The following is a 107,133-nucleotide window of genomic DNA, read 5'->3' as shown; positions in this document are numbered from 1 at the left end:
GTCAAATAAATCAGTCAAATATTACTGTAGGGATATTTACAATGACACTGATAGAACATCTAAGAAAATGCATGAAATGTGGCAATAAACAAGATTTATATAAGTCAAATTTAGAAATTCTGACACATGACGCTGTGGGATTCAGAAGCAGAGAGCTCTTGGGAGAAGGCCAGCATCAGTTGACTCACATTTCCAGTTATTTCACTGAACCTCACTGAAAAGACATTCAGAAGTATTTCATCCTCCCGTCTCACATCCCATTTTACAATACAGAATGCTTCCATATTTCCATAGCAATCTAGCATTTCATTCACTAATTTAAAGATGATATTCATATCAAGTTAATAGTACATAATTTGCTGATTCTTATTTTTTTTTTTAAGAAATAACATTACTTCAGTTTTGCTTCAATTATACAATGAAGGTTTATTTCTTTCAGGAAGAAAAAATGTACAAAGAATGTTACTCTACTCACTGTATCCTACGTTCTTTACGTCCCACATTCAGCAGAACAGTTTGCAATTAATTTATTAAAAATAAAAGCAAATTACTAATAAGGCACAAGTATGAAGAAAATACCTCCATGTCTATTAGATAAAGTAGAGAACAAACAAAAAATTAATTATTAAGCTGGTATTTGATCACCTAAGTTCTACGTTTGCCTAGATCATGCACCTTTGACACATGATAAATGATTAACATATTATCAAACAAATCATTTCATGCAAACTCTACTGTAATTACAAAGATATCACTTAAAATCACTACATGCAATTCCTTTGACTACAGAAAAGGAAATAAATTGGATTCTTTGTAGGTTTTGAAGCACTGAAAGATCATAAAAATATTCTAAAAGTGTTGCTTTAGTCAGGCTTTCAAAACCACAAAGGTCCCTTTTCTTTACCCTTCTAATCTCCACACAATTTCTAATCTTCTATTCATTTCCAAAATAATAAAATCTATAGATCTACAACAATTGGATGATTTTCTGGACAAAATTAATTTGTTGTTCCCAAATAAGACAGGTTTAAACAACATTAAAAAACCAGAGACAGATCTTTTAGGTATTACTACCTTCGTACACACCATCTTGATCAGGACAAGACAGTGATTCTTTTACCTTTGGACTTAGTAGCTGTATTTGCCTAAATCAGTCATATTACATACAACATGCCAGAGGTACTGTTGTTCTCGCATTCATTCCACTTCATGGGACACCTTCTGTCATCACCTAAGTCTGGTTAGGATATGGCGACCTCAAACTCATGCCAGAAAGTTCATAAAGTTTTATGATTTCATGGCTCACAGAGTTTCTTTATCATTCACTGGTCTCAAAGCCCTTCTTTTTATAACTTTCACTTTTTATAACTTTTACTTTATATCACTGCTCAAAGTGCACAAAATAATTTTACATAAATATTATAGGCACTTATCTTGAAGATCATTCTGCTGTGATGTTATTCCACATTCATCCTACTTCAATGGACACCTTTTATCACCATCTAGATCAAGTCATACTACTTTCCAAAAAAGGATCAAGAACAGGGTACACACCAGCATATCTCTAACAACTTCAGGAACACTATCATGTACTCATTTGCAGACAAATGCCAGCTTACGCAAAAACCGTGTTGGGGCAGCAGAATACTATCAGTGATTCCCTCATACACTGACATCCTCTGGCTCCATATTGGTTGTTGATTGATCACCTGCTCCATTTCTCTTTCTGATGAGCATGGCCTTCCCTCTACATTAGTAGAGGAACTGTAGAAAAGAACAAAAAACACTACGGTTCCAATAGTCAAGGCATAGAGTTGAGAAAGCCAAAGAAAATGCAACCATAAACCAATACATTTTATTAAACAATCTATAACCCATCCCGGCCATGTTTTGATGGACTGCTCGATTCGGGGGTCCAAAAATATATGATAGACACAAAACACTACTGGGTCATTTTACAAAGGTGCGCTCCTGGATTTAGTGCGTGCTAATGGTTACCATGCCCTAAATGTCATGCAGCTAATAGGAATATAATGGGCTGCATGACATTTATTGCACACTAATTGTTAAGTGTGCATCAAATCCATTAGCACACATTAGTAAAAGCACCACTACACGAATATAAAAATTAAACAAATACACGTTGCATATAAGAAAAGTTCACTTTAGAGTTCAATTTAAATGCATCTGTATTGCATTTAACATTTTTCTTGGCCTCTTTAATACTCTTGTCCCTTTGGACTGGAAATTTATGTAGATCTCACCTGGCCAGAAGTTCTCAGAAATTAAAATTCTCCTTTCCCTCTCATAGGGGTAAAAATTAAGCAATTTAGTCATTATTTCTCCTTCAAATTGGCAGAGCTCTGAAATAACTCGCCACTCTCGTTAAGAAGCTTTGGTCCCTTCTTATCATTCAGGAAGGCTTTGAAGACAATTCTCTTCACCAAGCACTTTGGAAATTAACTACTTCTACCTCTCCTGTTTTAGTTCTTTTCTCATTTAGTTATTTTGTATTTTTCCTTTTCTTAATGTTAACCAAGTCGAGCTCCAAATTGGCTGATGACCCGATTTATAAAACTAAGTTTTAGTTTAGTTTAAGACTCATCTTTAAAGAAGTATTTACATCTGTAAAGAAATATTTATTTAGATTACTCCTGAACCTATCACCCCTTAACTTCATCCTGTGCCCTTTCATTTCAGAGCTTCCTTTCAAATGAAAGAAACTCAACTCATACACATCTAACATATCTCTCCTTTCCTGCCTTTCCTCTAAAATTTACATATTGAGATCTTTAAGTCTGTCCCCATATGCCTTATGATGAAGACCACGCACCATTTTAGTAGCCTTCCTCTGGACCATCTCCATCCTTTTTATATCTTTTTGAAGGTGCGGTCTCCAGAATTGTACACAATATTCTAAATGAGGTCTCACCAGAGTCTTTTACAGGGATATCAATACCTCCTTTTTCCTACTGGCCATACCTCTCCTTATACACCCTGGCATCCTTCTAGCTTTCACCATCACCTTTTCAACCTGTTTGGCCACTTTAAGATAATCACATACAATCACACTCAAGTCCCACTCTTCTCTCATGCGCATAAGTTCTTCACCACCTAAACTGTACCATTCCCTTGGGTTTTTGAAACCAAAATGCCTACCAGTGCCTAATACAACTATGGGTGTGGTTAATGCCAGAAGTGGTGTTAAGTACTTTAACATGCCTACATAGGTGCAATTCATGGCAGAGATGGACACTGGAAATGTAGGCCTTGAAAACCCTGGCTTACATTTTCAGTGCCTATCTTTCCAGAGGCACAATTCTCTATATGCACTGTCGCATGATTTGACACGCGATCAAGGCCACTTTTTAGGTGGCCTCCGATATCGTCATCATATAGAGAATCCAGGCCAAAAATGTTTTTAAAGCATGTTTCATCGCAAGTCAATTTGCATTTTATTTCATCATCATTTTGTTATCTGTCATTTTGGCTCAATTAGATTACTGCAATTCAGTTTTTGTGGCATAAGCTCAGGAAATCTGAAATGGTTGCAGCTGATACAGAACACAGCTGCCCAGTTGATTTTTGGTAAAACAGAATTTGAACATGTCACACCTCTTTTGAGGACTCTTCACCGGCTTCCACTTCAGTCCAGAATTAAGTTTCAGTCCAGAATTAAGTTTCAGTCCAGAATGAAGATTTACTATGGCCTATCTACTGAGTCCCTTACATCTTTGGGACTGAACTTTTTAAGGCAAATTAAATGAAGAACTTGCACACATTCTTTGTCATTAAAGGGGGGTCAGTCAAAGTTTTATTCTGCCCATTCTTTCTCATTCATTTGTACTGCATTTTGAAATGACCTTCTGCTCAGTCTAAGAGGTTGCATATCTTATTATATCTTCTGAAAACTTTTAAAGCCTTTATTATTTCAAACTTTTTTTGAATTGAATATGTTTTTCTGATGTGAATTGTACATTAGTAAATCTTTTTTGAACAGCAGAGAACCCTAATTTTGGTACAGGAAGGTATACAAAATGAAAGATTAGATTAGACTAAACTAGACATATAAGTACCGACACAGACATGCATGTCTATCATTTTGGAAACCTATGTATCTAAATGCTCCTAAATGTAGTTGTCACAATCATTCAGCACTAACGATTGGGGTGAGGGAAGTAACACCGGGGAATTAAGAGGACAATTTTCTTTAATCCCTTCTGTAGAACACTGCCCAAAACAAGTACTTTTAAAAACTTACACCAGGGCCAGACTGGCAGAGGCTCCTGCGCAATAAGTTTCCTGGAGCACCCCCATACCTGTTTCTGTAGCAGCATTCACCAAGCTACTGGCCTGCTCTCCACTGTGACTCACCCTTGCCAAAGTAGGAAGTTATTTCAGAAGAGGATGAGTGCAGGCTGTGAGGTTGGCGGCAGACAATAAGCAGGAAGCGCTGGGCCTCCTACTGCTCTGTGAACTCAGGCACTGTCTGGTTGCCTGTATGGTCAGCCCACCCCTGACCTACACATACCTAAGAGCAGCTATAAATCCCGACACTGATCTCTGGAAACATACATGTGTGTTCTCCTTCTGAAATGTGTATTTTCTGGACTTGTCCTAGTCCCATCCAAACCAAACCATGTCCTTCTGCCATATGCACATAGTTCAGATACACATGTGTAAATCCCAGCTTTCTGAAACTGGGTTTTCCACATTTATGAATAGGACTTCTAAAATAATGACTAATATATGCTTGTCACAGTGACATAGCCAGAAATTAATTTTTGGGGTCCAACAGTAAATATGGAGGGGTGGGGTGGGGGGGGTGGGGAAGGCACTATGCACCAACAACTGTAAGCAGTTCTAGTGGCATACCTGGCTTGGCGGCCACCCAGGGTGAAGCAAAACATTTTGTCATATGTTTAGTATTTTAGTTTAGTTTTGTTCATTTTTAGCTATTTCATTCTTCCTCCTGATGAAACAAGTGCCATGAAACACGATTGGTAGTAGAGCAGGGGTGTCCAATTTGTGGCCCCCTGAAGTATTTTGTGCGGCCCCGGTCAAGGACGATGCAGTGTTTTCCTCTGCTGCCCCCGGGGGTTTACTGTCTTGCCGGCTCCCTCCTCTGTCTTGCTGCAGCGTTTACGCATTTGTGCAGCCCCAGAAAAAAAAATTTTCGACCAATGCGGCCCAGGGAAGCCAAAAGGTTGGACACCCCTGGTGTAGAGGAAGTAGTGGTCTTCACTTATGGATTAGTTTTGAAAAATATTTTTCCTTGGACTTATATTTATTATTCACTGTGTTTTTGGAACATAATTGATGGGGAACACTTGATATCTACCAGAAGCAATCATTATATATGACATCTATGACATCAATATATATATATATATATATATATATATATATATATATATATATACATACATATACATATATATATATATATATATATATACACTTTTTCTCTTTTTTTTCTCTTTATTTATTTTTGTGTGTATTTTCATTGAATTTTGATATGTAGTATTTGTGGATTTAATTTAAGATTTATAGTGTCTCCCAAGTGTTTTTTTTATTTTTTTTGGCTCTAACTCCTGTACCACAGTTTCCCACTGAATGAATATGAATCAAATTGAACTTTAACTGTAGCATACATTTTATACAAAATTTTCTCCAGTAATCCACACCTGTTGCTCAGCAGACAGTCAAAGTGATTTAAGCGGGCAGAAGAGGCCTATCAAGTGAAGTGTGTACAGATTTTTCATAATAAGGACTATAGAACTATGTTCTTCTATACTCATACTTGCTATGAAAAAAAATGAACTGAATACATAAACCTAACAAGCATGAAGGTCCTTTTATAAAGTTGCTTTGCCAAGCAGTGCATACAAAATGCTGAGCTGCCTGTTCTATTCCTACGGATGGCTCGGCGTTTAATGTGTGGTGCTCAGCAGCGCAGATTGTAAAAACCCACCATAATGAACTAGACCCACATTCAACAAAAGAGATTTAGGATGGCTAAGGAGGGCTTTTTACCCTGCTCAGATGAGATTTACTCTTGTACTGGATTTATTGCACACCTCAAAATTAACAACCCCCCCCCCCCACACACACACACACAAACAAAAAAATGGAGGCTAAAAATTTAACTACAAGTATATACAGCACAAGAGAGATGATTGAATTTCAGTGAGAGAAGAAAACAACATGCACAGGATAATGATTATCCTGGATAAGCTTGAACAAAGTGCTTTATAAGAAGAGTGCATCTTATGTTTTTACACCTTCTTTATCAAATTTTATGGGCACTTTTTGTCAGTGCTTTCCTCAGCAGCGTAACAATTGCTCTAGGGAAAAAAGTCACAGAACAAACTCATGTTACTTGGGAACAAACTTGTAAGGATCAATTTAAGCTTCAGGGAAACAATCCAGCATGGGACTATTGAACTGGAGGCTCAAAATCTAACACCAGTGCTTGAGGCAATTAACAACAGCATTAGTAAGTACAGAATGCTCAGAGGGCTGAAGCATGGGAGACAATATGGCCGCCACAGATTAGCACAAATAACATGCAAATGTAGTCAAATGGATGTTACTGAGGTCATTTCTTATTCCCTCCCATTACTCAGAGAATAGCACACAAAACAAAGCCACTCTTAATGCTAAAAACCTAATGCCAGCTCAAAGCAGACATTAGGGTGTTTGAAGAGAGATTCTGTCTTTAAATTCTGATGGTTTTTATTTCATTTAGAAGCAAAAGTGAGCCTGTGCAAGCCCCAAAATACTGTCAGTGGCTGGGAAATGAATGTGAGTGGGTCAGAGCAAACCAAAACTGAAAGCACATGGCACCTGCTTCCAGCTTAAATTTAAGCCTTCCAAGAAAAAAAACAAACACACATTGGAAAGTTTTTGAAAGGCACAGAAACAGGCACCAACATGTGCTTCACCTTCAGGTTTGCCTAGCGCATGCGCACAAGAGCTGTGCAGTTGGAAGGAGTCTGGGACTGGTTTTCCTAAGTGTTGAACTAAGTTTTTAATAAAATGCTGAATTATGTTTAGCTGCAGACCTAACTTATCTCATGTTCTAGCCTGCCTACACTGGGTGTTTTAGCTTGGGCATTCTAGCTTCTTATGGCTATCTCGGCATACATGATATTGTATTCCGCCCTTCTGGACATGTAACAGAAAGACTGCAGGGCTTAGATAAGTGACCTGCTAGTGACCTGTTAGTGTGAGCTTAGGACCAATGATTGTTAAGAAAAGTAACACGTGATAAGTTTTTTTCTAGAGTTCAGTTGTATAGCCAGAAGAATGTATAAATATCTCTGAAACTTCCTGGTTTCGGGACTTCTGAAGCCAGCTTGGGGCTCAGGGGTCCGCATATGCTGAATAAACATCTGTGCTTTCTTCAAGTCTCTAAAGTTTTGTGGCTGCCCAAAGTGACCTTTCACAGTAAGCTCAGCTTTCGTGCACATGCCTGGCAAGTTCCTGCCCCTTAACATCCCAATGCTCAACTCTAATAGCACACATATAATTTTCATACTATTAGTGTTGAGCATTGGGATGTTATTATACTGTTTTTCTGACGATACAGTATGTCCTGGTGCTGTTCTGAACACTACCTGAGGTTTGAGCATCTGCCCATGGGAACCATCCACATCATCCCTAGGCTGGGTAGGGATGGTGGGTCATGGTTTAGTGTGGTTGGATTTGGCTGTGCTTGGATTGCACCATTGTTGATTTCTTTCATCCACCAGTGGCATTGTTTAGATCAGTGTCTCTCAAACTTATTTAGCTCCAGCACATTACATGGAGCAAATGTTTTTCGTGGCACATTATAATTGAAATTATAAAATTGCAAAACCAACAAAAAATTAAATTTGAGAATTATTTATTTAAAGTTATTTAAGCTATATATGGGTAATTGTAACTATGGTGATTTTCTAATCAAAGCGATGGATGTGCTTGTTTTTGGGTACAAGTTAACTCAAAACATGGCAAGCAAACACGCATTTCATCATCCACCATCTGCAGTCATTCTATTTTTTTCAATTTAATTTCTGTCAAAGCTGAAAAGCCAAGTTCGCAAAGATAAGAAGATCCAAATGATAGCAAAGCCTTGATTGGTTTGTTGCTCAAATTAGGATTACTGCATAAAAAATAAAACTAAAATTACTTGCCGTTAGATTTCAAGGACCAATCATGTCAAATAATGATGCTTGCCTGGGTGGTTGTATTTTTAAACCCACTTTCCAAAATTTGTGTACCACACTGAAATCTTATAGTAATAGGCTATCACACAAATATATAGTCACAAAGACAGGTATTTCAGAGAGAAACCAGGGGCCTCAAGTGCTCCCAGCCAAAAGCCCGATGTATATTACAAAGCTAATGGCTTATACAGTGAGCTATCATCGATCCCGTTTATACTCTCTATACCAAAAAATTTTTTAATTGTTTTTTTAAAACTTTTTAACTTTTTATAATTTATTTTATATATATGCTTTTTTTTTTTGTGTGTGCTTTTTTCTACATTTAGCACAATATTGCTCTTCCTTTTTAATGAAACATTACTTAGCTTTCATATTCTTTAGCTGAAAGCATCTTGTATCAATTTTCTTCTCAACAGCGACGGAAGATCTCCGTTTCGCTCCTATGTATTAACCAGGAGCTTCATCAGGAAAAACGCCAAGATAGCACTGTTAACCCCCTGGCGCTGCAAAGATATCCGAGCTGGAATGTTGAAGCGCCTGCTCCGTGCAATGACCCAGGCTACTTAACGGGTCATTGCACGGAGCAGGCGCTTCAACATTCCAGCTCGGATATCTTTGCAGCGCCAGGGGGTTAACAGTGCTATCTTGGCGTTTTTCCTAATGAAGCTCCTGGTTAATACATAGGAGCGAAACGGAGATCTTCCGTCGCTGTTGAGAAGAAAATTGATACAAGATGCTTTCAGCTAAAGAATATGAAAGCTAAGTAATGTTTCATTAAAAAGGAAGAGCAATATTGTGCTAAATGTAGAAAAAAGCACACACACACACAAAAAAAAGCATATATATAAAATAAATTATAAAAAGTTAAAAAGTTTTAAAAAAACTATTAAAAAATTTTTTGGTATAGAGAGTATAAACGGGATCGATGATAGCTCACTGTATAAGCCATTAGCTTTTACATCGGGCTTTTGGCTGGGAGCACTTGAGGCCCCTGGTTTCTCTCTGAAATACCTGTCTTTGTGACTATATATTTGTGTGATAGCCTATTACTATAAGATTTCAGTGTGGTTGTATTTTTACACATACAGAGGCTCATACCATCGAAAGACTCTTGTGTACGCAGCGTACATGTCATCTATTCTACTGAATACTTATGAAGGGAATTTTTAAAAATAAAGTAAAATTCTGGAATCTCTTTAGGGCACACCACTGTGTGGCACACAGTTTAAAAGACACTGGTTTAGATTGTAAGCTCTTTCAAGCAGGGACTGTCTCCTTTGTGACTGTGTACAGCACTGGGTATGTCTGGTAGTAGTTTGGCAGAGCTGTTTTTGTCTCTTGTTTCACTAATTGGGTAATTGAAATTTCATGTCTTTCTTCTCAATGAACCCTACCTACTTAAAACTCCCTGGGCTAGATGCAATAAAGTCTCCGTCTAATGATTATTGCTATACCAGTTTGATCGATTTAGTGACCGATCATATTTGCTGACCCGATGCATATAATGGCCGACCGCATGTTTTTCCATGCGATTGCTCATTTACTGATCCAGCCACGCAAATGTGATAATTACTATTAAAATGCCATACAAAGTAGCTGACCGATTGATACTCTAACATCAGTCCACCATGCACAAAAAATAGCGATCACTTGTAAGCAATCCGAAAAAAGCGTCTTACCGACTTGTTCAGCCCTGAAAATAATAGTACAGCATTTATAACATTTATACCATAAATACAATTTTTACAATGCAGTAGGGGACATATGTTATATGCGTGTTGTGAGCACATGTGTTGAAAGCATATATTATGCGCACCCATTAACAGCAAAAAATATAAGAGGGTTGTGAAAATATGGGTGCCAACAAGAGAAAGTGAAAATTTTCATCCCTCATGATTAAAATATGTAGGAGCTGGGCCAGAACTTCATACAATACCACCCTCATTTATGCCCCACCATACTATTTAAAATCACATGAAATACCAGCGTTTGTTAACCACATGTGCTTTGTGCTCCACAGGACGCGTGTGCTTTGTGCCCCAACAGTCAACATCATAGATGGCGGTTGTAGGCTACCCTTTCCCTGGAAGAGGAAACGATGATGGTGCCTATGACTGATATAGTACATATGTTGCATGTGTACATTGTCAACTGGACTATTCTGCGCATATGTGAGAGTCGCTTTCACAGCCATCGATTGGACAGGATTGGACAGGGATTATGGTGAACCTCTGCACAAATCATTTGCGTGCAAACTTGTTTGAGCATTGATCGCTGTTTTGGAATTGGCAAAAAAACAAAAACAACGACCCACACGGTCTTACCGACTGTGTTTAGTCCATTTAGCCCCCCTGCATCCTAAAAACTATTTTCTCCTTTTCTCATTCTACACAAAACCCACAGTGCTGGGTTTTGAAAAGCCATCTGGACCTGTCCTCAAAAGGACGACATGTTTGGGGAAATTCGGATGTCTGGTAACCCTATGAGTAACTGACTGTTCAGTATTCTAAAAGCTTAAATGCATGGCACACCTTTACCCTGCCCACACCCCTCCCATGTTTACACCCAACTTAGAACCTGATGCTCTAAGCATACCAGGCTTAAAACATTTCATTTAGACTGGTTTTTGCTGCTAATGCATTCATGCTTTTGGCCAAGCAGTGACCAATGGGTTTATGCTAATGAGCTTAGTAACATTAAAATGAGCTATTAGGAACTCTGTACATGCTCAGAACAATGGCACATGGAAACTCCCTGCCTTAATGACTAAAATCTAGGTTTTTAATTAAGGCTGGGTGATTTTTACAGCCATGGTTGCCTCCTAACTTCTCCTCTGGAATCAGCAGCAGCCTTTTCTCTTCCCCATCACTTCCTACTTACAGACACCACTGAAAAGTTTATTTCTTGCTCCCCCTCCTTCACTGGCCATGTGCACAGCACAACTCTTGTGGCCATGTGCCAGGAAACTCTGAACCCTTTACAGACTAATGCTCAATACTAACCGCATGCATATAATTTGCATGCTGTTAATGTTGAACATTGGTTGCTAAAAATAAAAAAAAGAAAGAAACCCAAAAAAATCACCTGGTACTGCACCTGTTTTTCCCAGTGCTGTAAAGCAGTGTTTCTCAACTTCAAGCCAAGTACACTCTAAGTATAACAAATATCAACTGAGTACCCCTACCCAAGCTCTGCCCCAGACCCCACCCCATAATAATAGTATTAATTATAATGCAATTTGTTCCATCCATTTTTCATATGAAATATTTCAGTCCTCTGAAGCAACCCGCTCTACTCTGTAACACCTCTGGACATGTCCAGAAATCCTCTTCTGTAATCCGCCTTGAACCGCAAGGTAAAGGCGGAATAAAAATCACTAATGTAATGTAATACAAATACAATATAATCTTTTAATACATAATGGTAACCACAATTTAAAAAAAAAACAAAAAACCCTCCACAAAGCGCACAGTACGCAGAAAAAAATAATTTTTCCTATCTTTGTTGTCTGGTGATGTCATGAGTCTCTGGTTACATTTCCTTCTGACTGTGCATCCAATAAGTCTTTCTTTCTGCCTCTTGCACACTTCATCTCATCTTGACCTTATTCCGTTCCCCAACCATGAGTCCCTCCATGAGTCCAAATTTTCTTCCTCTCTCCTCCATCCCTATTAGCAATATGTCTTCCCCTCTCTCTCTCTCACTGTCCATCTGTCTCGAGAGATCCAGGCATCACTCTCACTCCTCTGCTGCCACATTGAACATTTCTCCCTGTCTCATCTGGAGCATGTGCAGCCATTTTTCACCACTTGCCTACCAGCCCCATGCCCACTTCTCCTTCTATCATCCCTCTCCAGCACAATGCTACATCTCTCCCTCCATCACTATGTCCAATATTACTTCACCTTGCATCTCCTTCAATCTGTCCCTCTGTTCCCTCTCCATCCCCATACCCAACATTTCTCCCTCTCATCCTTTTCTCCCCCATGCATCTCTACCTCTCTCCTCTCTTTGCCCAATTTCCCTCTTTCTTCCTTGCCCCATGTCTTTCCCTCTCACTCCACACCTATATCCAACAATTCTCTTTTACTGTTCGCTCACCCACCAGCAGAATCTCTTTCCCTCCCTTCTTAGCCCCCAGCCTGTGCAGCATCTGTCCTTCCCAACACCTCACCCCCATCTATCCTTCCTTTATTCCCAACTACAGTCCCCACTCCTCTAAGCTAGATCATATCTCTCCCCGGTTCCCAATTCAAGTTTCAAGTTTAATAGAGATTTGATTAATCACTTAATCATAATTCTAAGCGATGTACATAATAATAAAATTACAAAGTATGGGGAACAATACAATGGATAACAAAATAAGGTCCGACAGGACTATTGACAAACTTAACAGAACTGAGAACATAAGGGAGGGAAAGGATAAGAACTACAAATTATTTAAAAGTTAAAGGGACATACAAAGGAGATACATAAGGAAAGGGAAGTTAAAAAATTACTTCAATAAAATTGGGCAGAAAAAGTAAAATTAGTTGGAAAACTAAATGGCTAATTTTCAAAGGCGTCTTTAAAAAGAAAGCTCTTTAGTTTACTTTTGAATTTTTCCAAATTGTGTTCTTCCCTCAAGTAAATAGGAAGTGAGTTCCAAGTTTGGGGGGCTGTAACAGAAAAAAATCAATTGCCGTCTAGTATTAATAATTCTAAGAGAGGGAATCGTCAGCAAATGCTGTTCAATAGATCTCAACGTTCTATTGGAAGTACAGTGGAACCTTGGTTTACGAGCATAATTTGTTCCAGAAGCATGCTCGTAAACCAAATTGCTCGTATATCAAAGCAAGTTTACCCATAGGAAGTAAGGGAAACTCGCTTTGATTGGTTCCACCTCCCCCCCCCCCCGAGGCTACCGGCTTTGCTCCATTCCCCCCACCCCACACCCTTGAGGCCACCGACGCTGCTCCATACCCCTCCCCGCGATCCGGCATCCCCCCCTGTGAACCGGCATCCTCCCCCCCGCTCGCGTTGCCCCCCCCTCCACCGCGATCCTACATCCCCCCCCCCCCCGAGCAAGGCAATGACATCCCTTATCTCGACTGGGCACCAGTGCTGGTGCCTGAAGATCCTCCCTCTTCTGCCGCGGCCTGGGCTGGGTGGTGCGTCGGAGATCCTCTCTCTTCTGGGCTGGGCCGGGCTGGACTGGCTTTGAGCATTTGCACATGCTCAAAGCCTTCTGGTCTCGCTCTCTCCGAGATTCTGAATCTGAGAATCTTGGAGAGAGCGAGACCAGAAGGCTTTGAGCATGCGCAAATGCTCAAAGCCAGTCCAGCCTGGCCCAACCCAGAAGAGGGAGGATCTCCGAAACACCGCCCAGTCCAGGCCACGCCAGAAGAGGGAGGATCTTCGGGCACCGGCACTGGTGCCCAGTCGGGGTAAAGGATGTCATTGCCGTGCTCGGGGGGGGGGATGGAGGATCGCGGTGGGGGGCAGACACGAGCAGGGGGGGATGCTGGATCGCTGGGATGGATGCCAGATCGCGGGGGGGCCCTCGTACAGTGAGACAAGCTCGGTTTACGAGGCACCAAGTTTGCAAATGTTTTGCTTGTCTTGCAAAACACTCGCAAACCGGTGCACTCGTAAACCAAGGTACCACTGTATATGGAATTAATAACTTATAAATGAAAGCTGGAGTTTTGTAAAGAAGGGATTTGAATGTGAGCAAACATAGTTTATATGTTATCCGGTGAGTAACCGGAAGCCAGTGCGCTTTCTTGAGAAGGGGTGTTACGTGATCAAACTTCTTGGCTTTGGATATGAGCTTGATAGAAGCATTCTGAATAATTTGTGGTCGCTTGATTTCATTTTGAGCTATTCCCTTAAATAGGACATTGCAGTAGTCGATTTTGGAAATCACAAGAGAGTGGATAAGGATGTTAAGAGATTTAGTGCAGAGAAATTGTGAAACTGAGCGAATTTGATGAAGTCTGAAAAAGGTTGATTTGATAATGCTACTAATGTGATCATGAAAGGATAGTTTGTAATCAAAAAATAATCCCTAGAATCTTAATATTACTTACTGGTTGCAAGGAAGAGCCCTTAATAGAGATTGGAAAATTCAGTTTTAAATTATCTTTCCATGGAAAGAGCATCACATTTGATTTATTGACATTGAGCACTAGTCTATTAGTATTCAGCCATTGGTGTATTTTTTCAAGTTTCATATTACCGTATTTGCCGGCGTATAAGACGACTTTTTAGTACCTTAAAATCCTCCCCAAAGTCGGGGGTCGTCTTATACGCCGGGTACAGTTTACATGCCCTTACTTGCGGGGCTGGATGTACTCAGTCGCGCGGCTCTTCTTCTCCCTACCTTCTCTGCTTGCAGCACAGAGCCGAACGGAAGTCTTCCCGACGTCAGCGCTGACGTCGGAGGGGAGGGAGGGCTTAAACAAAGCCCTCCCTCCCTCCGACGTCAGCGCTGACGTCGGGAAGACTTCCGTTCGGCTCTGCTGCAGGCATGGCAGGTAAAGAGAGAGAGAGAGTACCAAGAGAGAGGGGCGGCCGCCCCGCCCCGGTTGCAGCACAGCCGGCCAGGTCCCCTTACTTTTGTGGCACTTCCCCGACTGACCGAAAACAGCCCGGGTCCGACAAACTTCCCTGCCCTTAACCGCGGTTAAGGGCAGGGAAGTTTGTCGGACCCGGGCTGTTGTCGGTCGGTCGGGGAAGTGCCACAAAAGTAAGGTGACCTGGCTGGCTGTGCTGCACCCGGGGCGGTAGAGAAGGGGGGGGGGGGAAGGACTCTGAAAGCACTTGAAGACAGAGGAGGGAGAAGAACGCTGAAAGCACATGGGGGAATACAAAGGGGTGGAGAAGGAAGAAGGGGTCGTCTTATACGGCGAGTATAACACAAAACTCTATTTTTTAACTAAAAGTTGGGGGGTCGTCTTATACGCCCAGTCGTCCTATACGCCGGCAAATACGGTAATTGTTATTGTATCCAGAGGATTATTGGTATCTAGCGGATGTAGGAGCTGAATGTCATCAGCATAGGCAAATAAATTGAAACCAATAGATTGGCACAGTGTCATCAATGGGGCAAGAAAAATGTTAAATAAAAGTGGGGAAAGAACAGACCCTTGGGGAACACCATATGTAGTAGAGAAACTGTCAGAAGTAGCGTTATTGAAAAATACAGATGAGGTACGATCAGTAAAATATGATACAAACCAAGAAAAAAACCTGGTCTGTAATGCCAATAGATTGGAGTCTGTTTAACAAAAGCTTATGGTCGATCATATCAAAAGCGGCTCTCCGCCACTGTAGGCAGCTGGAGTTGCAACAAAGCCAGCCTCCCGCCGTCTGCTTGCCTGGGAAGTGTTCTTTCTGCCATGTTCTGCGTAGGCTGCAGAAATAACACTTCCGGGGCAGGTAGGCAGACAGTGGGAGGCTGGCTTCGTTGTGCCGCTGACTGCCCAAAGTTTTTAAAATAAAGCGGCGAGGAGCTGGTAGGTAGGGGAATCGGGGAGAGGTTGGATCCAGCTGAGAGGAATGCAGGCTGGGGTTGGGTTGCCTTTGAGGGAGGGGGTGGGCAGGAAGGTGGCTTAGGCTGAGGCAGATGGGCAGGCAATAACCATGGTGGCGCATAGCCCCAACAAGCAGCTCACGTACGCCCAAGGGCACGTGTACCGCATGTTGAGAAACACTGCTGTAAAGAACAGCGCCAGAGGTCTGTGCATTTTTCTCTCAGTTACATAGAATATAGGTGCTAACATTATAAAATAGCACTTAAGTGCATTTATATACATAACTGCAAATTAGTGCCCATTAGAACCAATTAACTCCAGTTATCACTAATTATTGGTTGCTGGTGCCAATTCATCCCTAGTTAAGGCAATTAACTTATCTACACAATTGCTAAAGGAGGAGCTGGTGGTACTGCTCTGCTGCAACTTTGATTTTAGCTTGTAAAATGTGAAGTCAGAAAGTGCACATTGTTAGCTGGCAAATGGATCATAGCAATAAACAGAATTGTCTGTTATCTTCTTTGCTTAATTATTATATATGTTACCTTCTAACCCGTTCTGAGCTCTCTGGGGAGGACGGGATACAAATCAAAATAAATAATATTTTATAATCTATATGCTCAAATGGGTGCCCGAACACATGTACATTTGCACGCAAGATTATACAATGAGGATGATCCACATAGGAAGAAAGATCACTGCACATACTTTACTAGCTCCACCCACAGATCTGCCTCCCTGAAACAATTCATTCACACAATTTGCACTGCAGGAGCTCTCTGACACACATATATTTAATCTTGCAAGGACAGCTCAAAGGACTGTGGCACCCTGAGTCACTTTTTGCATTGGTAGCCCCCCTCCCTCCATCTGTGATTTATTTCACCTCTTTCTCAAGTCCCGCTCTCTTCTGCTGTATCAGGTGAAGCACTGGATCAGTACACTGATAAATGTTGCCAAAATCTCAGTCCAGCATCTATCTTTTTAGATCAGGCTGAGATTTTGGCGCCCTTTATCACTGGAACCCTGGCTCAGTGCCTCACTTGATCCATAGGTTGAGCCGGCCCCGTTATCATGCAGCTCCAGTTATTTTTAGGCATGCTTTTTAACTCTAAATAATCTACCTCCCTGATATTTCATAAATATTTTTTTCATGCCCAACTCATGTCCTTATTTTTTTGGGCTCCTTTTATCAAGACGCACTAGCGGGGTTAGTGCGCGTGACTTTTAATCATGTGCTAACCCCCGCGCTGGCCAAAAAACTACCGCCTGCTCAAGGCAGGCGTTAGCGGTTAGTGCAGCCAGCAGTTTAACACGCGCCATTATGTGCGTTAAACCGCTAGCGCGGCTTGATATAAGGATAACTAAGCAACAATAACAAAAACAGTGAATAAATACATACTATAGCCAAACCAATCAAAATTCAAAAAAATATAAAGATATTAGTGTTTAAGCCTGTTACATTAATGGGTGCTAGAATAAATGTGTAGAATTCTTTGTGTTTCTGAAAGATCAGTTGAACAAATTTACAAATACTTACTATGGGGTCCTTTTACTAAGGTGCACTAGCCGTTTTAGCGCGCGCTAAACGCTAACACGTCCATAGAATAGATGTGTAGAATTTCTTTCTTTTTCTCTCTCTGCCCTCGTCTATCTTTCTTTCTCTCTCTCTCCCTGCTCCCTTTCTTTCTTTCTCTCTCCCTGCTCCCTTTCTTTCTGTCTCTCTCCCTGCCTCTGTCCTTCTTTCTGTATTTCTCTTTTTCTTTCTGTCTCTCTCCCTGCCCCCTGTTTGATTTTTATGTCTTTCTTCTATTGGCTCCCGGCGCTATCCATCACCATTTCCTTAGTCCTCTATACCCTTATGGCCCTCATCGAACCTCCACTGCATTTATCACTCTTTCAGTCCCGGCTCCATTCCTATCTAGCCTTCCATTGCCTCCAAGGTCATTCTTCCTGTCCCTATATTCCGCCCCCACCCAGCTTCTCTTCCTTTTTTACCCTTTCTCTTGTACCCCACCCCAGGACCAATTTCTCTCTCGTCTCTCCCCTGCCCCTCCCCATGGTACTGCAACTCTACCCCTCCCCATTACTTTAACCCTCTTCACCCAACTGCACAAATTTAAACCCCATCCCCTTTCTCCACCTACCTCCTCCGTGGCCACTGCACTGAATCTTTGGGCAGGCTGCCCCTCCCCAGCCCTTCACCTTGATGGACCCTCAATACACCTGGTCCACCGCCCTCACAGGTCTGCCCTCCCTGTGGGTCTGGCCTCCTGGACCCCTATTACAATGGTCCTGACCTACCAACCCCTCCTCCCTCCCTATGCCCCAAAGCAGTAGCAGCAGCAGCAGCAGTCCTGACCTGCCAACCCCCCATTCCTTACCCAAAGCAGCAGTGGCAGCACTGTAAACAGGCTGTTCACGGCCAGCCCCGACAGGGCCTTTCCTCTACTGCATCCGAAGTGATGCGGCAGAGGAAAGGCCCTGCCAGGGCTTGCCATGAACAGCCTGTTTACAGCACTGCCACTGCTTTGGGTAAGGAATGGGAGGTTGGCAGGTCTGGACTGCTGCCACTACGCTGAGATGCTTCCCTGCTTGGCGGTTCCTCCTGCTCGGCGTTCCTCCCTGCTCAGCGGTTCTTCTACTGCACATGCGGAGGCACGGAGTTTCAAGTGCACATGCGCAGCTAGGGTTTTATTATTATAGATATGATTTTACATATTTAAATAGTATCCAAATACAAAGCAAAATCATTATTTGTGAAGACAGTTTAAAACAGTCCTGAAGGACCCCTAGAAAGTCAGGTTTTTAAGATTTCCCTAATGAATATGCATGAAGGATATTTGCATATAATAAAGGTGATGGGCATGCAAATCTGCCTCATGCATATTCATTAAGGATATCTTAAAAACCCAACTAGCTGAGGGTCCCCCAGGACAGGTTTAAGAGCCACTGGTGTAAAGGGTTGCCATATACAGCCAATTAAACTAATACAGTATTTTAAAACTTTAACTTATAAGACTTTAGTGCAACAATCCAACATGTTTGTGTATGTGAGGTACAGAGAAATGACAAATACTCAAAGAGCCAAAAGATTAAAGTTAAATATTAATTATGAAGTTAAAGTTTAAACTATTGGTTTACTCCCCCTCCCCCCATTTTTAAAAGCTACAAAGTCTTTTAAATCTCTATGGGCTTTGGGGCAGTTACTACAGAGGCAGCCATTAGTGCAGCTTTGTAAAAGGAGGAGTTAATTGGCTATAAGTATATGGAGATAAACTATCTTCACATCTAATTGTTTTGCTTCCATTTGGATATGATTTTACATACTTAAATAGTATGGTGTTTTTTTTTTTTTTATTGGTTTGACTATAGTATTTATTAGTTACTGTTTTGTTATTGTTAATTATTTTTATGTTTGAATTAACAGACCTATCCCTGATACATCCTGTTGAGGCAAAATGTGGTCACATCAGGTATTTTATTTCATTAAGTCATACTTTGTTATTTTTTTCTAGTTAGCTTCATTTTATTTTCTACCACAAATAGTTCATATGCTTTAAACAAGAGTGCCACTAGGCTCAAAACTGCTGCCATTGCATATATTCCAACCCTCCGGCTCTCGCATCAGTTCCATGGGAGGGAATTCCATGGGAAGGGCTGTTGGCCCTGGGCAGAGCATTTCCTTTTTAAATCAAATACAGTACTCCCCCAATATTCACGGGGGTTCCATTTCAGAAACTCCCGCAAATCTCAAAAAACTGCAAATACGGTTTTTCATGGGGGAGCCTGAAGAGGGCAGCGGGAGAGGGCAGCAGGAGAGCAGCCGGAGCGCAGGAAATCACTCACGGTACGCTCCGACCGCCTCTTCCTGCACTAAGTCGGGCCTTTTCCAATCAGGAGCTGAGTGTCAAAGCAGCTCCTGATTGGATATGGCCCGACTTAGTGCAGGTATTTCCTGCACTCGCAGTGCTCCGGCTGCTCTCCTGCTGCCCTCTCCTTGTCGGCAGTTCGTGGTCCGAAAATACCGCGAATGACTGGGACCGCGAAAGACCGGGGGAACACTGTACCTTCTCAAAGAACAAATGTGGATGTTGAAAAATCAGGAATTCAAAAGAACTATGGATGGCTTTACACTGATTTTTCAACATCCACATTTGTTGGGTCCCTTTCACCTTACACATATGTGGATTGTTTCTATATTTTTAATACAGACTGAATAAAAGCCTGCATCAAGAACATTTTTTCCACAGTTTCTTTTGCTTTGGTTTCACTATTTTAGCATACATTTTCCCTATATGGCTTAAAAAAAAGGAAACTGCTACAACCCAATGTACTTTTTATATTTTTGGAATGGAAAGATGGCAAACTTTCAGGTTTCTGGCATTTTTAGGTAGATTTATTCTACTTTCTATACATTATACAACCACTTTATCCTGGTCTCTCTCCTGGATTGATATGCCAATTATGTTGCTCAATATATATCACCATATCCCTGTTTCTTTATTGTAATCACTCTAATGAAAAAAAAGAAGAGTTTCTCTCTAATCACACGTATATATATTTTAAAGCTAGTCATTAAACTTTGAAGTACTTAAAAATTATGTTTAGGAGAAAGTAATAGCAATAAAACACAGTGGAGCGGTCCCAAAGAAACGGGATGCCAACTGAATATGGTTGATTTTATTGGAAATCTTCAACAAGACGCAACATGGCTATGTGATAGGAGGTGTTATATTTTGCAACATTTTTAAGAGCGCTTTTATTATGTATGAGAGTTTGACTGTTATCTTCTATTGAATTTTCTCAGAGGCCTAAACTGAAAGGAGCTGCTGTATATTGAGGGGGTGCTTATTTTTCTGAAGATCACCAATATGTATATTCATTTTAAAACAAGACTCTTGATGGCCAAAACATGGCCGCGTCGAATCTTGTTGAAGATTTTCATTAAAAATCAGTCATACCTGGTTGGCATGAAGTGGGTCCACTCAACTGTGTTTTATTGCTGTCCCAAGGAATTTGTTTCTTCTGTTTGCTTTTAGGAGGAAGTAATGTCATCAGACAAAATGGCTGCATAAGTCCATTTACTCTATGTAACCCTTCACCAAAAATAGCAATTTCACCTGTATTTTAATCTAAATGATTACAGGTACCATTTTCTTCTTTCACTGCTCAATTGGAGCACCTTTCTGTAGCTAGGTTTGCTGTGCACCAGGTCTAAATATTTTGCACATAGACATTTTTCTCCTTCTGCATTTAGAACTGGGTGCTCAAAATTTTGACTCCTCAATAGTCCTGCCCAAACACCAGCTAGATGCTGGTTTTCAGATGTCTAAAACATAACTACGGTAGTCTCACATTTAGAAGGGAAAAAAAGGAATCAAAATATTTTGTTACATTTAGTACCTAATAGAATTTTGTCAGTTTGCACAACAGAATATTCTGCTCTATGAATTTAATTGACTTCACTGTTCAGCTGATGTGCTTGTTCAATAAAAAACCAGCTAACCCATATACCCTCACATCTGCAGTCTCTGAATGAAGATGTCTCCTGCACTCCTCTTTTTAAGCACCTGACATGGAAGAGGCAGGGACAGATTTAAGATTTTGATGCCCATAAGCAAGACCAGAAAGTGAGCAGATCTCCAAGTTTTTTATTCTTTGATATACTGTTTTTAAACAGGTACCTAAATGGTTTACAATGGACTGAGTCTAAAAAAGTTGAAAATTAAAACAACAAAAATTATCTAAAAATTAAAATAAAGGAAAGAAAATAATAAAAAAGGGAGCATAACAGACAGGCATACTGGAAACAAGACGGGAGGAGGGGCTTGGTAAGTTAATGAATGCATCGAGATTGAAAATAAAAGTAAAGGGATGGAAAGTGGTGGGAGGGGAAAAAAAATTATGGTAGGGCTCACTTCAAAAGAAGCGTTTTTGCGAAGTCCATCAAGAAGCTACGTGGATTCTATTTATAAGAAATTAGATCAGAGATTGTAGGCATCTTTAAATTTGAATTTTTCAAGAGAGTTTTCTAGGTGGAGATCCAATGGGAGGACATTCCACAAAGGGGGAAGTAACCGAGAAAAACGATTTACATGCGTCATAAAATAGGTCACGTGTAGAAGGGATAGCAAGCAGGTTTTAATTGTTGAAGCGAAGAGTCCTGGAGGGAGCATATGGGATCAGAAGTTTGTCTATAAAAATTGGTGAGTTCTGAATGTTAGTAGAAGTACTTTGTAGGATAGACGATGGATAATGGGTAATCAGTGTGCTTCACGAAGAAGGGGGGACAATGGGATTGGGATGATCAATCCCACAGATTAAAGCAAAGAAAGGCCATAGTTACACAGTAGCACCCCTGTGAAGAGCACACACTCCTGACCTTAAAATAAGGTACAGTCTACCCTTTGGACTACATATTTGGCACTTTTAAAATGCACCACTGTAGGTAGTTGTCTGTGTTAGCTTGTGAAACTCAATTAGAAAAATTGAAGATGTGTTTGACTGGAAAAAAAAAAAAAAAAGGATGACCCTAAACAAGCTGCAGTTAAATGCATCTAAGCCTAAACTTCTGTGGGTGCATAGAGATAATTGCCAGTTCCCTCAACCTTCCCTTTTTTGGGAAGAGTCTAATATAGTGACAAAAGATCAGGTTCATAGTTTAAGCATAGTGTTGGATGAAGGTATGGAGGGGCATAATAAAAATAAAAGTCTAAGTCTCCTTTTAGCCTAAGTCAATAGATGCTGAAGTTGGCAGCAGGGAAATGTCCATTAAAAAAACCCAAAACAAAACCATCTAAATTAAAGGGTTATTTTTTTAGAATGGCCTACCTGCAAAAAAAACGCCCAAGTTCCAAATGCCCAAACCCAGACCTTTTAGGCCAGGGATTAGAGAATGACACGGGGGAAAAATCTGTCCCCGTCACTGCACCGTCCCCGGCCCACCATCCTCTGCACCGCCCCGTCACCGCCGTTCCCTTCACTGCCCCGTCACCGTCACCGCCATCCCTTTCACCGCCCCGTCACCGCCACTGCCATCCCATTCACCACCCCGTCACCGTCCCCGCAGCATCCATATAAGCCTTGGTACTGCAATATTTAGCTTATTCCTTTCTTATAAATCAAAGTTCCTGCTGCTGAACTAGAGAAAGAGATGTTCAGCTGGCAGGGCTTTGTTTATAAATTTTTATCAACACAACTAATATATAATATACTACTTTATCCTAAAGCAAAAAATAAATAAATAAATAGAATTTTTTTTTTTCCTACCTTTGCTGTCTGGTTTCTGCTTTCCACATCTTCTCATTCAATTCCTTCCATCCACTGTGTGTCTTCTCTCTGCGTCTTCCATTTGCTGTTACTGTGCCTCTCCCTTCACCCCCTCCCACAATTGGTCTAGCACCCATCTTCTTCCCTCCGCTCCCCCATAGTCTGGCATCTGTCTTCTTCCCTTCCAGCGTCTTCTCCCCACTCTGCCTTCCACATTTCCAAGGAAGAGAAACTTTTCCCTTTCACCCCCTCCTTCCTTGTGTGAGCCGGAACACGCGATCCCCGCAGCCCCCACCCGCATGCCGGCTCGATCGTTTAACCAGCTTCCTCTCTCCAGCTCTCCTTAGTTTTCCGGTTTCTTTTTCGGCGACCGGCATGCTTTCAAAGAGCCGCGCACGTGCGGCTGCTCAAAGTTCAATCTTCTGCTCTGCTGCAACTTCCTGTTTCCAGTTGGGTCAGAGCAGAAGATTGAATACTGAGCAGCCGCGCATGCGCGGCTCTTTTGAAAGTGTTCCGGTCGCCGAAAAAGAAAGCCAGCAAACTAAGGTGAGGTGGAGAGAGGAAGCTGGTTAAATGATCGAGCCGGCGTGCGGGTGGGGGCTGCGGGGACCGCACGATCCTTTATGCCTCACTGTGGTGACAAGACCATTCACCGCTCCACGGGGCGGTGATGGCCTTGTCCCCATCCCCGCAGAGGCTGCTAATTTTCATTCCCCGTTTTTGGCAGGTTACCCGCAGCTAAACGCGGTAGCCGCGGGTAAACCGCCACCGTGTCATTCTCTACCAGGGATCTCAAAGTCCCTCAGCGACCCCTATTTGGAACTTATACCCGTTTTGACTTGGTCTGAGTCAAAATGTATAAGTTCCAACTAGGCTACCTTGTTAAACTTTTGGTTATACTTGCTGTACGACCAAGTCTAGGTCGACTCACCTCCTGCCCCTTCCACTTCTCCAAAAACACCTCTGTTCTCTCTAGGCGTTCAGAGGCAGGGGAAAGGCCTAAGCTGGTTTTATATACATCTAAAATCAGCTTTGGTTATCGGTACTTGGATGATCTGTCTTTTTGATCGGCCAAGTACCGATTTAGGACACTTTTTGGACTTTTTATTATTATTATTATGAGCCCCTTAACGTTTACCGATCATTCTCTTTCTCAATTGGTCTCCACTTCCTGATATTATTTGCAATTAAGCAAGGTCCATGTGTATTTTACAGAATCTGATTTTGCACTGTTGCTTTATGCAAATGTATTATCACATAGGACTTTTGCAATGTGTTGTTTGTAGGGTTGCCTGCTAGGAGTTTGATGAGACTTCAACGTGTACAAAACATAGCTATGCAATTGCTATAACATTTAGGCATTCAAATCATGTCTCTCCTGACCATTGGCTTCTAAAACAGAAAACATACTTTAAATGCCATTATTAACACTTTTAAAAATATTTCATGAAATGATTCCAGGATATGTAAGAGAAATTGCCAATATTCCTACACATTCCTTGTGATCACAAAGTGAGAGTCATTTTTGTACGCCTTCAGCAAGATAATTTCACTTGAGTGCTTGTAATTGAGCTTACTCTCATTTTATGCCTAAATTGTGAAGTCAGATTCCTCCTTCCATGAGGTCATTAAATGAGTTACTGGTATTTTGCAAGGCTGTGAAAACCTACTTATTTAAATTTAGGATTTTAAGGATTATAAATTTTACTTTGTTTTAAATTCTCTATGTGAAAAATATTATGACTATACTTTTATAACTCATACTGGGATTTTGGATCTATTGATGTAAAACATGTACCAAGCTTGACATACACCTAGTTTGGTGTACATGTGTTTAAACAATAGACACAAGTATGTCATTAGCTCACTGGACTGGATGTTGAAATGCCGTTAAAATAGTGATAAATTTTACTGGGGCCCCAAGTCCTAGGAGCCCAATAAAAATGTTGCTATGTTCATCACCTATATCAGAATTAAATTTTCATCCACTGTAATTTTCACTTACAGCTGCCTTCTAAGACAATTCCAAAACAAAGGTAGAAAAATGAATAAAATTACATTTTCTTAAAAATGTTATTTCTGGTCAATGAGCATAGTATGCAGTTTACCCCAACATGATTCAGGGGTTAGAGCAATGACTTAGGGCTCCTTTTATAAAGTTGCGTTACCCCCGCGCTAGCCGAAAACTACCGCCTGCTCAAGAGGAGGCGGTAGCAGCTAGCGCGGCCGGCAGTTTAGCGCGCGCTATTACACGCGTTAAACCGCTAATGTGGCTTCATAAAAGGAGCCCTTAGTGAAACTGGCACATTAGTTGATGTAGCAAACAGAACTGGATCACAAATTGAAATGTTTCAAAAATATATTTTCTTTAACAATCATATAAAGCTAGTGAAGCATGAAGATTAAAAATAAAACATCTTTTTTGGGAAGTGGGGTTATATATGACAAAAAAATCTTTAAGATGAGTTAACCCTTTTAATATCTGCCTTTATTTAAAAGTTGCATGATTGTACATCAGTTTTATACTCTTTTCATGCAGATTTATTTTAATCACGATGCTCACAGATGGCCAAGTAACACGTTTTTTTAGGCGCTCATAAAGCAACAAAACAATCAAGGGGAAGGTCAGAAAGCACAGTTACTTATCGTAACAGGTTTATCCAGGGACAACAGGCAGATATTCTCACATGTGGGCGACGCCATCCACGGAGCCCCAGTGCGGAGAGCTTTAAAAGTGCATTGCCACTTTAAGAACTTGAGAAAGTTCAAACTGCCCGCACCGCGCATGCCACTTCCCACCTGACACCGCTCGTGACTCCTCAGTTCGTTAAGCAAGCTAAGAAGCCAACAAAGAGAGGTGGATGGGATGTGAGAATATCTGCCTGCTGTCCCTGGATAACATCTGTTACAGTAAGTAACTGTGCTTTATCCCAGGACAAACAGGCAGAATATTCTCACATGTGGAACTCCCTTGCTTACTAGAATGGGATGGAGAGAGAGTTGGCCATTAGGAATATAAATTTTGCAATACTGCTTGGTCGAAGTGACCATCCCGTATGTAATAAAATCCTAGACAATAGTGTGATGTGAATGTATGAACTGAGGACCAAGTAGCAGCTTTACAGATTTCATCAATAGGAGTGGAGCGAAGGAAAGCAACTGAAGCTGCCAAAGCTCTGACTTTGTGGGCTGTGACACGACTCCCCCAGTTGTAGCCCATCCTGAGCATAACAGAAAGAGATAAAAGACATCAACCATGTGGAAATCGTTCTCTTGGATACTGGACGTCCCAACTTGTTAGGATCAAAGGAGACAAAAAAGTTGAGGAGATGTTCTATGTGGTTGAGTTTTCTGCAATAATAGGCCAATGATTGTTTGTAGTCCAGAGTGTGAAGAGCCATTTTCCCAGGATGAGAATGAGGCTTAGGAAAGAATACTGGAAGAACAATAGATTGATTAAGGTGAAATTCTGTGACAACCTTTGGAAGAAACTGGGGATGGGTGTGAAGCACTATTTTATCATGGTGGAACACTATGAAAGGAGGATCTGCCACCAGTATATGAAGTTCACTAACTAGTCAAGCTGAAGTAAGGGAGATGAGAAAAACCATTTTCCATGTACTTGAGAAGAGCCATAGACATTGGTTCAAAAAGAGGCTTCATGAATGCAGCAAGAACCACATTAAGATCCCAAACCACTGGAGGTGGTTTGAGAGGAGGTTTGACATTGAAAAGTCCTTTCATGAATCTGGACACAAGAGGATGAACAGAGAAGTTTACCATTGACTGGTCTGTGAAAAGCATTGCTAGCAATGCTGTTTTTCTACGTGGAACATCAGCCGTGATGGAGAACGAGATCTGTGATGAGGCATGCTATTTTTATATGTGGATCATCGGCATGGTACCGGAGATCCAGTATTAGTACCACAGGACCTGATGACCTTATGCTCAGGCTGGACCAGAGAAAAGAGCGGTTGCCGCTTGGTCGGCATCAAAGGACTCAATACAATGTTGACCTGGGAGACCTGCTGGGAAGCTGGTGGCTTTTTAGTTGAATTACCCGATGGAGCGATATCCGCCGATGCTTTCGATGCTGAAGGCTGAGATGTCTTCTTGGTATCCATATCGGTGCTGAACAACTTTTCTTGTTGGAGCTTTTGATTCTTATAATGGTACATTTTTGCAGGGTAGAACACTGCGCGCAGGATTCAACATGGTGTTCCGAGTCAAGGCACTGTAAGCACCAACTATGTAGGTCAGTGATAGAAATTTACCGTTGGCACCTGCAACACTTTTTAAAACCAGTTAGTGGCTGGGACATCGACAGAAAAACCACCTCAGCCAAACTGAATTCAATAGCTGAGAAAAATGACGAGGCCTTGATGGGTGAAGCCCGGTAAGTGAGAACAGCGAGTAAAAAAATGTCCGACTATTTCTTTTTTTAAACTCAAATAAAACATGTAATCTATAAGATGAAGTAAAAAATACAACTAAAATATATGCGTGAGCGGGAAGGCAAAGGCAAAATTTGAACATATACGTTCAAAAAACACGACTTCTTAGCTTCGCGGAAAACTAAGAACTGAGGAGCCGCGAGTGGTGTCAGGCAGGAAGGCCCTCGCGTATGTGAAGTGCAGGCAGTTCGTGAACTTTCTCAAGTTCTTAATAGTGGCGATGCATTTTTAAAGCTGTCTGTACTGGGGCTCCGTGGATGACCACCCACATGTGAGAATATGCTGCCTGCTTGTCCTGGGATAATCATAAGTACTCTGCAAAATACCAAATAGTCAAAATTATTACATTAAAAATCTCAACATGGAACAAGATCATCTCTTACATACCTCACTTTATCATCTGCAGAGAAAAAAATAATAATTTGGAGGCAACAGTTTTGTACAGTACAAACAAAGCAAGGCAACAAAATACAATACCTGCAATAAACTTTCACTTTGCCTTTTTTGGATAATATTCTTACCATGACAGTTAGTACAGAAATGTTCTGTAATTAGAAAATGAGAATGTCCATCTCATGCTGTACAATCACAAATGTACTCCATTAGAAAATGAGAAGGGATAGGTCTGAAGAGTCATGGGAACTCTACCAGGCTGCTGCCTCTGGAATGTTGCACGCAGAAATTTACCGAGCTCGAGACATGTTAAGTGCTTTTCATGTGCAAAACTGTTACTGGCTAAAGCTTTCAAGAAGTATGTTACAGAAAAACACCCTGTAAAGACGGGCAGGATGTGATACAAGGCCCAGGAGTTGTTACAGAAATAATTAGAAATTTTATGTTCTACCACAGTAGCTCTAATCCCTGATCTGTTCCTCCAAATGAAAAGGCGAGCAGAGCTGGGCGTTCACTTAAAAGGAGATTGTCCATTCTTTGACACATCCATCATGGGATACTGTCACCAGCGTGTGTTCATCCAACCAAGCCAAACTGCTGACGTGATGTAACCTGTGGGCATCTGAAATGGTTGAGGCAGGGTTAGTAGAAGAAAATTCACTGCATTTGATAAAAATTGCAGTGTTACTTTTAGCACAAATGGCACTGGGAACCAAGTTCTTAATATAATACACTTGTTTGAGAACAGGTCTCTTTTTAAGAAATAAGAATTTTGCTTCAGACAAAAAGCAAGAAAATTTCAGAAGTATAAGAACATAAAAAGAGCTGCCATACTGGGACAGACCAAAGATCCATCAAGTCTAGCATCCTTTCTCCAACAGTAGCCAACTCAGGTCACACAAATATTTGAACTAGTAAGTCAGTTTTCTCAGCATGCTTGACAAATCAGAATCAGGTGCTTAAAAATGACTGGGTGGTAAAACCATTCTACAGAGAAAATCTTCATAAACTTGCTTTTGGACATTGTAATAACATGAATGAGAGATGAAAGTGGACCTTCAATAAACACAGCTAGACAAGGCTGTAAAAGGTTAAAAAAAACTAAGGCTTTTTACTTCATAAACCCATGACTGCCATGTTCCAAACACAGTCTGCATAGTCTCTCTCTCTCTCTGGGTTGCAAGGTCTGGTTGCTGCTAGACTTCATAACAGGATTAACATGTAATAATAAAGAAAATTTGGCTTACCTCAGCCAAGGAGAATATCTAGTGGTCCAGCAGTGAGTCAGGACAGGAGTGACTCCTGTTATGTCCTGTCCTGCACCTGAAAGGGTTTACCTTGCACGCCCTGGTAGTCCAGCGGTAGTGATCCTCCTAAACTCCTGCCCCGTGCAGGAAATGGATGGTTGCTGGGGGACCTCGTGGCATCCATTTCCTTTAGCGGCTCTGCACTGGGCAGGAGCATAAGAGGATCGTTCCTGCCCCAGTTCACCACGGCATGCATTGTAGGCCTTTAATGGTGTGTTGGCTGGGACAGAACAGGACATGGGAGGGGGTCATTCCTGTACTGGCTCATCACTGGACAACCAAGGCTCAAGGCAGGCCTGGGAGAGGTCTATAATGTGTCGGGGAGAGGGCGGGGATGCAGAGCTAGCTGGGACAGGACAAGAAGGGATTGCTCCTGTCTCAGCTCACCACCGAACCACCAATATCTATACTTGAATATAAATACTTGGTTTATATGAGTCAACCTTCCCCCCCACACCTTTTTTGAGAGAGAAAAAAAGAAAGGTTATCTCGGTTTATATTTGAGTATATACAGTAGAGAATGACACGATGGCTGCTGGTAACCCGCCGAAACAGTGTGGAGGGGAGGAGTGCTTACTGCGGGCACGGGGACAAAGCCATCCACCGCCCTGTGGAACAGTGAATGGCCTTGTCCCTGCAGTTAAGGGAGGGAACGTGCGCGGTCACCGATCGCGAGCGGCCCCCTCCCTACCTACTGAAACTATCTCCCTCCCCCTTACCTTTGCAGCGCGTTAGTAAAGTAACTAGCTGAAGCCGGCCGAGCCTGCCTGCAGTCGCGTGTGAGTGGGGAAAAGACGCTGGAAGGGAAGAAGACAGAGATGCCAGATTATGGGGGGAGTGGAGGGAAGATGATGTGTGCCAGACCAATTGGGGGTGGGGAGGGGGTGGGAGTGCATGGAGAGGCACAGTAACAGAGCAAATGGAAGATGCTGAGAGAAGACAGACAGTGGATGGAAGGAATTGAATGAGAAGATGAGAAAAGCAGAAACCAGACAACAAAGGTAGAAAATTTTTATTTATTTATTTCCTTTTTTGCTTTAGGATATAGTATATTAGTTGTGTTGATAAAAATTTATAAACAAAGCCCTGCCAGCTGAACATATCTTTCTCTAGTTCAGCAGCCAGAACTTTCATTTATAAGAAAGGAATAAGCTAAATATTGCAGTACTGAGGCTTGTATGGATGCTGCGGGGATAGTAGTCATGGGGACGGGGACAAATTTTTTCCCCGTGTCATTCTCTAATATACAGTAAACTTCAAGAGTGCTATAAGCCCTCCTTAAAAAAACCAGCAATTGTGGTAGTTTGACTTTTCTTCACACAGCTCAGCAGCCTTGTTACAAACACAACCAGTCAATTAAAAATTTTACAAAGCAGATAAACTTTATTCAGTCCCTTATACCTTAACTAAATAAACAACTTGCCTTGAGTTTCGCCTCTCATCTGTTTATCTCAACTCAATCTGTACCTCCCATCTTGACTCATCTAATATTTGCATTTGACCCCTTGGCTATAGGATAAGCTGTATTATAGAAAAACTGTATCATATTTATGGTATTTGAATGCTCTGATTTGTGCTTATTAGATGCTTCATAAATATTATGTCTCCCTTTTAGTATGTATTATCTCTGTTAATAATAGGAGTACCAAGAAAGTTTCAAAAATATACTTAAATTTCAATTTACTGATTTTGACATGACCTCATTCATTGTATTTATGTTTATATTTTGCTTTTTTTACTACTGTTATGCTGTTAACAAAATTGTAAGTTTATGTCCACACTGTGAGCTTTCCAGTTATCAGTCTGTTCATTTTTGTTGTAGCTCGTAGACTCTACTCAGATACCTCTTTTGTAAACTACCTCAAACTGAAAGGCTTTCATGGTATATACCGTATTTTTCGTTCCATAAGATGCACTTGACCATAAGACGCACCCTAGATTTAGAGGAGGAAAACAAGAAAAAAAAACCCCCAAAACATTCTGAACCAAATTCTCCCTGCCAGATTCTGCACCCAACCCCACACTCCTTTACCAGGCTCTGCACCCTGTCCGCTCTCCCTGCCGGCTCTGCACCCTGTCCCCCCTCTTGTGGTCTAGTGGTAGGCGGGGACAGGGCACAGGGCAGTGTCTAGTGGCTGGCAGGCAGGTAGGGACAGGGTATGCAGGGAAGTCTTTCTGTTTCCTGCTCAGCTTTGGAAATGTCTTTTCATATTTATTTCCTCTTTTTTATTTAATTTTTTTAAAGCAATTCACATGTCCAGCACAAAGCCTCTTGCCTCAGCTGTACATTTGTTGTAAATTTACTGTAATTCCAGCAGGAGGGCCCCCTTCCCCGGTACCTTTCTGCAGGACCCCCCCTCCCCCAGTAGCTCCAGCAAATTAAACAGTAAAAAAATCAGGGACAATGAAAGTCTGACAGCATTTTTACAACAGCCACACAGATGTCCCTCCAGAGCAGGGCAGCCTGGTGTTTAGTGCAGTAGACTAAACCAAGGGACCCAGGTTAAAATACTATTAACTACTTTTTTTTGTGAGCACTCTAGGAACAGAAATACCGCATTTTTCGCTCCAGTGAGAGGCAAGCACGAGCCCCGAGCGCACCTGCCTGGTCCCGCATCGCCGCCATCAGCTCGGTCCAGCGCTACATCGGCAGACGGAAATGAAAGGCAGTCGTGAGCCCCGAGCATGTCTGCCTGGTCCTGTGCCGCCACCTGAATGGCACCATCAGTTCAGTCCAGTGCTGCTTTGGAAGATGTAAGAGAAAGGTAGGCGCGAGCTACAAGCGCACCTGCCTGGTCCCGCGCTGTCGCTTGCATGGTGCCGTCAGCTCCTGTGAGTCTCACAAGAAGCAATGGTACCATTTGGCAGCGCAGGACTACGCATACGCGCTCAGGGCTCGCGTTTGCCTCTCACTGCCATGGCAGATGGGGACTCAGGCGGCCGTCCAGCAAGGGAGCCTGCCGATGCAGTGCTGGACCACCAGGATTACTTAAAGGTATGGGGGGGGGGGGAGGCGGTATTCACTCCATAAGACGCACTCTTATTTCCACCCCCTTTTTGGGGGTGGAAAAAGTGCGTCTTATGGAGCAAAAAAATAGGGTAAATAAAGATTTATGTTTTGTTATGTAATTATACCTGCTACACATCCCCTTTGGTGAATCGTGTCATAAAAAGTGGTTAATAAATCCCAATAAATAAAGTTTATTTCTGTTTCGATTTCTGTTTTCTAGTTGAAAAACAAAGCAGCTATTGTCTAGGCTAATGCACCCTAATCTTTTTGTGGCTGCGATCCCATGATTGCAGCCAAGCCAAATAAAACTGTGACCCCCCCCCAACCATTTGTGGGAGGGAAGCACAAATTTGGGACACAGAACAGAGGGCAGGAAGGATGACGAGGGGTGCATTGGGACAGGAAGGGAGAAGCAGGGTCACATTGGGACACAGAAGGAAGGGAGGGAACACAAACTTTGGACACAGGATGGAAAGAAGGAGGGAGAGAGCATGAACTTGGGTCATAGGATGGAAGAATGGACGGAGTGAGGGAAAGAGATGCTGAGGTAGAAGAAGGATTAGAATGGAAGAATTGTTGGGCAGGGAGTCTGAGTGAGAGGGAAAGAGATGGTACATATGGGAAAATGAAGAAAGAGGAGCATTGTTGGTCATACGGAGGGAGAGAGAGATATTGAACAAGGAGGTGGGAGAGGTGTAAGGTAAAGGGAAAAATGTTGGATGTGGTGGTGGAGAGGGAATAGTGGGATGAATGAAGAATGAAAGTAAATGTAAACCTCCTATCTTTTCTACTTAAACTACAGTACTTTATTTTGAGGACTTTTTATTTAATGTTTTTATAGACTGTGTACTGTACAGGATCCAAGTTACATACAAATTCAACTTAAGAATGGTTTTAAAAACAAAACGTGTTCTTAACTTGGGGACTTGCTGTACTGCTTGTACCAAAATATTAAGCAGTTTACAAAACTACAAACTTCAAATACATCACAGTATATCTATAAAAATATATATACAATAAAACTCAAAATCTAAAACAAAACAAAAAAAATTTTGCAATAAAATTCTCAAGAAATCGATATTACTACAATAAAAGACTCGTGTGTTTACAAAGAACTTAACGATGGTAGATTTCTGTTTTATCTGCATGAGGGCCTGCCTCAAGTATCTGTGTAGACAGCAAGGAGTTTGGTAATGCAACATTTAAGTCATATTAATTTTGACCATACAAAATTGTAGCATCCAGCTTGCAACAGTTATCTTACAAATTAGAGTCATTATAATATTACAGCACTTAAATGTATTTCCACTTATTTTAGCAGTCTTTACCTGGGATCTTAAGTCTAAGGTCAGGATCACTTAAAGTCCAAATATAAACCATCGTGTCCATGCCTCCACTAGCAAAGTGCTCATTGTCTGGTGACCAGCCAATACAAACAATTTTTGCATGGTGTCCATAGAAGACATTTTGTTCCTATTTAAAAGGCAGAATTAAAAAAAAAAAAGGATTAAGATTCCCAAAATCAAAATACTAGTAAGTGAAAAAAAAAATACAAGATGGAATGGACTAAAGAATCCTTCTTTTCAAGACTCTTCTCCCAAGGTCCTAAGCTGGAACGCAAATAAAGGCCAACTTGCTCAGCAGATCTATTCCAACAACTTTGAGTCAGGATACCTTTCAAATCATCAGGCCACATTACGTGAATGATATGTCCCAGTTCCACAAACTCAACATTTCATTCTTTCTGCATTAGGTTCCACAGTTTAGGGCTTTTTTGACATAAGGCCAGCTGGCCTTGTGCAGTTTTATTTTCTAGTAAAGTATCTACAACTGTAATTAGTAGTTTTAATTTGTCTGTGTACAATAAGTGATTTAACACATCTCTAAAGTACCCTCCCCATATTACAAAATCCAGACTCACCCTTATACCTTAGAACTTACAACTTAGATCCCTGTCAAATATGGCTACCATATATAGAATCTGGGGAAAGTGCATGATACAAGCAATTCTATACTCACAAAAAAGTTGTTCATTCAATTACTACCATGTCAAATAACCTAACAATTAAGCTACAGTTCAGGCACTGTTCTGTCCTTGTTCAAGGAGCTTACAATCTAAGAGTCTCACTTATGAATCTGCAATATGTTAATGCACATTAGAAGCAAATGATATACCTTGATGCCAAGTGATGAGAGCCTATTTTATAACAGAATCTGGGAGCCCAGGTTGCATTATAGAATACAAGCCTAACCTCATACTGGCATGCCTAACATTTAAGTACCCAGTTATACCAGCCATAGAACTGGCATGAGTGGGGTTGTAATTAAGTTATGTGCATATGTGGGAACCCCACTTATCTCCTGCCCCTTTGCAAGTACACTAGGACCCTGCTAAGATACAATATTACACAGGTATGTCCACACATATACATTTAATACGAGATAGTTACATGCATTAATATATGTACCTAGATTACAGAATTGTCCTTACTATGCTTAAGTGTGTAATAGTTTACATTATTATGAATTAAACAAAAAGGTTAATAAATGAGGCCCCAAGCACGTACCTGGGGCACTCTGCAATCTGTTCAGCCTGTGGGACTGAATGCCCGGATTGAGTGGACAGCCTTCTTTGGTGTTTGAATGCCTGTGATTGGTGGATCGTGTCTGGAGGTGAAGCTTGTGTGCTATTTGTAGCTGGAGGCTGTGGAGTGCCTTAGCACAGGTATTGATCTGTAAAGTGGTGTGAGAGACTGAAGAGCTTGGTGGGCCTGGATAGAGCGTATGAGAAGCAGTGAAGTTGAAACCCTTGACGCAGCAACCAGAGCAAAACGGAGGGTTCCCCGTCGGGTTCAGTGGCTGCAGGGCCCAGGTGAAGGACTGAGAGATCCTGGATGCCGAAGCAGCTAAGTTGTTCTCTTTTTTTGCTGTGTTCCACGCTGAATCCTGGACTACTTTGCTACAGTGCTGATTTACCCATTTTTTCACAACTGAGGGCTGTGTGTCCCAGTGTGTTTTGTAACATCTCCCTGCAGGCTACCATAGAGCTTTTTCTACTGGTTCTATATTTTGGAGTACAGGGTTAGCCTTGAAAGGTGGAGTTTTTTGCCAGATGAAGCTGAACTGAGGCTTTTTCTCCACCTTTCTTTTTCCCTGTTACTACCTGTTGTGTGATTGGCTTGTGTGTGTGTGAAATTAAAGCCTGTTAGTGTTGCAGAGGGGAGGTTTGTTGTCCATATGGGGTTCTGATTTAGAGGTAATATTATTGGAGTTTAACTGACCCTTTTCCTGAGAGTATATGTATTAGTGGCAATATATTTGCCCCAAGGTCATAAGGAGTATCACTGGTAGAAGAATTTCAAAGCATGTCTTTCCCATTTCTGTCCACTGCTTAATCATTAGACTATTCTTCCATTCCAACTGTCCAAAATACATGAGAACAGCAAAATTTTACATTTTGTCAGATAATTTGAGATGGCTTCAAGAAGACTACAGTTTCTTACCTCATATCCATTTGCCACATTAAAAACAGTAACAACCTTATGTGCATCACAGACTGCAAGAAAGGCACCATCATGGGAATATGCTAAGCCAGTCACAAGGCCTTTCACTTGCAAAACCTTGCCATCGTTCTTTAAGGTGTTACCCTGAATGGAATATAAATGAATTTTTCCATCCTGCAAGGGAAAGAGACTACAATTGGTTTGTAAAACGCTTTGCTCTGCCAGATGCTTAAAGCGATATAGTAAGTCAGAAATAAACAAACACAATGCATGCACATACTATTATACAGCTGCCTTTATAAATGTCATTGACAATAAGTTTGTACCCTCCTTTTGTAGATACAATTGTGTTTCAAATATTTTCATGCTGAGCTGTATACAATACTCTCAATTTCAATAGCATACTAAAACCAAGCAGATGTTTAGGGAGCACAATTAACATTTTAGAGACAGTTACTTACTAAGCTTTTTATTTACAGACAGTTTATTTTTTTTTTTAAACCCCCCACAAAACCAACACCCTATAGACGGGTGTGAATTTTAAAATCTAAAGCCCAAGGAGATAAACCTCAAACCTGAAGTGTACATAAGAAGGTACAAAGCATCTTTACCTCTGCTCCCACAGCAACTGTACAGCCTGTAGGATGGATTGCCACTGATGCAGGCTCATAGCCAGGGTCCTCAATAGAAAAGCATTTCTTCTTATCCTTCAGCAAGACAATCTAGAAAGCCAAATATATCACTCAGGTTTTTTTTAGCACGGAGCCAGATTTTAAATACTGCATTTTTCATGTGCAAAGTTATGACTTCCCATGTGGAAAACCTCTTACACAGCTGGAAGGGGAGGGGGTCCTTCTCCAAAGGTACAGCTACCCTGAGGTGTTCCTGTTCTGTTATGGTTGGCCTGGTTGCTCAAGGGCATTCTGAGTAAATTATGTAATGAAAATAAAGTCTATGCCCCACCACATTCTCTCCTTGTTTCCCCAGTTCTTCTCCCCAACACTCTTTAACTCTATCCCAGTTAGGCCCAATTCCATCCCTATTCCCCACCAGCTAGTATCTACCTTCCTATTTCCAACTCCTTCAAGTTGGCTTTCCCCCTCAGTTTTTCTTTAATCCTTTTATATTTGCTCCACAGACTTATTAAGATAAAACATAACTGTTCCAGAGATAACACTACTGTCACCATACGACATTCAGCAAGCTATACTTCAGAAGCTCGCCATGTCCAGCAACAGTCCCAGAGCAGCTGTTTGCATGCTTGCCCTTTAAGTCTGGTATGATTTTCCTTAAGACTTTTGCTTCTACAGTATACCTCCACCAGAAACTGACTTGGGCCTTAGTTGTTTTAAGTACAAATGTAAGTGGGATTTTTTTTGTAAGTATAAAATACAAGTACATTATACATGAGGTTATAACGGAGGAGACATGATCGAGACGTTTAAGTATATTACCGGCCGTATCGAGATGGAAGAAGAGATTCTCTTTCTCAAAGGACCCTCAGCCACAAGAGGGCATCCGCTCAAACTCAGGGGCAGGAAATTTCATGGCGACACCAGGAAATATTTATTCACCGAGAGAGAGTGGTTGATCCTTGGAATGAGCTCCTGGTGCAGGTGATCGAGGCAAACAGCGTGCAAGAATTTAAAAGCAAATGGGATGCCCATGTGGGATTCCTTAGAGGGTTAAGCCAAGGGAACCTGTCACCAGGAGTGGGATCCCTAGGATAGTAGACTTGGGGGTGAGTCAGTAGAGTGGGCAGACCTGATGGGCTATGGCCCTTATCTGCCGTCATCTTCTATGTTTCTATGTTAATCTAAATATTGTTTATTGTTTATTCAAAATATTTCATTAAATGCTTATCCAGCAGTATAAAGCAAAGTACAAAGTATTTAAAAGTTGTACAAAGTATTTAAAAATTACAGGAAGGCAAACATGTCTGCATTGTAGACATACATGTACTAAATTATTGGACAAACCTGGACTAAACAGACAAACTCAGGCCATTAAAACAACAGAAGGGGGCAGAAAGACATTTACATCATAGACAAAAAACAATATCCTAACTTATCTTTAAACCATGGTTAATGTTGTGTCATAATCCAAGAAAAGGGACCAAGTCTTAGAAATTGAATTATTCAGCTGGCTAAGTAATCGAGAAGATGCCGATTCAAATGAAACAAACCACATCTTTCTATCATTTCATTTGCCAGATATACCGTTCCAATTAATAATATAATTCAAACAAATAAATAGAACCCAAATGACATTGTTGCCTTGTTTCTCAGGTAAGCGTGCACTTCGACTTGGTACCCTTTCTTAGATTGCGACACACATATTCAATTAGTAAATGTGGTATCAGTTAACAAGGATGGCATTCAGACATTTGGATTGTTATATCAGGTCTGAACATTTTGGGCCAGATTCTGTATAGGAAGCCCAGTCTCAGAAGCTGCCTAAGTGGGGCTCTCATGGAGGGTGGCCTAAGAGATCTGGCCAATCGGAATCTTAGGCCACTCCCAGTGCATCTCAGAATGCATTGCAAATGGGACCTAAGATTCTGGTTGGCCTAGGTGCCTAAGGCCCCTCCTATGGGAGGGGCCTTAAGTGCCTGGGCCAATCAGGGCCTAAGGCCCCTCACATTCATGAAAAGGCGGGCCAGCTGGCTGGAGGCAGGAAAGATGCCTCCGGAAGGACAACATTTTAAGGTAGAGGGGGTTCTGGGGGGTGCTGTCTGTGATGTTTGGGGGGGTGTTCCAGCAGGAGGTACTGGGCATCCCTCCAGCGAAGTACGGGGTAGGAGTGGGTGGGGGGGTTTCTAGCAGGAGGGACTGAGCATCTCTCCTGCTGGCGATGTTCGGGGGTGGGGTTCTGGCAGGAGGGACTGGGCATCCCTCCTGGTGGTGATGTACAACATATAGTTTGTCACCAAAGGTGTATATTAGAGAATGACACGGGGACATATTTTTTCCCATCCCCACAGAACTCAATTTTTCCGTCCCGAGTTTTGTCACGGTCTCATTCCTGTATGCTCAGCCTTAACCGCACAAGCCTCAAGCACTTATGATTTTGAAGTGTTTGAGGCTTGTGCAGATGAGGACAGAGCTTGCAGGAATAGGGCAGGGACAGGAAAAAAACTCTCTGGGACAGGAAAATGAGTTCCCATGGGGACGGGGTAAAATTTATCCCTGCGTTATTCTCTAGTGTATATTCAATTCAGATTAATTTTTCCAAGAGCATGTAACGTACCCTATTGCCAGAGCTGTTAATATTGATTTAATCAACATATCTCCAGATCATTTTGTGTCATGTTGGAAAATAACCATCTCCATGAGATGTTAAAGGTTCCAAAATTTTCAATATTTCCTGTATTTGTATCCAGAATATTATATGATTTAAAAGTACCTTTGGCTGATGTGCAATGCCAACATAGTGTCCACCATTTCTTTGCTGATGTCTCTCTTTGCAGCAATGGTGGACAAAAACAGACTGAAAAAGTCTGCAGATGGTGGGGTCCTCACCCATATCCAGACTAGTCCTGGCACGGGCATCAGCAGCATGCAAAAGAGACAGTGTCAGGAGACAAGATAGGCATAAAATATCCATGTGACAACTAAACCAATCGAAATCTATCATAGCCGGATGAGAGGTCTCCCGCACAGGGACCTCCAGCACCAGTGACTAGCCTGGAAGAAGGAGACACGCCTGCTGGCTGCGTCAAATGAGCCAGGTCTGAAGAACACATTCTCTAAAGCAGCCAAAGGAAATTCGGAGAAAATTCACATGCCTTGGTCACTGCCGAGTCCAGCTGAGGTGTCTGCGCCAAAAAAAATCACAGACTCGGAACACAAGTGTTTGGCGCCACTGTCCCTAATGGTGTGCGGACGAGACCTTTTCCCCAAAACACAGACCCAGGTAGGCTCCCCAGCCCTAGAAGACTCAGAGGAGGCGAAGCCCGAAGCTTCTGCCCCTCCCTTCAGTGTACAGCAGTACACGAATGCTGTTCCAGCGTCAATCTAGCACAATCCACACAGGTAGTCGACAGATTAGGGCCCGAGTCAATCCCAATTGATTTGCCACAAAATTGAGGGGTTTTGAGGCAGAAATCAAGTTTTGTAATAAAAGATCTATTAAAATCAAAGATGGTCACTGCCAGCAAATTCATGCCAAAAATAAAGAAAATTCAGAAATAAGAGATAGCAATTTGGGGTTTGGGGAGGTGGGAGACCTGAACCCTACCCTCAGAAGTTCTGAAAAATGAATTTTATAGAGTTTCACAGAAAACCCCCAAAGCTCCCATAAGAAATAATGGAGGTGTACTTACAGTCAAGTTTCAAGTTTATTTGTTATTTGATTAATCGCCTATTACAATTACTAAGTGATGTACACATAATAAAATAAATTTCTACAATGTACATAAAATAAAGGGTAACGTTAACAAGGGTATAAAATCATCAAAAATAAACTAATTAAAACAAGGTAAATAATACAAGAACAAACAAACAATAGGACAAAAGGGGAGGAAATACAATGTTTGAAAGGAAAGAATCAACAGTTAAGGTAAAACACAAAATGAATGGGAGGACAAATAAATAATTGAAGATCCAAAAATGATAAAAGAGCAAATGATAAGAGCAATTAACGTTTCGATTAGGTATTGAACGCATCTTTAAAAAGAAAGCTCTTAAGTTGGCTTTTAAATTTTTCCAAATTCTTCTCCTCTCTTAAATAAAGTGGGAGTGAATTCCAAGTCTGTGGCGCTGTTACAGTAAAAATGAATTGCCTTCGAGTGTTAATAATTTTAAGAGAAGGAATGACCAACAAAAGATGGTCATTAGATCTTAAAAATTTAGGAGAATTATATGGAATTAAAACTTTGTAAATAAAAGCAGGGGTTTTATATAATAGTGATTTAAATGTGAGCAAAGATAATTTATATAAAATTCGGTATGATACTGGGAGCCAATGAGCCTTTTGAAGTAATGGAGTAACGTGGTCGAACTTCTTAGCCCCCATAATTAATTTAATAGAGGCATTCTGGATTATCTGCAATCTTCTGATTTCTTTTTGTGCCATTCCCTTGAATAAAGAATTGCAGTAATCAATTTTCGAGATAATCATTGAATGAATTAATATATTCAATGATTTGGAACATAAGAATTTCGAAATACCTGCGTGTCAGCTCTGTACACTGCAGCTGATTGAAGGAAAGGATTTTCTGCCTCAGAAACTGCTCCAAAATGACCAAATTTGAAGATCTTTGGAATGCCAGTCAGACAGACTCCGACTGTAACCTCAACTCCCATGGAACCTCTCCATGTGAATGGGGAGTGGGAAACGCAGCTTGTGCCCTGAAAACTCAGAGGGACTTTTACTCAGGATGCATACAGTCTGCATTTAAACCTCCGACAGGTTCATAGGGCAAGCAAACTCCCAGGGGAATGGCCATGAGTCTGGTAAGGGTGGCACACAGAAGGCTGGCTCCACCAAAGTTTCTCTGTGAAGCAGTAGTCTGGCTCCGTGGGACTGCATCCTTTCATCCAGCAGAGGACACCGCACAGGGTCTCATGGCACTGAAGCCACTGAAGAAAAACAAACTTTAAGCAAAAAATAAAAATAAGAAAAAGATGCAGAACAGATCAAAAGACTTCTGCATGGATTGCTTGCAGAAACTGAAAACTGTAGGGGGCTCTAACTCTCTCTCTCTCTAAGGTAGAAGGAGCACATACTCAGAAAAGTATTTGGATTTCTGCAACTCCCAAATTGCGGGAAGGGATTGAACACCTAGAATCTGGAAGGAATGTAACAGAAATGAGAGATCATAATGTAGCACTCTGAGAACAGCGCAACCCTCTCTCCCTCTTGGTATTGGGGAGTTTAGTGAAAAGGTGCTAGGAGTAGAGATGTTTGAACTAAAAATATCCAAGACAACTTAAAGGCTTTATGCTATTTTATGCTTGCTTCTCAGTGAGCAACAAAAAAACCCACACAAACAAAACTTTAAAAAAGACTCAATTCATTGCTAAGATTATGGTTATTCACTCCTTCATGAAAATCCCTTATTCTGCTTCCTAATTATTTCACTTGTCTATTAAAAATGTGCCTTTGCCATCCAAGCAAGATAGCCGCAGGCTTGATGTGCTGAGCAGCACCCCAGAGAGCTCCTCGGTGTTTTAAGCGGATTTGATTCCTCACAGCATTATTTACTTACTGAAAATGCCGAAAAGAAGAGGCCGGTGCCTCGCGGCGCTCCGGGGTTCCCACTTTCGGCAACATCGATGAGCTTTAGGCGGACACAGGGAGTCTCAGTGCTGTTGGACTTTGGCCCGCTGAGGATGCTAGGAACCGGCGAGACCGCAGCTACTCCTCTTGGGCCTGATACTACTCTAAGCCCCGACGCGAGAGCTCCACCTCCCCAGCCCCAGATTACTAGATCTCCATGGAGCGAGGAAACCCCGGAGAGTGAGGTATTCCTCTCTCCTGAGGCCAGCGCAGTTTCATCTGAGAGCTTGTTGGTGGGGACCCCTATGCAGGGAAGCCCTACCGAAGAAACTGGGACTGGTTCAGCTTTGGGGAATGGATTGGGACAGAGAGAGAAGTGCCAAGAGAACATTCATGATGATAAGAACTTTTTCACTAAAAAAAGAGTTAATCTTGGTAGAAAGGTCTCCAGAGGTGACTCTCGATTCCCTTTGGGATCTTGGGGCTAACTTAGGGAAGTCCATAAGTCCCAATTTTAAATATATTGAGGGGAAATTGATTGAACATACAAAAGAGCTAAATTGCTTAAAACAAGAAGTGACTGTCTCCAAGTCTTCTGTGCAAAAGGTTGAACAAGAATTAAGTTCTTCAAAATTAATTGAAGAGACATTGATAAAAGATAATATGAATCTCAGAAGAAAGGTAGAATTACTTGAGAACAGTGCCTGGAACAATAATTTAAGATTGATTAACTTCCCTAGGAGTACTATGGTAATTCCTAGAGAAATTCTAAAAAGATACATAATAGAAATATTGGAAGTTCCAGAGGAAAATCTACCTCCATTTTCACAAGTATACTACCTTCCTGAAAGAAAAAGAAAATCAACAACAAAAAGCACAGTTACTTACCGTAACAGGTGTTATCCAGGGACAGCAGGCAGATATTCTTAACACATGGGTGACGTCACCGACGGAGCCCTCGGTACGGACCTTTTAACTAGAAGTTTCTAGTTGGCCGCACCGCGCGTGCGCGAGTGCCTTCCCGCCCGACGAAGGAGTGCGTGGTCCCCAGTTAGGATAAGCCAGCTAAGAAGCCAACCCGGGGAGGTGGGTGGGACTTAAGAATATCTGCCTGCTGTCCCTGGATAACACCTGTTACGGTAAGTAACTGTGCTTTATCCCAGGACAAGCAGGCAGCATATTCTTAACACATGGGTGACCTCCAAGCTAACAAAGAGGGAGGAGGGATGGTTGGCCATTAGGAAAATAAATTTTGTAACACAGATTGGCCGAAGTGTCCATCCCGTCTGGAGAACGCATCCAGACAGTAGTGAGTAGTGAACGTGTGAACTGAGGACCAAGTGGCCGCCTTGCAGATTTCCTCGATGGGCGTGGAACGGAGGAAAGCCACAGAAGCAGCCATAGCTCGGACTCTGTGGGCCGTGACAGATCCTTCCAGTGAGAGACCGGCCCGAGCATAACAGAAGGCAATACAGGCAGCAAGCCAATTTGAAAGTGTCCGTTTGGAGACAGGACGGCCCAAACGGTTGGGATCGAAAGACAAAAAGAGCTGAGGGGATGTTCGGTGAGCTCTGGTACGATCAAGGTAGTAAGCAAGGGCACGCTTACAATCCAGCGTGTGCAACGCCTGTTCTCCAGGATGCGAGTGAGGCTTAGGGAAGAAGACGGGAAGCACAATGGACTGGTTGAGGTGAAAAGCCGAGACCACCTTGGGAAGGAATTTAGGGTGGGTACGCAGAACAACCTTGTCATGGTGAAAAACAGTGAACGGTGGGTCGGCAACCAGTGCATGCAGTTCGCTAACCCTCCTGGCAGAGGTGATGGCAATTAGGAAAAGCACCTTCCATGTAAGAAGCCTGAATGAAGCTGTGGCAAGAGGCTCAAACGGAGGTTTCATGAGAGCAGAGAGAACCACATTCAGGTCCCAGATGACGGGAGGAGGCTTGAGAGGCGGTTTGATGTTGAAGAGCCCTCTCATAAATCTTGAAACCAGAGGATGAGCCGTGAGGGGTTTTCCGAGAATAGGCTCGTGAAACGCAGTGATGGCACTGAGGTGGACTCTGATGGAGGTGGTTTTGAGGCCAGCGTTGGACAGCGAGAGCAAATATTCCAAGACAGTTTCCACCGCCAAAGAGGTGGGTTCTTGATGATGCCGGAGACACCACGAGGAGAATCTGGTCCACTTCTGATGGTAACATTGGAGAGTGGCCGGTTTCCTGGAGGCGTCCAAAATGAGGCGGACCGGTTGAGATAGATTCTCAGGAGAGGTCAGCCCGAGAGAAACCAAGCTGTCAGGTGGAGGGAAGACAGGTTGGGATGTAGTAGAGACTGATTCTGCTGTGTAAGTAGAGTAGGAAACACAGGAAGAGGAATGGGCTCCCTGGAGCTGAGTTGAAGCAGAAGGGAGAACCAGTGTTGACGAGGCCACCGAGGGGCGATGAGGATCATGGTGGCATTGTCCTTGCGGAGTTTGGACAAGGTCCGCAACATCAAAGGAAGTGGAGGGAAGGCATAGAGGAACCGATCCCTCCAGTCGAGCAGGAATGCATCCGGGGTCAGACGGTGAGGAGAGAAGAGTCTGGAACAGAATTGGGGCAGCTGATGGTTGTGAGGTGCTGCAAAGAGGTCCACCTGCGGAGTGCCCCATCGAGCAAAGATGGAGAGTAGAGTCGGAGGGTCCAACGTCCACTCGTGAGGTTGAAGGATGCGGCTGAGATTGTCGGCCAGAGAGTTCTGTTCGCCCTGGATATAGACCGCCCTGAGAAAGAGATTGCGGTCCGTGGCCCAGGTCCAGATGCGCAGAGCCTCCAGACAAAGGGGGCGAGATCCGGTGCCGCCTTGCTTGTTTATGTAGTACATGGCGACTTGATTGTCTGTGCATAGGAGGAGGACTTGAGGACAGAGAAGATGTTGGAAAGCCTTGAGGGCGTAGAACATGGCTCTGAGTTCCAGGAAATTGATGTGATGACGACGCTCCTGTGGGGTCCAAAGTCCCTGGGTGCGTAGATCTCCCAGGTGAGCTCCCCACGCGTAGGGGGACGCATCTGTGGTGATGATCATAGAGTGGGGGGGCAGATGGAAAAGTAGACCCCTGGAAAGATTTGAGGAGTTCAACCACCATTGGAGAGATTGCTGAAGAGATGATGTCACAGAGATGGGATGAGAAAGAAGATCCGTAGTCTGTGACCACTGGTTGGCGAGCGTCCACTGAGGTGTACGAAGGTGGAGACGAGCCAGAGGAAGGACATGCACTGTCGAGGCCATGTGACCCAGGAGGACCATCATCTGTCGAGCAGGAATGGAGGGATGCATGAGTACCTGACGGCAGAGATGGAGCAGGGTCTGCTTGCGATCGGAGGGGAGAAAAGCCCTCATTAGCGTGGTGTCCAGAACTGCTCCAATGAATTGAAGTCGCTGGGTGGGAAGCAGATGCGACTTGGGGTAGTTGATCTCGAACCCCAGGAGGTGGAGGAGAGAGATGGTGTGATGAGTAGCCTGTAGCACAAGTGGAGACGTAGGTGCTTTCACCAACCAATCGTCCAAATAGGGGAACACCTGGAGGTTGTGAGACCTGAGGAAGGCCGCTACCACTATAAGGCACTTGGTGAAGACCCTGGGTGAGGAGGCGAGGCCGAACGGTAGCACCTTGTACTGATAGTGGTGGTGCAGTACCTGGAACCGCAGGTAGCGGCGAGAATGTTGATTGATGGAGATGTGAGTGTAGGCCTCTTTGAGGTCCAGGGAACATAGCCAGTCGTGTTGAGAAAGAAGAGGGTAGAGCGTGGCAAGGGAGAGCATTCTGAACTTCTCCTTGACCAGACACTTGTTGAGGTCCCTGAGATCGAGAATGGGACGGAGGTCTCCCGTCTTTTTGGGTACCAGGAAGTAGCGGGAGTAGAATCCCTGCCCCCTTTGATCTGGAGGTACTTCTTCGATGGCATTGAGAAGGAGGAGGGATTGAACCTCCCTCAGGAGGAGGGGGGTTTGAGATGAGTTTGAAGCAGACTCTACGGGAAGGTTGTCCGGAGGCAGAGTCTGGAAGTTGAGAGAGTAGCCGTGGCGGATGATGTTGAGGACCCACTGGTCCGACGTGATGACTTCCCAACGGCTTGAGAAAATGGTGAGACGACCCCCGATAGGCTGTGGAAGAGGCAGCGAGGGTGGATGACTGGCTATGCCCTGGAGAGAAGAGTCAAAAGGGCTGAGATTGTTTAGCAGGCTGAGGAGGCTTGGAGGGTTGAGTGGCCTGAGACCGAGCCTGGGCATGGTGCTGCTGTTGACGGGGTCGCCGAGATTGTTGGGGAGGTGGATTGAGTGGCCTGGCTGAGAACCTCCGCTGGTAAGATGATTGAGGCCGATAGGGTCGAGCAGGCGGAGCCTTCTTTTTCGGCTTGATCAGGGTGTCCCACCTGGTCTCATGGGCGGAGAGTTTCTGGGTGGTGGAATCCAGTGACTCTCCAAAAAGCTCATCCCCGAGACAGGGGGCGTTGGCCAGGCGGTCCTGGTGGTTGATGTCCAGGTCGGAGACTCTGAGCCAGGCCAAGCGACGCATGGCTACAGCCATGGCAGAGGCCCGAGAGGTGAGCTCGAAGGAGTCGTATATCGAGCGGACCATATACTTGCGCATTTGGAGAAGGCCAGATATGTGCTGCTGGAATAGCGGGACCTTGCGCTCAGGTAGGTACTTCTGGAGGGCAGACAGCTGTTGGACCAAGTGTTTGAGATAAAAGGAAAAATGGAAGGAATAGTTGTTTGCCCTGTTGGCAAGCATGGCATTTTGGTAAAGCCTCTTGCCAAACTTGTCCATGGTCTTACCTTCTCTGCCAGGAGGGGTAGAGGCATAGACACTGGAGCCCTGAGTCTTTTTTAAGGTGGATTCCACCAGAAGGGACTCATGGGGCAATTGAGATTTGTCGAATCCTGGAATAGGGATGACACGGTAAAGGTTGTCCAGTTTACGGGGAGCTCCCGGTACCGTGAGGGGATTTTCCAAGTTTTTGTAGAATGTCTCCCGTAAGATGTCATGTACGGGAAGTTTGAGGAACTCTTTAGGAGGTTGCTCAAAGTCTAAGGCTTCTAAAAAGGCTTGGGACTTTTTGGAGTCAGATTCAAGGGGAAGTGACAGAGCAGCAGACATTTCCCTCAGAAATTTAGAAAAAGAGGACTGCTCAGGTTTAGAGGTGGCATCAGGTGCCGATGGTTCCTCATCAGATGAGGAGGGATCCTCCTCGGTACCGAGAGGAGTCTCCTCCCATAAATCAGGATCCCTGACCTCTGGTGCGTGTCGGGACACCGGGGTGGAGGGTGCGGTGTGGCGAGTCTTGGACAAAGATTTACCAGAGCGCACCGAAACGGCACCAGGGGAGGACGATCGGCGTCGTTCTCGGTCCCGAGAAGAGTGCCGTACCGCCTGGTGCCGAGCAGGATCCACTGTGGGTTGAGAATGAACCACAGGATCATCAGGAAGTTGTTGGGCCGAAAGGATCGGCATCGAGGTGTTTACCGGTACCGAAGGAGTGGACACCGGGGGCTCGGTGCGGGGCTCGGGCCGGTCTGGTACCGGAAGGAGCGGTGCCAGGATAGAGGGTAGCAGTTGTTCAAGCTGTTTCTTCAACTGCTCCTGAAGCTGAGTTTGCAGAATGGCCGAGATACGGTCATCCAGGGGTGGCATCGGAACCGCTTTCTTTTTCTTCGGTTCCTTGGATGCCGCTCCACGCCCCGGCGATGAGGAGGCCGATGACGAGGCACTCACCGTTATCGGGGCGGAGCGTTTACGGGACCGGTGCGATGCCGGTATGGACGGTGTCGTCACCGTAGCTGGAGGGCGCTCGAGGGAAGAGGAAGGCTTCTTAGCCGGCTTACCTGGCGCCAGTGGCGCCGATGCGGGATCGGTCGGTGTCGAGCTGGACGGTGCCGATTTCTGCGGTACCGCCGTTGAGGGTGATGAATCCATCGCCGACTCGGAGCCGAAGAGCAGGGTTTGCTGGATTCTTCGGTTTTTAAGTGTACGTTTTTGTAAAGTGGCACAGCGGGTGCAGGAATCTGCCCGATGCTCCGGACCCAGGCACTGCAAACACCAATTGTGTGGGTCAGAAACGGAGATCGGGCGTGCACACCGCTGGCACTTCTTAAAACCGACCTGCGGGGGCATGAAGGGGAAGATAGCCTCCGCAAAATCGAAGTCCGAGGCCTGTATAATGGCAACAGGCCCCGCCGGGGGAAAAAAGGAAAGAAACAATAAAAATCAAAGTTTTTTTTTTTTTTTTTTTTTGCAATTGAAAGAAAAAGGAAACCCGAAGGTAGAGGAAGAAAAATATATAACAAAAGCGCGAGCGGGAAGGCAAAAAGTGATTTCAACGGCCGTTGAAAAAATACACGCGTCTTCTTCGCTCCGCGGAAACGAAGAAACTGGGGACCACGCACTCCTTCGTCGGGCGGGAAGGCACTCGCGCACGCGCGGTGCGGCCAACTAGAAACTTCTAGTTAAAAGGTCCGTACCGAGGGCTCCGTCGGTGACGTCACCCATGTGTTAAGAATATGCTGCCTGCTTGTCCTGGGATAAGATGACTATCCAAGAACTATTGGAAAGTTATTGGAGATGTCAGAAAAGGTAAAATTATGTTCTTACCTGTTAATTTTCTTTCCTTTAGAAGCAGCAGATGAATCCAGAGACAAGTGGGAATAGCTCACATCGACCAGCAGGTGGAGATAGAGAAACTGATTAACAGTTGGCCTTATAGCCTGGTATTCCTTCTGTCTATTCAGTTATGCTCCTTGCCCAAGCATCCAGAACAAGAGAATGAGCATCCAGAAAAAAAAACTTCTTTCCCGTAGCTACTGAACAATCCATAAATCGTAGAATACAACTACCAACCATAACTCAACCGAAAAGGTGCAACCTAACCCGGCGACAGGAATATTATCGAAGGGGTGGGGCTCTGGATTCATCTGCTGCTTCTAAAGGAAAGAAAATTAACAGGTAAGAACATAATTTTACCTTCCTTAGCAAAGCAGCAGATGAATCCAGAGACAAGTGGGATGTAGCAAAGCAATTCTCAATCTGGGTGGGAAGCAAACGCCGCCTCCGCAACCACCGAAGCATCCAAAAAACTCATATCGTATGTGCTCGCACATCCATGCAGAGACGTGGAGAGAAGGTACTCTCGGAAGACCAGTTAGCCGTGCGACAAATCTCCTCCAATGAAAAAAACCTCTGGGCTGAGCCCAAGAAGTAGTTAGCGTTCCAGCGGAATGGTCCTGAAGTTCAATCGCCACCCGCTTTTCCGCCAGCCTGCAAGCATAAAGAATGTCCTCCTGGACCCACTGAGCGAAGTAGGCATCGGACGCCGCTATACGCCTGAGGCCTCCCTTGAAGAATATCAAAAGGAGATATATCCCACAAACAGTTGTTTGAATCGAGGTCGCGGAGAACGCACCCTACGTATCCAAAAAAATTAGTGAATAAAAGCACTGCTCCCAATATCCCCTCCCAGGAAGGAGGAAGGAAGGAAGGGAAAGCGAGCATGACGTCAAAGAAAGGATGACATCCTCTTAGAAAGATATAGTGGTACCATCTGAACTGATACCCTATATTTTGGAAATCAGAAATAGGAATCCCCGGTGAACACGGACTGCAACATAGAAGATTGCAGAGCTGAAGCCATGGCCACAAGAACATCCTGTTCAACCGCACAGCCCTTTGGAATCCTCAAAGATAAGGATGAAATACAGCATTAGGTAAACTGCGAAGAAATACGTGAAGAATGTACTTCCAACTGGGCTTTCCATGAGGTGCCCAAACATACCGCACTCTGTTTAGGAACTGAACCACATAAAGCTGAGAAGGAAACGAAGAGTAACCTACTCCGTCCTTGTAACAAGCCACGAAAGGCTCTAGAAGCTGAAGGGTATTGAACGCTCAGCCCTAGGTAATACACTTGTGTCAAAAAGGAACTCTGGAGTGGTTCAAACGATAAGAAGTACCCAAGAAAGGAAATTAAAATCTCCAAAAGGAAGTCGAAACCATAGTAGAAGATGTCCGTAGCACCCAGATAAGCGCAGAATTAACGCGCTATGCTTAACCAGTACAAGGCAGCCAAGACCTCCAAAAAGGTAGGTCTGAATACTACAGTAGTACTAATATCCATGTTGAGTGGTCCCCAGGTGAGCAACGGCAGAGATACCCGGACATATCTGTATCCCAGCTGTCTAAATACTCAACAAACACGTCTAACAAGGATGGTGCCACTAATCTAGAGAATCTACAAAACCGCGCCCAGCAGTCGAGCTCGAGATGGCCAAACAAGCCATGATCAGGCCGAGGGTAATATTGAAAAAGAGATGGCAGAGGCGATAAAGGAGCCACGCATCAACCCCCTATAACTGCCACTCCCTGGGTCCGCCAGATAAGCAAGGAAGCCTAGAAACGAGAGATAAGGCCATGCGAACTAGACCCAAGTGATCTCATGTTCGCAAACAGAGCAAGAACGCTAGAGCCCCAAAACTCAATATCCCGAATGGAGAAGATATTAGAAGTACTGACATGCCCACTCTCCAGAGTATACCTTACTCTGTACCAAACAAGAAATGGTCTATGCTCAGATATAATGGAGAGTCTATCTAAACTCTTATCCAGATGCATGAAAGGATTAGCCAACAGAATCTGAAGATGACAGTGCACCCAATGGAAGTTGAACAACGTCGCCTGCCAACTGAGTACAACACATACTGCCCAAGCTGTAGAGAAATACTCCCGTCCAAATACTGATCCAAAAGGACCCCCAGCGGCCTTCTTGAGGAAAGATCTGAGGCTCCAGCAAAGTAGCCTGACCGTGTTCAAGAGTAGAAGAAAGAACCATTACTGAGCTGCCTCCAAAGACCTGACCTCTGTAGCTGCGGACGGAAGCCACCGAGTCTCCACACCCCGACCGTCCGGGATGGGCGGTGGTCAAAAGCTAGTTCAGCCAAGACCCAGGCATGTCTTGAAAAGAGAATCACGCCGAGCCACTAACACAAACCTAGAGATGCATGGGGAGCCATCCCAATAATTGGAGCTCTGAGATACCGGAAACCACCAGCACAAAAAACGACTGCTGTAGCGAAAGAAGGGAAAGGCAAGCCGAAATCCCCAGTGTAGGCAGCACTAAGGATCATAGAAACTATACAGAATCCCATGTTCATCGCTCTGGAAAGTGAAGAAGAATGCCAATCTGAAACTGAGACCACACACCTAAGTTACCGGTAGAAACCCCGTGTCTCCAATATGCCCAGCTGCACGTATAAAGAACTGAGGAAAGGAACACCATATTTCTTGCCTCAGACAAATGTCCGGAAGACATCCGAGACAACAGGCAGACTAGCAGAAATTGGATGAATCGCCTGGAAGCGCCAAAATGGTACCATCGCCAACCTCCACTAAGCGTTTGTGAAGCTACAGCTAAACGAAAATGGCAAGTGCCAAAACCAAAAGCGCTGCTCTACAAGAGGCAGGCAAACTTAGTGTTGAATCGGAGTTTATAGAAAAAAAAGGAAATCGACTCCCAGGTAGGCAGCCGAAAAGTGGAACTCTGAGAACTACGTTAGCAGAATGGTATCTAGTCTGCCCCATGCCCCCGTCATGGCCACCATGTAGGTATCGGATTCACCAGAACTACTAGACCCGTCCCAAGGACGCGGAAAGCCAATAAAGAGGACCCCAACACATGGGACTCCATGGACAAACAGAAAACCTGAGGAGGAGGCAACGGGACAAGTAACCCTAAGAAATAACACACAGTCCCTGCCGTTGAAGGATAGAGACTACTCCCCCATGAGAAAGCCCGCCAAGGCCCTGGAAGGGTTTAGGATTCGCACAGAATGCAGTGCAAAAAAGTCAGTAAATGGCAGGATGAGCAATGGAGGAACTTTAAGAAGAACGACATTCTCATAGGGGAAACTCCAAATCAAGGTGCATACAGCAACCCATCAAACAGTTCGAAAACTGGGAGACTGAAGAAAATAAACTGTACACAGTCGGCTCCGACACCGGTGAGAAACGCATTCCACCTTACCGTGAGGAACCTACCCTAAAATGCCAACTCATAGAAGAGGAGAAAAGAGCTTCTAGGAAATGTGAAGGCACATTCAACTAACTGAAGAAGAGAAGCTCAGAGAAAGAAACCAGCAACAGACCGACAAAGAGACTGCCTGGAATACATCTGAAACAAGCAGATGGGTAGGAAGGAAAGTAGCCGAATCTCATGGAAGAATCTAAAGGACACCACTGCCCCCCTGTCCAACAGGTGACCAGACTAAAGACTATCAGGTCCCAAGAGAGTCAACCAACTCGTAATACCGACATACTTAAATGGTGATCTCATTGTGAGATCATCAAGGTGCACCTGCAAGGTAGAATGCCACAATTATAATATGTGCTGGGGGAGCTGGTTGGGATCTGAACCCATGATCTCTGGAAGAGGAGCACAGGGCTTTTATTTATTGAGCAATAGCCGCTCCCAATCCTCCAGCTCTGGTCCTACCTTGCCTCTCAGAATATGAGGTACCGCACCACCTGAAAGAAATATGGGCACTCTCTGGTCACCTACCGCCCCGTGCCACAGCCAACCCATGGCGTTGCCCCCACTAAGCGTAAACGGCCAAACTTATGGCAGAACCACTGGTGCGAGGGCATAGGGACAAAACTGGACCGCCCGAAGAACAACCAGCCGCCTCTCGACAAGAGACATCCCTGGAACCTTCACAGCCATCAATGAACCCCGCAAACCGGAACAAAGCCGGTCATAACAGGGCCAACGTGTCTGACGAAACTGTCAGCTGCAGAACCAAACACATAGAACATCGCGGCAAGCGCGTGGCCTGTTCGCGGTAAGACCAGCCGGCTCCCGAACAGGGCTGTAAAAAACAGACCTGAAGCATTAAGCTCAAACCGAAGTACACAGCCCACAAAGGAAAACTGAGGGACGCGAGGAAAAAACAGGTGCCTCCCATGAACCCCTCGAGCAACGTGAGGCAGGCCGCTCAAGCGCGCGACTCTTTCGCCCCAACCCAGGCCGGCCCCGAGAACCATGCTGATACAGCCTCGGAGCGCAAAGCTGGGGCAAATATAGAAACCTGCAGTTTCGGCGCACCCGTGTGAAACACTCCCCGGGCAGTGAAAGTATGAAATGCGCCCGTGTCTCCACCGCAGCGGAGAACAAGCACGCGCCACTCGCGCTCCGGCAAGACTCGGTTCTGGTCACGCCACTACATAATGCCCCCAGAGCCGTTCTCAACTCCCCGAGGCCACCCCGGGAGCTGCACAAAGCTGCCGTTCCTCATAGGTCACGGCAACGCTAAGACAAACACTCCCCCGGAACTCCCAAACTAAACAGAATGTACACATACTCACAACTCATTGAACAAGGCCATTAGATGCCTGGAAACGCCGGCAGCTCCGCCCTAGCGGGGCAAAAAATGCAGCGCTGGAGTTGTGGAGTCCCCCTTTTTTTTTTTTTTTTTTTAGATGGGAAAGAAGAAAAAATACATATAGGGACTTAAACTGACCCTCTATCAATGGAGGGAGGGTGAGGCAGGGACAAGGGAGGGCCCAAGTGTAACCTCTAAAGCCGGCACCCTTCAGCCGGACACCCCTGTCTCACTGAAGAGAACAATCTCAACAGGAGAAAAAGAATTAATTGTAAGCTCACTGAAGAGAAAATCCCAACAGGAGCAATTGAAATTTCCAGCCAAAATCCAGGAGCTATTGGAATAGCGACTTTCCCCTGCTGGGAGATAGAGCAAACTGAATAGACAGAAGGAATACCAGGCTATAAGGCCAACTGTTAATCAGTTTCTCTATCTCCACCTGCTGGTCGATGTGAGCTATTCCCACTTGTCTCTGGATTCATCTGCTGCTTTGCTAAGGAAGGAGGTAGTAACACCTACCACACTAATTCTCACACTAGCTCTTTCAATAGACAAATCTTGGATTTTGAGACTTTTCTTCAAGAATCGGTTAAAAGAATTTTTGGGACTCAAAATACAAATATTTCCTGACCTCTTACGCCAAGAATTTCTTCTCTTAAAACCTGGGGTCATCTTTATGGGGCCACATTTTACTTACAGCACCCTTGTAAGTGTATAGTATGTTATCGTGCTGTAAAATATGTTTTCTTTGCACCGCATTAATTGACTGCTTTCCTGGCACTATCTCGTTTAGATGGAGAAAAATCGTAAGCTCTCAGATTGATTTGATTATGACTCTTTTCTCTCAGCTCTGTCGCCGCTAGTGTTTTACTATTACATGATTTTGTATTTCTTTAGTCTTGTTTTTTACTTCTTGAATCTCGTTTTGGAGGACTTGAGCTAGTTAAGCTAAAAATTTTCTTTATTTTTTACTGTTACAGTGTATACTTTAATTTTATGAAAAATGTATGGCATGACTGCTTTCTGTACAAGTTTGTAATACTTGGTGCTTAAGTTTAAAATCAATAAATATATTAAAAAATAAATAAATAAAATGTGTTTTTACAACTAAAGAATATACTTAGCTTCAAATACCCAACACTGAAATAAATGTACTAGGAATCACTTTCATCATATACTATATGGGAATAGTTGACAAAGCACATTTTCAGATATCTAATTCATGAAAACCAACATGCATCTTTAATATCTTTACAAATGGACACAGACCAGATGAGATTCTAGAGTGTCTGCTAACATTTACCTGTCCAATGCAGATTGCCACAGTATATCCTCCAGAGCCCACTGCTATGCTTTTTGGCTGAACATCCATTTTTACAGCATCCTGAGGACTAAACAAAAAGTGTAGTTTATATTAAATAGAAATTGAATTATTAGCTTTAGGATAAAAAAGCATTCTGATCATGTTTCACATTTAGAACAAATGGAAACTAGAACCAGAGCTGGGCTTTGTCACTGTACTTTTTAGATATACATTAAGCATTGGTTCACTGATGTATAGTAAGCACAAATAACAGTATTTTATGAGTATGGCACAAGTTACAGGTTGGGGGAGGGAGAACATTCATGATCATTACAGATGTCTCTATAATTCCAACACCTGAATTGTCACTCATGTGTACCCACACCACAAATGGCCAAATAACAAGCAGGTAAGAGCTAAAATTTGTTCTTCTTTATTCCACCAGACCACTCCAGATGCTTGGACATACCAAAGTAGTAATTAGTAAGGGTGAGACTGTACAATTTCTGCCTTGAAAAAAATAAATGAATAAACAAACAATTTTGGCTCCAAGGTCCTATCACTTCAAACTTGAACATCCAATGATAGGTAAAAATTGCAAGGAGCCCAAATTGCTGCTGTACAAGTTTCATGAGGCAGAACAAATGCTCTGCCCAAGAAGTAGATTGACTTCTTGCAAAATGTGCTTTCAAAACTTCTAGTATTGAATGACCATGAAGAATTCATGCAAAATCAATAGCTTCCTTATCAAACCTATTTGCTGTGGCTTTCGATGACCCTTCCCCTTTATAGGTTCTCTCCAAATACGTCCAAGATATATTTCAAGATACAACCAACAACAAATCTGTAAAAAGGCAAATGGGATTGCCGTGATTACCAGTTTTACAGGATGATAAAGACTGGTTCAGATTAAAGGCACCATCATTTGCACAGAAAGAGCGGTACCATCTTTTCCCTACTAAAAACCATGAAAGTTTCTAAAGCACTGTATGCAAATAGATCTCAAGTATATTCTACTCCTGGAGGAATTCTGTGCAAAGATTTTGAAAATTCTGCACACAATGTTTCAAAATTAAGCAAAATTTATTTGTTTTGGAAAGAATTCTCCTATCCTGTGGCCTGAAATTCCTTCCTGCCTTTTCCTCTCTCAGGTTCCAGTATCCTCAATTCCCTCTCTTACTCCAACTGCAGTTCTGTCTCCCTTTAAATCCCACCAAACTCTCACTTGCACCCTGAATCCCCTACTTGCCCCCCCCATACTCTGGCATCTCTCTTTCCTCGCCACTAAGAATGTATTTCTCCCCTTCTTGGTTTTAGTTTGTCTGTATGTGTTTTGTACATCATATTGATTTAACAGTTTTGTATGTGTCCCTATTTTAATTTCTGTACATTGTTTAGAAGTTTGATAAGCAATTTAAACAAAATTTTAAATAAAACTTGAAGAATCTCTTTCTCCCTTCCCACCCTGTTTCTGGTCTTGGCCAGTCTCTCTTCCTCTCTAACACCCCCCCCCCCCTTTGCAGGTCCAGCATTCATGTCCCTTCACCCCATCTCTTGCTTGCTCCCTGAATCCCTTTCCCACTCCCATGGTCTAGCATCTCTTTATCTCCCCTTCTCTTTACAATCAAGCATCTCTTCCTTCTCACACATCCCCCCTCCCCTCCTACGTTTATGGCCAGGATTTCCTTCTCATCTCCTTTCCCCTCTACTTACTGGTCCTTCATCCATGTCTCCTCCCCTTCCCTCCCTGCAGATTTAGCATCCATGTCCCCTCCTCCCTCCCACTTGCAATTCAGGATCCATGTCCCCATCTCTTCCTTCCCCCCTCCCCCCAGGCCTAGCATTCATGCTCTTTCCTTTCATCCCAAATTGTAGTCTATCATCCATTCCCCCTCCCACGTATGGATCTGGCCTCGCTGACCAACCAACCTCCCACTCAGTGAGATCCAACATACCTGTGGGCTTCCCAGAGCAGCCATGGTGGCAGCAGCTGGCCAGTAAAGGCAGCACTGTGAATAGGCTGCTCGTGGCCTGCCTTGTCAGGGCCTTCTCTCTGATGCATCATCAATCTACAGGAAGTGATGTGGCAAATGGAAGGCCTCAGTGGAGCTGGTCACAAACTGCCTGTTCACAGCGCTGCCTCTGCCAGCCGGCTGCCACCACTGCTGCTTCTTTGGGAGGCTATAGGTATGTCTGATCTCACAGCAGGGTGGCGGTGTCGGTTGGAGGAAGAGAGACTAAATCCATGCAGGGAAGGAGGAGGGGATAGGAACAGGGGTAGAACAGAAGGTATATGCAGAATTCTGCATGGATGGAGAATATTGCGCAAATTCTGTGCTGGGCAGAAATCCGCCAGGAGTAATATTCATTGGGGAACTCCTGAAAACCCAACTGAATTGTATCCCTCAAGGACGGAGGTTGGACACAATGCCTGTAGCTTTGAAATCTACCTAGCTGAAGAAATAGCTATCAGAAAACACAGCTTTAAAGAGTAACTTCCTTTATAGAATTGGATTCAAGAGACTTGAAAGGAGCTTGAACGAAGGCTGAAAAGACCAAAATTTAAATCCTGAGAGGAACCACTGGTCAATGAGGCAGACCAAGTAGCTTACCACCACAGAAAGAACAAAGAAAAAAAATACTGCATCCTGGTGAGAGGTCAAAGCTTCTTCCCTTTACAAGGCCTCTAAACAGAAGGCTGGCCCAATTTTCCTCACATGAACAGCAGTTTCCCACTGAAGCTGATCACTATGCCCCCATGGGTTAAGTTTTAGCAGATAGCTTGGAAAAAATGGCAGATCTTACCCCCCCTGGATCAAGTTGGATTTATGGCAAGATAACAGACAGGATAGCGTCAGGCAGTTACTTAATACAATTTGGAAAGTAAGAACCACTCAGAAGTCTATTCTGGCCATGGCAGTCGATGCTGAAAAGGTATTTGACTGCGTTAACTGACCTTTTATACTTCAGATAAAAGGTTAGACACAAGGTCAGACAAAAAAGGTTAGATGGTGATTGACACAGGCTAATGGTTGATTATATAGAAATTTGATCCAAGGTGTAGACCAAAGTAAAAAGGAGATATTCCTCCCTACTGGAGTTATAGAGAGGCCTTAGGCAAGACTAGCTGCTTTCACCTTTGTAGTCTGCCTTAGTGGTAGAATCTTTGGTGCAAAAAATTAGGGAAAACTAGGATATTAAGGGCATAGGAAGGAGCCACAACTTACAATCTCTTTGAGGATGATAGTTTTGTTATTACGACTGGTACAGAAAGGTCCCTAGGTACTATACAAACTTTAATGGATCAATATGGGAAATTATCTGGGTTTAAAACAAATATAACAAAAGAAGGAAATTTTGAATATTTCAGTATAAAAGACCAGGGTTAAGGAGTTGAAAGCTAAGTTTCCTTTCTGATAGGTCCTATTATCCGTAAAGTATTTAGGGGTGGTATTGGAAAGGGATCATACATTTTGCCAACAGGGGTTCAAAATCCCATTGAAATAATTCAGGACCTTATTCAATGGGATAAACTTACCCTATCTTGGATGGGACATATGGAAATTATAAGAGATTCACTATTTATTCCAAGCATTATCTATGATATCTTCTGCCCTATTCCAAGCATGATTAAAAAAAAAAAAGCTATTCAGGTTTATTGGTGGTGTTGGTGGAGGAGGTACATTAACAACATCACATAAGTTCATGTTTCTATCTAAAAGGGAGGAAGGGGAATAGAGTCTCTACTCTAGAGTAGTATTGGGTGGCTCCAATTAAGGCAATAGTTGAGCAGCAAATGAGATCTGAGAAGCAATGGGCAAGATTGGATGAGGCTTATGACCAAGGGATACTCTTTACGATGTTACGCCGTTTACCCTTGGTAGGGTCTAAGAGAGTGGAGGTAAGTAGAATAACAAATTCCTTTACAAAGACAGCCATGTAATTATGGAGGAAAATAGCTTCCTGGCTTATAAGGAAGAACCCTGTTATTACTTGCTGCTTATGTTTACAAAAGAAATTCTAACTGGGAAAGAGCGGGGAAAATTTTAGATAATATTGCAAACCAAAAAGTCTTATTTTGGTCAATTTGTTAACAAAAGGAACTAATCATTAGCTTTGACAATATATAAAAGAGCAGGATCTCTTCAATTAAGGGATATCTTCCCTTACAATCTGGAAATTTGATGGCTTAATAGGCAGTGAATTTAGAGTATTTGAGAAAGTGAGAGCTAAGGGAGTACAAAAAGGGATGCTCTCTATATTATACCAAACATTTAATTAAAATAAAGAGCAGAAATTTGAAAATATATGGTGGCCTGGAAAAAAAAAACATTAACAGAGACCTTAATGCAGAAGATTGGGGAGATTGTTGTTTAAGAACCGAAGATTTTCTACGCACCACAGATTGCCATATTAGTAATGCCCGATTCACAATTCGAATCGATTCACCGGTTCACTTCGGGTGAATTGGTTCGAATCGATTCGTTGTTGTAAAAAAAAAAAAAATTGGCCTCCCAATTCGGTGACCGACCCTCCCATCTCGCCCCCTAAAGCAAAAGCGGTAGCGCTGCCTCTTGCTGACCGGCCACTGCTGCTCCTGCTTTAGAGGGCGAGGGGGTAGGGTTAGTCGGGAAGTGCTGCAGTGTCTGGCTTTACCCCTGGCCTCCCGCTCCTACATTTACCTAATTAGAGCAGCGGAGCAGCCTGCAGAGAGGATCGTTGGTGCTAGTGATCCTTGCAGGCTACCATCGGCCTCCAGAGCTGGTGTTCCCTTTGCTGAGATCCTGCCCCTGATGTCAGAGGAGGGGCAGGACCACAGCAGAGGGAACATAAACAAAGAAAACTCAAACCTCAGACAATTTTTTTCTAGCCACCAGAGAGTATTTACTGTAATAGCTGTTAACTGCTCTTGCCAGTGTTTTGAAAGATGAACTATTTTCTGCCTATAAATGAGCCCAGCCTATGGCTTACAACCACCATGCAGAGGCTACAAGCTTAAGAGTTGGGATCTTCAGCCTTTAACCTTACTGAAGGTCTATAGAGTTAAAACCCATCCTTCTGGAGCCGAATGTTCGGTTTGTGGCTAGAACTGCAAGTTCCACAAATCTCATTAACACTCAAACTGCACTCATTCTGTTTGTTCTTTTTACTTCTCGTGTAGTTAGATTCATTAGCTGGCAAACAATGCAACGTAAAAAAAACCCAAAACAAAATACAAAAGCTAAACATTACATTACATTAGTGACTTTTATTCTGTCATTACCTTGTGGTTCAAGGTGATTACATAAGAGGTTATCTGGATATTTCCAGAAGTGTTACAGAGTAGAGCAGGCTGCTAAACCCAATAAAAAAATAATTAGAAATTAAAGACAAAAGGAAAAATATTGAGATCTTAGGCTTTGGATATGGTGTAACCTGTAACATATGTTTGACCAAATCCCTTTTTTTTATATCGTATTTTGGTTTATTGTACTATTAAGTATGCAATGTACTTATGATTAATTGTAAACAGTTCTGTAGTTTTATCTGTAAAAGACCGGGAGGCTGGGGGGGAGAGGGGAGGGTGCAGGCCTTCAGGGGGAACGCAAGCTTTCAGGGGATGGGGGCCCTGGTGTAGAAGAAGACGGAGGGAGGGAAGCAGGGGTTCAAAGAAACATGCACATGCCGGACAGTGGGGAGGGGGAAGAAATAATGGGTCTAAAAACGGAGGAAAGGGAGAGAGATGGTGGACAATAGGATTTAGGGAGGGAAGGAACAGAAAGGGAGAGAAGTTGGCCAAAGGGATAGTGTGCGGGGGAGGGAGGGGGGAATAGAGATACTGGATAGGAGGGTAGTTGGGAAGAGAAAAGGAGAGATGTTGGATGAAAGGATAGTTGAGAAAAGGTGGATCTGGGGATAGAGACAAAAAAAAGGAAAGATGCCAGACCTCCGGGGGAGGGGAGGGAAATGGAAGGAGAGGACAGAGATGGAAGATGGATGGTTAGCATGGAGAAAGAAGGAAATGACAAATGGGCAGGAGACCCTGGCAAGCGAGTTATCAGAAGACAACCAGTCCGGGGCCAAAATGATTTGACTACTGACCAGACAACAAAAGGTAAAAAATATTTTTTTTCTATTTTGTGATTACAATATGTCAGATTTGAAATGTGTATCTTGCCAGAGGTGGTGTTAGACCATGAACATGAGCTAGGATTTAACAGAGAGACGAAAAGTCTTTTTTGTTAACACCACAGCACCAGTGTGGGTAGGAGAGGGCAAAGGGGGTGAAGAAGCTATAAAATAAACCCACCAGGATGTTTGAAAAAAAAAAAAAAAAATACACCTAGTTGGGCAGGAAAATGTAATTGAAAATCGATTCAATAGGCTGAATCGAATCAAATTTTTTTTTCTGAATCGGGCAGCACTATGCCATACTGAGAAAGACCGAAGGTCCATCAAGACCAGCACCCTGTTTCCAACAGTGGCCAACCCAGGTTCCAAGTACCTAGCTAGATCCCAAGCAGTGAAACTAATTTTATGCTGCTTATCTTAGGAATAAGCAGTAGATTTCCCCAAGCCATCTCAATAATGGCCTACGGCCTTCTTTTAGGAAATTATCCAAACTTTTTAAAAAACCCTACTAATTGATTTCACTCATATTCTCCAGCAATGAATTCCAGTTTAAATTACACATTGTGTGAAGAAATATTTTCTCCAGTTTGTTTTAAATCTACTACTTAGTAGCTTTATCACATGCCCCCAGTCCTAGTATTTTTGGAAAGACTAAACAAGCAATTTGCATCTATCCTTTCCACTCCACTTGGTATTTTATAGACCTCTATTGTAGAAAATGGTCGATACACATACCAGATACAGTTAAGGTACAAATACAAAACACATTGGGATGATATAAATGTTGGAATCCTAAACTCCAGAGGTTTTGGAGGAAAATCTTTGGGTTATTTACAAAACTATACTACATGAGATTATGGCTGATTACTTCCATGACAAGGTCCGCAAGATCGCCCTTGAATTCACTACAAAGTCACATCCTTCTCCCCTACCCACCATCCACCACTCTCCTGAACTTCAATCTTGTGCCTCTCCTTCATCCTTCATCCAAACAGCTCAGGAAGCTTCTCCTGTCTGGGCCTGCCCGCTTGTCCCTCCATCAACTAAAGCTGGCTTTTCTGCCTTCTCTGTATCAGCTATGCTGATGACGCCCAGATCTACATCTCTACACCTGAAATTTCACCTAAAGTCCAAGAAAAAGTCTCTGCTTGTTTGGCTAACATTGCTGCCTGGATGTCCTGCCATCATCTGAAACTAAATATGCCCAAGACTGAGCTGCTCCTCTTTCCTCCTAAACCCTCTACTCCTCCTTTCTCCATCTCGGTAAATAATACTCTCATTGTTTGTCTCCTCTTCTCGCAACCTTGGAGTGGTCCTCGATTCCGACCTCTCATTTTCTACGCATATCCAACAAGCTGCTAAGACCTGTCGCTTCTATCTCTTTAATATCACCAAAATTTGCCCCTTCCTCTCTATGCACACTACCCAGACCCTTGTCCAAGCTCTCGTAACCTCATGCTTAGATTACTGCAATCTACTCCTCACCAGTGCTCCCTCTAAGCGGGCGGGTGGTGTGAGCAAAATTTTTTCCCCGTGCGCTAAAAATATCGGGCGCCAGCACCAACTCGCCCGATTCCCCTCTCGCCGTGGCCTGCCATCTCCGTACGCCGTGCGCTGTGACGTGACATTGTGCGCTGCGAGGCAATATTTTGTGCGCCAGCGCATGCCAGTGCAGCTTAGAGGGAACACTGCTCCTCACTGGTATCCCAAAGTGTCGCCTCTCCCCTTTACAATCTGTGCAAAACTCTGCTGCACGACTCATTTTCTACCAACCTCACTACACTAATGTCACCCCTCTCCTTAAGTCACTTCACTGGCTCCCTAACTGCCATCGCATACAGCTCAAGATCTTATTGCTGACCTACAAGTGTATTAATTCTGCTGCCCCTCAATATTTCTCCTCACTTCTCTCTCTCCTTATACACCTCCCAGAGAACTCCATTCCTCAGATACGTCACTCTTAGCTTTACCCTTCTCTTCTACTGCCAATTCTAGACTTCATTCCTTTCTTCTAACTGCCCCCTATGCCTGGAATAAATTACCCAAGATTGTCCATCAAGCCCCTTCCCTTGTTTAAAAGCAGACTGAAAACCCACCTTTTTGATATAGCTTTCAATCCTTAACCCTACTCCTCTGCCCTCCAACCCAGCCAGCTGATTAACCGTTCCCCTTAACTGTATTCATGACATCTTGTTTGTCTGTCTTGCCCATTTAGATTGTTAACTTTCGAGAAGGGACTGTTTTCTTCTTCTTTGTGATTCTGTGCAGCGCTGCATGCATCTGGTAGCGCAATAGAAATAATAGTAGTAGTAGTTCATATGACATGAGAATTGCATTTTTGGGCAGGCAGATACCATAACTGAAGGACCTAAAGATGAACTGTACTGGGCAGACTTGTATGGTCTGTGTCTGTATATGGTCTTTTGGTTGAGGATAGGCTGGGAAGGTGTGGATGGGCTGGAGTGAGCTTTGAAGGAGACTTCAGCAGTTGGATCCCAAGCACAGTACCGGGTAGAGCTTTGGATTCTTGCCCAGAAATAGCTAAGAAGAAAAATTTAAAATTTAAATTGAATCAGGTTGGGCAGGCTGGATGGACCATTCGGGTCTTTATCTGCCGTCATCTACTATGTTATGTTACTGTGATGCTTCTGGTGTTTGTGGTGATGTGAATGGCAATCACTGCTCTGTGGAGGACACCCAACATCCTGAATATACAGTGAATGAAAAACCAATTGCATGAAAGAGGCAGTGTATCGCTGTAAGCCAGTAACCAAAGATTTGCTTACTGACAAATGCGGAATTGTTTTATGGAAAAGGAGGGGAGAGGGGCAGGAGAAGGGATTTGCACTGTTCTTTTGAATTCCCTTTGAAGGAGATGCAGTTTGTTCATATGTTTATTAAACCATTATTATAGAAACATCAAGCTATAAATTTAAAAAAAATAAAAAAATAAAAAGTTTGGTAGTAAAACAAGTGCTCCCATTGTGAAATATACTTAAAATAAAGCTATAAAGTTTTGCTGGATTTGCAGATGTGGAGCCTCACACAACCACCAAGACTGTTTATTTTCCCCTGCAGTAGGTGTAACTCAAAAAAGCAGCTACTATGTCCTGCCAGCCAAGTGCTCAGCTGGTTATTTTAAAAGGAAGATTATTCAAGAGAACTAGCCATAGGAATGTAGGGGCTAGAGCAGGGGAAGGAATCCTGTTTCTACAGGTACTGCCATTCCTCCTTCCCCCCCATTTAAGTTTTAATTTAAATTAAAATCTCAATTAGATACCATTCCTTTAGGTATAAGTAAGCCAACACCACATGAACAAGTAATTTAGTTGTAAGCTATCTATACAACAGCCACTGACCTGTACTCTTTTTTGGCAATGTTGGTGTAACGCAGGGTGTCATCCATGCTGCAGCTGACTAGCTGATTGAACTCGTCCACAGCCATGCTGGAAACTTGGTTTGTGTGACCCTTCCCAGTGAAGGTGTCATTCTCCCCAGTCTGGGCATCCCAATAATGTGCACATACAGAATTAAGGAATAAAAAAGCACTAATACAGCATAAGAAAATATAGTGGAAATTAAAAGGGGAAGGAGTGGCCTAGCGGTTAGAGCTACGGCCTCAGCACCCTGAGGCTGTGGGTTCAAATCCCATGCTGCTCCTTGTGACCTTGGGTAAGTCACTCAATCGTCCATTGCCCCAGGTACATTAGATAGATTGTGAGTCCACCGGGACAGATAGGGAAAATGCTTGAGTACCTGAGTGTAAGCCACCTAGATGACTTGATAGACCAGTGTTCTTCAACCTTTTTACACCTGTGGACCGGCAGGAATAAAATAATTATTTTGTGGACCGGCAAACTACTAAGACCGAAATAAAAAAACACATTTTCGCCCGTCTCCGCAAGCTCGGTCCCCACAAACCATCTGATCCCATCTGCACAAGCCTCAGTTATGATTTTATATTGAGCGTATTTTATTAAAGTATAAAAAGAAAGAATATTCTGTACAATTGTCATTTTATAAATAGAAATATTCAGAGCAAGGACCAACAAAACTCCTGTCTCCCCTTCCCTTCACATATATCCCCTCTACTATCAAGAAAACTGAACAAGCCAAATTATTACAGAATGCTACACAGAAATATCATGCTAACAGAATACTGCAGTCACACATGATAGGAATAGTGTTAGGCTTTGCAGTCCCCAGTTATGTCTCTAGCAGGATATATATTTCAAATCTGATATATTGTAATGACAAAATAGAAATACAATTATTTTTTTCTACCTTTTGTGGTCTCTGCTTTCATCTTCTTTCCACTCTTCCTTCCAGCGTCTGCCCGTTCCATCCACTGTCTGGCCTCTCCTCCTTCCATATGTATCTGACTTCTTTCGATGCCCCTCTCTCCTTTCCATCCAGCCTGTGCCTCCTCTCTCCTTTTTACATCATTCATTCCAGCTTCACTGCTTTCTTCATTTTTATCTCTCCTACACCAGATCTAGCATATTTATCCCTCTCTCATTTCTCTGCTGACCCCCTTTCCAGCATCAATCTCTCTCTACTTTCTCATTCCTGTCTCTCCCCTTTCCCTCCTCTAATCTCCCTGCCAGCTGTTTCCTTCTCCCTTCCCTCCTCCCCCCTATCCAACAGTAGCTCTCTTCCCATCCCTTTCCCTCTTCCCCTCCCAGCAGCATCTCTCTTTCTACCTCCAGGTGCAGTAGCAGTTCTCCCTTTATCCAGCAGCTTCCCAGCCTCCAACAGTGGCTTCCTCTCCTTCCAGCAGCTCTCAGTACTTGCCTGCTGCAGTGATTTCCTTAGGCAGCCTTGGGTCGTTGCTGCTTCTGAGGAAGGGGAAGTTGCCAAAGTGAATCACTGCCCTGGTAAGTACAGAGCTGCCAGGAGAGGAGACAGCCACTGTTGAAGGCTCCCTGCACATTCGCAACCCCTCCCAAGCCGGCAAAAACAGCTTTGCACCGCAGGCCCTGCCGCCCAAGATGAGCCGGAGGCCCCTATCCACCGCATCCTGCACGTGGGCAGACTCTCAGCACAGACGCTGCTGATGGCCCCAATCCACACGCTGCCCCCCACCGTGCACGCTGACCATCTCCCTTCTACTTGCCGCTTCCCCGCGGCCCTCTTCGGCGACTCGGCAGGGGCAGCGATCAAGACAGGATGCCAACGTCGGGACCTTCCCTCTCTGAGTCCTGCCTATTTTGTTTCAACTTCCTGTTTCCGCATAGGCGAGACTCAGAGGGAATGCCCGACGTCAGCAGCCTGTCTTGATCGCCCGAGGCTGGGAGGAACAGAAGATTTCCCCGAACACCACCAGGGCAGGAAATTTAACAGCGTCCATCTCGCCGGCCCTGCGCGGACCGGCAGGAATTTTCAGCGGACCGGCACCGGCCCGCGGACCGGCGGTTGAAGAACTGTGTGATAGACGGTATATAAATACCTAAATAAATAAAAAATAAAAAATCCTCCCTCTAATTTGCTTCCTTAGAAAAGGGAGGTGAACTGCTAGAAATAAGTTTCACAATTCTCATGGTTTTTCCTCCCTGCAGTATCTCCCTTTACGTCCTCTGTTCTACAGCCACAAATGGCCCTTCTGCTCTAACCTAAACAAGCACTTAATCTTTGGCCCCTGGAATGTTTAACAGCTGTGGAAGATAAAGAACCTGGGGAGCCCATATGCAATATTAATATGCCTGGCTACCACACAAAAAGATAAGTAGATGCCTTTATTTGCTTGTCCTTAGGAAACACTGCAGAATAAAGGTACTAAAAACAGCAGCAAACAGTATTTTAGCACAAGATGTGGCTATGGTTGTTTAAAATATTGTCCAGACTGTAAAGGAAATCTGTTTTGCAGTCATACATTTACAGGCAAATAAAACTTGCCAAGAATTAAACTCAAAAAGCACAAAGATAACATTCGAAAGGAGCTCAAGAGTGGTAAAACAGAAACACAGCCATGTGTTTAAAAATGATTAATCATTTGAACCACAGAGCGGGTGTGTGTGGAAATACACTATGTAAGCAACCTACTCAAGAACTGCAAAACCTTGCAGAGAATTTCAAACTAGGGGCAGGCAACTACGGTCCTTGAGGGCCCGAATCCAGTTGGGTTTTCAGGATTTCCCCAATTAATATGCATAAGATCTATTTGCATGCACTGCTTTCAATGCATAGTCATTGGGGAAATCCTGAAAACCCAACTGGATTCTGGCCCTCAAGGACCGGAGTTGCCTATCCCTGGGCTAGATGCACTAAACACAGTTGCTAAGACCATGCGAGTCGCTGTTGGATGATTTTTTGGCCAGAGGAGAGCAACACGTCTGATAAAAGAGATGGAAAACCTTTCATATGCTGAGAGATTGGAGAAACTGGGTCTCTTTTCCCTGGAGAAGAGGAGACTTAGAGGGGATATGATAGAGACTTATAAGATCATAAGGGGCATAGAGAGAGTAGAGAGGGACAGATTCTTCAAACTTTCAAAAAATAAAAGAACAAGAAGGCGTTCGGAAAAGTTGAAAGGGGACAGATTCAAAACAAATGCTAGGAAATTCTTCTTTACCCAGCGTGTGGTGGACACCTGGAATGCGCTTCCAGAGGACAGTACAGTATAGTATAGTACAGAGTACGGTACTGGGGTTTAAGAAAGGATTGGACAATTTCCTGCTGGAAAGAGGGATAGAAGGGTATAAACAGAGGATCACTGCACAGGTCCAGGACCTGTTGGGCTGCCGTGTGAGCGGACTGCTGGGCACGATGGACCTCAGGTCTGACCCAGCAGAGGCATTGCTTATGTTCTTATGTTCTTAACTGTGGAATAGTGATTGGTGTTTCAAAGAGTTTCCATGCAAATGATTTGCACAGAAGTTTGCCATACTCCCCATTGGGCCAGTCGCTCAGAGCAATTTGCCACTTGCGCAGAGCTGGTTTGGGGAAGCCCAAACGGCTAAGTGTAAGGGAAATCCCAATGCAGCCTCCTGCCACTCATGTGATGGGGCTTTTTTCTTTTTATGGCACAGATGTTGTGCATGTATGACACAAGCGCAATATCTGCCCCATAAAAAAAGGCCCATGCCGGCCCTCCAACCCACTGACCACATCCCCACCCCCTAACGACCTACCCAGCCCAGAACCAGAATAAAGGCAGGAGGGATGCCCACTACCTCAGGCCCACTGCAAATCCCTCCCCCCCCCCCCCGAACAGGCCCTTTCCCTCCCCCCTTGATATACACACACACACAAAAATATCAGCAGCAGGAAGGATGCCCACTTTCTCCTGCCACCGGATGCCCCCTATTACATTACATAGCCAGCCAATCAGATTTCACTGCATTCACTGCCTTATCAGCAACCTCATGGGATGAACAAACTTTGATCAAATGCAAAGTAATTGGTTAAACCATACATAGGTGCAAACCAGAACAATTACAGGTATTACAATCAAGATCTATGTTTTAAACACTCAAAATCTAAAGGATATTGATATGGCCATCATGGCTGCCAGTGTAGATATAGGGTCTTCCATCATTTTTATGTACAGTCATACACTGAATTGACTTACTGTGACCCTAAGGGTAAAGACAGATATTGCTATTAGGTGTGCACACACATTTCCTAGCGTTACATTTCCTACAAATTAAGCGTTACATTTCCTACAAATGTCTTCTTTCAAGCCAGGAGGTAAGTGAAGTCATGTTTCACTATTTTTTTGAGAAGTGGGTGGGTGGGGGAGTATATGACTATGTGGCACTGTCACATTAACCTATTGCCTTAACCCACTCCCATTTATCTAGGGAGAAAAATAGGTTGTCTGTTAAAAAATCCCAACATTTATCAGACTAGAACTTATATAAGCACACCATGGCATGTCTGTATATACACATACATAAACACACACACGTTCTATGAACTCCAAAAGTAAGCTATGGCACAATGGAGTACTAAGAGCAGTAGTAAGGGCAGAGATCAAGATAATTCCAGGACACCTTGCTTTTACAAGTGAGCAACACATGACAATACCAAACAAATTTGGCAATCTCTCTCAGAATTAGAGTGCCAGTAACAGGCCTTGCTATGGTTTCTTCACAATACCTTGATGATGCGCGATGGCCGACTTGGATTGCTCCTGTCCAAATAGTTGATATAACCAGAAAGAGAAAAGCTTAGCAGGTAATCTTTCTGCCACAGGCAACCAAGCTGCTGGTCCATTACGTCTGTTCCCATCTTGAATGTAGTGACTACAGAGTTAGCAGCAACATCCCAAATTTTGGCAGTTTTGTCTCCAGATGCAGAGAGTAATTGAGTACTATCAGGGCTCCAGCTCACCTGAAAAGTAGTCACAGGATCAGAGAAAGCTAGGGCTGGAAGGGATCAAAGCCCACACCCAGCCTCCTGAACATGTTCACATGAGGGAAGTTGAGTGGGAATTAGTAGTTTATGGACTATGGCCTATTTGTATTAGTTGTCTGGTTCTTGCAAATACATCGATTTGTAATACAAAACATTTGTTGTATGGAGATTTGGGATTTGTTGTCACCTGGTCTAATTTTATTTAAAGGTTTGGTGGAATTGGGAAAGGGATTTCATGGGAACCAATTTGTTTAGAAAATTAAATGACACCTTGAGACAATATGTGATTCTTTGAATATTTATTTATTTCTTCAATAAAAAAAAAAAAAAGATATAAATATAAAAGTTACAACATGTTCTGTAAGAAGGTAGTAAGTACTTAACTACGCTAAATAGCAAATAACAGCAGATAAAGGGCTAGATTCACTAAGGGCACTAAGGGATCCGATCTAATCCGTGCCCAGGGTGCTGATTTACGAATCGCCCTCATGCAAATGAGGGCGATCAGAATCACGCCCCCAACCAACTGAATCAGATCGCTGAACATGCGCAGACCATCTGTAGATGGTCTGCGCATGCGCTGGCCCTCCGTGCCCAGCAGAGCAAGAAATTTCTTTTTTTTTTTCTTCCCAAGCCTGTGGTTTTAACCCGTTTTAAGCCTGTGGGTTAAAACCACAGGCTTGCACTGCAGGGAAGGGCAGGAGAGTCGGGGGCCACCGGAGAGATTTGGGGCGAGAGCAGGAGATCAGGGCCGAGAGCAGAGTGGCAGAAAGCAGGGCACTCGGAAAGGACCTGAGCGACTGATCCTCAGCAGTCGCTTAGTTTTGGATCGGTCAGCCCAGTCGGTGTCCCTCTTTTTTTTTTTTTTTAAGTGAATCCTGCCTGCCTGCATTTGAATGCCATTTCCCCTCATTTGCATGCGTGGATCGGAGGATGATCGGGACAGAGGCTGGTGAATCGGATCGGAGGGAAATCTGGTCGCAAAAGGGCGGCTAAGTGGTCAGAAGTTGATCGGTGGGCTTAGTGAATCTAGCCCAAAGACCTGTATGGTCCATTCACATTCATAATCAAATTATCATTGAACAAACAATCAAAAATTGCAACTAGCAGGTTAATTGCAGCTAATAATTAAATCATGCTGATTGATCCAGTCATCCATTGTACACTACTGGCGTCACTTGAACTTTGAAAGAACTAAGTTGCTCTAACTCATCTCCTTTGTTACAACTGTATCACTACTACTCTTGGTAATGATGATCCATACAAAGGGGTGGCGGGGGTACACCCTATGGAGCTTCAAAATACCATTTCCAGCTATAAGGCAGAAAATAGACCCTTGAACTACTATAGGAGGTACTTACTTCAAAGGCTACTACAGCATCAGTGGTGAAGCAAAAACTATTATCCAGTTTAAATTACTTACTGCATAAATTCCACCATCGTGGGCTTTAGCTCCCCCAACAGCACAAATCTTCTCACCAGTCTTCCCATCAAACAGGAAAATCTTGAGAAATACAAATGTAGACAAATCACTATATATATATAGGACAAAAGCTATTAGATTTAGTTACACCAGATATGCCATTAAAAAGGTGCAAGGGTATCCACATTACCAAAGTGTTATTGAGTAACCCCCAACTGAAGCACAGACCTTCAACATCAAATGACAAAGATTTTCAGAAATGTTAGTGGGATTCAAGCAACTGTAATATATACGTTTATATTTCTAGGTAATGGATAAAATGGGGGGGGGGAATTTCCAAAACCAAAAGGAAGGACAGGAACTTTATTGGAGTCAATAAATTAGTTGTCCAGAAAATGGTTCACATTTAAAAGAAAACAGGACCCGACACGGTCCATGTTTTGAAAAATATTCCTTCTTCAGGGGTCAGAGATGCTCTATGTCTCATTTGTCGAGAACCATATAAATGTGAAACAATTGTCATAAAGTTCAAAAGAAACAGGCGACGTCAGACTCCTGTAATGCTGCTGCACAGTTCACAAACTGAACACAAAAGACTGTTTCTTTTGAACTTTATGACAATTGCCTCACATTTATATGGTTCTCGATAGGTGAGACGCAGAGCATCTCTGACTCCTGAAGGAGTGTTTTTCAAAACATAGGCCGTGTCGGGTCCTGTCTTCTTTTAAATGTGAACCATTTTTTGGACAACTATAATTTATTACATCCAATAAAGTTACTGTGCTTTGTACATCACTTCTGAAGTCCTTCCTTTTGTTTTTGTCATTCGACTTCTACTGCAGACTTGTTGGATTCTTCTTTGTTTTGGGAAACGATTTCCAAAAGATCTCCCCATGGGTTCATAGATGAAAGCGCGCGGACAAATGAGCCGAGACAAATGCACACAGGACGTCAGCGCGTTGGATTAAAAGTTCCGCAAACACCTGAAAACTTGGCTCTTTTCAAAAATCTAACACTTCCCGCTTTTTGGTTCCATGTCCCTCTTTATCTTCCTAGCTCCTTTCCTATAACCTCTCATTGTAGCTCCTTTTCAACCTAACCCAGTAAACCGTGCCGAGCTCTACGCTTGTGGAGATGGCGCGGTATTAGTTTAGTTTTAGTTAAAAGTTAAATTTAAAGCGCTCCAAGGGGGGTTTGGGGGGTAAACCCCCCAGTTTACTTGGAAGTGTTGGTGCTGCTGTTTGGGGGGGGGTAACCACCCATTACAGAGGGAAGTGTAATTTTTCCCTGTTTTAGGGAAAAATTACAGTTTCCTCTAAGTGGGGAGGGAGGCCCCAATGGTAGCGCCAACACTTCTAAATAAAGTGGGGGTTCCCACACACACACCCCCTCAGAGCTCTTTAAATTTAACCTTGAATCCAGCACGCTGACATCCTGTGCGCATTTGGCTCTGCTCATTTGTCCGCGTGTGATTGTCTGGCGCGCTTTAGTCCTGACACCCTCCTCATGCCACCCATGCCAGTAAATTAAAAAAAAAGAAAAAGAGTAGTGTTTAAATTACCTGGCCATCTGCACTAGCTGTAGCAAACCTGTTGCCATCAGGTGAGAACCTCACGCAGTTAACGAATCTGGAATGGTCCTATAAAGATGACAACTTGGATTAAATTTAAAACGTTAAAAGATTACATCTGTATGAGGGAGGAGCCACTGCTGGGTTTTAGAAGGCTTAGAGAAGTAGATCTTATAAATTAATTGGACACACACATTAGTACGTCCAAATTCACAAATGAAAAAAGCCTACCAAAACACAACACAAATACTTTTTTCAATCTACAGTAAAACTCTAGTATTCATTTTCAAAGCAGATCAATACTTAAAAGAATCTTCTAAAAACCATTCAAGTCCCAATTTTGGAACAAACATGTACACCTCACAGTTTAGTTCATTCAAATAGCAAGAGGGTGTGTTATGAGCGGAACTAAAGAGGGCCAAAAGTAGGAAGTTCAACAGCTATCCTCAAATGTGAAAAAGCATCCACCTATATAGACCGCTTTTATCTAGACTGTTTCAGTCATATCCCAAGATACAAAAAAAATTGCTCCAACTGATCAGCTGACCACTGGAGGAATTAAGTCATAACCTCTGCTTAATCCCTCAGAGGTTGCTGTCTTCTTCTCTCCCCCGAGCCAGACAAGAAAACAGGCTGTCAGCTGCAGTAATGGCCATTCTGAATAAAGCAGCAAGGAGGTCACAGTACCACCAAATGGGTGGTGCAATGGACTGTAAACCAAGAAATCCAGATTCAAGTTCCACTTTAACTATTAGGTTTCCCCTCCCCCCAGGTCTCACACTAGGTACAGAAAAATACTTACTGTATTTAAAGATAAGACGCCTGCAAGCCTGAAAGCTATTGAAGTGGTGTGCATTCAGGTGCATTAAGCATATCAATTGCTGAAGGGATCACGTTAACAAAGAGTCACAGTGGGATTTGAACCTGTGTCCCTTGGTTTACAGTCCGCTTCACTGCAAAGATGTCCGTGTGGTCATTTTCATAAAAACATTGCTAGATAAGACACCCCCGTGCCTCATTCTCCCCCTTGCCCCAATGTTTATAATTTAAATGGTTTGGTGGTTGTTCAGGATGAACATCTCTAGCGTAAAGACATCCTTCTCACATATTTTCAAACAGGAAATTGCAATGCAATGGACTTTGATATTATGAGCAGGACAACTCAATTCTGACTTGGATGTTCTTTCAAAAATGTCCCTCACTGTTTGTAACAGAAATCTAATACCACACCACAGACAACACAGAAGCAATATACATCAAAACACGGCCATGTAGTCAGTGTGATGTTTGTTTCAATAAAGTGAGATAACATTGCACTGAACTCTTTGATCACTTCACCTCTTCATTTGATGGTCACTGCTGTCCTGCTGGTGCCTTTTGCAGGTACATTTCTCTTGTTGATTCTTTTACTATGAGGTATCCAACCCTTACAACATGGGGAAACGCACACATCCAGCTTAAGGGGATCCTATTTACACTTTCAAAATGTAGTATATATCATTCAATACAGAAAACAAGAGAAGCTGTTCACGCCTCCTCCCACCCTCTTTGTCCAGAGAGATGAGAGGTAGGCCAAATGCCAGGGGGAAGATGTGGTGGCTCAATGGAGTAGATGCTAGATCAACTCCAACAAGTGTAATGGGTAAAAGGTGGGGGCATATTCAACTTTTTCAACTTTAGCAACTTTTCAACTTTAGCTCCTGAGCGTCCTGCACCATGCAGCTCAAGATCACATGGAAAGTCAAATCATGGTAGAGAAGCCCTGCTTTGGGAGAGGGAGAAGGCTGGAAATTTGTTGAGGCCTGCAGTAGTGCTGCTATAATTAACAGATGCTGCTGTGGGACTTCTGGCTATTAAGAAAGAGTTTCTCACATTATATCTATATGTAATATTCCTTTCAATATACTCCTTGATTTACTTTCTCTTCCTCCTTAAAATTTTTGGTCTAAGAAGACCTGATAGTGTTTTAAGTATGTAAATGAAATGAGTTAATATTTATGTCGCAAGTTACTTTAGGGCTAGATTCACTAAGGACACCGATCGTGTCCTGACCACTTTGTGACCTCGACCCGATTCACAAACCTTCTGTCCACACCCGATCCGCACGTGCAAATGAGGGAAATGGCATGCAAATGTAGGAAGGCAGCGATTCACTAAACAATTTAAAGAACCTCAATAATTATGTGATCCAAGATATATATAAGAGTGAACTTTTAAGGAAATCAATTTTAAATTCTATATAATAAAGAATAGTATAATTATTGAGGACTTGAGATTGTCCGATTAGAGTTTTGTCCATATTATGATAATGATTTACTTATTATTTTGTGTTCGATCTGACAATCTTTCTGTACAAAATGTTTTGATTTTGTTAAAATTTTTAAAATGATAAATAAAGAATTAAAAAAAAAAAAAAAAAACAATTTAAAGAACACCAACTGGGCTAGCCAATCAAAAAAGAAGCGACTGCTGAGGACCAGTCACTCACGTCTTTTCCAGCTCTCTGCCGCCCTAAAATCCTTGCCCTGCAGCAAAAACCCTGCTCTCTGCCGCCCTGCCTGCATCTCTGCTACTCTGCTCTCGCCCCTGAAAGGGATCAGCGCCCCGACTCTCCTGCTCTCGCCCCTGAAAGGAATCAGCGCCCCGACTCTCCTGCCACCCCGACTCTCCTGCTCTCTGCCGCTTTTCCCTGCAGTGCTAGCTTGTGGTTTTAACCCGCGGGTTTAAAGCGGGGCTGCACTTTGGGGAAGGGCAGCAAAGAGCAGGAGAGTCAGGGTGGCACGGAATTCATTTTGGTCTCCTTTTTAGTCTGAAAATTCCGCCTTAGGAAGTGTGGGAAAATCAGCCAACGAGCAGTCCTACGGAGGGCCAGCGCATGCACAGACCATCTACAGGGGTCGGTGTGGGGTGCGCCTCCAATTGGGCCCATTTGCAAGGAGACTAACGATGAATTGGTCAGCCGGCCAGTGATCAGCTAGGGTCGGACACGGACCAGAAAGGTAAGGTGGGCTTAGTGAATCTAGACTTTAATGTAATAAAAAGAATGTTAAAAAAACAAAAAACACAAGAAGCAAAGCAGATGTAAAGTGGGGAGGGCTTAAAAAAAATACTCTGGTAATTTGGAATATAAGGACAATGTTGGGCAGACTTTACGGTCTATATCCCACAAATGATGAGAGGTATCAGATAGGCTGAGAGTTTCAATGACAACTCCAGTAGTTGGAACCCAAGTCCAGGTGGACTTCTATGGTCTATGATCCAGTAATAAATCAATCAAAAAAAGTGTAACTATTGGGCAGACTGGATAGATTATTCAAGTCTTATCTGCCATCATTTACATGTTACTATGTTGGTCATTTCTGGGGAGTAGCCTTGGTTAAGGGACACCAGGTCCTCCAGACACAGCATAATGTCCCACCCCAGAGACAAAATAAAGCTTCCTTTCATGCTGGTTGTTGGAAGAAATTCTATCACTACAGGCTGTAACACAAAGGCATCCACAGGCCCTGTACAAGCAGTTATCCATACATATAGTATGCATCATTAACTGCTTTCCGTGTGTTTGTGGCCCATTGGGATCCAAATATGAAACGTTACATAAGAGAAGCTCCTGCAAGTCTGCTGGCAATAAGCCATCTTGGATGCTTCCCAAGTTCTTCAAAATATCCAATTATCTACATTCCTAATGAAGGCATTACCAACTACAATGGCAGTCTTAACTCTTCCTTCCTAGGCACATGCCTCTAGAAAAGATACTTTATCACTTGGAGAAGAGGTCCTAGCCACTACTTCAAGGCAGCACAGGCATTGTTAGACTAGAGGGACCACTAAAGATCTCCATTATAACCCTCTGTCCATCTCCACGCCAAGTCTCGATACTCTAGACTCAGATATCAACTCAGTCCTGAGGGACATCAGCTCGTTAGATCAGGCACGTACCATCTTGCCAACTGGTAGATAATATGGGGTGCAAGAGACAAGATAGCCCTTACTTATATTACTAGAATAAAAGCAGAAACAATGAGCGTCGTCTTTACAGTTCATACTGCCACATGCTTAAGGCTAGGGGAGGAAGAGGAAAGATGAGAACTGGGAAAAGAGTGAGTCCGGAAAGGAAGAAGATGAATGTATCAATGGAAAGGTAATGCAACTCTTAACTGGTACCGTAACTATAGGATTGCCTCCATGGTTCAGTGTCATTGGTATACTAATGGGTCCATTTTAGCCTTGATTAGCTTGAGTACTTACCTAACCTAGATTCATTAAACTTACCGATCCTATAACGATGATCGCAAAATTAGTTTTACTGGTTTTGCCATCATTCCCCGACCCAATTCACTAAAAGGCCCACTGCCTAGTTTATAATCCCATCTGATCCACCCATGCAAATTAGTAAAACCCCATGCAAAATAGCCAAGCGACTGATTCACTAACAATTGCTTGGCTATTTTGAATTGGGTTTTACTATCCTATAACCCGACTACTGCAGACCTGTTTTTTTTTTTTTTTTTTTAATGGTACTGATATTTTGGGTGTACTGCACATGCAAAATATCAATTGGAAAAAAAGCGCCTCCCGCCCCCCTCCCAATAGTGCCCCCTCCCCAACCACCATCAAACTAACATTGCAGGAGGGATGCCAATTCCCTCCTGCCATCAGAAGTTAGTACTGTGACAAATCTAGCTCTCCTGCTAGCTTTGTCTCAGGTTTAACTAGAAGGAACAGTAAACCCCTATGCAGGAGAGCTGACCAGGTTGGCCCTGCCGATTATGAAAGCGCTGACCTCACTTGTACCGACATTGAGCCAGACACTGACTGCCAGGGAGAGTTCAGTCCAGTTGCAGGTTACTCTTCCAAGCTTGCTATTAGATCTCAAAGGAGCTCAGGAGCTAGGAAACTACAGCTCCCAGAAGGCCAGAGTCATAACAGGAAGTTGTCACATAGGCAGACACAGCTGCAGAGAGAATTTTCTCCCTTCTCCTTCTTCAGAGCAGGGATGGAATCCACCCAAGGGTTCTAAAAGAGCTAAGAAACGAAATAGCGGAAACACTCCGACAAATTTTTGACCTATCCTTGAAAACGGGGCAGATCCCAGAGGACTGGAAAATAGCTAACGTCACACCTATTTTTAAAAAGGGATCAAGGGGTGACCCCGGAAACTACAGGCCGGTGAGCTTGACTTCAGTTCCAGGCAAGATGATGGAAGCACTGATAAAGGACAGCATCTGTGAGCACATGGAAACAAACGGACAACTGAAAGAGAGCCAACATGGCTTTTGCAGGGGAAGGTCGTGCCAAACAAACTTACTGCACTTCTTTGAAGGTATAAACAGAGAGTTGGACAAAGGGGAACCCATAGACATCATTTACCTCGACTTCCAGAAAGCCTTTGACAAGGTGCCCCATGAGCGACTACTTAGGAAACTGCAAAACCACGGGGTGGAAGGGGATATATACAGATGGATTAAACACTGGTTGGCAGGCAGAAAACAAAGGGTTGGGGTGAAGGGACAATACTCAGGCTGGCGGAGTGTCACGAGCGGTGTTCCACAGGGGTCTGTGCTCGGACCGCTGCTGTTCAATGTGTTTATAAACGACCTGGAAACGGGGACGAAGTGTGAGGTCATAAAATTTGCAGATGACACCAAACTCTGCAGCAGGGTTAGGACCGCGGAGGAATGCGAAGACCTACAAAGGGACCTAAACAAACTGGAAGAGTGGGCAAACAAATGGCAAATGAGATTTAATACAGAGAAATGCAAGGTCATGCATATAGGAAAAAAGAACCCGATGTTCAGTTACAAAATGGGGGGATCAGTGCTAGGGGAAAGCAACCTTGAGAAGGACTTGGGTGTGCTAGTGGATACAACAATGAAATCAACGGCACAATGTGCAGCGGCCTCAAAGAAAGCAAATAGAATGTTGGGTATTATTAAGAAGGGTATCACAACCAGGACAAAGGAAGTCATCATGCCACTGTATCGAGCGATGGTGCGCCCGCACCTGGAGTACTGTGTCCAGTATTGGTCGCCGTACCTCAAGAAGGACATGGCGATGCTTGAGAGGGTCCAGAGAAGAGCGACGAAAATGATAAAAGGCATGGAAAACCTTTCATATGCAGACAGGTTAGAAAGGCTGGGGCTCTTCTCCCTGGAAAAGCGGAGACTCAGAGGAGACATGATAGTGACTTTCAAGATCATGAGAGGTATCGAGAAGGTAGACAGAAATAGATTCTTCAGACTAATGGGGCCCACAAGTACAAGGGGGCACTCGGAGAAGCTAAAAGGGGACAGGTTTAGAACCAATGCTAGGAAGTTCTTTTTCACTCAGAGGGTGGTGGACACATGGAACACACTGCCAGAGGCTGTGATAGGACAGAGTACACTCCAGGGTTTTAAAGAAGGATTAGATAAATTCCTGAAAGATAGGGGTATTGAGGGATACAGATAGAGGTAGAGATGGGATATAGAGAGAGTTTAGATAGAGACCAAGGGGATTTAAGGGTTCAGATGATCACCGTACAGGTCATGGGCCTGATGGGCCGCCGCGGGTGCGGACTGCTGGGCGCGATGGACCTCTGGTCTGACTCAGCAGAGGCAACTTCTTATGTTCTTATGTTCTTATGAGGGGCGAATTGGAAGCTGTTAAAACAGGGCAGCTGAGACCCAGAGAGGGGGGGAGGAGCAAAGGGGGCTGCAAGGAGAGCCTCAGAGGCAGCAAGGCTTGCCTCTCCAGCTGAATTCTGACGAGCTGGCAAGGATTGGGGCATGGTGGACATTTCAGACGAGCCTGAGACTACAGCTGAGAGGCAGCTAGAAGACTGGGAACCCATGGACATTAGTGTGTCGGTTATTCCTGGATGGAGACTGGATGCAATGGACACAAGCTGAGCAAGGTTGGAAGTGTTTTTGCTATTTTTGTTTCTTACCTTTTTGTCTGAAAGTTTTGGGACTAAGTTTGTTTGTATATTGAATTGTTTGAGCTTCCCAGAGCTAGCCTCTGCAGCACTGTTGCCTTGGACTGTGTAACATTCCAAACTACTCTGCGTTTGTGTTCTTCCCTCTCAGCTTAGCTGGAGGCTAATTAGTTGGAGGAACGTAAGACACAGGGGAGCTCCATGTGAATGAGTTCCCCATCTGCAGGTATTCTGTGGGAGAGCTTCAAGGTTAGCAGTTTTCCTTTTTGGTTTTGTAAAGCTTTATTTTTCATACTGCAAGAGTTTTGTTTGCTCCTCTCTCCTGCTCTTTCCTGGTGAGGGAATATTGCTGGGACTATCCTAATCTCAGAGGGCTGGTGAAGAGGACCGAGGTAGAAAGCCAAAGTCTTGTATGATTTTTGTGTTTTAAATTGGAGCCAGGCTGTTGTTTGTGAAGCCAGTGTGGCCAGGTTGGCCCAGAGCTCTATGTTTTGGTTCTTATACAAAATGTATTGAAAAGTACTGCAAACTGCCAATAATACCAGGCAGTTTAACCAGAGGTCAAAAATAAAAGTACACCTTTACTTTTGGACATTCCTGGGTGTGTGCATTTTCCCTTGCCTGTATTCACTGTGAACATTGGACCTTATTGTTTTCACCCTAGGTGGTTGCCTAGACAGCCTGAAGGATTCCCTGGTTGAAGGGAATACGCTGGGAGGAGTTACAGTCGCGGGGAACCCAGCTCGTTGCGGTGATCAGGAGCTTGTGGGTTGCAACAGTATGTACCCTGTGCAGATGTAATTATTCAATCTGCAAGAGGCACTGAAGAATGGGAGTCAAAGGGCATTGTGTTTTCGTTTATATGCATAGAAAGTAGCATAGAAAAAAAAGGAGGTGATGAAATATAGTTTCCCTTGAGTAATTTTCAAAATAATAACACCACATAGGAATATACTTGCAAATTTACCAGTAGCTACACAGGGAGCTGTATGCACATACTATTTATAACTGTAGCTAATATAAAAAGTTACCCCTTCCATCATCCATTCCCCCATGAGATCATGCAAGAGATATTGGAAAATATCAGTTCCAGCCTCACTGCCATCAAGCCAAGAGAAGTAACAAGGTAACAAGCAATGATACTAGAAAAACAGCGAGCATAACTAATCATTACAATATAAATCTCTCCATTCCTTCAAATTCTGTCCTCAAGAACCTCAAAAGTTTTAAATACTAAAAAAGTTGATAAGAAAAAAGGACCCTTCCCCCCCCAAAAAAAAAAAAACCAAAAACAAAACCACATGGCTGGTTTTAGAAATTACTATGTTTTCAAGTTGAAGAAAAATAGTTTTTTCCCCTTTAAGAACCAAAAGAATGCTAATTTCTTAGTATTAAAAACACACACCAATACATGTTACCAAGCTAACCAGCCAGAAGCTAAAATACCTTGCAGTTTGAAGCATTGGGTTGCTGGTCTGGAATCTACTTTAGTGCAGCTAGGGCTCTAAACATACTGACAGGGTGAACATACATACCGGAAACAGAAGGCAACATTTGAAATCTTAAGCTAAAAAAGTACAAACTGCTCTTCACTAAAAGAAAAAGTCAGGTTGACTAATAATGGATTTAAAGTGCTATGGTACTGCTATTAAAAATAGCTAATACAAGTTTTCTAATCCTGTAACTTATAGTGTCCAGTAACTTCCAAAAAGAAAGTCAGTTCAGAAGGAGCCCATGATTTGTGACCATTTGTCAGGACATGAATAAGTTTATCTTGTCTCTTCTCATGGCACTGACCAAAGAACATGCTGCTTCATTTTGCATCATAGCTAGGCAAACACCTGCATGCCCACTCATTCTTATATACATTTCAAAGAGTGAAAGATGGCTTATGATCTCACTGTGGATCTAACATTTGTTGGTATCCTAATCTTCAAAGTTTTTAAGCATGTCATTTGAGACATGTTCTGACAGGATGGGAGATTTCTGGACAAGGGGCTGCTGAAAAGTTTTCAGCACAACCAACAAAGTTGGGGCTGTCTCAATACACTTAGTCCAGTGATTTTCCACTTTTTTTTTGTTGTTGTTGGAAAATACGGAATGAAAAGTGGAAAATCGCTGGACTAAGTGTATAGCCTTTGATGGAGACTGCCCCAACTTTGTTGGTTGGGCTGAGAACTTTTCAGTGGCCACTTGTATGAAGACATGCATGTTGACATATGCCCCTTTAGTCCTGGGTGAAACTTGTCCACATTATAATCAAGGGAGCATTCTGTCACTTTTTGCATTGTCCCTTTATAAACCTTAAGGGACAAAAGACCAACTTATTGTACAGTTTGGCATAGTGGTTAAAGTTGCAGCCTCAATGATGTTGTTCGTTCAAACCCCATGCTGCTTCTTGGGCAAGTCACTAAAGACATTAATCCTTCACTACCCCAGGTGAACTACATAGATTGTGAGCCCGCCGGGACAGATAGGGAAAATGTTTGGTAGTTTTGCTCTTTCTGAGGGGGCGCGATGTTTCTTCTACTGCTGTGCAATTTATTGCTATGTACGGTTCAGCCTATGTATTTTGTTTGGTGTTACACGTTGAATACTATGTATCACTGCGCACCTGTACTGTTGTTGAAGTAAGGCTGAATAAATTGCAGCTGTACTCACTTGAAGAACGAAGAGAGAGAGGGGACATGATCGAGACATTTAAATATATCACGGGTCGTATCGAGGTGGAAGAGGATATCTTCCGTCTTATAGGACCTTCTTCCACCAGAGGGCATCCGCTGAAAATCAGGGGAGGGAAATTTCATGGAGACTCCAGAAAGTATTTCTTCACTGAGAGGGTGGTCGATCATTGGAATGAACTCCCACGGCAGGTGATTGAGGCCAACAGCGTATTAGATTTCAAAAATAAATGGGATATTCATGTGGGATCTCTAATGAGGTGAGGGCAGGGGGTGGTGAGCAAAATCAAAGAGAAGGGTCAATGGAGTGGGCAGACTTGATGGGCTTTGGCCCTTTTCTGCCGTCATTTTTCTATGTTTCTATTGTGGACGGCAGTTGCTGTCTGAGTGTTTCTTGTCACAATAAACATGATATTTAAAAAAAAAAAAAAAATGCTTGAGTACCTGATATGTAACCTGTTCTGAGCTTCTTTTGGGAGAACAGGCTAAAAAAAAAGAATTGAATAAATTAGAGCAAAATCATCTTTCGGGGTATCTGTAGAACTGGGGCTAAATATCACCTATATAAATGAAATTTATGCCTGTTTTAGTATCCAATGATGTCATTGGAACATGTTTTGAAATGCATGAGTTTTGCACTGTTAAGTGATTTTGAGCTTTTAAAATTATAAAATGGATCTGATTTACTAATTTAGATATGCTCTTATTTTATTATTGGTTTTCCGTTCGGCATCAGTTTTATCTTTCTGCTGTTTTTGTAGTGGAGTAATATTTTTAACTTGGTTTTATTGTTCTTTTAATCAAGTGCTTGTAGTGAAGCATAATGTCATTTTAGAATTGTTATTAGTTTACCAGGGCACACTTAATAGTTATGGCAGATTCACCACAAAGTGCTGCTACATAGAGACAAGGTATGTGCTTCAAAGCGGTGCTTTGTTTTGGCAAGGACTGATTCTTTCTTCTACTGTATTATAAAACTGATGCATCGCTGCACAGGCTCTCAGAGCGAGTAAAGGATGGATCAGTAACAAGTATGCATATTTTTATACTACATTCATATTGTCCAAGTACAGGTCTTGCATATCTCAAGGGTACGGGAAGACATATTATGATGGAACTTAGCAAGTAAAATTCGTTCCAGAAGTATGCTCATAAACCAAATTGCTCGTATATCAAAGCGAGTTTCCCCATAGGAAGTAAGGGAAACTTGCTTTGATCCGTTCCACCTCCTCCCTCCTCCTCCGAGGCCACCGATGCTGCTCCATACCCCCCTCCCACGATCCAGCATCCTCACCCCCGCTCACATCCCCCTCCCCTGCGATTCTACATCCCCCCCCCCCGAGCACCAAAATGAAATCCCTTACCCCGATTGGGCACCGGCACCAGCACCAACGCATAGGACATGCTGGTGCCGGTGCCTGAAGATTCTCTCTCTTATGGACTGGGTGGTGTGTTGGAGATCCTCCCTCTTGCCTGTGCTGGGCTGGACTGGGCCTTGAGCATGCGCAAATGCTCAAGGCCCAGCCCAGCACAGGCAAGAGGGAGGATCTCAGACGCACCACCCAGCCCAGAAGAGGGAGGATCTTCGGGCACCAGCACCAGCATGTCCTATGCATTGGTGCTGGTGCCCAATCGGGGCAAGGGATTTTGTTTCAGTGCTCCGGGGGGGGGGGGGGGGGGCGGGAGGGATGCCGGATCGCGGGGGATGGCGCTCATAAATCGAGTCAAACTCGGTTTCCGAGGCACCGATTTTGCAAAAGTTTTGCTCGTCTTGCAAAACTCTCGCAAACCGGTGCACTCGTAAACCGAGGTTTGACTGTATGCGGGTTTATTGGTTCAATATTGCCTTGATAATGAATGCGATTGTTAGGCAGACTGGATGGACCACACAGGTCTTTATCTGCAGTCATTTACTATGATAGAGGTACCTCGAAGATGAAGAGTGGCTGGTGGTCCTCCAGAACAGGGTTGGGAACCACTGGCCTAGTGGTAGAGTTGCTGCCTCTGCACTCAGAGGATGTGAGATCAAATCCTATGGCTGTTCCTTGTGAACCTGGGCAAGCCATTTAATTCTCTATTGCCCCAAGTACAAAAAAATACCTGTATATATGTAAACTAGTTTGAGTGTGGTTGTACATAACTACAAAAAGGTGGTATACAAGTCCTTTTCCCTTTTATAATGTTGCACCTAAGTGTGCTTAATTCAGTTTTATGATTTAGCCCCCCCCCCCTTTTACAAAGCCGTGTTAATAGTAATAATAACTTTATTCTTTTATACCGCCATAACCAAAAGTTCTAGGCAGTTTACACTAAAGAGCTGGACAATCAGTGAAATACAATAATACAGCAAAAAATACAAATGTGTAAAATAGAATTTCAATAATAAAACTCACTAAGTAATAAACTTATCGAACAAAGTGGTCTTAATTAATTTCCAAAAACAGCAATAGGCTAACATAGCTGAATACATTTACCTAACCAAGATTATTGCCTACCAGCTTGAAATGCTAGGGTCCTATCTAATAAGGTCTTATATCTACACCCATTAATTTTTGGATAAAGCAAATAAGTAGAAGTTTCTAGTTTCTCTTGTTGGTCTATGTAACACAAAATGAGGAAAAAGGTAAGCTGGAGACAATCCCGATATCGGCTTAAAGCAGATACAGGAAAATTTGAATAATACTCTTGCCTCCAAAAGCAGCCAATGAAGTAAACGATAATATGGACTAATATGGCGCTAATACCACTGTGGACAGCGATATAAAATCCTAACACAGCTTCATGAAAGGGGGAGGGGAGGGGTAACTGAAGTAATTTTTTTTCTCTTTATCTGCTTAGGTAGGTAGGCATGGAACAGCTCCTACCGCTCCTGCCACAGCCATTGTTAGGGCAAAACATGGCTGTGTCGGGCTTTAAGAACAAATTACTTATGTGGTAAATAAATTTGGAGAATTTTATCATCAAGCAGCTGTTTTATTGCCACTCTAGTAGTAAAGTTTCCAAGGACTGTTTGGTCAATGTAGCAAACCTGTGGAGAGAATAGAATTGAAGCATCCTTATTTTTAAACTTTAATACAGGCACATTAGAAAGATTGTGAGCCCACCAGGACAGATAGGGAAAATTCTTAAATTACCTGTATGTAAACCTCAGAGTGTGGTTGTAAAACTACAAAATAAAAGGCAATATACAAGTCCCCAATCCCTTTCTGTCGTTTTACTTTCAACCCTTGCATGTGTCTGTCTGCGTTCTGATCCAGTGAAAGCATAGGATGACAGGAAAGCTAAAACAGTTTTAGCTTCTTCACTAATTGCTCACTCGCAAACCACTTAATGGGTACATTAAAAGCCTGCTTAAAAAAACATTTTGACATGCTGTGTTATGGTGGAAAGATGTAACAGCAGCATGAGTTCTGTTTATGCTTGCTTGGTTTGTTAATAGCTTCTGCAAAAGGAGGTCAATTCACCCCTGCTTTTTGGAAATTACACGCCAAAAAAGTTATTTGTCTTTATCTTGGGCAAATTTAAATGCAACCATATCGTGTTTGCATTAAATCTGCCTGGAAGCCCTAGTCACCTAGGCAACCCTGCATAAACCCTTTGCATGGTATAATTTTGGCCTGCCTTTGCCCCTCCAGTACAGAACACATGGAAATACGAGTCTCATTATCCTTGTTGGGTCATGGAAAGTCACTTCGCCAACATCAGCAATCTCTCTCTAAAGGAATAGAGAAAGCAGCACAGACTATGCTCAGAACAGCATCATCTCTGCAGTGGTTCTCAAACCGACTCCCAGCCAGTCAGGTTTTCAGGCGATCCTAATGAATATTCATGAGAGATTTGCATGCAGTGAAGACAGGACAGGTTTAGGGACCACTAATCTTCTAAGGATAGAAAACCAAAAAAGACTTGTATACATTTCAGTCACTGAAACATTTAAAATGTGTTCTGGGAACAGCACCAAAAGAAACAGATTTTATTTCCTTACTAAAATTTACTTTGGGGTGGAGTAGATAATGCTAGGAAGAGACTGGGGAAGGAAAGGGTTCCTATCAGTCCTTCAAACTATCCCCCTCCACAATCTGGAAGTGGTTTCTTAACATGGGTCAAGCAGCAAGAATCAAGAATTGAGCTCAGTGGGCACTGAAGCCATTAACATAGACCACACTGAGTGTTGAATATGGTCCTCGCTTTCAAAACCTTCCATGAAACGATTCCATGGTACATGAAAACTAAACTACAAATCTACTTCCCAAAGCGACCACTAAGGTCCCAAGGAGAAAAACGACGGACCATACCGCCTGGCTGCTCCCTCAAAACTGAAACAGCCCGCAAACGCTCCTACTCACATTTCATACCCAGACTATGGCACACCATCTCCCCATCTGTTAGAACACTAGATGGATTTTGGAGCTTCAGGAAGGCCATGAAAACCTTCCTCTTCATAAACCCAGCACCTTAAGGACATGCACCCAGGACCCAGAAATGCCATTCAGAGTCAACGCACCTAATCTCACCAGATGCTGCTAGTGTATATGTTTTATTGTCATGTCTATATTGTAAATTATGTCATCTCTGTCCTGTCCTGATTATATTGCGGATGTACTTTGTAACCCGTTCTGGGCTCCTTTGGGAGGACGGGCTAAATAACTGAATAAATAAATAATGAATAAATATATTATATACTCTGCAGCCATGCTAAAAAAAAAAAAAAAAGGGAAGGATCAAGCACATTTAGCATGAGAAACTTTCTACCAGGGCTAGGGCAGCATCAGAAGGATTGGTTGAGAGGAGATATGTATAGCAGCCAACTTCTCTAGCCTGGCTACCCAGCTGCACCCACCCTCCAAACATTCCCTGGTGGTCTAACTGCTGCCTCACCCCTCCTTTAACAACAAGAAAAAAAAAAATTGTAGGAAGCAGGAGTGACGGCTACTGCTCCTGATTCTCCAAGTGCCATCTTCAAAATAGCAATGCCACATTCAGTGTATTCTAGAATGCACTGGGTGGGGCCTATTCACATAAGGGGGGAAAAAAACTTCCTTATATGATAAGTATGGTAATGCAAGGGGCATTGCCATTTTGAAGATGGTGTCCAGGGAGTAAGCATTACTCCTACTTTCAAGGTATAGGGGGGGCAGGTTTCTGCTAGATCAGGCTAGGTGAGTGGAGGGGCTGTGCCTGGCCTAGCTGGGGGCCCCACTGGACCACCTGAGTATTTTGTAGCAAGAAAGGTTGGTGCCCGGTGTCACTATGCCCCCCTCCCCGCGTACCTCTTTAAAGTTTCACCAGTGCAAGCAGCATCTTTCACCTGCTGCCCACACCAGCCTTGGCTCCTTTCTGACATCATGCCCTGGTCCCGAAACCAGGAAGTGATGTCAGAAGGGAGCCGAGGCTGGTGAGAGTAGCAGGTGAAAAAGATGCTGTTTGTACCAGTGAATATGGTATGTGAGGGTGGTAGAGAGGAGGAAAGGCACCAGCAACCTTGTGAAGACAGCGCCCGGGGTGATCTGCCTCCCCTCCCCCTTACTACACCATTGATTCTATTTTAATGTTTTTTTTTAAGGGGGGGGGGAGTTAGGTTAAGGTAGATTTGGGGGTAAGGGACTTAAAAAAAAAAAAAAGAAGAAGAAAGACTTGGGCAACTTTCAGTACCTGAGCGCTGATTTGGCTCAGGCACTAACAGGAGACATTTTGTGCCATGACTTTTAAACGTGGTATGAATTTGCATGTTCATGCCACAGCAATTGTTCTGCTCTAGTTTCATGATAAAGTTACTGCAAACCTAATAGTAAACAAATCAAAATACAGACCCACCCCTTGCATGTTAAAAGTATGATCGACCTGTGTCACTAAAGCATTTCATATCCTCGAGTCAGCAGTTTGGACAAGTACTGACATGCAAATGGAAGACCATACTGCTATAGAAGCCTCAACTAAGACATACATCCTTTAACAGTGAACTGAACCCCAGGATTAAAACAAAGAGTGTAATGGAGCCAGAAGAGTCACTGCCTCCAAAGCTTGGATTACTGAGCCATACTTGCTCATCGGTGCAGTGTAGTGTAAATCAGCTGCCAAAGGCTAAACACAGGTGTCTCTCCCTGGTGCAGGGCTGCTGTGTTCACCGTTGATGCAAAAAACAGGTCATGTGCTTATATTGCTGGGAGAATGTATGTGCAGATCCTGGATTGCAGGAGATGATGGTAGAATAACATACAACCAAGAATCGAGGGGGGAGTTAAAAAAATAATAATAATAATAATAGATACTTGGGAAAAGGAGGAAGAAGCTTAGGGCTACCTGCTACATTCCTGGGTAAACTGCCCTTCCCACACTAAAACAGGATCCACCCCTTGTCTGGCTCTCTTGGTGATTTTGAAAATATTCTGTGTTGACCATTTATCTGAAAATGTTGGGGAACCCCTAACTCTTTGACCCCCCAAACTAAAGCATGGCCTAAAAATCTAGTTTTTAGTTTGAATCCAACTAGAATTCATTATAGGTACAGATCTTGACCTGTAGACACTGGAACCCACTTCTGGATTTCTGAGCACATTATTTCTTCTGTTATATGAAGAGTTTGAAATGTGACATACATCTTAATTCATTTGCTAAAACCCTTCAGCTTGATTGAATGCGGGGGGTTATTTCAGATAATTGTAATTAAAAAAAAAAGTCATGCTAGTGCTGAGAATGTGGGTGAAAAAATGGGCATTTACTTAAGTTAAACTTCTTTGGCATCAGACTGTGGAAACATTTGGTTTTTAGCAAAGTTAAAAAATATTTTGCATTACATTATACCTGTAACTATTAATACTGCTCTCATATCAAACATAAATAAAAGTAATGATAGACTTCAGATACATTTTTAGAAGAGGTTTAATGCCCCCCTCTCCTCCCCCCCCCCCCCCGACTCCTCAAAAAATACCCTGCGGTGCATTTTTTTTTTTTAACATACCAATGTGCAAAAATTGTAAAATGGTGAACTCACGCTTATTGTGAACTTGAATTTAAAAGGGGGTCCCTCAGAAAAGACAGCACCGTTGTCATCACTACCCGTCACCAGCCGATAAGGGCGGGTCTGTTTTATGTCCACACTGTTGATGACTTTATTGTGGCCAGCGATCTCGCCTACAGAGGAGCCAGTATCCCACAGAAAGACAGCACCAAACCTTAAAATAAAACCACAAACAGCATTTATATAGAAGGGCACAAATTAAATACTGGCACATCACGGTATTAACAGTTATACTCTTCAACCTATCAGCTCAAATTTTTCCTTAGATAGGAGAAAACCAAAAAACCTAGAAGGGGCAGGCTAACGTAACATTAGTGTGCACTAAGTACCATGTGGCCCACAGGTGTAAAACAGGGCTAGCATTTTGCATGTACTAAGCTTTAATAAAAAGGGCTTTTAAGTGCTCTGTGAAGAATTCCATTCCTGAATTTATAATGGAAACTAAGAGGTGGGCCCAATCCTGATCAGTGTTATAAAGCTCATCCTGTCACCGAGTACAGAGAACAATTTACTTATGGCTAAGAGGTCCCCACTAGGGGCTGGTCTCTTCTGGTATGTTTTGTTTAGCACTTCTCATATAGAGCATGCCTTATTTGGTAAAAATGTTCCAAGGGCAAGGTTTTGCTTTTCACTGCAGAAGCACAGGAATGGACAGAGGACAGGCCTAACCTGATAGGAGTATATGCACCTCTGTTGAGAGTTCTATGGCTGTAAATCACCTTCAGCCTGAGTAACCGTAACAGTTCATACTGCCAAGTAGCCATCTGTGGCATCTGCAGCCACACTAATCTTCCTCAACCCCTCAATCTGATTTTTATAATCGGGAGAAAAGCCTAATGCTGCAGTCTATGCTATTTCTGAACAGGCAGTTCCTCATACAGATCAGCAATAAATGATGCAATGTCAAGAAAATTATAACCACAGCAGTTTTTCTCCTTAAATGTCTCTGGCTAGGGTTTGCTTGTCACTTCAGTACTTCAACATAGTGACCCAGCAATTGCATTGCCAGAGGTTGTGGTAATAGCAGATAGCGTAGCTGGTTTTAAGAAAGGCTTGGACAAGTTCCTGGAGGAAAAAGTCCATAGTCTGTTATTGACAAAGACAGGGGGGGAAGCCACTGCTTGCCCTGGATTGGTAGCATGGAATATTGCTATTCCTTGGGTTTTGGCCAGGTACTAGTGACCTGGATTGGCCACCGTGAGAATGGGCTACAGGGCTTGATAGACCATTGGTCTGACCCAGTAACGCTTTTCTTATGTTAAGACAGATCTCTAACCCAAACTTTGAAATTAATAAATCTTGAGATGATCATTATCAACATTCACATTTAATCCCCCCCCCTCTTTTATGAAATTGCGCTAGCTTTTTTTTAATCACTGGCCATGGCGGTAAATGTTCCGACACTCATAGGAATTCTATAAGCATTGGAGCTTTTACAGCCGCAGACTGCGATAAAAAAACGCTAACACGGTTTCATAAAGGAAGGGGGTAATTTTTCCTCATTATTTATTAAAGATATCTATTAAATTCTCAATTTGCAGTTTGGATTTAGAGGCTGCAATTCATTTTGCTCCCAGAGCAGGTGTCAACAGCTGAAACAGCAACAAGACTGGTGGAAGTATTGGGTATTTAATGCTCCTATCAGATCAGAATGGAGCTTCTGGTACTAACAACTTAGAACTGGACACTGAAAGAACATGTATTTTTTATATATAAATTGAGAAGCATAGACAGAGATTAGAATTGCTGCATTTTGAGATTATATAACATAAAAATTGTATTTATATACTGTAACACTGTGAAAAATATTAAACTTATAAAAATTTAGCAAATAAATAGATCTTTCACAATTTTCTAAAATGAGAGAGAGAGGTGTATATATACATACACACACACACACATATATATATATTTCTTTTTTTAAATGAGGCAGATATTATATTGTGCGTGTGTAAGATATTATATTGTGCGTGTGTAACATGCACAGAGCATCTATGCCCATTAAAGAAGGAAAAAAAAAAGTTTCCTGCCCCGAACAGCTGAGTGGCAGACGGCTGCTTTCTGGGCTTCCCCTGCCTATCATCTGCTCAGGCTTTCCCTGCCGGCTCTGCACATGTGCAAGCGTTGCTTTCACAGCAATCAATTGGATAGCTGAGTCGGGGATTACGACGAACATCTGCATGAATCATTTGCATGCAAATGTTTTAGTGCACTGTTCTTCAACCGCCGGTCCGCGGACCGATGCCGGTCCGCAGAAAATTCCTGCAGAGGGCCAGCGAGATCGACGCGGTTAAATTTCCCGTCAGCATCTCTTCCCCTTTCCCTTCCAGGGCTTAGGATCGGCTGCGGACAGCAAAAAGAAAAACAGAAGCCGCGGGACTTTTCCTCTTGCCTGCATCGCTATAGGCTCTGCCGATCCTGATCCCGCCCCCCTCTGAAGTGACTTCCTGTGTTTGAGGGGCAGGATTGAGACTGGCAGAGCTTATAGCAAATAACAAAGCAGGCAAGAGGAAAGGTCCCGCAGCTTCTGTCTTTGTTCAGAGTTCTGGGCAAGGGAACTATAAGTAAACTGATGCGAGTTAAGAACCAGGCTGCTTCCAATTTAGTGTTAGTTATGGTGAGACCAGCCATTGTGACACTGGAGTCACTCTGGGGCCAGCAGCCAAGGGAGGGAATAAGAGATGCTGGATTCCCACGTGTTGTGGGAAGGGGATGGTAGACAAGGGGGGGGGGATTGGTGTGGCAGAAGGGAGATGGTGGATCCCCTTGGAACTGCAGGAGGCAGAGAGACATGAAAAATGCTGAACAGGAGGGTGGAGTATGAAGACATAAGTAAGATGTTGGACATGGGTAGAGGGAGTAGGGAGACAGAGGGGATATGCTGGACATGGTGAAGGGGGAATAGGGAGACAAGGAGAAGATGCTGAATAAGGAATGGAGGGAGTAGGGTGATGGAAGGTATCTGCTGGATTAAGATGGTGAAAAGAGGGGAGGTACTGGAATACGTTCAATATAAAATCATAACTGAGGCTTGTGCCGATGGGATCAGATGGTTTGCGGGGACCAAGCTTGCGGAGACGGGGAGGAAATGTGTTTTTTAAATTTCAGTCTTAGTAGTTTGCCGGTCTACAAAATAATTATTTTATTTCTGCCGGTCCACAGGTATAAAAGATTGAAAAACACTGTTTTAGTGCATCAATAGCTCTTTCTGAAATCAGCCAAAAAAATAAATAAATAAATTGGATCAGTGAAGATACACACGGACTTACCAATCCTCTTAGTGCATCTAGCCCTCTCTGAACTGTAGCTCTTACCATGATTTGCCTGCCAACCAAGAGAAGCACTTCCTTGCTCTGGTACCCTATAGCTTTGTGCGAATCCGAATTGCATGTTGCTGAATTTTGCACTGGTCTTGTGGCAAAGGCAACAGCCCACAAATTAAAAAAAAGAGGGCAAAAAACTATCAGCTGCCAGAGAAAATTTCTAGTCATTATGGCAACCTGGTAACCGATTTGTTGAGCCCTGGTATAAAAGAGGAGTCATATGTTCATCCTATCTTAATTTATTTCCAACTATAGTCCAACATTTGATTTTTTTTTTTTTTTTTATCGTTTTTCAATAACATATCAAGTATCCACTTGTACAGAAAGGTAAAGTTAGACAAAAATAAAATACAGTACAAATTATAATCTAACAACACAATATATCTTAACTTTAACTCAAGTCCTCAATATAGGTCTAAGATGTAAAATCAGTGAGAATTTAACAAAGAAATAGAAATAAGAAACTAACAATTATGTTGGCTAAGACAGGAGATCAAACATTCTGAGTACTCCATATTCCTCCTCCTATTTTCAGTCAAGCAGCTGACAAGAAGGTTGTCAGTTGGCTAGGATCAAAGAAAACATATTTTTGCATTTGATAGACTATCACGCATTTACATGGGTGACGAAGAAAATAGGTTGCCCCAAGAGCTATAACACCTGGCTTTAACAACAAAAATTCACGACGACGTTTTCCTATGTCTTGTGACAGATCCGAATACATATGTATTTTATACCCTAGAAATTCTGTGTCTATTTTTAAAGAAAAGTCTTAATAGCCAATTCTTATCCAGTGCTAAGGCAACTGTAAGAAGGGTTGACGGCTTTGCGACTTCCTTATCTGAAAGTTCTAGCATTGTAGAAATATTAAGCTTTGTTTCCCTATTAATATTAATAGGTAAATAATACACTTGGGTGAATGGAGGTAACAAATCTTCAGTAATTTCTAACACCTCCATCATATAACGTTTCAGCATAACTCTCGGAGTTGCCGAAGCAACTCTGGGGAAATTAATTAGTCTACGGTTGTTATTGCAGGAAAAGTTTTCTAGAGATTCCAGTTTTACCTTAAATTGATATTATCTCTCACAAGTGTTTCTGTTATTTTGTTTGGAAACTTTCATTTCTTGGGAAGAATTTAATGTTGAACTTTTCAAATCTTGTAGACCAACTTTGATATTTTTAATTTCATTTTCTTGGGTGTTAATTTTATGCTCTAACTGTGAGAGCTGAGGATTAATTGTTTTAGCTAAATCAGCCACAAGGTCCCAAATAGCTTCAAGAGTTACCTCTTGGGGCTTCTTTAATGTAAAGGAAAGTTGGTTTGGGGTTTTTTGTTTTTTTTTTAAGAAAAGCGAATGTTCTCTCCAACTGAGGTTCCCTCTTGGCTACTGCTCTCCTACTCACAGACAGGTCATGGTGCTGGCAAATCCCCAGATTCGGAAGGAATACCCTGTGCGTACAGGGATTCCAACTAGAGAATGACACGGTGACAAAATTCATCACCGTTCCCGTCCCGACGGATAACCGCGGGAAGCCATCTTCATGTCATTCTTTAAGGAAAGAGGGAAGAATCAGAGTATGAATGGCCACAACCACTGACCCGCAAGCTTTGCTTTGAAGAATGCTGGTGTAGAAGGACTGAGGTTGAAATAAACACTAGAAAATGACATGGGATTATTTCCTGCGGTTATCCACAGGGACGGGAACGGTGATGAATTTTGTCACCGTGTCATTCTCTAATTCCAACTCCAAGCTCCTCTCTATGCTCCTATTAGCCTCTGGGGAGAGTCCCACATCGACTTCCAATAGGTCCTCCACCCACGGGGACCTGGCAATCCGGGGAGGAGGGGGGAGACACTCCAGCGCCGGGGCTCAAGGTAGTTTCTAATCCCAAGGAGAACGCCTCCCGTCTCGCACCGGCGCATCTCCAGCGGGCATGCCGATGCTCCCGTGATGTCCTGCATTCGGCACAGGAGCTCGTCTATATTGCTGAGACCGGACGAGCCCGAACGCCGCGAGGCTCCAGTGACACTGCGCCCTCTCCATTTCGGCATGTTGCAGGTATTTAAAACACGGAAAGAAGTTTAGACGAGCACTCTGAAGCAGAACGCTTGGCCAAACAGTTAATCTGCCGTCTTGGATACCCTGATTATGTATATCGTCCATTTGATTTTTTTTTCATCTTTAGTTTATATATTAAAAATGTTATGCGACTAATTCTATTGTGCAAATTTTATGCATGTTAAAATTTTGTCTCGTACCATGTTAACCTATACACACTAAATTTAAGGTGTGCACTAAGGAACCAATTAATGACTACAGTACACATTCCTAAAGTTCATTAGTCTTCAAACTCTGATCTTTCCAGTAAGGGTTCTTAGGGTACCAAAAACAAACAAAACAAAACAGTGTTTTAGCTGCAAACAAGTGAGCATTTAGGGGAATTTATTAGTGTGTGTACATTAGAGAATGACACGGGGAAAAAAAAATTTGGCCCCATCCACACAAGCTCAGTCCCTGTCCTCACCCTGTCCCCACGTGATCAGTCCCCGTCCCAGCAAATCATCTGATCCCATCTACCCAAGCCTCATATAGTTATGATTTTTTAATTGAACTTATTTTATTAAAGTATAAAAAGAAACAATATTCTGTACAATTGTCATTTCATAAACACAAATAATACAGAGCAGGATCAACAAAACCCCTGAATAAGCCAAATTATTAAATGCTACACTGAAAAATTATGCCAACAGAATACCGCAGTCACACATGACAGGAATAGAGTTAAGAGAGTGCAACTAGGGCAACTGTCTCCTGGTCAGAGAGAGCCCTAAGCTAGCTGGAAGCTTATGAAACACGGCTTGGGCTTTATGGTCCCCAGTTATGTCTAACACCAGCTCTAGCAGGATACTCATTTCAAATTTGATATATTCTAATCTCAAAATAGTAAATAACTATTTTTTCCTACCTTTTGTTGTCTTGTCATTTTATTCTTCAAATCATGTTGGTCTCAGGCACTGGTCTCTGTTTTCTTTTGTCTTTTCTTAACTCATTTGCCAGGGTCTACCGACCATTTGACATTTCTTCTACTCTGTGTATGTATCGTTCCCCATGTTCAGCATCTCCCTTCTCTATGTCTGCTTTCCCCTGTACCCATTTCCCTGCCTTCATCATCTCACCATTCTATGATCTCCTCCCCCAGTGTACAGGGAATGGGGAAAGAGAGAGAGAGATCCAGGGTGCATCTCTCCCACTCCCTCTACAGCCACATCCAACATATCTCTCCCTCTCTCATCCCCTGATAATGCGCAGCATTTTTCACCATTGTCCACCAGCCCCATGCCCAACATTTCTCCTTCTATCATCCCTCTCCAGCACCATGCCACACCTCTCCATCCATCACCATATCCAATATTCCTCCCTCTTGCATCCCCTTCAATCTGTCCCTCTGTTCCCTCTCCACCATTTTCCCCTCTCATCCTTCTGTTCCTCATATCTCTACCCAACAATTTTCCTCTTTCTTCCTGTCTCCATGTGTGCCATCTCTTCCCCTCTCACTCACACTCATGCCCAACAATTCTCCCATTTTATTCTCTCCTTCCCTTCTATGTCCCAAGTTAATGCCCCTCTCTTCCTTCTGTGTCGCGAGTTTGTGCCCCCCTCCCTGCCTTCCAGCCTTTGTCCCAAATTTGTGTCCCTCCTATGTCTCAATGCGCTCCTTCACCCCCCCTCTTTTCTCCCACATTCATATCTCCTCTCTCCCTTACTTGTTCCCTTCAGGGATGCCAGCTTGGCTGCTCCTTCTGCCTTTAGCCACACTTGTTCTTTGCAGGGATGAGGGCAGTGGCTCTCGTACACTATACGTAGCTGATCCGCAAGCCTTCCCTCTTGACGCAAGGTCTGACGTCGGACAGATGGCTTCCAGGTCAGCCACGTTGCCCGCATCACTGCAAAGAACAAAGTACAGTTGAAGGCAGGAAAGAGCAGCCCACCTGGAAGAAGGACTGTTGAGGTATCTGGGATCCCCAGCTGACCCGGAAGGCATCCATCCAACACCAGCTCTCACATCACAGGGAAGCTGGCCTGTTTACAAATGGGATCCCAGGCAGCAGCAAACGAGTGGCTTCACATTGGGAAGAAAAGGGTGGGAGACCCACGCAGTGTGCATACCTCCCTCCCCCCAAGCGATTAATGGCAGCAAGGAACGAGGGGGTGCTTCCAACTGTGGGGACAAAGTTTTTCACTGTTCTCAGGGTCGATTAACAATTTTGTTCTCATGTCTGCGGCGAGTCAGGCTTTGGCATCTCCATAGCTGCAGGCAAATCCGGACCACTGCAGTGTTTGTTCACCATGTCATTCTCTAGTATACACAGTTTACTTGGTGAATTTGCATGTGGCAACCATTAGTGAAGTGGCATGACAGTTGGCACATGCTAATTCCTACAGTATTGTGGAACGTGGTGGGAACTATGTTTTTTAGTTAGTACACAGTAACATGCAGTATACTGCCATCGATACAAAATAGGGAACATAAGCACATCTGGACTAATTTACTATCTAAATTTTGAAGTTGAAGACACTTTTTACACATGCCTTTAAAAATGAAGAAGCTTCAACATTTACACTTGGTTTGCGTGCTTCTATATAATGTGATCAAACCCATCCAAAACAGCAAACACCCCTTTTCTTCCCCAGATTTATAATAAAGAACCCTTAGACATTACTTACGTCTCCCTGCCTTCACCAACAGCAGCGATCCTCTTGCTGTCCTCAGTCCAAGCAATGTCCTTAATTTTTCCAGCAAAAGGCTGGTATTCATACTTCAGCAAATGTTCCTTCTGCGTGGTATCCCAGATCCTCAGTTTTCCAGAGACATCTACCATAATAAAGATGAATACACCACTACTCAAGCGAGGAACAGCAAATCACGTGACTCATCTGTCTACAAGAGAGCCCAGCTCTATGCAACACAAGCACTACACATACTAAATTATCTCCATGGATAACCACCTACACAGATTTAAAAAAAAGAAGTTATTTTGCATTTCAACTGGCAATTATATCGTACACTAAAGAATACTAGATCTTTCAACACTGAAAACTGGTTTACAATGCAAATTAATCTGACAAATAGAACAAAAAGATTATAATAAAGCCCTGCACTTTTGACTTCTGCTGCAACCTCCAGCTAGAGATTAATGTTATGCACCTATCAATTTGAAACGCTACCCAGAATGTCCAGTTAATGGCCCAAAACCCAACTCTCAGTCACAATGATTTTGATTGCAAGTGATATTTGCTGCAGCTTAGTAAAAGGAACCTGAGGAAGCTGGATTTAAAAAATTCCTGGAGGATACGTTAGTAAACATTGGTAGCCTGGTAGTCTTTTGAAATCTAGTACTTAACCCTGTGTGTGAGTTATAAAGTATTGATCTTGTCCGATATCTTTGACTGTTAGAAAAAAGTGGAGTTGGATTTGATGAAACTTTGGTTCAATTCATTTTGCCAATTCTTAAGCTCTTGTGCAGTGCTCCCAAAATATCAGTCCTAAGCTTTTTATCACAAAAAACAAAGAAACAAAAAAAAGTCCAATTCTTTTCCTACAAAAATCATATTTTCAGGGACTTTCCCTTTTTTTCTTTGATCAATTAAGGAATCCATAACATTCACTGCCCTAACTTCAGCCTACACTTACAGATTTTCACACGCAGATGTAGGTTGCCCCCAGCATCACTTTGAACAGCAGTCTACAAACCCCCAGCCTATTTTGTCTAGCTCAGCACATGAGACTATGCCCTCATTATTTTAAAATGGCTGGAATGAAAGCAAAACCTGACATCAGAATCCGAGACGGGCAGTGTCATTCTTGGAGGGAAAACCAAAGCAGCCTCGCTTCAAATCTTATATGAAATTTTTTAGAGAAACCCCCAACCACCTGAATCAGACATGCTTTCTGAAGGAGTAGCTGTGAAAGAGTCTTAACCATATGTGTATGTTGAATTCATCAAGCAGTATTAAGGCTTAATGCACCTTTAACATGCATCAAAGTAATTGGTGCACACTAAATTCTAAGGCCCATTTTATAACTATGGGCTCTTAGGCCCCAATTCTATAAATGGTGCCTAAAATTTAGGTGCCGAATAGTGCGGCACTTAAGTGCGATTCTATAAAAGCTAGGTGCACTTCACAGAATTCCACTTAATAGTGCTTAAAGTGGGCTGAGGCATCTTAACTTTAGGTGCACTCCATGCCAGGGTTTTCTTGGCCTAAATAAGTGCACCTAAGTCCCAACACTGACACCTACATGAACACACCCAAGTTCCGCCCCTAACCACACCTTCACAATGCCTACTTTCTGGTAGGTATCATGAACCAATGAAGTGCAATTTACATCAATTACAAGTGCAATGTACATCAATTACAATTACAGCACCAATAAGCCTTTTAATTAAGTTAGGCACATTGATCTAGGTGCCTAACTTTAGGTGTCATTTATAGAATCAGGGCTTTTGTAATCACGACTTTAGAGTTTAACATGCTAATTCCCTTAATGCATGTTAAAGTGCCTTAAACCCCAATGCCATTGGATACATTCCACCACCCCCCAACCTCCGAATCTTAGATAAAGTTTTTAACAAGCCCAAAATTCTTTTCAATCTGTACCAAAAGTATGTGGCCAACTTTTTACTAAAGATTATAGCTTCACCTTCTTACTATGATGCTCCTGGTGGAATTCTGCACGACTGTGCAGTGCAGAATTTCTGCAGATTTGCGAAGTCATGCAGAATTCCACTTTGGCGATGGTGTCAGATTCATCGGGTCACAGTATTGCCAGTGATTCTCATATGCTGCCTGCGGCAGAGGAAGGGCTTCCAGATTAGCAGCAGGCAGCATATGGGAATTGCTGCCGACACCACGATCTGAAGCAAGCCTTACTTAGGGAGAGTACAGGGGAGGTGAGCAAGGAAAAGATGCTGGTAAAGGGGGAGAGTGAAATGTTGCACATGATAATGGAGAGGAGAGATAGTGCATGGGAGTGCATGGAGGTGAATAGAGAGGTTTGACACAGGGCACAAGGCAGGGGGCGAGATGGTGGATAATGGAAAATAAAAATGTTAGATATGGCAGTGAGAGAAGGGAGAGAATCAGATGTTAGACATGGGGGTGGATAAGAGGGAAGGAGAGATACAAAGCAAGTGAAGCGGCAGGAGGGGGGAGATGTTGGATACAGGAACAGAATGGAGTGATGGATAGATGTCTGGCAATGAGAGTGAGGGGAAAGAGAGAGATAGGCTACAAGGGTGGGGAGGAAGGAAGAGGGAGCAGATGCTGGGCTAAAAGGGTAGAGTACAGAAGATGCTGAGAATGGTAGAATCCTGAGGGGAAGGCAATGAAATGGATGAGAGGATAAATATTACAGAGGGTAGTAATATGGTAATGGAGGGTGGGGTGTATTGAAGATGAAAGGGAATGGAGAGCCGAGAAAGGTAGCTGAAAAGTGAAAAAAGAAGAGAAGGGTAGGAAAGGCAGAAATGAGCTAAAAAGGAATGATCAATGTCACAGGCAGGTGTAGTGAGGGAATAGACAGGAGAAAAGTCAAATGAATAACAGTTGAAGGAGAATTAGCATATGATGGGAAAGCAGAAAAGAGAAACTGGAACAGACATGATGGAAAAATAAAACGTCCAAACAACAAAAAGGTAGAAGAAAAACATTTTATTTTAAAATGTTTTAAATGGAATATGGATAATTAGCAAAAAAAAAAAAAATTGCTTAATGTTGTGCACAGAATTCCACCAGGAGAGAACCAGTGCCTTAAACATTCCTGTTCACTATTGCTACAAGCTGTTGTCTAGCCTCCAACTGTACTATCAACACAGGAAGTAAATAATTCAGACTACTTCTTTGAGGCACTGCACAATATGTATACATACCCTTTACCAATACCCAGCTGGATTAGGAAGATGGAACTAAATATGTAGCAAGCTTCTACATTTTTCTTAACAACCAGGGGCAAAAAGTAACATTAGACATGACTACGTATATTTTTATTCAATTTTTTTTGTAAGTTCAAAAAAATGTATTATTGCAAACCATCTGTTAAAATTTTGTAAACAAAATTCAACTCCTATTTTCTACATATTTCTCTTCAGAATTTTGCCACAATTCTTCTCTACCATTGCCAGGATAATTAAAACAAAGCAGGCTTCTCCACATCTGTCCTGGAGAGACACCAGTAATAGTAGATTCTCAGCATGTCCATAATGAATATGCAGGAGCTCAGTTTGCATATATAAGATCTCCAATCCATGCAAAACTAATTGTGTATAATTATGGATATTCTGAAAGTCTGGTTGGCAGAGTATTCCTAGGACAGATTTAGAAAGCCCTGGAGTGGCATTTTTAACAATACAGAGCTTGCAATTTTTTTTTTCTTCAGTAGGATATGGATAACTAGCAAACACATGGCTTAATTTTGTGCTCAGAATTCTGCCAGGAGAGAACCAGTGCCTTAAATATTCCTGCAATAGTGCAATCATAGCAGTGGCTGCTTGACTATTCTTGGTAACCAAGACATAGAATTACCAAACTGATCAGAATCTTCTATGCTTTCCCCATGCACTATGTTGAAGAGAAGTTGATACAATACCTCCAGAGACTATATAAAATCCGCTGGGAGCATACTTGGCAACAACAACTTGGTGAGCGTGTTCAGTATAGACATCTGCTATTGCTGGATTCTACAATTATAAAACCAAGCACAAAACAAAAGGTTTTATTTTCAAAAGTTTACTAAGCCTGCAGCACTGATACAAGACAGTGGTTCAGAACAGTTATTGTGGGCTCCTTTTACTAAGGCGCGCTAGCGTTTTTAGCACACACAGGAAATTACTGCTCGCCGCGCTACGCGGCTAGAACTAACGCCAGCTCAGTGCTGGCATTAAGGTCTAGTGCGTGCTATTCGCAGCTTAGTAAACGGAGCCCTGCATCTTTTATAATAAAATATTATCTGGGTTCCTCAGTCTTGAGATCTTCACATTCCAATCTCAGAAATAAAAGCAGAACCTCAGTTTTAGTCTATACTGAACAGTAAACATCCACCCTGTCTATCCACATCTTGTATATGATCACTACTGTCTACATGGGAGGTAGAGCAGAGCCTTCATGTAGCTCATACAAGCTATTGACAGCCTGCATTTAGCTCTATGACTGATGCAATCATGTTGCCTTCTGTGACAACTATTGAAGTAGTAATCACAAGGTACCCATAGAGAAATAAACTTAAATGTAGCTTGACAGTTTATAGTAATAATATGCACACAGCAATCTCAGGACTGTCAAAGAACAGTAGATTACATTATACTGTTATTTAATAAGCAGGAATTGTGTCAAGAGGGCCAAAAAATATGGAAGGTGGGCATGAAATTACCCAAGGTTCCATACCTTTGACCTTCTGTCTGGATACAAAAGTCGTTAATTACAGCTTGTCAGTGTTGTCAATGCTTAGCTCACACTAAGAATCAGCTTTAACACAGACATAATTCACTTGGCAATTTTATGTTCATTCCGAGTTGTTTCGATGCTAGACAGAGTACAAGATAAGCAACACTGGACAGATTACACAAGCCTTATTCATCATTATTTGATGGCATGAATACAACACAATTGAAAAATTAAAAACAAAATATAGCCATAAAAGCCTAGCTAGCACGTGACAGATAAAAAAGGGGGAGAAACTACACACAAGAAACATCCGTAACAATCATCCTAGCTAGAACTACTGTTAGAGCATTTCTATGTATCCTTCAGCTGCAACATTGTCTATGAATAAGGAAACGAGTAGCGCACAACAGTAACTAGCAACAGTCCAGAGCGTTACCTCAATGTTTCTGATGATCACGCTTTTACCATTTGTGTAGAGGAAGTTATTGCCCTTAGGATCACCTCCAACAACTTTGGATACTCCCCTTTCAGTTTGTGGGAGGCTAGCAAACACACTTTCTGTAAGAGCACAAAATCTGCAGTTAAGTTTTCTCCAATCAACACATTGCTTTGAAGAAATCTAAAAGGTTCCCTTGAAATGATTTTCGCAGTCACAAAATCACAATTTTAATACACAAATTCAAAAAGAAAGAAGTAGAAGTACTTGGCATACGTCTACAAATGTTTTGCGGAACATAAGGCGTCAGATTTCAAGACACTCTAGAAAAGGCTTTCTGTGAAAAATAAAGTTAATTGTAACAAACCTAGATCGGCTATACACAGCAATGATAGACACGAGATCTATAAGTGGGAAATTAGAGCTAAGTGGCAAACTGGAAGAAATCCCCAAACATTGCCACGTTACACGCCCCGTGCATCCAAGATCATTTGTTAAATCCCAGCAGATCGGCACCAGAACCGCTTCCAGCCCCCGCATTCCGCAGCTCAGGTGGAGAGAAGGCGAGGCTCAGCAGTCCCTTTTTTGCACTGTCTCACGTACAGACGCAGCTACTCACTGATCGCATAAGGCATCGCTCTGCCGGGTGCTCGTAGCAGAGAAACACTTTACTGCTTCTCTCACCACCGCTGTCTGCTCTTCCCGCCGACGGCCCACACACCTCCCGCTCCTGCAGCTACCGCCCGGCGCCAGTCACTGCAAACCCGGAAGCGAGCGGCAATCCCGGGGCGCTGCCTCGACTGTAACCATATATAGTCAACTCTGCTCCTGCGCTCGCTCAGCCTCCAGCTCCCACCCCTCCGTCCAGGCGGAAGTGACGCTACTGAGCAATGGGTTGCGAGAGCAGAACCTGAATCAGATGGAACGTCTGGAGGCGGAGCAGGGGAATGGGCTCGGAAGAGGAGTATAATGCTAGAGCTTTTCGTTCGTTCTTTATGGCTTTTGGAGCTGTAAATTTGTTGGAAGAGAATGTGTTTTTTTATTTCATTTGATATAGCTTTCAATCATTAATCCTACTCATTTGCCCTCCAACCAAACCAGCTGATTAACGTTCTCCTAAACTGTATCCAGGACATCTTGTTTGTCTGTCTTGCCTATTTAGATTGTAAGCTCTTTCGAGCAGGGACTGTTTTCTTACTCTTTGTGATTCTGTACAGAGCAGCGTGCATCTGGTAGCGCTATAGAAATAATTAATAGTAGTAGTGTAGTAATATATATTTTTAATTGAATTCTGTATATTCATAGCAATGTGGTTGGAGCAAGCTTTAGCCTTTGACACTTTTTTTTACGATTTGATTCACAATTATAATATATCCATACATATTTCTATCATTCCTCCAAAATATATTTCTATATGACCTATTTCATTCCTCTCTACACCCCCCGTTCCCTTCCCCCATTCCTTTAATTAACAATTATAACATTGTTTTAAATGAATTAAACAATATACAATTTAAATATTTCCATATAAATTACAATCATCCCCCCTATTCCCTTTCCACCCCTCCCCCTGAATGGAAGGTGACACCAATTACCAGATGTTGAAATTCAAAGATTGTTTCCAAAGCTTCAATGTAAAACATTGCTCTGAGTCTAGAGGAAAGATTTTGAATATAGGGATCCCAAATTTTCAAAAAGAGGCGAGTTTGTCTAGGACAGGGGTGCCCAATAGGTCGATCGCGATAGACCGGTAGCTCACCAAGGGAAGTGAGTCGATCACCCAAGACTCACTTTGCCTTGGCGATCTATCGGGCCGATCAGTCTTCCTCTCCCCGACATCAATTCTGCTGTCGGAGAGGAAGCTCGGGCAGGCCAATTGCTGCCTGGCTGGGCGGAGCTTCCTCTCAGACGGCAGAATTGATGTCGGGGAGAGGAATGCTGGTCGGCCCGAAGCAGGGAGAGCTTGGGGCGGCGTCGGCTTTGGGGCCTGTTATCCATTGGTGGAGGTTTGGGTCCTGTTCCCCGATGGCAGCGGCAGTGGCTTGGGGAAGGACAGGGACAAAGAAAGAAAGGGGGCAGGCAGGGATACAGAAGGAAAGAAGAGAAACAGTAAAAAAAGAAAGGGGGCATGAAGAGAAAGAAAGAAAGGTCAGGGAGAGAGGATGAAAAAGTTGGGGGAGGGAATGAGGTGTGGAGGAGAGGAAGCATACAGGCTGAAAGAAGGGAAGAAAGATTGGATGCACAGTCAGAAGAAGAAAGTGCAACCAGAAACTCATGAAATCACCAGACAAGGTAGGAAAAATGATTTTATTTTAAATTTAGTGATCAAAATGTGTCTGAATTTATATCTGCTGTCTATATTTTACAATATGGTCCCCTTTTACTAAACCGCAATAGTGGTTTTTAGCGCTGGGAGCCTATGAGTGTCGAGAGCAGCGCTGGGCATTCAGCGCAGCTCCCTGCGCTAAAAACCGGTTTAGTAAAAAGGGAGGGGGTGGGTATTTGCCTATTTTGTATGGTTGTTACTGAGGTGACAGTGCATAGAGTCATTTGCTTTGACCTCTTTGAAAAAAACCAGGAATAGGAATGATAATTAACATTTTCTATGTGTGCAGTGTGCGTTGTGTTTTTTTAAAATTTTATTGTTGGTAGATCATTTTGACTTGGTCATTTTAAAAGTAGCTCGCAAGTCAAAAAAGTGTGGGCACCCCTGGTCTAGGAAATCTACGAACCTCCCAAACCTCAAACAAAATTAAACGATTCAATTGATTCCTCCAATGCCAAAAACTAGGAGGATCTTTCGGTAACCAATATTGCAAAATACATTTATGACCAATCATGCATGCCTTTTGAAATAAAAGGCATCTTCCTAGTCCAAATACCCCACATGCAGCAGCTTTACCAAATAACACCCCCCTTGGGGATTCCTCTAATTGACTATTCCATAATGAACCTAAATATGATAGGATGGCAGACCAGAATGATTTGATGAAAGGACATTGCCACAAAGCATGAGAAAGTGTATTAAGAGCTTTATCACATTTAATACAATTAGGAGAATTAACTAAAACCCGCGTGGAATGCTGCACTTGTGAGAAGTATGCCCTATGTAGCATTCTATATATACATACCTTCCAAACATAACCCTTAATAATTTTAGGCAATTGATGGATAGCTTGACTAAAATCATCCAGAGAAATTTGAATCCCTAACTCATCACACCATTTTTGTAAAATATTATCATAAGTTCTATTGGGAACTAAACTCCACCACCATTTATGTAACAAAGATGCAGAGATTGGGACATCCTTACACTGATTAAATTGATTACATTGACACTTTTAGTTACAGTCCAGACAGTTACAGGAGTTGGAGGATTTGGGTGGAGATTTTTAAGTGGCTTTCCTCTTACTTGCAAGGAGGCTGCAGGTACTGTGGTTTGAGCAATTTATTCAGAGTTTCAGGAATGCTGCTAGGAAGTCCTCCAAGGCTCATTACTGTTCTTCATTTTGTTGAATATGTAAAGTTTGGGCCGACTGTTCTTTTAACTAAAGAGCCAAATTGCTAAAAGTGTGTGTTGAATTCCAAACACACATTAATAATGCAGGTAAACTGTCTTCTCTCATACACACACACAAGCAGTCTCTGAATCCACTCTTTATTTGTAAAGCTTATTTTTATTTCTTTTTGTACATTTGTAACCCAGTATATGCTGGATGTACATTGCCTTTCTGTAATATTAAGCCTATTTCTGCACATTATATTCTTTATACAATCACTCTTGGCTGTCATTGTCAGTAATTCTATGAGGGTATCGAACCTGGGACCAGGTGGAGTGTAAGGCCGCCACATTATATCATTGGGGCTTGTTTGCTTCAACATTACCCCTACAAAACCTTACATTTTGATGAGGGCTCAACCTTACAAAAGCCAAGATCAAAAATGGCTGCCGCGAGTTCCCACTGCAGTCTGCTTCTCTGGATGATTAAGCTTGCTTGAGCAGATGAAATGCCTGAGAGGAGACACAATGCAACACAACAGTTAAGTAAGAAACAAATAAAAACAAAGAGAGTTAGTGTGTATGAGTGAGGCAGAAGGGAGAGAGAGAGACTCAATGGAGTGGGAGTTAGAAGGGAGGGAGAGAGAGATGTTGATGAGGTAATGGAAGAGGGGAACGATGGACGCAGCAGAAACATTGATAAATAACCACTGCATACCAACAGATTAAGATGGTAATTTTATAACAAATCAGAGAAAACATTTCTTCACTTAGCATATAATTAAGCTCTGGAATTTGTTGACAGAGAATGCAGTAAAAGCAGCAGCGCAGGATTTGTTATTGTTTCATTTCATTGGATATTTCATCAGCCTTTGATATGATAAATTAAACATATGATACATGAAATGATTTCTGCATTTTTGTTGCTTTAAAGGTGAAGTTCATGGATGAATTACATCATCTTTGACTTGGCATGGAGCTGCTGTCTAGCCTATCTATACCTTGAAGATTCTGCTAGACTTGCCCTTTCTGACATGGACTTTTCTGTTTCTGAGTGACAGAACAAGTACACTTCCCCCTCCGTATTTGTGGTGATAGGGGAATAACAAGTCAGCGAATGCAGAAAAACTGCGAATAACTTTTCGTATGTCATTTGCGGTTTTCTGTTACAAAACCCTGGAGAATATGATAAAACCATGACTAACTGACCTGTTCCTGTGAATAAAGTACAGCGATTTCCTCTGTATAATTCTGGGAGCAGCAATTTTCATTGTAAAAAGCAGCTCCCAGCGATTTTCTCTGATGTAATTTGGGGGGCGGAGCCTGCAAATGAAAAACCACAAATAACCAAAACTGCGATTGGTGAAACTGCTAATGCAGAGGAAGAAGTATACAGCCATCAGCAGCATGGCCTAGAGACAATGTTTCCACACCTTTACATAGCGGAATGCTTTTTTGTTTGGAGGGGGGCAAAAGCTCCACCAGGATCCAACAGCATGATAACTCCCCCACCTACCTTCGCCGGAAGTCTTCAATCTACAGTGATGAAGCACGATGACTGCCCACAAATTTTGAAATTACAGTGGCTGGGAGGAGGTAGGTAAGGGAGTAGAGCCATAACTGACTCTTCTGACCACCAATTTGGGGGGAGGCCATGGTCCCGTGGCTCTCCCTGTTTCAACGCCTATGCTTTATGCCTTGTTTGTTTGTTTGTTTTTTAAAGCAGCAAGTGTCTTTGCTTGCAGGGGTGAAGG

At 43.0% G+C, this 107,133-nt stretch overlaps 1 protein-coding gene across 1 annotated transcript; it reads right to left on the bottom strand.

Annotated features, from left to right (window-relative positions):
* Positions 1–26,342: 26,342 nt before the first annotated feature.
* Positions 26,343–102,735, bottom strand: WDR1 (WD repeat domain 1). The gene is made up of 15 exons (XM_033949167.1): positions 102,500–102,735; positions 101,881–102,002; positions 100,651–100,741; positions 96,729–96,876; positions 88,648–88,828; positions 72,051–72,128; positions 70,490–70,570; positions 68,809–69,042; positions 68,198–68,285; positions 64,068–64,224; positions 54,598–54,685; positions 36,281–36,391; positions 35,670–35,843; positions 33,495–33,639; positions 26,343–28,471 (listed from the first exon to the last, which is right to left on the bottom strand). Exons 1-15 carry the CDS (start codon positions 102,513–102,515, stop codon positions 28,365–28,367), a joined length of 1,821 nt encoding a protein of 606 aa, XP_033805058.1. The 5' UTR covers positions 102,516–102,735; the 3' UTR covers positions 26,343–28,364.
* Positions 102,736–107,133: the final 4,398 nt, after the last annotated feature.

Source organism: Geotrypetes seraphini, chromosome 1 (genome assembly GCF_902459505.1).
Source record: "Geotrypetes seraphini chromosome 1, aGeoSer1.1, whole genome shotgun sequence".
Lineage (NCBI taxonomy): Eukaryota > Metazoa > Chordata > Amphibia > Gymnophiona > Dermophiidae > Geotrypetes > Geotrypetes seraphini.
This window is presented reverse-complemented; position numbering and strand designations above follow the sequence as displayed.

Coding starts and splice junctions, on each gene's coding strand:
- WDR1 (XM_033949167.1), bottom strand. Junction 70,571..72,050: donor CAGCTAGTGCAGATGGCCAG/GTAATTTAAACA, acceptor GTATTTCTCAAG/ATTTTCCTGTTTGATGGGAA. Junction 36,392..54,597: donor TGGCAATCTGCATTGGACAG/GTAAATGTTAGC, acceptor TTGGCTTTCTAG/ATTGTCTTGCTGAAGGATAA.